The sequence below is a fragment of the Balaenoptera acutorostrata genome, chromosome 5, assembly GCF_949987535.1.
Source record: "Balaenoptera acutorostrata chromosome 5, mBalAcu1.1, whole genome shotgun sequence".
In the NCBI taxonomy this organism is placed as follows: domain Eukaryota; kingdom Metazoa; phylum Chordata; class Mammalia; order Artiodactyla; family Balaenopteridae; genus Balaenoptera; species Balaenoptera acutorostrata.
In genome coordinates this window covers 114,455,906-114,600,084 of record NC_080068.1, presented here as the reverse complement: position 1 = coordinate 114,600,084, position 144,179 = coordinate 114,455,906, and the positions used below count along the sequence as shown (strand labels likewise).

The 144,179-nt window shown below is 37.0% G+C and overlaps 1 protein-coding gene across 1 annotated transcript; it reads right to left on the bottom strand.

The window, feature by feature from the left end:
- Positions 1-27,979: 27,979 nt before the first annotated feature.
- Positions 27,980-134,223, bottom strand: ENPEP (glutamyl aminopeptidase). Its single transcript, XM_007191041.2, has 20 exons — positions 133,334-134,223; positions 119,191-119,332; positions 117,019-117,150; positions 91,141-91,261; positions 88,636-88,790; positions 88,088-88,201; positions 76,009-76,143; positions 74,095-74,160; positions 68,921-68,986; positions 68,633-68,784; positions 58,260-58,339; positions 48,424-48,560; positions 48,241-48,296; positions 41,268-41,418; positions 40,171-40,244; positions 39,955-40,059; positions 39,696-39,866; positions 37,665-37,805; positions 29,786-29,864; positions 27,980-28,757 (listed from the first exon to the last, which is right to left on the bottom strand). Exons 1-20 carry the CDS (start codon positions 133,957-133,959, stop codon positions 28,611-28,613), a joined length of 2,850 nt encoding a protein of 949 aa, XP_007191103.1. The 5' UTR covers positions 133,960-134,223; the 3' UTR covers positions 27,980-28,610.
- Positions 134,224-144,179: the final 9,956 nt, after the last annotated feature.

The following is a 144,179-nucleotide window of genomic DNA, read 5'->3' as shown; positions in this document are numbered from 1 at the left end:
CTTTATGAAATGGGAAAGTTATGAGCAAAGACTCATTCTGTGCACCTTTCTATACCTTCTCCAGGTTTAATCACCATTTGGGTGTCTCTTTTGCTTTCATAATAAAAGGTTATCCCAAGAAACTTGAAAGAAGATTTCAAATGCAAATGCTATTTCAGTATTACTATTTTAATGGCTTGTTTCTAAAGACATCTTGAAAAAGACTATAAAAAATGAACAAAAAATCCAAATTAAACTATAACTAAATAGCGTGACTTGCCTTGAAATTCTAGCTTTATTCATGTAAGTTTGTGTCCTCCAAAGAAGCGGACTGAAACAAGTCATCCCAAATCTATATAAACAGACTTAAGTTTGGGAGAGCTGCAGTGTTAAAGGCATTAATTCCAACTTCGATTATACTTAGAAACATGGACAAGTAGTGTTTGTCCAGTAATTTCTCATGTGTTTTTCCCCCCTCAGTCCTCCTGGGGGAAAATGGTTATGACAGCTTAGAGCTTTCTTCTGAAGAAATTTCCACACTAGCAAAGGTACCAACTTTTCACTTTCACAGTGGGTGGTCCAGCACAGAAATTCCCCAGTGGCTGAGATTCCGGAGGCTGACTGGGCCTCCCATAAGCTAAAGTGTTTAAACATTTTTATATGTAATTTAAGATGTGAACTGTTATAATTAAAAATGGGTAATTAGATTTTTCCCATTGGAAAAGTGTAAGGAATTCCCAGCATATTCCGTAGAGTTAAGACTATAAGTCTGTGTCAAAAATTAAACTCCTTCTTGCTCACTTTTTAAAACAATGTAATTTCTTTTTTTTTTTTTTTATTTATTTATTTATTTATTTATTTATTTATTTATTTTTGGCTGTGTTGGGTCTTCGGTTCGTGCGAGGGCTTTCTCCAGTTGCGGCAAGCGGGGGCCACTCCTCATCGCGGTGCGGGGACCGCTCTTCATCGCGGTGCGCGGGCCTTTCTCTATCGCGGCCCCTCCCGTCGCGGGGCACAGGCTCCAGACGCGCAGGCTCAGCAATTGTGGCTCACGGGCCCAGCTGCTCCGTGGCATGTGGGATCTTCCCAGACCAGGGCTCGAACCCGTGTCCCCTGCATTAGCAGGCAGATTCTCAACCACTGCGCCACCAGGGAAGCCCAACAATGTAATTTCTTGATTCCTTATTTTGGTTTTCCATTTTTTACCCTGTATTCTATACCTTTCTAATGTTTTTCTTAATTGTTAAACATACACATATATATTTAACATAAAATTCATAATATGTTTTGTTTTCTAAATTTTTTAATAAAAAGTTATTGAACACTGTTGTAAGACTGTTCTAGAAACAATAGAGGATAGGAAGCTAATAATCATTTATTAAGATAAGTGTTCTATACCCAACCCCTCATTTAATTATGATAACAAATCTATGAAATAGGCACTGCTATTCCCATTTTACAGATGAGGAAACTGAGGTGCCAAGAGATTAATTTGCCTAAAATCACCTAACTAGAAACTAGTAAAACTGAATTTAAACCTGGGATTGTTTGACCTCCAAAGGTTTTTCTCTTAACCACACTATACTGTTGTTTCTACTCATTGACCCAAACCATTTTATAATACTTACTCAACTCATTCCATGATGGTTCCAACTCAGAAACAACCACCTCTAAGTAATGCAGATGTGTTAACTACTACACATAGAATGATACAACCTATGTAGGTAGAAAGTTTAAGATAAACAAGAAGAGATAAATCATGTAAGCATATAACTGAAACCTAAGTTAGAATTCAGTAAGTACCTTAGGGGTGGTACAAAGTATCTTGGACTTTCAGAAAGAGTGAGCATACTTCTGGTTGGGAAGATTAAGACATCATGTTTGAGATTCCTTTTGATTTTGACTTTGAAGATGAGCAGGGTTTTAATAGAAGTGGAGGGAGAGCATTTCAGGCAGAGGAAAAAGCATGATAAAGACTTAATAGTAGCTGTGGGATGAGTTTGGTGAACCAAGAATAATGCAACCTGGGGAAGTAGTGGAAGATAAAGCTGGGAAACTAAACTGTGGCTAGAATGTGGCAATCATTGAAAGCTAGACTAAGAAGTGTGGAGTTCACTGTGCAGGCACTGAGCAGACGGGAGCGAGGTTTCTGTGCAGTATAATGAATGGAGAGATGCTGTACTTTAGTAAGTTGATGTGGCAAGGAAGTGTAACCAGACTGCAACAAGAAGTAAACTAGATGGTTTAAACTGGGGTATGATAGAGAGAAAAGAGGAGATAGAGCTGACAAAGGCAGCCAAAAACTACATTGAATGAGAGGGTTTAGAGAAAGGACAAATTCAGAAAAACTTCAAGTGTCTGAGTTATAAACTTCAGTTATTCTGACTGAATGATGATGCCATTAGCAGAAATATGGAAATGATATTCATTTGAAGAATAATTTTTTTTAATAAATTTATTTATTTATTTTATTTTTGGCTGTGTTGGGTCTTCGTTTATGTGCGAGGGCTTTCTTTAGTTGCGGCGAGCGGGGGCCACTCTTCATCCCCGTGCGCGGGCCTCTCACTATCGCGGCCTCTCTTGTTGCGGAGCACAGGCTCCAGACGCGCAGGCTCAGTAGTTGTGGCTCACAGGCCTAGTTGCTCCACGGCATGTGGGATCTTCCCAGACCAGGGCTCGAACCCGTGTCCCCTGCATTGGCAGGCAGATTCTCAACCACTGCGCCACCAGGGAAGCCCTGAAGAATAATTTCTTAAGTTGGGTGAACAAGAAAAGGAATCATGGCAAGGCAGATAGGGAGAAATTCAGTTTTGGAATCCCACCAGCAGGAAGTCCAGATTTTCCTGGTACAAAATTCCCCAACTGACACATTCAACCAAGACTGATTTTACTGAGAGTTCAGGTTGCTGGCAACCTATTGTGATTTATAAGGCAGCCAAAAGCTTGCCAAAAACTTTTCATTTATTCATCAACTGTTTCAAAAAATCCACACCATTAGATAGTCTGATATGGATTTAGGCTTCGACAGCAAAAGGTCCCTAAATGTCATTAGATTGTCCACCTTTTTTCAAAAAGATCTGAATAGGTTGAAAAACAGAATTGAAACTACAATTGGAATTCAATGATAGATATGGGTAATTTTTACATTTAAAAATATCAATAAGTAACCAAAGTGATGAAGTTGGCTTATAGAAACTCCTTAAAACTAAGTTATCAGGGATTTTAGTGGATACAGTAGCCAGCCTTCATGATGACCCCAATTATTCCAGGCTCCTATAATTCACATCTTGCAATCCCCTTTCACAACGAATAAGGTTAACCTATGTAGCTAATAGGATTTGTGGAAATGATGATGTGTGGCTTCCAAGGCTGTGCTTTCATTTGGATCACTTTCTCTGGGGGAGAAGTAGCTGCCATGTCATGAGGACACTCAGGCAGCCTTACGAAGAAATCCATGTGGTGAGGAACTGAGGCTGTCTGCCAACACCCGGTATGAACTTCCAGCCACGTGAGGGAGCATGTCTGAAGCAGAACCTACAGCGCCAGTCAAACTTTCAGATGGCTACAACCTCAGCCACTCTCTTGAATCCAACCTCATGATAGACCTTGAACTAGGACCACTTAGCTAAGCTGCTCCCAAATTCCTGATGCACGGAAATTGAGATATTAAACTGAGATACTGCTGCTTTCAGCCACTAACTTTTGCAGTAATTTGCTACACATTAATAGATAATATATTTGGAAGTGGGTTGCTGCATAACAAATCCTAAAAATGAGGGAGAGGCACTGGAATTAGGCAGTAGCAGAAACTAAGAGAATGGTGAAGAAAGTATTAGTGGAAGTTGAAAATATCTTGAACAGACTGTTATTATAAACCTGACAGCCTTTGAGGAGGCTGCTGGTGAGGAAAATATTATAGGAAACTGGACGAAAGAGGATATTTTAAATTCAGTGGCAAAAGGTTGAGCAACAATATCACCTGCAGTGATGTGGGAACTGGAAAATGAATCTAATAAAATAGATGATCTAGTTAAGGGATTTTCAGTCAGAGTGTTAAAGGTGCCGTTTGATTTCTTCTTGCTGTTTATGGTCAAAGGAGAGAGGGGGAAGATAAGCTAAAGGACGGATTGTTTAACTAAAAAAAAAGCCAAGACTTAGTCTTGAAAATTTCCAGCCTCTCAAGATGGGAAACAATGCAAAAACAAAGAAATGGCTTCTGAGCAAAGATCAAATCCAGGCACTGTCAGGCAATCATAGCATAAAAATGAAGCCGAGGATATGATTGTAAAATCCTTTGCTAAGATCTTAGAAAGATCTAAGATTATGACTCACAAGAGCTAGTACGTCAGGCATTAGGGCTTCTAGGAAGCTTTAGGGTACTGTCCATCAGTAATCTCAGCAGAAACCCTGAGTAGATAAGGGATTATCTCAAACAGATTTGTAGGTGTGGCTTTTGTATGATGGAGTAAACCCCAGTAAGATTCACAGGAGACCCGCAAATTTTTAAAAAATACTTAATTGTTAGAAACATCAGCAGCTTGGACTGAAAGGAACAGAGATAGAACAAAAGGAAAAGAGCCTTTGGACGTATAGGCAGGAACCAGACTGAGAAAATTACACAGCTTCAAACGTAGGCTACCTTTCATGGAAAAATAAGTTAACTCAGAAGGCAGAAACCAAGAGCTTAAAGGTCAGAGCCAAGATTCATGGAAAATCATTCCCAAGAGGCAGTAGGAATAAGTTCTAATGAAAGAACCTCCAATATTTGTCTAGCTGGACTACAGAATCACTATGGACCAGTTGACTCCTATATTCCTCTTGCTTTTTGCCCTTTGAACAGGCACATGTATAATGGTTACCCTATTCCTCCTCCATCATTGTATGTCAGGTGTCGGGGGACGTTGGCAGTGGGTGGACAGATATCTTACCTCTTTAATCACAGGTCTTCAGATCAAAGAGCTGTTCTCAAGGAGCTATGCTCAAGGAACCGTACCCAGAAAGCTTCATCCACATCTGGGCCTGGTTGAGATGACAAGATTCTAGACTTTGAGATGATGCTGTAACAGGATGAAACTTTTGGTGGCCTTGAGAAGGTGTGAGTACAATTTACCTGTGGGATGAGGGACAGAGGATGGACTCCAGGGTCAGCCTCCAACATGGCCCCCAAATAATTCTTGCTTCCTGATATTCATGCCCCTGTGTAGTCCCTCCCTTCCCACACTGGATAGGGCTGACTTGTGCAACCAATAGTATATTATGGAAATGACAGTATGTGGCTGCCAAGACTAGGACATAAAGGTGATTGTGGCTTCTGCCTTGCTCTCTCTTGGATCACTCACTCTGGGGGAAGTCAGAAATCGTGTCATTTCATAAGGCCACTCAAGCAGCCCTAAGGACAGACCCATGTGGTAAGGAACTGAGCCAACATGAACCTGGCTGCCGTATAAGTGGGCCATCTTAGAAGCAGATCCTCCAGCCCCAGTCAAACTTTCAGAGGATTGTAGATCTAGCTGAGATTTTAACTGCAACCTCACGAGAGACACTAAACCAGGATTACCCAGCTAAGTTGCTCTCAAATTCCTGTGCCACAGAAATTGTGAAAGATAATGACCGTTCATTGTTGTTTTCAGCCAGTAAATTTTGGGGTAATCTTTATGAAACAACAGATAACTAAAACAATGAACTACAATCTTATGAGGTAATAGTTGAAATGACTGCTTAAAAATATTTTGTGTTTTTCAACTGCATCAATTGAACAAAGGTTCCATATCAGCTATGGTAATAGTTCACTTCTAGACTTATATCAATTTAAGATATCGTATATAGTTTGAGTCATATACTTTGAAAGACATTGGCAAACACATTGAGAGCACTAAAGGACTATCAGGATAGTGAAGAGAACAAAATAGAACATGAAGAGTACGTGAAAACAACTAGTGATTTGTGCTTAAGAACAGCTGGTGACCCTTTGAGTAAACTTAGAGGTGACATGGCACCTGTACATGTGTTTAAAGCATGAGCACAAGAAACATGTAATAGATATATCTTGCATATCCTATGTTAAAAGGGGAGAAAGAGAACAAAAGGCTAAAAGTTATAGAACAGATTTTATCTAACACAGAGAAGCATTTTTTGATGCTTCCAATTCTCTAACAAAAGAATAATTTCTTCATAGGAAGAGTTGAAACACAGGCTAGATTATCACCTATAAAAAATGTAGTACAGAAAAATACTGGATTAGGATGTTGGATGAACTTTGCAAAATGTCTTTAAGGCTGCTTTCCGAGCTGATCTAAGATACATTTATTCAGTTGCCTGCAATAAATAGCAGATTTATAGGAACTCCCTTCCACAAACTTCCAAAGTCTTGTAGAAGTTTCATCACAGGTGACACAGTGGACATTTTGCAGATCCATGGAATGTAATTAGTGTTTTCCCAATTACATGAGCATCTAGAAACAAAGCAGAGAGACAACTACAGAAGGAAGATACCTCCATCATCCTAATTTGTTCTGAAGATTAAAAAAAAAATGTTCTCTGGGATAGATGTATTTTCTGAAGCTAAGATTCAGATTCAGTTTTGGCCTCATTTTAAAGCAGAACATTGTGGATTAGACTGATTTATAAGATTTCAGGTCAACTTGCATATCACAAAGTACAAAGAAGGTAAGCATAAATCATTTTCCCCACTGGGAGTCATTTCATTATCTACTGTTTGAGGAACATCTAGAGGATCCATTATGTGCCATATTTGTAAGTGTTAAGCTTTCAATCAACTAAGCAAAGTCATATAATTGTTGATGACAGAGTTCGGAAAAGATCTGAGGATTCTAAATTCTTAATGTAATCCTCACAATTTGGGGGTTTCTTAAGAGCTATATTATTTTTTCTGGAGTGATAAAAATAAAAACTACACAGGAGGCACAAACTACTATGTAAAAAGTAAATAAGCTACAAGCATATATTGTACAGCACAGGGAATATATCCAATATTTTATAATAACTTTAAATGGAGTATAATCTGTAAAAATATTGAATTGCTATGTTGTACACCTGAAACTAATATAATGTTGTAAGTCAACTAAAACAAAACAAAAAAATACACGGAAGATGAGTTGATGTCTTCATCCTTAAAAAATATCTTAGGAATTACTGCTGGGAAAATATTTACAATTATAAAAACAACAATATGCCTGCAACACTTTATTTATTAGATAATTTTGTCTAATGTAATAATAGTTCTTTAAACAGAAATGTGGTAAACAAAACTATACTCATTTCCAATTGTCTCTGAAGTTATTAAGGAATCTTTTCTCAGTTTTACCATCCATAAATTGTGATTAATATTTATGTAGAACATATATGAATGTTATGCAAACACTGATTTGTTATCTACTGTGCTTTGAAGAGGAAGATTCTGATAATTGTGAAACACTTTTTTAAAAAAGTTTCATTTCTCAAATTTATTAAGACAGTGATCGTATGTTCACTGAATAATGCATATTAAAATGCCAACCTTAAGCCTAAAGTAAACATTTTTTTTTGATGTTACACAGGCTCAGTGTCCTGAGCTCATCCCAGGGAATGTAAAAGCCCATTCTTAGGTTGCTGTCTTAGAAAAAGCTCATGTTCAACATCTTTTCTTATCATTGATCCTCGAGGCTAAGCCTCCCAAGCTATTTTTCCATCATCATTATTTTTATTTTATATTACCAGTATAGATTAAGTAGAAAAATATATAAGGCAAAGTATTCATAAATATATCAACATTTGAACATGGATACTTGCCTTTCAAACTCTTAGTTAATATGCCAAGATTTTTAGATTGTAGTTCAAAGTTCTTAAGTTCTTTGCTTTATAACTGAGGGGGAATGTCTGCTTTTTTCACTTCTTACAAAATGTTTCTAGCCTATGAGCCTTCACCAGTCCCTGAGATCCACTGGGATTAACATTTATAAACTGCAAATACACAAAAAGCAAAGGGCCAAGGCTTTCCAAATAGGTATAAATTTGTTTTTGTGGTGGTACATGAGGTAATCTTAATTATTAAGAAGAATGGAGAACACTCATTCTCAACGTATATTGCAATTAAATGCAGTTTCTTTAAAAACTGAATTGGTCTGGGTTTAGAATCTAGAAAATGTATAAGAAAGTATATTTCTGATGTAGGAGTACCCACTTTTCATATTGGATGGCTACTTATATGTGACAATGTTAAATATTTAAAATACTGAAAAATTAATGTATTTATTTCCCTTCTTAGAAAGGCTGCTGCGGGCTTTTTAATTCAAAAGGCATTGTTAACCTATTAAGGTTTAGTGTTAAGGACATTATAATATAAACTAACTAAAACGTTGAATGTCTTTGAACATGGAGTATAATTTTTTATAGCTATGTATTTATTTCCTATAATGGAAGCTAACCTCATATAATTTTTATTTTATTTTTTTTACTCCTTTGTTTTTTTTTTTTTTTGGCCGTGCCGCGCGTCATGCGGTATCTTAGTTCCCTGACCAGGGATCGAACCTGTGCCCCCTGCAGTGGAAGCGCGGAATCCTAACCCCTGGACTGCCAGGGAATTCCCTATAATTTTGAAAAGAAAATAAATTTTAAAATGTAGAATGAATGGATTTCTATTTTCTCAACCATCTTTATAAATCATATGCCAATATCAAAATATCTCGTTATTGGCATACAGAATATTTATGAAAGTTCAATATCCCTTTTCTTTAAGTCACAGCTTAAAGTAAGTTTTCAGTGTTTGACTTAAAATTAATTCATTCTCAACTTGTATAATCCTTAGCCCTAATATATTAATTACAGTTCTTCCTTTGTGGCTCTGATATTTACAGTTTAATTCATAGTAAGATAATATTTGAAATAACACTATCAGTGCAACAAAGAACATGCATCTTCATATTTTAGAATATAATTTCCTAGAGACTTTAATACATTATTATAGCTCATAAAAGCCTATGGTTAACTCCGTGCATTAAAAAAACACTGAAGAAATAAATACATACTATTTCAGATGGTATAATGGAAAAGAAGAGAGATTCAGTGTGCAATACACTGACCAGTACCAGGGATTCATGGGTCACCTATCCTCTTTATTCATTTTTAAGTAAAAGCAAGATCAAAACCATCAATTCAATAGCACAAGTATTCAGATTGCATTTCTTTAAAAAGTGTTTTGGGGAATGCAGTTTGGGGAACATCTGGCCCATCGACATGCAAATAAATCTTAGTAAATACTTGACTTGGAGCTGCTAACATTGACCACTTATAGTCTAAACATGTCACATAAGACTCTAAAACTTTTCTTTAGCTCTGAGCTCTTATGATAGTTTCCCACTGATTAAAAAAAAAAAAGGCAGAAATGTCATTCCTTTCAGTAAAGGATTTGAGGGAACTTTTTAAGGACATAGGGTTTCTTTTAAATTTAACATAAATGTAATTAAATTATTGGGGAATTTTTTTCTTAAAAACAAACACTAAATTATGAGCTAAACTGGATCTTATATATCTTTGTATCCTCAGATCCCAACAGTATCCAGCACCAGGTAGAAATTCACTAAATAGGAATTGAACTAATTATTTTACAAATGAAATAAAACAAATATTAAAAAAATTTAGCATCATTAGTATTATTAAGTTTGGCATTAGTTCAATGATAACTCAGTTTATTTTGTTTTCAAGGGTCAAATCTGTATCATTAAACATTAACATTTTATAGGTAAGTCAAAACTTTATACAGTTAGGCACAGTTGTATAAATACTATTTATTAACTCATATTAATTTTAAATTAATTTTTAAATTAATATGGAAGTAATAAATGTTTTTCTGGTTAAAATCCCAAGCATGAAATATATTAAATAGGATGCAAGTGTAAATGAACTGTTGATGTCAAGTCACAAAGAGTTAAAAAATAGAAATGTATAATAGAAGTGTGAATAGGTCTGAACATCTGTCACATATTGCTAACTAGAATAAGTGTCTTTGTTTAATTGAATCTGGAGTTTATTTGCATTTATTCCAGACACTTGGAAACTAGCTATTGTTACTGTGATTGTTGTTGAACTTTTAATGGATCAGATGCCATGCCAATTTTAATAGGCAGTAATTTTTGGTCTAAAAGTATGAATGTGTGAAAATTAAAACAAAATGGAAATGCTGACAGATGTTCAGCTTGAAGATCGCTACCTTGGACTTTATCTTGTGTTTTCAAGTTCTCTTTTCTCATCAGATGCTTTAAGAAAACCTCTAAACAGCTCTTGAAATGACAGTACATCTTCACTGAGATCTCCTTCTTGAATCTGCATATTTTTATTCTCAAACTATGTTAAATGTCCAGATCTTCTCTAGGACTACTAAATATATAGTAAGTAATACTAATTTACTAAAAAGAATTGCTCCCTCTAGTGAATTCACAGCATTACTTCAATCTCTGGCACGGTTGCACTGAGTAATTTAATAAATGATAAAAATGATAATGACTATTAGGTTGATGATAGTGGTCTGGTCTGCTTTTGTGGTATTAACTTTTAATGTTTTCTGTGCTTGAACATAGGGAAGTTTCATAATGATCAACTGGAGCTGCTTTGTGGATACTTCAGAACACTACATTAAAAAAACCTGCATTGAAAAGATAATTTATTTGTAAAACTCTTCGGATTACTTTTGAAACACATTTGGTGCCAAGTTATTAGCAGGGCTATGACCATGTTAACTTCAGCAAAGTAAAGAGGGTGATTTAAAGCAATTGTCCTAATAGTTAAATTATGGTAGAATAAGTTTAACTGGAAATCTAATTCTAGACATACTGCCTGTCTTTGCTCTGGTTGCCATATACCTTAGAAAAATTAGACATTTTTAACCTTTTTCCTCTCTGCTAGTCAGAAATGCTGTGCAACTAATGATACAGATATAAAAATATTTGACATTCTTTGGAGTTTCATTTAAATTTCTATTACAATACCTTAAAATAAAGTAAAATAGTGGGGCTGCTGTGAAAGGAAGAGCACCATTTAATTCTCAGTTTGTTAATGCAAGACCTGGCCTTCAAATAATTCATTTTAAATCACAGGAAGGAGAAATTAAAATTGTGAAGTCATGCAGGTGATTACATTTATACAACTAATTAATTTAAATGTGACAATAATAATAGAGCAAAACAAAACGAAATCAGTCAGGAAACTCACTTTTCTTTCAAAGCAGGATTCCATTTTCTGGGGAATTTGAAATATCTGGATAATTATTTCTGTACTTGGCCACTTTGCCTGAACAGGCAAAACCTTTTTACAGTGTAATTTCACTTAATAAAGCAGATGGTATGGGTTACCAATCCCATCAAGTTCGTTTTACTGTATCAATAATAACAGAGTAACTCCATCAAGTTTTATGTAGTTTTCACCTTCCAAGTGCTTAGCAAACATTAATTTATCATCGCAGCACTCCCATGAGGAGGTAGGAATTTTTAATAAATAAAATATAATAAAATATATTCTAGATTGATTTATTTGAAAGCACCTGTGAACGACAAACAGAGAAACTCTAAAAATTAAATGATTATATTAATTATATGAAAGAAGGTAATATTGTTTTATGCCTAACTCTCCTTGGAAGTCATTTCAGGAGGAACTCATGGGCGTAAGGGGCCTATCCAGGTTTTACAAATTTCTCTCATTTCTCAAGTGAAGGAACCATTAGCAACTTTTCCTTGGAGACACGACTGAGCCCAGGCGAGGTGCAACCCGGGTCTCGCGAACCCATGCGGCTGGCTTTTCCCGGTGTTCCCCGGACCCCCCGGAGCAGAAGCCCCGCCCCGAACGCCGCCGCCGCCCGCGCCCGCGACCCCCTCGGCCGCTCGCCCGCTGGGTGAGGCGGGGATTCCGGTGCCAGAAGCCCAGTTAGGTAGGTAGTGCTCGGGGTTTCAGTCACCTCTGCCTTTCTCGAGCCTTCCTCCCTCCCCTCCAAGGCCAAGCGCGTCACTAATTCTGAAAAGCCTGCAGCTTCGTCCTCGCCCCCGGCCTCTCTGCGCGCACCTCTTACTCCTTGCTCCGAGGTGGAGCGGCGCTCTGAACTGGGGGAGGCCTGGGCCGGAGCGGGAGGCCCGCGGTCCTGCGCGCGAGGCCGGCCCGGGGCTGGTGGGCGGTGGAGGGCGAGGCGGGCCCCGGGCCGGGTGTGCGGGCGCCGGGCGCGGCTCGGGCCTCGCCAGCCTGCGCTCCTGGCGCGTCGCGACCCCGGCGCGGCCGGGCCAGGAAGGAGCGGAGCAGGCGGTGCTCTAGGCTCCAGAGAATGGGAAGGGTATCCATACACAAGGAAGGCGGGCGACGTTTGCGGCCTTCGCCGTCCCACACGTTCCCAAACGGTGGGGCCTGATTACAAGTCGAGGGAGGCGACCTACGTCCAACTGGGCGAAGAGTGACTTCCGTCTTACTCGGAGTGCGCATTTCGTGTCACAGCTCTCAGCGACTTTCCCAATTCCCGGGCTCTGTCCTTTGTGGAAACTTAAAGAATGGCTGCCCCTGAACGTTCTTAAAGCTTTCTGGTTGTCCCTGTGTGGAGTGTTGAACGTTGGTTTGCACCAAAGCGGTTGAGCTAGCACTATGGGCAAACCTCACATCCCAGCACCGCTCGTTGAGTGACGATGAGTGTCCAAAGGTGACATCGGTGCCTTTGTAGTAGTAACTGATGAGGAAGAACATTTTATTTACTTATTTATTTTAATTTCATAAGTAGTGAGAAATCAAGGGTTTGGATGAGTGTATAAGAGTTCAGAGGAAGGAGAAAGGCAGGGGTATAAAACCAGAAGACATTTATTTGGTATATTCCCGGCCTTTCTCTTGCACTGTCTGAGAAAAGGGCCCCCTTTGAAAAGATGAAATGAGATTCAGGAAAGTTCATTGTTTCTCAGATGGGGAAGATATTTCCGTTTTCCTCAGAATATTTCTGCTTTTGATCACCCTTGATTTAGGGAGATAGAAAGGCTAAGTACGAATTGGACTTCATTTCATCAAATCTATCTGTCTTCACTGAGGTTTTGTTAGCCCTTTCGTTCCTTACAGTTAAATATGGCACCCCTCCCCCCCCCCCGCCAATGGTTCAGATACAGCCCATTCAGTTTAATAGCCTATCTCTGTCTACAAAGAATTTGATTTGGTTTTTCAAACTACACACACGGGAAAGAATACAAATAAAATGTAACTATTAACACTCAAAGTGGGAGTGAAATTATTATTTGCTAAAGTTGATTAGCATATTTGGCTCTGAGCTTCCCCATGTTCCTTGGATGAAATGTATTGATACTTTCTGCTCAGAGTGAATGAATAGTAAAAGAACTAGAAGGCATTTTGGTTTCTGCGAGGGCTTTCTGTAAAATCCTTAACCTGCCACTAGAGGCTGCTCTTAATTCTTAACATGAGAGGACTAATCTCCACAGTCAATAAGGAACAGGAAGTTACTACTTTGGAAATTGCATTGCTTTGCTATTCACATGTTGATGTCTTTTTCCCACTAACAGTTCTTTCTTTTAAAAAATATTGTTATTATTATCATATATTTTGGGGCTTATATCAATTCTGTTTGGTTGTTGTTATCCAAATAGAAGATGAAGACACTCTTATTTTGGCTTGTACTCTCGTATTTCAACATGGTATGTAGGTAGACCTGGGATGCTTTTGGTTGCTATTACTGAATTTCCTTTTATGAGATTAGAAAGAAAACTCACTTTAAAAAAAAATTATTTATTTATTTATTTATTTTTGGCTGTGTTGGGTCTTCATTTCTGTGCGAGGGCTTTCTCTAGTTGCGGCAAGCGGGGGCCACTCTTCATTGCGGTGCGCGGGCCTCTCACTATCGTGGCTTCTCTTGCTGCAGAGCACAGGCTCCAGACGCGCAGGCTCATTAGTTGTGGCTCACGGGCCCAGGTGCTCCGCGGCATGTGGGATCTTCCCAGACCAGGGCTCGAACCCACATCCCCTGCATTAGCAGGCAGATTCTCAACCACTGCGCCACCAGGGAAGCCCCCGAAAACTCACTTTTTATTAGGGCACAATTCATGACCAAAATGCATTGTGTCTATCACTTTTCTTATTAACCATTATGGTGAATTAAATGGCTATTCTCTTTTACCCGCTGTCTTTTTTAATAAAATAAGGGATATTCAGAAAGGACTTTTCAAATAGGCAAGATATAATTAGGTCTCAAATAAGCAAAGAACGAATGAGTACAAGGTGAAGATTTATGAAGAGTTCTGACAGCTGAGAGAGGCTTTATTTCTCATCAGAGGCATATTGCATTCAAAATATTTTAATTTCTGACAAGTGCGATCCATCACTTAAGTGTCATATGGCAAAGTATTAAGCTGCAACATGAGTCTTAAAGTAAACATTCAGCTTTCTACATGATATACAAGACCTGCCCTTTTTGACTTCCAGGTCTCATTGCAACTTGCAAAGGGGATGGATTTTAGCATTTATTGAGCTCCTGCTCTGTGCCAATTACTGTGCTAGGTGTTTTATGAACAGTTATTTCATTTTATCCTAACAAGTCTTATGGAGCAGATATTAGCACCTTTTTAAAATGAGGAGATAGGCTTAGTGAAGTTAAAAGTAACTTGTTCAGGATCCAACGGCTATCGAGGGGCGAAGCTGAGATCAGATCTGGTCTGGTTGATGACAAAGCCATCTTTCTAATTCATCATGCTCGAAGAAGTTTAGCAAGAACAAGGGTACTATTAAGGAATCTTTCATGTATTTGATAAATAGTTCTTGAATTTTATTTTCACCAGTTAAGTTCCATACTTATTCAGATTTCCTTCATTTTTATCTATTGCTCCTTTTCTGTGTCAGGATACCATATTGCATTTAATTGTTATATGTCCTTGAGGCTTCTCTTGGTTGCAACAGTTTCTCAGACTTTTATTGTTTTTGATGCCTTTGACAGTTTTGAGTACCATTCAGGTATCAATATTTTGTAGTCCGTCCCTCAGTTGCAATTTGCCCCATGGTTTTCTCATGATTAGATTAGGGTTATGGATTTGGGGAGAATGACCAGAGAGGTGAAGTGCCACCTCATCACATCATATCAAAGGTACATACTAACAGTGTGATTTATCAGTGATGTTGACGTGGAACACCTGGCTGAGGTAGTGTTTGTCAGGGTCTCCACCTTAAAGTTGCCTTTTTTCTTCCTTTTCATGCTGTACTCTTTAGAAGGAAGTTACTATGCATAGCCTGCACTTAAGGAGAGGGAAGCTCTGCTCCACCTCCTTGAGGGCGGAGTATCTACATCAATTATGTGGACTTCTGTACAGGATATTTGTGTGCTCTTCCCCATTTATTAATTTATTTAATCACTTATTGATGTCAGTGTGGACTCATGGATATTTATTTTATACTTTGGGTTATAATTCAGTACTACTTCATCTATCAGTTAGTCCAGCTTTGGCCATTGGGAGCTCTTTCAGTTGGTTTCTGTGTCTCTCTCTTTTACATACCCCCATGATGGTGAGCTGTCTTGTTTTGTTTTTGAGCACTTCCTTACTTTCTGGCATTATAAGATGCTCCAGACTCATCTTGTATACTTCCTGCCCTAGTCCTAAGATCAGCCATTTTTCCAAGGAGTCCTGGTTTCTTTTCTTGGAGAACAGTATTAGAAATCAAGATATGGGTGCTAAATGTGCTCAGTACTACTGGGGTGTTGTTGCTTCTAGTCTGTCAGCTGACAGAACAAGGAAAGATATGTGTGTATACTGACCTCTCTATATACACATATCTATAAATATCTCTATATGCAACCATCTGTCTCTGCATGAAGCTAAACATGAGTTCATACTGATGCGTCAAACTCTAATCCATTATCACATGGATCATTCTAGCCCCCTTCCCTTGCTTATTTGTAACCTCTCATTCCCATAGTGCAAAACCTGGCTCCCACCATCTGCCCTCCATTTGCTTAATTGTTCAATTCCACCAGATATGTATAGCAGAGTCAGAATTGTTAACCAGAACTTCTATGGGAAACAACTTTATCAACTAAAATACAGTGCTTATATATAGTTTCTTCTGCCCTTAGTCTTATAGACTCCACTAATTTTCACAGTTACAGAGGTCAGCACTTGTCCCTCCACCCCATTCATTGAGGTTGTAAATAAGTTTGTAATAAGTTAGATTTTTTTGGTCACATTCTGTATTCAATCTGGGATCCTCTGACCTCCTAAATGATTTTTTTTTTCTAATTTGCACACGTTAATGTTTATTCTTTGTACTGTAAAGTTCTGTGGGATTTGACAAACGTAAGAGATATAGATTTTTCAGGTGTAGATTTTGGAGGCATCTCTGTATATACGACAGTTAAAGTCATGCAGGCATGGCACCCCAAAGGGTAACATGTGGAATAAAAAATAGGAAGGGGGCTTCCCTGGTGGTGCAGTGGTTGAGAATCTGCCTGCTAATGCAGGGGACACGGGTTCGAGCCCTGGTCTGGGAAGATCCCACATGCCGCGGAGCAGCTGGGCCCGTGAGCCACAACTACTGAGCCTGCGCGTCTGGAGCCTGTGCTCCGCAACAAGAGAGGCCGCGATAGTGAGAGGCCCGCGCACCGCGATGAAGAGTGGCCCCCGCTTGCCACAACTAGAGAAAGCCCTCGCACAGAAACGAAGACCCAACACAGCCAAAAATAAATAAATAAATTAAAAAAAAAATAGGAAGGAGTACAGAACCTGGGAAACATCAACACTTAAGGGGCAGGTGGAGGAAGAGAAACCAGAAAAAGAGAACGAGAAAGAGTGGTCAGAGATGTATGAGACAGAGAGAGAGCTCTAAGGAAGCCCAGGGAGGAGAATGTCAAGAAGGAGGATGTTAGGGGTTGAATTGTGTCACCTCAAAAATTCATATGTTGAAATTCTAACCCCCAGTACCTCAGAATGTGACCTTATTTGGAGATAGGGTCTTTACAGAGGTAATCAAGTTAAAGTGAGATCTTTAGGGTGGGCCTAATCCAATATGACTGGTGTCCTTTTAAAAAGGGGAAATTTGGACACAGGGAGAGTGCCATGTAAACATAAAGATAGCTATCTAAGCCATCAAGAGAGGCTTGGGACAGATCATTCCTCCACAGCCCGCAGAAGTAAACAACCCTGCAGACACCTTGATTTCAGACTTTAGCCTTCAAAACTATGAGACAAATTTCTGTTGTTTAAGCCACCCAGTTTGTAGTACTTTGTTATGACAGCTTTAGCAAACTAATATAGAAGGACTGGTCAGTTATTTTGGTTGTTAATGATTGTTCACGTAAGATAAGAAATGAAAACATGCCCATTGACTTAGCAAGAACCATTTCAGATGCAAAAATTATAATGTGGTGGATTGAGGAGTGAATAGTAGGTGACCAAGTGGAGACTAGTCGTAGGCTTTTGCTTTAAATAAAATTGGTGATGCAGGAAATGAAGGCAGTTTGTTGAGGCTCTCACCACTTCAAACTTCCCACTTAGTTGTACTTGATTCTCTTTCTACTTCTAAACACCTTACAGTAGAAAAATCAAATTAGTATTTCTAATTCTTTATTTTCAGTATTTTATTTCTCTATTAAAAACAATTTAGTGGTTCTGTCATGACTTTGTTAAAGTAACATTTGTTAAGTAGAGCACAGGGTGCTGGATGGTGAATCATGGTACAACAGACCAGTAGAGAAACTGGAAGAGAGGAGTATATTACTCACAGGTCCTGGAGGAAATACAAGGCATGTCTTGAGGGGCCACATGGGAAGGTCAAGACAGAGTGCAGACAAACAGAACAATAGGAACTGGGGAACATGCTTTCATAAGGGTTCATGGGAGGAGTGCTTTGGGGTTCCCTGGGCTAAGGCAGAATTGGTCAATTCAGACCAAAAAGAGCAGGGTTTTGGTAAGTTCCATGGGGGTTTTATCTAAGAAACACACAAGGTCCTGGGAGGAGGGTAGACTGTTGGTTACAAGGGCTATTGAGGGAGTCATATCAGGAACTTAATTTGTTTGTGACTTTTGGGTTGTTATCTAGGGTGTGTGCTTGCATGAGGGGCTTGTATCAATTTAAGGTCCGTCTAGGCCACTTGGTCAAACAAAATGATGCCAAGGCAGCAGTACCATGAAGTAGTTTACCTGAACTCTTGACAGTTTCCTTAGTTGCCTATGGGATAAAGGCCTCAGGTTAGCTTTCAGGACTTCACATATTCTGGACCCTACCACATCAATTCAGGTTTGTGATCCTGCATTGTGATCCTCGTCCCTTCCTCTCTTCTACATTATATCAAGTTTATTAAAAACTCTGGCCTTTTCCCCCCAACTTTGTTGTGTCCCTCTAGCTGTATCTTACTCATCCTTCAAGATAAAGTTTAAGGCCTAATTCAGTTAAGACTTGGCCAACTCTTTTTTTTTAGTTTAATTTAATTTAATTTTTTTTTTTTGGCTGCGTTGGGTCTTCGTTGCTGCACGCGGGATTTCTCTAGTTGCAGCGAGCAGGGGCTACTCTTTGTTGCAGGGTGTGGGCTTCTCATTGCGGTGGCTTCTCTTTTTGTGGACTATGGGCTCCTAGGCGCCCGGGCTTCAGTAGTTGTGGCACTCAGGCTCAGTAGTGGTGGCTCGTGGGCTCTAGAGCGCAGGCTCAGTAATTGCGGTGCACAGGCTTAGTTGCTCCATGGCATGTGGGATCTTCCCGGACCAGGGCTCGAGCCTGCGTCCCCTGCATTGGCAGGTGGATTCTTAACCACTGCACCACCAGGGGAGTCTGGCCAACTCTTTAAATTACTGTTTAAGGCCAACTTTTGTTATTAAAATATCAGTTGAAAGCTAACAATTTCTATTTACTAATATACATTTAAAGATGTATCTTCAGAGGCAAATAGAAAATCGGGAATATTTCTGAAAAATGCTAGTCAAACAGCCCTACTTTTATCTAAAAACCTCACATAGTACATCGGTTAGCTGATGTGGTTGAGCAGATATAGTTTCGTGCAACCCTGGGAGGGACTCCATGTTGGTGTCGAGTTTCAATCCGTCAACAATTTGTATGCCTCCTTCCTCCTCGCTGAATTCTCAGCCAACTGAGAGACAAATAAGGAGTTATTACAGATAAAGACTAGGTTGGAGGACATAGCTTCGTGAGCAGTAAAAATAACAAACCCAGAGAATTAGGTAGACCCACCACCCTGCCACAACTCCCTGGGCAACTTCATGTCCACTTCCCCTACCCCACAGGGAGCCTTTATTGCTAAGTTTGTTTTATTTCTGAAAACATATCAGAACATACACTCTCTGGACAGGTAGACTCCTAGAAGAGAAAAGAAGTATGAATTGACCCAAGTATGCCCAAAATATGAGGGGAGAAGTGAGTAAAGAGACAGAGAAGGGTCCTACTCCTAAATATGAGGGGAGGAGTAAAGGGGCAGAGAAGGGTCAGTACTTTTGCTCCGTTAGAAGGTACCTCTGCATTGAAGGACACATTAGGTGTTGGAAATACATTCATTTCTAACATCTGGGGAGAAAGAAAAGGGATTCTTGCCAGAGAAATTTCCTAGGGACTTATAGCACTTGCATCAATAGTCTAGAAAACTTCGAGAAAGAATCTTTCTCTTCTACCATCTCTGAAATAATCCAAAAATCACCCTAATTCTTTTTTTTTTTTTTTTTGGCTGCATTGGGTCTTCGTTGTTGTGCACGCACTTTCTCTAGTGGCGGTGAGCGGGGGCTACTCTTTGTTGTGCTGCACAGGCTTCTCAATGCAGTGGTTTCTCTTATTGCAGGGCACAGGCTCCAGGCGCACGGGCTTCAGTAGTTGCAGTATGCGGGCTCAGTAGTTGCGGCACGCGGGCCCCTAGAGCACGTGGGCTTCAGTAGTTGTGGCTCGCGGGCTCTAGAGCTTAATGTCCTCTGCATTGGCAGGCGGATTCTTAACCACTGCACCACCAGGGAAGTCCTTATCACCTGAATTCTTGAGTTTGCTTTGTGGATAGCTGCACCCTTGACTTAATATTTATAATTTCCTATTATCTATCGACAGTGTCTGGTTTGAAAAAGATTGGCAGTTAACAAAACAAGGCACAACTAAAACTATGGCCATATCTGTAAGGTGTATATGAAATCGAAGTGCCCACGTTGGATCTTGTATACTTAAATCTTATTCTTTATTGCTTCAAATTAAAGACCCTCTTTCCCCAATACCAACATGAAATATGAAAATAAAAACATCCACATGAGAAAATCTAAGCATGGCAGTCAGAACCAGAATTTAGGGTAGATTCTGGGGCAGTGTTACATGCAGCATGAATTTGGTGAATGAGGTTAGAAGATCAGATCCCAGTTGACCACAAGGACTCTTCTCAGCTAACTGCTGAAAATGTTGTAGAACCCATGTTGCTCTGTTCTATTCTCAAGTTATGACTGCACATTTGATTTAAAAGTTTAACCTAAACTTTGATAATTTATGTACAGTCATTGACTAATCTTAGCTGGATCCAGAGTGTAGCCTATCACTCTATATTTGAAAGAAAAAAAAAAGCACAGCCCTTTACTTACCCCAACTTATGCATGTGTTAGTTTACCAGGAATTTTGTCTAAATTTTTTATAGCTTCCTTCTTGATAAAATTCAAGTTTAGACTTTTCTGCAAAATCAGAGCATTGAATCTGCTTATTATCATCTTGTGGGTAAATCTTTCAGGAACAGCATACATTTATTTGAGCTTTTATTGATTCTTATACCTAGACCTTTAATTCCTTGGATAGGAATCATTTACACCACTCAGGGATAATCATTGTCATAATGTTGACATAGATCCTTCCAATTATAATACATCTTTAATTTATCTTGAAGTATTGATTGCAAAGGTATATTAATTATAGTTATAGATTTTATGATACTGTATCAAGAGTTGTTTTATTTTTTCCCCTAAGAGAAGATAGCTGAGGAGGAAGCTTAGCAATATTTTCTCTAAATCTTTTACAGGCTAAAACAACTGGAGCCATGCTCTACATCCTGTAATTTTGGACCTTAATAATTAGCCTATGTGTTAGATGCAAAATTATTTATCTGGGAAAACCTTACCTTTGTACAGTGGTTCTACTTTTGGAATGGAAGTCTATTCAGACAGCTGCTTCTCAACTTTCATAAGAATATGTCAACATTTCCCTCAGTTTGTCTGTCTATTAAAGTAGCAAGAGAGAAAATCTGTATTCAGACTCACTACTATTTTGATAACACATCAAAACTCAGTTGAAAATAGTATTTTTGAGAGGTTATCTGAAGAATATATAGTCCATTTCATTTGTCTAGAAGTCTTAAAATTTAACTTTGGATTAAGTCAGATATCAGTTAGCTGAGAATTGACTTTTGAATTTAGCAAGTCCTGACCTCAACAAGCGCACTTTAAGTGGAATGGTGGGGATTAAAGCCCGATTAGGATGGGCTCAAGGGAGAAATTTTAGATGAACCTAGACAACTCTGTTTTGTTTCGTTTTTGTCTTTTATTTGCTGATAAAATCTTGGACATAACAAATGCTGTATAATGTCGGTTGAATGAATAAATGAATATCTCTAAGTATTTATCTAAAAGGGATCCCTGATAGTGGAATTGCTAGGTCTGATGGCATACCCATTTAAAATCTGATAGTTTCTGCTAAATTCTCCTCTAAAAAAGCGTGGACAACTCTTTAGAGAAAATTTGCATTAAGTAAGAGAGATCTGGAAAGAGAAATAGGGTTAAGAGATTTTGGGGGGAAATAATACCATGGTTCTCTGCTGTTGCAAAGAATCCAGTAGATAAGGAAACACTGATGGTACGAGAGAGGACGTAGATTTATTAGTGCAGTGCTTTGGGAAGTTGAACAAAGATGGGACCTAGTGCATTGGCCTTAGCTAGGAGCTCAGCCATAATGGAAGAGAAGGTAGAGCATATGGGAATGTGAACGCTGGTGTCTTATTCTGGTGTACGGGAACATCATAATTTATTTAACAAGTTTAGTAACTGCCATAGGTTTTTCACTTTCAGGAGCTCTGAGGTGAAAATCCTTTCATCCTTATATACCTTGTGAATGTCTTTATATAGCATCTAAAGGATAAATCTCTAGAAGCTGTATTGCTGGGTCAAAGGAAAAGCATATTTAAAATTGTAAAATATGTTGCCAAGTTCCCATTTAAAACACTGTTCCAATCCACACTGCTACCAGCTGTGGTGAGAGGGCCACTTCCCCATCCCTGCATCAACAGTGAATTTTACCAATCTCTTTAGTTTTGGTTGATCTGGTAGGTGAAAAATGGTATCTCTGTTTTGATTTTGTGTATTTGGGGATATTCTTTCTCTTTTTTCAATTTCTGGGTGGCTTTTAAAAATATCTTATTGAGACATGATATACATACCATAAAATTCACCCATTTAAAGTGTACAATTAAATGATTTTCAAGGTTCATATATGTTATATCATGTATCAGAATTTCATTCCTTTTCTATAATATTGCATTACAGGTATATACCATCTTTTTAAAAATCCATTCATAATTTGATTTGTTTCATTTTTGACTATTACGAATAATGTTGCTATAAACATTTGCATACAACTTTTTGTGTGGGCATATGTTTTCATTTTTCTTGGATTTATACCTTGGAGTTAAATTGCTGGGTCCTATACTCACTCTATGTCTACTATTTTGAAGAACTGCCAAACTGTTTTCCAAAGCAGCTGCAGCATTTTAAATTCCTACAAGCAATGTATGAAGGTTCCAATTTCTCCATATCCTTGCCAACAGTTGTTATTGTCTGTCTTTTTTATTATTGCCATCCTAGTGAGTGTGAAGTGGTATCTCATTGTGGTTTTAATTTGCATTTCACTATTGGTTTGTAATGTTGAGCCTCTTTTCATATGCTTACTGGATATTTGTTTATCTTTAGAGAAATATTTGTTCAAATCTTTTGCTCATTTTTTAATTGGGTCGTTTGTCTTTTTATTATTGAGTGTAAGAGTTCTTTATATATTCTGCATACCAGTCCCTAATCAGATATTTGATTTACAAATAGGGTTGTCATCACTTTCCTGATCGATTTACTTGCATTTTTAATTTTTTTTTTTTTTAGCAGTTTTGTAGTTTTAGCTTTTAGGTCTATGATGCATTTTGTTAATTTTTGTGTATGGTGTAAGAAAGTGGTCCAACCTTATTTTTTTGCATGTGGATATCCAGTTATCCCAGCACCATTTATTGAAAAGACTGTTTTTCCCCAGTGTATTGTTTTGTCAAAAATCAAATGACCATATACATAAGTATTTATTTCTGGACTCTCAGTTATATTCCATTGACCTACATATCTATCCTTATGGCAGTATCACCTTGTATTGGTTATTGTAGCTGTGTACTAAGTTTTAAATTTGAGAAACGTGAGTTCTACAACTTTGTTCTTACTTTGAAGATTCTTTTATTTATTCTGTGTTCATTTCAATATGAATTTTATGATCAGGTTTTCAGTTTCTGCAAAAAAGCAAGCTGAGATTTTTTAGGGATCATGTTGAATCTGTAGGTCAATTTGGGGAGTATTGCGGTTTTCACAGTATTAAGTCTTCCAATCTATGAACCTGAGATGTCTTTCAGTCTGTTTAGATCTTTACTTTTTTTTAACGATGTTTCCTAGTGTTAGGTCTATGAGTCTTGGACTTCTTTTGTTAAATTTATTCCTAAGTATTTTATCCTTTTAGATGGTCTTGGAATGTAATTAATTTTAATTTCATTTTCTTATTTTTCATTGCTAGTGTATAAAAATACAATTACTTTTTATATATTGACCTTGTATCCTGCAACTTTGCTGAACACATTTAGTGGTAATCATGTGTATGTTTGTGTGTGTGTGTTTGTGTGTGTATTCCTTAGGATTTTCTATGTGCAAGATCATGTCATCTGATAATAAAGATCCTTTTCCTTTTTCCAATTTGTATGTCTTTTATTTCTGTTTCTTACATAATTTCCCTTGCAAGAACTTCCACTACAGTGTTAAGTAAAGTTGCAAGCGAGAACATCCTTGTCCTATTACTGATCTTAGGGGCAAAGCATTCAGTCTTTTACCTGTATGTGTGATGTTAGCTGTTGGTGTTTCTTTCTTTCTTTTTTTTTTTAAATTTAATTAATTAATTTATTTTTGTCTGTGTTGGGTCTTTGTTGCTGCTTGCGGGCTTTCTCTAGTTGCGGTGAGCGGGGACTACTCTTCGTTGCGGTATGCAGGCTTCTCATTGTGGTGTCTTCTCTTGTTGTGCAGCACGGGCTCTAGGCACACAGGCTTCAGTAGTTGCGGTACGTGGACTCAGTAGTTGTGGCTCGCAGGCTCTAAAGCGCAGCCTCAGTAGTTGTGGCACATGGGCTTAGTTGCTCCACGGCATGTGGGATCTTCCCCGGGCAGGGCTCGAACCCATGTCCCCTGCATTGGCAGGCGGATTCTCAACCACTGCGCCACCAGGGAAGCCCCCTGTTGGTGTTTCATAGGTGCCTTTTATCAGGTTGAGGAAGTTCCCTTATATTCCTAGCTTGTCGACTGTTTTATCATGAAAGGGTGCTGGATTTTGTCAAATGCTTCTTTTGCACCATGGGTATGATTATGTGGTTTTTTGTCCTTATTCCATCAACATAGTATATCATGTTGATTGATTTTCATATGTCAAAACAATCTTGCGTTCTTGGGTAAATTCCAGTTGGCACTTGGTCATGGTCTTTCATCATTTTTCTTTGTTGCTAGATTTAGTTTGCTAATATTTTGTGGAGGATCTTTGTGTATACATTTGAAAGGGATGTTGACCTGTAGTTTGGGGGTGTTTTTCCTTATGATGTCATTGCCTAGTTTTGGTATCAGAGTTTTGGTATCTGTGATCTCATAGAATGAATTGAGAAGTTCCCTCCTCTCCTATTTTTTGCAAGTTTGTGAAGGATTGGTGCTAATTTTTCTTTAAATGTTTGGTAGAATTCATTAAGGAAGTCATCTGGTCCTGGGCTTTTCTTTGTGGGAAGTTTTTTTTTTTTTTTTTAATTACTAAATCTCTTCAGTTGTTATAGGTCTGTTCAGATTTTCTATTTCTTCTTGAGTCAGTTTGATAGTTTGTTTTTCTAGGAATTTGTTCATTTTGTCTAAGTTGTTGACAACACTAATTTTGTTGGGGTATGGTTATGCATAGAGTTCTCTTTCTTTTTATCTCTGTAAGTTTAGTGGTGATGCCTCCTCTTTCATTCCTGATTTCAGTAATTTAAGTCCTCTCACTTTTTTCTTGGTCAGCCTAGCTAAAGGTTTGTCAATTTTGTCGTTCTTTTCAAAGAACCAATTTTCGGTTTCATTGTTTTCATTCTGAAATTCAGGCTAACAGAGCATCCTCTATATGAAACATTGCTGGGTGTAGGGTGGCAGAAGAAAAATGGCAAAACATGTGCTGACTCCATATATTTCTGCCTGAAATCGACATAGATCACTTTCATTCATATTTCACCAGGCAAAAGCAGCATACCCATGTTAGACTTCAGTGGGGTAAGATAATGGAATTCTCTCCAGGGAGGGCCAGTGACTATTAATGAACAATAACATAATCTGACACACTGCCTTTCTTTAGTGCCTTTAGTTGCTTAGGTTTGGTTATTCCTGCACCCAACTTTATTCTCCAAACTGGTGTCTTAAATGGGGACTAGGAGATATCATAATAGTAACAATAATAGCATCTAATGTTGAGTGATTATCATTTCCCATACATATGTCCTTTACATGTATTTTAGCATTTAATCCTCACAACAACTCAGTGAGGTAGTGATTATTTTTATCCCCACTTTATAGATGAGGAAACTGAACAATAGAGAGATTAAAGGCAAGTAGTTGAGATTCAAACTCAGGTCACTTTAATTTTAAAACACATGTTTCTACTTTAATATGTGGTTAAGTACATAGATTCTGGTGGTAAACTGACTAGGTTCAAATCCTGGCTTATGCCAGATACTATTTTTTGGCCTTGGGCAAGTTTTGTGACTTCTCTTTCTGTTTCTCCATCTGTAAAATGGGGATATTAACAGTACCTACCTCATGGGGTTTTTGTAAAGTTTAAATATAGAAATTGATGTATGTGGAGTGCTTGTGTTTAGAACAGGGCTTGGTATAAAAAGGAGTTTGCTATTATTAGTAGTATTAGTATTATTACTACTATCACTATTATCATTATTTAGCAAAGCTTTGGAAAGCTCCACTGGTTATCCTACTTTCTTCCTTCTGTTCCCTGCTTCTTAATCCCCTTTGAGAATTACCATTCTAGATTTTTGTTCCCACCTTATATTTATCTATTTTTGGACTAACATTTCACCAACATGGAGGGTAACTGTAGGAGTACCATTGTCTTCAACCCAGCTGTATATCTCTGCTTCCCAGAACTTCCCTGCTGGTCACTTTTATATTCATAGTTTATTATTTAAACTCCTACTTTATATTTATGTGGGTGCACAGCAATGATCTGCAATATAGGAATAAACTGCCTAGGGGGAGGCAATCATTACTGGCACTGCTTCTTGCTACATGACTTTGCTGATCATTTCTTCCAGTTAATTCTTTAAAGTTGATGGTTTACTGTGGTTTAATTTTGGATGCAACATGCTAAATTTTTTCCCTGCAAAAATCATGACACAACCAAGAAAGCACAGTAGCAAACTGTTCTTAGCATAGATCTGTCTATTGGTCATCAGCCTTTTTAAAACCAGATATACTGTTTGAGAAGGGCCTGATTGGCTAGTGGAGTCATAGCAAAGTGTGCACAGTTCTTTTTCATGTGGGCTAAAGAGAACTAAGCAATTCATTCTCAGTTTTAGTGCTTAAAGTGGAATGGAACAGAATGACTTGTAGGCAAGTTGGAATCTGTTTCATTTACCATCCCCCTCAAATTTATATTTTTCTTTTAAGAATTTATTACATAAAGCAGAAGGATAAATGATCCCACTTCCTTATTTGTCCATTTGATACAATACATAGACTTCAAGTGCTGGTTTTGATTGAGGTCAATTTGAAATTAGGGTGTTAATCCCCATGAGGATAGTGGGATTTTTTTTTTTTTCCTAATGATTTATGATGTTAATGTGTTTTTTTCTTCTGAAGTAATTTAAAATAATACTTTAAAAGTTTTAGTCTGAAAATTTCTTCTTTTTTTGTCTTTTTTTCCCCCCAGTCTACATTTGAATTTGCCAGTTTAGCCATGTAGATTGAAAAGTGATAATTAAGGGACAACGATAGGAAAGGTTACAAAATTTGAGAGTCCTTGATTAGGGCACATTTTTATGTAAAGTCAAAGCTAAGATTTTGATTGTTCCCATGTGCTTCAATTATCATCAAACCAATCTTAAATTATCTTATACTTCTGAAGGTTCCAAATAAATTTAGATTTCCAGATATAGCAGATTGGAACATAGTAATGTACCATCTTTTCTGCCTATTGGACTTGTATTGTGGATCTGCTAGGCATCAAGTGCCATATTAAACATGTTCTTGCCACCAGCTTCTACAAAATTGATGTCTTTAATCAAGTCATGAATATAAATTTGATCAATGCTATTCTGTATGGATTAGGATCTAAGGATTTATGCATAAAAGTTATATATAAGAAGATATATCCTCACATATGCAGAGTCATGTTGGAGACATCCATGGGTTTCCTCATTTTCACACTTAGATTGCTAGGTTAGGTCAAAGCTAAATTCTAATTCCATATAGTTTTATGGAATAATCAGCCTTCTCTCTTTCCTAATCAGTTTCCAATTATTTAGCCCTTTTCCCCTAAAATCCACGGAGTAGAGTTAAGCACTATCTTCCCTCTAATTTCATAGCTTATTTGAAGGAGCTTTGTAGGGAATGGAGCAAGATGACAGAGTACCAAGCATGAAAAAGACTGGGTTCTTGAATCTTATTTGCCTCCTGCTAAATTATTTGGGGGATGCTGCAGTCACTATTATTCAAGAGTAAAGTGACACTGGAAAACAATGTATTTTTTCAAGGTAATCATTCAGATTTATTTTAAAAAGGAGAGGAGAGTTCTTCTTTGATTTTATAAGAACAAAGGCAACAGTCAGGCATGTCTTTGGCTAATTCATGCAATCCTAGAGTAAAATATAAGCCCAGGTTACTTTGATAGGATTTAAAGGAGTAAAACATACGTGAATACAATGATATTAGATCTGTGTAATTCTGAATAATAAAATAAAGATTAAGATGGTAATATTGGTCCCTCAAGTACTGGTATTTAAACTTTAAAAATCAATCAAGAGAGAAGATTAAGTGGTTTTTCTTTGGTACTAAAAATGTAAAGTTAAGACCAAATTGTTCTATTTTCACAGATTTAAGATACAAAGAATGATATTTAAAGACATTAAAATGGCTATTAAATTCTTTTCAGTTTGTAAAGAATTTCCTATGAAGTACACTTAGAAGAAATCCCTGAGTACATTAACTACTCTATTAGTATCTTCCTTCATAAACAAAAAGGAACAATTTAAAGTACTTAGCAAAAGCAGTATCTATGTATGACTCCCTCCAGAGTGCTTGTAAATTAGGCCACCAAATATTTAACAGGAGAAACAATACAGTCACAAAATTAAAATATGATATTTGAACACATTAACCATTCAAATCAAAAAACCAATTTCTTATGGTGTCTCTGTTTTGTTTTAGCCACTCGATATTGTTTTTCACTGTTTCCAGCACTTGCTGCCTCGGTTTTTCTCCTGCTCCAGCTTCTGGATATCTTTTGAAAAAGCTCTCCATCTATAAAAGAGAAGGAAATAATTAAGAAAGTAATTTTAAGCCCAATTATTCTTCAAGGATTTTCTTTACACTCTGGATTTATTTTCTTCTTCCCTGGACATTCAGTATCACTGAATAACATTGAGATACATTTTCTGGTGCATGATTTAGATTGAGCCCATCTCTCAGATTAGCAATCATTACCCATGGCTTTTGGACACCTGGCAGCATGTCACACAAAAAGGCCCTGATGTATTGGGGAAGGAGAGCAGCACACTGGTGGCTGGCATGCTCTTTCTGCTTCCTCAGGTTTCTCAATTTTCTGCACATTCCCCAAGGTGTTCCCTGGAAAATCTGGTCTGTGGAATGATGGCTTTGCTTAGCCTTTCATTCCAGGAGTCTGGAGTATTTTAATACGCGTTCAGTTCATTTATTGAGGGCTCATCAAAAAATCTCTGTTAAACTTGGTTCATTTTCCCTCTTCCCTCCAAAACCCTCCCCCAAACTCCACCATAGTAGTATTTGCTATTTATAAAAATAAGAATTATTTTGTTTCTTAATACAGAGGAATGTAACATTTCAGTATCTAATACAGGTACTGAAAATTCATACAATCTCTATTTGTGCAACATTAATGAACATTCCCTATCCCCCTGGGAATTGAGATGTTTGAAATCTGAAAGATTTGGGCTTAGTTTTGAAATTCCAAAACTATGAATTCAGAAAGGAATCAAATCTTGACCAGCTTATCCCAGGATTACATTTACCTGGAAAGGGGAGACATATTGTCCATGCTTTGGTAAACCAAATGGTCTCATGGAGCCTTCTAATCCTCCCAAGGCCTCACGTTTCTCAACTTTTAAACTTTATTTCTTGGTTGTTTGAATTTTTTTCAGTTTAGAAAAAACTAGGTGTACATTTAATTATATGTAAGAATTATTTCTTTTTTCTTGTCTTCTGGGATCTGAATAGAGAAAATATCACTTCTCCTTGAAAAAAAATTAATTCTGTTCCTTCCTTGACAAGTATAGAGGAATTTATCTTCATACCTGCCAGAGTTGTAGTTCAGTGTTGAATGGCTCTGCTATAGTGACAATCCGGCCAAGGTTTCTGTTGTTGAGTGTATATCTGAAGAGAAATTTAGGGGAGGAAAAGGGTATATAAGCGCCCAGAACTTTAAATATTTTCTCTAAATGCAGACATATCCTTTTTATTTTGGGAGTTTTTTAAAAAGTAATTTTCAAAGTACAGAAAGTACAAAACACAGTAAGTAAACATTTAATTTAAAATCCATTCAGGAGAAATTCTCAGCAAATTCTACACTTCTTTTTGTAGACATATCCACACCACTTACTCAGAGATGGTAGACTGCTTGTTACATTCCCCAAATCTGTTCTCCTTTTTTCCTGCACACATGAGAACCGCAGTCAAATGATATTTCTCAGCCTTCCTCATAGCTAGGTGCAGACAGGTGACCCAGTTCTCATCAGTGGAATATGAACAAAAGTGATATGTTCGGGGCTTCCCTGGTGGCGCAGTAGTTAAGAATCCGCCTGCCAATGCAGGGGACACGGGTTCGAGCCCTGGTCTGGGAAGATCCCACATGCTGCAGAGCAACTAAGCCCGTGCGCCACAACTACTGAGCCTGTGTGCCTAGAACCCGTGCTCCGCAACAAGAGAAGCCACCTCAATGAGAAGCCTGCACACCACAACAAAGAGTAGCCCCGCTCGCCACAACGAGAGAAAGCCCACGCACAGCAACGAAGACCCAATGCAGCCAAAAATAATAAATAAATTAATTAATTAAAAAAAAAGTGATATGTTCAACTTCCACCTCCTTGCTTAAGTAAAGGGAAATTGCTTGCCTTGGACTTTTTTTTTTTTCCCTCCCCTTTTTCCAGACTTCAACCACACAGATAGAATAAGGTCAGACTACCCTAACAACTTGGAATGCTCACTTCAGGAGACCAACCTGAGTGAGAAATAATTATTTATGTCCTTTAAGCTGCTGCATTTCTGTGTTTCTGTTACAGCAGAATAGCTCTATCACCTTTGTCCTAACTAATACTCTATGTGTCTTCCTGCAGGTACAGGAATTTGAATATAGGCTATTTATTCTGCTTTCAAGAAGCTTCATTAGCTGCTTGCATATTTGGGGTTATGATCTATATCAGCCTGCTAAGCAAAGACACTTGAAGCTGAGTGCAAAGATAGCACTTTAGAGATAATATTCTATTCCTATCTCTTTTGCATTTTCTCTCTTAAAGAGCAAGAATCAGAAATTTCCTTATAGACCAAAATACAAATCATTGTAATACAGGTAAAAATTTCATCCCAGTTAATCACAGTATAAGAAAAATAATCACAAGAATTATGTATAAACCTTGAACTGTTGGAATGTTGGGGAAAGATAAAGGAAAATATATCAATATATAAAGAGGTAAACAAATATTAGGAGAAATTTTACATTTAAAATTTATCACATAAGAGAAACAGAAATCGTGAAATAAAACGTAATAAAGTTTGTCACATACACATTACAAAATTTTATACTAAAGAAAAACTGCCATAAAATTAAAAGTAAAAATTTATTATTTTGTTTTAAAAAGGGCAAATATTTTCACTATAAAAAGAACCCTTACAGAGTGGTAATAGGGAGAAATATGCCAACATGAAATTAGCGAAGGAATGAATCAGCAGTTTTCAAAAGAAACGTAAAGAGAAAATGTACTAATGGAGACAGATGAAATGTTCTAATAATTATCCAGTTTCAGTATACTAGGTCCAGTGTTCACTCTTACCACAGACACCATTGAATTTAAATCCATTATGTCTTTCATCTTTCTTCCCTTAGAAATCTAAGGCAAGCAGTTTCCCTTTACTTAATGTCATCAGCCATTATCCAAAATGTAAGAATCTCAGTCATCTATGATCAACACTGTCCTTATAATGTGTGTAACTCCTTACCTCTGACTTAGCTGTCTAGAGCTGCCCAACCTCTCAAACCCGCCACCTGGCCCTCTGGAACTGCCCCTTTACAGGGAATACTACTTATTTGGAGATTGTTTATTTTCCCACATCCTCCATAGCACCAGGTCAGAAAGGGAATTGGTGTGGTCATGCTCCCCATTGTGGATTCCAAACCATTATTCCTCCACTCTCTCTTTTAGAACATCTGTTCCTTCAGGTTATTCCCCTTCATCTCATTTATGATACACTTTGGCACCTGACTCCTATCATCCTTTCTACTTCAGGCCATGATTTCAAGGTCCACATGGATGAAGATATAACAGCTTAGCGTCTTAGTTTCTTGACCTCCTCATTTCCAATGGTATTTTCTCCACTCTACTCCAGCCAATTCCCATCATCATACCTTGTGATTATCCATAGGTACTCTGACTCTAAAATTATTAATTTATGCATGCTCCATGACATAATTTACCATTCACTTTCCACTATGACCATTCTTTGACTTTATCTGGATTTCTGACCCATTGACCATCCCTACCCCTACTTTCTTCTGGATCATCAGCTCTTCCTTTGCTTTCACTTGTTTCCTTATATAGTTTAGATTCCATGGTCTACCATTTTCAGTAACATTTTTGCTTAAGCCCTAAGCTCCCTTATATTTCAATAATTTGAGTCTGGCAAAACTCCAGCTTTGGGTGAAATTAACTGCTCATTTCCTTTGTTTGTACCACGTGGACACATTCTGTCAAGGCAGGTCACCCAACTTTCCCCATATTGTTTCACTGTAAATTCATGGCTGTCAATCTTAAATGGGCCCTTCACATTGACAATCCTGCATTATCCTGGTCAACTCATTCTCTTCCTCTTTGAATTGCCTTTTGCAAATGTTTTCACTCTCTTAAAACCTCCAAACACTCTCCCTCTTCCCTTCCTCCTCAGATGATCTTGTCATCTAATTCACAGAGAAAATACATAGTAACCTCTACATCTTTTAGCTTACAAACATATAAATATACCTGTTTTCCTTCTATCATCTGTGCTTTGGTTCCTATTTCTCCCTCACTTTCTCAAAAACATTAATTTTTAAAAAATCTTTTTCCTGTCTTACATATTAAATCTCTCACTCTTCCCTGGATCTGTCTCATCAGCTTTTAAGTATATTAAACATATTAAAATATCTTCCATATAAAAAAAGGGAAAATCCTCTCCCTTGATCTAGCATCGCTCTCTTAATATCTTCTCTCACCTCCCCATTCATAGACAAACTTTTCAAGAGGCTTCTCTACATTTCTTGCTTCCATTGTCTTACTACTGACTGATATATTGATTTGCTTCCATTTGAGTTTTGCCCCCACCACTCCAGTGAGAAACTCTTTCTGAGTTACCAATAAGTTTAATGAGCATTTTTATTCTTTGATTTATTCAAACCTTAAGCAGCATTTCGCAAGGGACTCTTAACTTCCTTGAAACAATCTCCGCTTTAACATCTCAAAGGAGACTCAAAAGGCAGATAGATATATATAGATAAATAAAGATATAGATATAGATAGATAGATATATCTGAGCTCATGGTTCTTCTGCAAACCTTATCTTTTCTGCAAATCTAGACCTTTTATTCTTGTCACCTCACTTGCCTCCCATTTCTAATCTGCCAAATTCTAAATGTTGTTCTTATCTTTTCATCTTCACCATTACATCCATAGTACAGTCTCTCACTATCTTTTCCTGCGACTACTCCAATAGCTCTATAATTGCTTTCCCCAAATTTGCTCTGGCCTGTGCTTTACTTTACCACCAGAGCTAGCTTTTCAAAGTAAAATTGATCATTTTACTTTCTTACTTAAAACCCTGTAGTGACCTTATCATTGCTCTTAGAACAAAAGCCCAAATCTTAATGTGACCCTGAAAAACTTAGCCCTTATCTTTCCTCTTTTCTGATAGTAGGCATTCAGCCAGGAAAGCTTTGCCTCCTGTTCATATAATTCACTCCTGTCCTTCCTTCAGAATTCAGCTCAATCATCACTCCCTTAGGAAAGCCCTTAACCTGCAACTTCTCTTGACTTGGTCAGTTTCCCCATTACACTCTTTCAGTGTGCCCTGAACCTCTTCTATTTGTAGTTATTACAGTTTTAACTGTACTACATGTATTTGTGTGATTCTTTACTTAATATTGATCTTCATTATTAGACTCTAAGCTCCATGAGAACAGAGAACCAGATCTGTTTCTCCTTGTATACTGTTGTACCTTGAGTACCAAGCACTGTGCCTAGCACATAGTAGATGCTCCACAATATTTACAGGATGAAAGAATTATAATTTAAAATGAGATATCAGTTTTCATGTACTCAGTTAGCAAGAATATTTTTAAATGACAGCACTGAGTATTGGCAAGGGTTGGAAAAATAGGCAAAGTTAATAGTAAATTTTGTTGTGGATGACAGTTTTGCAGCATTCATCAGAAACTCTAAAAATGAACACATCCTTTTACACAGATATATTACTTCTACTGTTATTTTTATCCCAAGGAAATTCTCAAGGATGTTCAAAGAGAACAGAGGTTCAGTTTCAAAGATGTTCATCAATACATCATTTATACAGTGGAAAGTTTGGAACAATTTTATTATCCAACAGATGGAGATTGGCTAAGTAAACTAAGATGTATCTACACATTGAAATATGACTGAGAATTTAAAATAACATCGAAGAAGCATACTTAAAGACATGAAAAGATATCCACAATATAGGATAATGTAAGAAAAAGCAGGTTATAAAACAATGTCTAATATAATTCCATTTCTGTAAATAAATAAACAGCCATAGAAAAATGACTAAAGGAAAAACAGCAGTGTGACAACAGAGGTTATTTTTAGGTGGTGGGATTATGGGTGATTTTTGTATCCTTATTTTTGCTTATCTGCATTTTGTGCAAAACAATACACACCTATTTTATAATAAGAAAATTGAGATTTTAAAAAAGGAAATCACACTAAGTTCCTGTAATGATATTTTACAGATTCAAAGAAAGTCTGTTATTACAGGTAAGAAAACAGTTTTTCCAGTGACTTTTTATAATTTCTATAATATTCCTCTTCTGTTTTGTTCTTTGTGACTAAAAATTGAAGAATATATTTAGAAACTAGCAATGAATAGATTGAATAAAAACTGCAACTACCTGTGTAAGTATCAGAAATATAAAAACAAAATATGCTCATTCCAAGAAACCATCATATGAAGTGTACCATTTAAGGGGAAATATGCTGTATATTAATCATATTGATTACTTTTAAAACTAAAATAAGGATTTAATTATATCTTAAATATTTTGAAAAATAATTATGTAAAAATAATCTTCTTGGATTTAATATTTACGTAAGTACTATTATGTTATCCAGAAGAAATTGTTTTGATGCACTTAAAACTTTTAGTTAAGTGCTTATTAAATTATTTTGTTTATGAGGTACTGTTTAAATGACTTCAGTCATGTCCCATTGACTTAATTTTTCATTCATAGTCATAAATTAAAATCAAACTTCATCACACCACACTATATTGGCATATTGAGTTCATTCAACTTCATAGTTTCATGTAAGAGTTTAGTAGAATAAACAAAAGCAAATAATAATTTCTGAAGTATCTTTGGAACTTTGTGGTTAAGTCTCAAACTGGAAAGCACATTAGTGGTGGGGCCATCAGCTGTCATAAAAATCACATAACAAGCTTTATAAAAAAGCAGCTTATTTATTTTAAGATGACAATAAATTGTTCAGAAAGGCAATAAAACCACACATTCTGAAGTCTGGAAAACATTTAAGAGTTTGAAAATATTTGGCTAACGCTTGGCTCATTTCTGTTTAATTTGTCTTATCCAATTTTAATGGAGAAATTATATTTTTTTCAAACTAACCATAATTAATATTGGGCTTTTTCGTATCTGACATGTGGATATTATATAATTTTATGTTTTAGGCTATTTGAAATGATATGTCATGAGAATTAGATCATTAGACTATGAAGAAATATTAAAAGCCTTGGGAGAGGGTTTTGGAACTAGCACTGCAAATAGTTCATCAATTTGTTCTTCCTGAAAATTTCAACATTAGGTCTAATAGATTTATTTTAAGGCCAACTGTTTATGACTTTATGGCAATGTAACACCTGTTCTTTTTCCTATTTCTTAATTCTTAAGAGGTATAACAGTGAACTAATTTTTAAAAATGAAATATGCATTATTTGAAATAACTCACATGACAGCAATTCAAATAAGCCTTGAGAAATATTCTGTTTAATAAACAATAAGGAACTGCCCACTTTATTATGCAAAATAGAATATTATTTACTTATATTTTCACAATAATTTAATAGTAAGCATTGTTCTTCATCTACATAGGTTTCTTACAGCATGTACCAGAAAAAAAAGTTGCGTAGTCTTTTTGATTAAAACAAAATACACAGTACATGTCATTAGGCATATATCTTTCAAAATGGAAAGTACTGCCTTGCATAATATGAACTATTACCTCCAGATAACATGTTCTCAATAGGTAGATTTATTAATTCTGAAACAAATAGTTTATTGAAACAATTATAAACAGATGAACAGAGCATCATATATACACCACACACACACATACACAAGCATGCCAATCAATCTTCATAGAAATGGATGAGCAGTTACATTCAATCGTTGCAAGAACACAAAAGGCAAAAATTTATCACAAGTAAGCAAAAGCAATGTAGGGTATCTTTGTTGAGAGCTAGAGATATAATTTGGATCTCAGAAGGATAAGAAATGTGAATGAACATAATGGCACACTGGTTAATTGTAGGGTAGAAGAGTATAGAAATAAAAGTTATCTTTGCAGTTAGTATTTCTGATAAGGTGGTCATTATGCACTAGGCAGTGCTGAAGGGAAGACAGGAGAGATTAGGAGGAGATGACAGAGGCCATTTCTTGGTATGGGGATTACAGATGGTATAGTTCTTTGGTCAGTGTTTACATATTTGTTTGGGACATATAATCTATATTTTATACTCTGTCAAGGAAGTATCTTTTTAATGGAAATAAGCATTAAATTTAGAGGATCAAGACCAAGAGTGGCAACATTTCTTCCATATGAGGCTGAAGAAATAAGAAATTTAGGAAAGCATCTCTTTAGCTCATTTGCTTATCTCTTGTCCTTGCTACTTATTTTAAAACTGCTATTGCCCGGGAAATATAGTTTGCTTTTAAGAAGGGAGGAATTGGGAGATTGAGATTGACATATATACACTATTGATGCTATGTATAAAATAGACAACTAATGAGAACATACTGTATAGCACAGGGAACTCTACTTAATGCACTGTGGTGACCTAAATGGAAAGGAAATCCAAAAAAAAAGGGGATATATGTATATGTATAGCTGATTCACTTTGCTGTACAGTAGAAACTAATACAACATTGTAAAACAACTATACTCCAATAAAAATTAATTAAAAAAAAAAAAAGAAATTTTCGAAATCCCTAAAGTTTAATTATGTGGTTAAGGGTGGCAGAAGTTATCCATATGAACTCAGTAAGATGTAGGGCTCTAATGGGAACCCAGGTCCAGGAATTATCATTTCGTTTTCATTAAAAATTAATTGAGAACTAAATATGTGCCTGGCGTTATGCTAGGTGCTAGCACAATAGGCAGAATTAACTTGTTTTAACCAAACTAAAAATAATGCTTAGTCATCTTTGCAGATTTCAAAATTCTATTGATCAGTTGGAAACACTACTTTCCAGAAAAGGAATTATGCTTAAAATTAACTAGTATATTGCTTCCCTGGAAGGAAAATACCATGATCCTTACCTCTGATAATATGCCATTTCAGATATTGTATAGATGTCAGAGAAAGCACAGAAAAGAGAAAAAAAAAGAACTTGTAGATGGTATCAGACAAAGAGAACAGTAAACCATTATCTGATCATCCCACCTGTTGACTAGATATTCCCAGTTGAGCTGTATCCAATTCCAGGCCATAGTCTTCCCATAGCTATTATATGAGATGTATCGAATGACTGTAAACACATCCTGAGTTTTAATAAGATTTGAGTCCTTGAGCAAATCCAGATATCTAAGAGAAGCCAAACAGAAACACAATTCAAAATGAACTTTTGGTGTTCACCCTTAGCTAAATTCCAATAGAACATTGCTTTCATTACAGTAATTCAATTCTTGAGTCACCAATTGGCAAAGTCAATTAAGTAAGACAAATGATAAAACACAATTTAATATTTTCTAAAATATTTAACTGTTTTTAAAGAACAACCTATAGTTTTGAGGACTAGTGAAATGTAAACTTTAGGAACATTTAAATTATTTTGGAGGTACTAAAAACAACCACAATTTCAACTATTAATTAAAAAAGTAATTGTATTTATTTAATAGAAGCACTTCATCCACTTTACCTGGTTATTCCATTATACTAAAAAAAAAAAAAACCAGTAAATTAAAGGAAAGTACTTATATTATTATCTTATACGGGATTACAGTTAAGTCTTATTTGCTCTTCCCTAGATTGTAAAAAACAACTTTCTAATGTAACCTGTATGGTTGGATTAGTTGGCTATAATTATGGTATAATGCAAATAAGTGCAAGATAAATTAAGTGACCAAATGAATAGATTTTTATTAAATTTATGCCTTGGCTGTACCCAGAGGGAATATCTGAACATGCTCTGGTAAACTTCCAGAAACTGCACTGGTGTGGTGGGCTCCTGAATTTTGTACAATTTATCTCTTATCCTCTAGTTCACAAGAGTCTTAGTGAGACATCTAAGTACTTGCTAATTTTCTCATCATATACAATTAGCACAATGCCATCAAAGTAATGAATCAATATAATGTTTTGTGGAATGTCAAGATGATCAAGTTCTTGATAGACTATCTTAGGGCAGAGAGAAGGAGAATTCACATATAGCCCTAAGGTGAGATGGTGAAAGTGTATTGTTAGCCCTGCTAAGTAAAAGCAAACTGCTTCTGGTAGTCCTTACAGATTGGTTATTGCATTGTGATTTACTATTTATATTCTGCCTCTCCCAGGAACCTATAAGTTTCTCAAGGATAGATTTCATTCTTGTTCATTTTTATTCCCACAATCTATATACCTGTACATATAAAGGACATCTTAAGTATTGTTTAAATGAATGAAGTAAATAACTCAGAAACCATAACTAAGCAAAAAATAAAAAAGGCAGAAGCTAGTTGATTTGGGACATAGATGTGGAGTGGGAGAACATTCATAGATGGGCTTCAAGCAGTCTTTGTACCTTCTGAGTGGAATGCAAATACCTTTTGGGTGTGTGTCTATGCATGTTGTGGCAGACACTCCTCTGCTGACAGAGATCAGTTTTGTTCTGGGCTTGGGTCAAAGTATCCTTGATCCTAGGGAAGGTAAACTACTACCCCATCCTCAGAGTATCATGATTGGCCCAAATCAGTCAAAGGAATTCAAGTTCATCCTAGTCAGCAAATGATCAAATAGTAGATCCAGAGTATAACCCAGAATGATCAAGGGTACCTAGTTCTGGATTATGAGGGGAAGTGGAGATAACTGACCTCTTATCATAAAAGACAGAGCCTTGTGAGGAGGAGCTCTTTTGCTCCTGTCCTTCTTCCATTGAACGTATTTGTGTGAAGGCAAAATGCTTGGAGCTCTGGAAGTCATAAGACAGCCAACATGTAGAGGATGGCAGAAAAGAAAGGGAAAGAGCCTAGGTCTTGGATAAAAATGTGGAACCACTGTACACAACTGGAAACTACCTACCTCCAGAATTTTTTTATATGAGATTACGTCTTTATTTTTTAAGCAACTCTTACAGGGATATTTGGCTTCTTGCCAGGAAAATAATTATTTAATAGATTTTCTTGGAAACATATCATCCATAATTAGCATCTTAAAGAGACTGTGACATATAAATTATCAAGTACCATTCACGTAATTTTTTCAAAAGTCCCAGCTTACCTTGACAAAACAGTAACATTCTTCACTGATGCTAATCCATACAATAGCTTTTCTTTTTCTTGAGCTAATGGAGTTTTCTGGTACCGCTGAAGAGTGTGGTTCCATGAGGTCTCATTGCCAGAGTTCTGCATTCCATACCGGTATACCAGAAGCCTGAGATTTACAGGAAGACTAGAAGAAGACACAGCGTTTCAGAGATTTTAATTCCTCATTTCTCAGTTTAAAGTCTTCCGGGAATGAAAACACGGTGAACAGTCACCTTACAGTCCCAGTTAGCCACTCCTGAAATAGCTGGGAAGCGTTGTTCAAGGCATCGCTGTCTCCCGTCTTGCATGCGAGCCCTAATACAGAGGCACGGAGTAATCTAAGAAAAGAAACACACACAGAGCTGGGGCCTGGACCACTTTTCAGCATGTCTTAACATACACAAATGAATATTAAACGAACATTAATTTTTAAAAAGGTAAAAAATAACTTTGTGAGGTGGTCTCCGGTATCTTTCCATCCCAGAGAATCTGCAATGGGCTTCACTTGATCTCGGAAGTATTTCTGAAATAAAAGCACCATGCACAGTGAGTAATAATTTACTATTTAGCAACAGTCTCCCGTTTATTATAATCTGCAGTTCCCTGTGGTAATCTTTTCCCCTACTAGCTCAGAGAACTTTGGGCCTGTCCTAGGAAAGGGATGTATTAAAGTTTTTATAACATTGCAATTTTACTTCAGTCCCGATCATAAGAACATCCTGGATCACTCTCTAATGTTTTATAGAACTTTGGGTAAGCCCCTTTTAACCTCCACTTCTTAGTTAACATTTGTAATAAATAGAATAACACCTGACATACTTACCGCCCTAAGGAAGATTGCTCAAGTATCGATGAAATGATAACTAATATTTGTATATTGGCTTAGGATTTAAAAATGATATTTATATTATGTGATTCTCACTATTCCATTACCATAGGCAGCCAATTGCTGACATTCCTATTGTACAAAGGAAACAAAGACTCACAAATATGAAAACATTTGTCCAAGTTCTTTCATAAAGAAAGTGGAAGAGCTAGAGATTGGAATCCAGAATTTGTTTAAAATTACAAGTGTCCTGTGAAAGTGTTGCAGAAATCACAAAGCCAAGAAAAGCATTTAGAATGACTATCTTATAATAAAATCTCAATGTGTAAATAATAGCAGTAAGAATAAGGAAAAATGATGTCATATTTTGATGAGAATAGATTCATTTTAACATAGATAAATCCATTAAAAATAGGATCTAGTTTGTATCTATGGTTTAAAATGTTGTTTATTTTAAATAAAATATTAACTATTGTATTCCTTCTAACACTAAAATACACCTTTAAGTGGTGTACTGAACCAGAAATACTGATACATTTCAAGTTGAAAAAACAAATAGCATCTCTTTGATTTGATTAGTCAAGTCATTATAATTTCCTTTGATTTCACTTGGCAGGCAAGATATGCTTTTGTGTTTCCCAGGAGCTCCTTCTCTCAGAAATCTTCCTATTCTGCTAATGGCTAAACATCTCCTTTCATAAGATATAGCATTAATATTACCTCAATCATAGGGTATAGCTCTTTATCATCTTCAAACATGCTAATAATATAGGTTACAGCTGAAATGACTCTCTGCCATGGTAAATATTCCTCTTCCATTTTGAGATACTTGGTCAAGTTCAGAGCCTCCTTATAATTTAGAAGTTGAGCTCTAAGAAAGAAAAAAAAAGCCCACAGTAAATTAAAAACCATAGACTAGTTTCCTTCGACTGAAAGTACTAATATGGGGATCATAGACTTCAATGTTAATGAGAACCCTTCCATTAAACAATTAAGAAAATGCATTACTGTTAAGGCCCAATCAAAGAGGTTTGTTCACAATGATGTATTACTGCTTTCATATGTTCAGTAATAAAGCGGAAGACAGAACATTAAGGTGTGCATTTGAAAAATTGCTATGGCAGAATTTTAGATAAAACAAAAGCCATTTAGCTATACAGTTAATATTGACAAATAGAAACTTTTAAATTTTAGGTTCACGAGCTCATTGTAGTATACAAATGCACCTTTATAAGTGTATTGTATTGAACTTTTTTACATTTGATATGAATAGGAAATATCACAGTACTCAAGAATCATGAATGTTTAAAACATTCCAATTGAACTTATATTTCCCATAAAAACATCTCCCTTTTTATACATTTCCCAATAATATTGATAAATAAAAATAGATTTTGTTTCTCAAATAAATGTGAAGTTACCATCGACATTTCAAAGTTTAAAGAGTTCAGTTTCTTCCTCCTTAGAAAAGATTTTAGAACCTTTTGAAATAATGTTCTCAGAAATCTGTTATGCCTCAAATTTCAGCCTAGGTTTTAGAAAGAATCTTAGATGGGAATTCTGTCTTTCCAAATTACATTTTGAAAGTTAAAATTAAAGAATAAACTTTAAATTATTGAGAAAGTAATACTGATGCATTGAGTGCTAGTGTATTTGAGGTCATTTTTTGTGACTGGCAAATAATATAAACATATCTTGATTTCTCCCCTGAGAGTTGATAAAAAGATAAACTGGTATTGGAGAGCTAGATAAGAATAAACACCTTTGGTATCATATGATTTGTACTAATGTGATATGATACAGAGTTTGTTTTCAGTTCAGAGAGCTGATTTCTCCTATTTTCTCAGTTCCTGATCTTATTTAGAAGAATTTATATTTTGGAGCATTCAGCCTGCCTTAATAAAAGTATAAATAATATTGAGAAATGGAGTGTTTTATTGAGAATGTTTGTTGAGTAAAAAAAAATTGTAGAATTTTATGTTGACGTTTGAAACTTGAGAATTTTCTAATTTTAATGATTCTCTATTTTCCTGGGTGGATAGCGCAACAGTCAGTTGTGCAACAGTCCAGTCAGTATTTTCTTAGACTACTTAGGAAGAATAATTGTTGCTCTGAGGATCAAATTGACGAAAAGGCTAATGAAAGTTCAGGGAGAATGACAGGTAATTTGGTTAGAAACCTAGTGGGCTGCACATTTATAGTAGGTGAAAAGATTAGAAGGAATGGGTCTTGGTTACAAAGGCCAAAAGAATTGGCTAAATTAGCATAAGTAGAAGTAAGGAAGTAATCCAATGATCCAAAGGTTAGAGGCCCTGATGAAATACTATATATTTAACTGCTGAAGAAATCAATATCCTATCCTAGTGCCTTGTTTTTTCAGCATACTTGATAGCTATGCAGTTGTTCCACTTTGGTATCACTTGTTTAAGTTTGAGTCACATGGTCAGAACACTGGACTGAGAGTGAATTTTTTGCTGGTTATTATAGAGATAATATTTCGAGAATTAAGTTGATGCACTTTTCATTTCCCACAAATCATGTTACTCTGTGGTATTTGATACTTCCGAGGAAGAGCAGTATCATTTAGAATCATGATTCTCAAGTTTGCGCATGTATCAGTAACACCTGGAAGGTTTGTTAATCACATACCCTTGGGCCCTATCCCTAGAATTTCTGAGTCAGCAGGTCTGGAGTAGGGCCTAAGAAATTGCATTTCTCACAAGTTCCTAGGCAATGCTGATACTACTGGGACGACGAGTGAAGAATCTGTTTTTAGAACAAAGACATGTATAGTGCCCTTCCCTCCCAGACCCCCTTACAGTGCTGTGTTGGCTCATAGCTGCACCTTCCTCAGAGAATAGCCCTTGACCAAATACATCCATCTCGCTTAAAAGGTTATGCTACCCCCACCCCTGGCCATTAATTGTCTCTGATTCAGGAATGCAACAGGCCAGCCTGCTTCCTTCAAGTTGGATCCACTCTGTAGTACAATTCATGGATACAGCTTCCTACTGGAATCTGGCAAAGCTAGACTCCAGCTGAGACCATATTGTTGCTCAGCCTTTTTCCCTGCCCCATCCTGCTTCTCGCACTCCCTATCTCACGAGAGTACTCTCTCAATAAACCACCTATTCCTATTCAGGAACCTCCATTTCAGACTCTGCTTTGAGGGAACTCAACCTAAGACAGCATTTTTACTCAGCTTTGAGTCTCAAACTCTGTTAAATCTGTAGACCAGCAGCAGCTCTGAAAGCCAGACTTGGTTGAGAATTTTCCTTGTTCAAAAATCTTCCATTTATAGTAAGAGTCCAACCTGAGGAACTTAAATCCTAGAATTGTCCTATAATCTATAGTGTGGAGAGGATGGAGGCTGTAACTTAAAGTTCTCACAAAATGCTGTAAAGAAGAAGAAGAAAACAAAGAGGTCTTTTGAGGGAATTCTTGCTCTCCTGTCTTGGACTGAGGTACCCAGAAGATTGGGGAATCTGGAACAAAAGGTTTGTTTTTGCTTCCTCCGGTGTGACCTGGAAAGACTGCACAGTCCTTCTCCAAGAAGCTCAAATTAAACATAGTGTCTTATCAAACATGGCTTTTGAATGGGACATTAGACATGGTTGAGAGAGGTGGTTAGGTGGATAGAACTGACCCCATGGTCTCTCGTTCTTCAGCAGAGCCTTCAGATGGTGTGGAGACTTTTGAAAACTTCCCATGTGTCTGGTCTCTCGCTGTTAACTTACTAATTAAATTCAGATTTCTGGCTTAAAACAGTCTCTTTGCAATCAGCTGGACCCTTTTGGAGTCTTTCCGCATTCCCCTACTTCTCCCTTCTTTAAAAGGCAGTCCTCGATAGGGTGGGAAAAGTTGCTTATCTAGTTGTGTGTTGTGGTCTGGTCAGCTCTGTTAGCACCTGTAAAATGGTAAATCTGGTGTACCTAGAGGTCTGTAATCTCGGCGTGGCTGATGTTCACCTCGTGGTCTTTATTTGCTAACCTGGCCCTCACCTTGGATATCATTGGAGCCACTACACCTTGAAGCCTGACTGAAAGTCTGTTTGGATCATTAGCTTAGGGGGCCTTTGAAGCCATCCTTTTTGCCATTCTTCCCTTGCCTGGGAACTCCTGCTCCCTCCCATGTGCCTGCTAGCCAGCACTCTCTGCTTTCCCCTGTGCTGTTCCTCGCCCACTCTCTTTGGCACACGGTGGGCTGCAGAGTGCCATATAAGCTACTGAAAAGGTAAAAAATCTGTAACAGGTAGACAAAAAAAGGATTTTTTCTGTCTCAGTTTTGGCAAGGCCTCCAAACCAAGCCCCTTAACTTACACTCCAAAGTAAGACGCAGACCCATCAAATCAGGACCGACATGGTTAGGAACAGGTTTTTGTGACCCTTAGCTGATAGCCCACAACCAGCCTGCGAAAGAAATTGGAGCGGCCAAGGGGGAGAGGGAGACATTTTAGAAGAGGGCTTTTGGAGGATTCTGTCAGTGTACTGTGAAGGCTGTCCTCCCACAGGAGACAGGAGGGTGTAGGATGCTTTTCCCCTCACATGAAGCCTAGAAAAGGGGCTTTAGTGGAACCACTTGAAGAGTTTTATCTGTGTGCCCTGGAGCTTGGGGGCACAGTGGTCTGGTGTCTGATACCCCAAGAAATCTAAAGGATGAGAGACTGTGTTTGCTACTGCTCTGACATCAGAGTGAAGAGATAGGACTGCATGAGGTTGCCCATCCTTCCAGACTTTGTCAGGGGAAAGGGTATAGGAATACGTCCTATAGACCGGATGTGGTTCAGAGGTTTTCACTTCCTCACCTCAAGGCACTGCAGGAGGAAGACCCTTGGCCATGGAATGTGTGTGGATGGTGCATATTCCACGAAAGCACCACACAAGGAAAAGGATCAGTGTTAAACATCTACAAAGTTCAGAGAGGACCAAAAGCAGACAGCATGTCGGGATCTTTCTTCCCTTCATCTGCCCTCCTTCTGCTCTCCTTGCCTTAACACTCTGGAGGAATCAGAGGCAGCATGGTGAGAAGTAGAAGTCCCATGCAGCAAAACGGAGAGGAAATCAAGCGCTTTGTTCCCATTGCAGGGGGCTGGCCTGAAACTAGCCTGAGCTGGGGGCTGGGAGGAACTTTAAATGAAGTTGAACTTTTGAGGGTTTTACTGGGCAGGGCATATAGTTGGAGTCTGTTGTGGGGACTCAGAAGTGACTGGGTGAATTTTTACTCCTTATCTTCAACAAATGTGCCCAGCTGGATATTCCATCCAGGGCAGTAAGAGTACTAGCTCCTCAAATCTGGGGGCAGGGGTATCAAGAATATTTTTGTTTTTAGATCCGCCCTTTTAGTCTTGCTGATGAAACAATAGTTCCATTTCTTTTTGAATACCAGAGTAGAACTGTGTAAATTCTGATCCAGCCACATGCACTTACCTATCTAACTACACATTTCTGCTTTTCTCCAAATTTTCAGAGTGATCTGGACCTGACTAACCAACACAGGTGGGGTCTGTTTCTCTTTGAGTCCCTTTTACCTCATGCATTACAGAAGGAAATTGGGTGATAACTCAATAGCTCAGGCAATATTTCAGGTGATGGCTAAGGTATTTTCTGCATTGGTTGCTGTGTGATTCTACACGTTTCTTGGCTTTCAAATTTGTTTCACTTTCTACCTTTCTGAAGCTCTTCAAAATTTTATGGGCTATGGCCAAGGAGCTGAGCAAATGCGAGAAAGTCGTCCAATTGTGTGAGTTATCTGCTTTGTACACAGTTCCTCAGAGAAAGCTCTTCAAGAGGCTTTCACTTCTTAAAGCAAAAGAACTGTCTGCATTGTGTTGGGATGGAAATTAAACTATAAGGTTATTACAGCTCTGTGTAATTTCTAACAGCCAAGATTCTAAGCTTTGGAAAAGATCACAATGTATTCACAGGAGAGTTTTCCTGAAAAAAAAAAGCCTAAATGGTCCTATTATGTTTTAAAATGTTTATTTTTTTAATTTTTTGGCCGCACCACATAGCTTTCGGGCTCTTAGTTCCTCGGCCAGGGATTGAACCCGTGCCCTCCACAGTGAAAGCGCAGAGTCCTAATTACTGGACCTCCAGGGAATTCCCTAAAATGTTGATCATTTTCTTTCACCACTTAATTTCCCCAGTCTACACATACCAGGTACAGAGTAGGTGCTCAATAAATATTTATTAAATGAGTGATTGACATACCATAGCGTAATGAAAATAATTAATCTGTTACATATCCAGGAGATTAAACTTGGAGAATCACCAAAGAGAATCAAGTTGTCTATTACCTACAAAGGGAATCTAGATTGCAAATTCATAAGAGCTTTTCTAAATGCTTCTTTGCTGCTACTAAACAATGGTGGATGCTTTTTCATCAAGTAATACAATCTATTGAGCACTTCCTAAAGACCAGACAATGTTTCGTGTCCTTTATGTGCATTATTTCATTTGTTCCTCACGAGAGTCTTATAACGTCATCTCCATTTTACTAACAATGAAATTGAAGCAGAGACAGGTTAAGAAACTTTCTCGAGGTTATTCAGAACCAGGATTTTAACCTGGTTTGAGAGCTTGTTTTTTAACCCTATAAATTCCCTCCTTAAAAATGTCACAAATGTTTTCTGACTTCCAGTATACTATCTAGGGAGTCCATGTAAAATAGTTCTCCCATGCCTTTAGTGATGCTATACTATCTTTCCAGCCGTGTATTCAGCTCATATTTAATGAACATCTACTAGGGGCCGGGCACAGTTAGGAGCTGGGGATAAAATGAATAGGAACATGATCTAGGTGCCTACCTTTGTGAAACTTGCAGTTTGGTGGGTGAGATGGATAATTAATAAGCAATGACAATATAATATTATCGGAAATGCAGGACCCCATAAAAGGGACACTTAACCCAGACAAAGGGGCCATGAGGCTTCCTGAGGAACTAGCATCTCATTCTCAGTACCTTGCTTGTGTCTAAAATGAGGCCACTACAAAGCCAGCAAAGCTTTGCTAGCTTTGTTAGCTTTGCTAGCTCCTATAAAAGTGCCAGAAATTCAAAAAATATTTGTTGAATTACTAGTGTTAGACTGCCTGAGAAAAATATCTCAAAGGTACTGTGGTTACTACTCTTACATTACCCCAATCTATGTTGATTATTTTTTTCAAAGTGTAGGTTGTTTTTTTTCTAAGTGTAAGTTACCTTCAGGCCATGAGAAAAAAATTCAAATTTCCTAAACAGTACCTTGATTCAATCCTAAGGCACCATGTCTCATACTTCTTACCCCAGTGACCTGAATAAGATTTGACAACTCTAACCATAAAATCTTACAATGGGCTTGGGCTCACAGAGATGAGTTAGTGACACACTGTTTGTCTTTTTAATAAATCAAATTATGACAGTACACTTTTGCGCATTTGCAAGTGTCACTGCTAATTAGCTCAAGGACTCTGATTAGACAAACCCTACCTAAAGTCAATAGGGTAGGTGAGTTTTTGTGTATGTTAAAAGTTGATATCAATATTTTAGCTATAAGGCTCAGATTAGTTTAAAAAAAAGTTATGAAAAAATAATGTCGTAAATAGTGGCTTCGGATATTTTAAACTATAAATTAGTACTTTGTGGTAATTCATTTTAAAAAAGATTTATGACAAGATCCACAGTATTTTAAACGATTGAATCTCATTCCAAAACCCACCTTGCCAAGGCAAAAGCGTCATCAATAAGACTTGCACGATCAGCAGAAGAAAAGTACTGGGAAGAGAAAGAAAAAAAGGTAAGAAACATGAATCTTAAAACAAAACGTGTTGAAAAATTAATGTCATTATGATGCTGTTCTTAGAACAAAAAGAAAACAATTCACAACCATTGCTATTCTTACCTTGTGGTTGAGGGAAAGATTGGTAGCTATCCATTCCCAAGTTGATACTTCATAATTCACACGATAAAACCCAATATGGTCTGGGTTTATTTTGAGAAAAGTGTTTCCACTAGGATTAGGAGAGTTCAAAGTGATTCCTGTGGTAGTAAATAAACACTAATGAGAAACATGTTTGCACGTACTGTAAACACAGAGAAATTAGACCCAGAGGGTAAAAAGAAAAGAAATATTAGCTCAAGGAGTCAAGTTTGATTTGGATCCAAAGCCCCAAAGCCTAATTCTTATTTAGTTGCCTAACTTTAACATGTCATTGTAGTGCGTGAGCTGAAAAAGAAATAAGTAATGTAAATAAGTGTCCTGTAATTTGTGACTTATTATTATTTCTTACTGGCAGAAGCTTGTCATATGGGTGAAATAATTCTGTGCTTGTCAATCCTTCAATAAGTAAAACAATGCTTAAAGACAGAGAAGTCCATGCCCTTTGGGGGTAATCCATATATTCTTATTAATCATGATAGATTAACTACACAAAGAATATTCACTGGGGCAGCCTGGGGAGGGGATAAAAATGTAAACATTTAAAAGAATACTTTGTTTATTAAAATCAACATTCAAATTGATGGAAATGGTGATTGCTAAGCAGAGCAATGATTTGAGGGTCAGTAATGCTCTTAAAATGTCAAGAAGGCTTGCAATAGGACTAAAATCCAAATACAACATTCTTGATTTTGTAGTCCATTTCATGCTCGTTCTCCCAATTTTATTTATCTTTGTAAAGTCTTCTGCTTCCTTATTTCAGTTGATTACATCAATGTTTTTTCATCAGTGGATTTACCAAATTAACTTTCTGAAGTAGCATTCAGAATTTACATAGGGATCTAGGATATAGATTTTGGAAGTTCAACATTGAGGAACAAAGACTTATGTTTTAAGTAAAAACTATTCACTTAAAATAATAGTTATGCTCTGACATGACCAGTGTTTGTTAGCATCCTGTACTTTTATACTTATATACTCTTTTGTTTGTGTGGACAATATGCAATTTAAATAATGATGTGGGAATACTTAGTATATTTAAATAATTTCAAATGGTTTAACGTAGTGATAATGTGGGATGTGATATTGGAAAATAGAAGATGAGGTTGGAAGTAAAAGTGAGGCCTCAGTGTGAAGAGCCACGAGCTGTGTTAAGAAGTCCATCTTCTTTTTTTTTTCTTCTTTTTTAAAAAAATTATTTATTTATATTTATTTTGGCTGCGTTGGGTCTTTTGTTGCTGCATACGGGCTTTCTCTAGGTCTTTTGTTGCTGCGTACGGGCTTTCTCTAGTTGTGGTGAGCGGGGGCCACTCTTCTTTGCGGTGCGCGGGCTTCTCATTGCGATGGCTTCTCTTGTTGCAGAGCATGGGCTCTAGGCACATGGGCTTCAGTAGTTGTGGCACGTGGGCTCAGTAGTTGTGGCTCACGGGCTTAGTTGCTCCGCGGCATGTGGGATCTTCCTGGAGCAGGGCTCGAACCTGTGTCCCCTGAATTGGCAGGCAGATTCTTAACCACTGCACCACCAGGGAAACCCAAAAAGTCCATCTTCTGAGAGATGGTAAGAATAGAGGAGATTTTTAAGCAGGGAAATAATATGCTCCAGCCTGTTTATAGAAAGATAATTTTGGTGGTGGTATGGGAAGGAGATATTGGAAGGAGATTCTAGAGTCTACTGTAATAATCTAGGGCAAGAGAGAATGAGGGCTTACACTAATGTGGAGATGATGAAAATAGGTGATGTGTTCAAGAGACACATCACTGGTAAAATGAACACCGTCCTTTTTCTGAGTTGATGAGGACAGTTAGAGGAGGGAAAAATAGCTTGCATGATTGGATGAATAATGGTGTTGCCCTTACAGAATAGGGGACGATGAGTCAGTTTGGGAGGAAAGATGATTTAAATTTTGGAAGCATTCACAAGGTTTGGAAGATATCCAGGACACAGTAGTTTTCTGTAATATATAAGTAAACTCTTCAACAAGACAATAAGTTTCTTTAGGAACGTTCAGAGTAGGTTCTTGACAAATTGTAAACCTTTACCTCACTCATGTAGTATTTATCTTCTTTGTCATTCTCCCATGGACAGGTTGTTGAAAGGAAGCTAATCTTTTGGCAGCCATACACTTTGAATGTTTGTATCAGGAGGAGAGCCTCTTGCTTAAGCACAGAGCCATATGTTATAGGAGAAAGAGCATGAACTTTCCAGTCTGAGAGACTGAGGATAAAATCATTGCTCTATGACTTACTAGCTGTGTGATCTTGGCCAAATCCCTTGACCTCTCTGTGTCTCAGTTCATCATGAGGGAAGTAGGGATAAAACTCCCTCACAGGGCTGTTGTGAAGATTAAATAAAATAACATAGGTAGAGTGTTGGTCACATAGTTATGTGTCCAACAGATGGTAGCTATCCCCATTATTATGAAAGGGGATATGCCGCCAGTTGTATAAATAGCAAAGCAAATATAAATAACATTGAGAAGCTCCTGGCAATCCATCCAAATACTGCAGTATTTTAGTGTGCTTTATGTACACCTAGTTAAGCCTGTCTAGAGTTACAGTGATTTTTCTCACTTTATAGATGAGGAAGCTGAGATCCAGGAAGTCAGTAGTTACCAGACTTTCCAAGTTCATGCTACTCTTGGAACAGTTGTCAACAACAAAATACTGTTGGGTTGTTCAGTTACATAATGAAGTAAATAGGACTAAAATATTGATGCCTATTCCAGGTGGTGCATAGAAGTAAGGGTGTATGTTTCATTCTGTTTCTCCAATTACTATTAAGAATTTTCTGATTATAACAGTAGTATGTGTTCTTTAGGCTCCAAATATGTATTTGGAAAATACAAAAAGAGTATAATGAAGAATACAGAAATTACCCACCACCAGTTGACATGTTTTTATCTTGTGTGCGTGTATGTATCTTCCATATATATGTACATACGAACACACAATACACATAATGGAACCTTAATGTGTTTATTATTATTAATCCTTTTCATTTGAAATTATATTGTAAGCACTTTGCAATTTCATTTTCTATATATGAAGATTTAAATTTAATGGCCACATAGTACTCTATCATTCAGTTTATAAATTGTTTTGTGCTATTTCTTGCTAGTTTTACACATAAAAGTAGTGAACGAATTCTTTCTGGGTAGGGGCTCTTTCTAGAAAAATTTTTTCCTTCTATTATTTGTCTGATAATTATCTTTTCAAAATTTCATCCAGAGGCTAGTTTCAACTCAGATTTCAATAACATAGCATGCATAATAGTTCTCTAATAGACTATGTTATATAAATAATTATAACAAGCTTCAGTCAACTAGACAGCTTGTGACAGCCTGAAATTTCTAGAGAAGGAAACATTTTTCTTTGGTGACATAAATACTGTGTTGCATCGATCCTTTAGGCAAGTTATTTTTCTGTGTAAAATGACAGTTTATCTTATTAAATTTGTGTATCAGTTAGTAGTAAAACAGCTGAAATACACAAGAGTAGTATTTTTTGAATAATTACAAATTATATTTGGGGACCTAAAAATTTCAAGTAGGACGCACTATCAGAATTTGGGGGGGACTTCCCTGGCAGTCCAGTGGTTAAGACTTCACCTTCCAATGCAGGGGGTGCGGGTTCGATCCCTGGTCAGGGAGCTAAGATCCCACATGCCTTGTGGCCAAAAAACCAACACATAAAACAGAAATAATAACAATAACAAATTCAATAAAGACTTTAAAAATGTCCCACATCAAAAATATCTTTAAAAACTTCCACTAGTATTCTGACTAGTTACAGTTAAAAAAAAAAGAATTTGGGGTCAAGGAAGAAAAGTTCAATCTCTGAAACGAAGACTAACGTGATCCATTGTAAAAATGGATTGTTTATCCATTTGTGACAATGTTTTCAACAAATTACTTATTCAAGGAGATATTAATGATTGTGTTAGTAATAATTATGGAGTCCCATCTAAATCTCAGCAAGTAGCCTAGAAAATCTCCCTGAAAAGAAAGATGTAGGATTAATATGTAATGTATAATAAGTAGGAATCGGGAAAAAATGCAGTCTGACTATCGTGATGAAGGATTATCATAGGCAATGGTTTTGGTGATTGCGAAGAAATAATTGCAAAGGAGAGTTGGATAGTTAAGATCTGTTGATATGTCCCTAGTCTGCCTAGGAAAGCAGGTGCCCAACTTAGCTGGTACATGTGTTCCAGATCGTTTGACAGATCTGCTCTTATAGAGAACAGTGTATATGGAGAAACCTGTTGGTTGTTTACCATACTGTTCCCTTTTCCTCCTGGGTACACAGCTAGACTATATTTATTAGCCTCCCTTGCAGTTAGGTGGCAACATATGATTGACACCGAGACATAAAGTGTGGGGAGAAATAATAGATGCATTTCTAGGTCTGGTCCCTCCATTATCTTCCTCTGAATTCTGATCAGATGCAAAAGATTCAGCAGAGAATTATTTAAAAAGGATAACCAACAAGGACCTACTATAAAGCACAGGGAACTCTGCTCAATGTTATGTGGCAGCCTGGATGGGAGGGGAGTCTGGGGGAGAATGGATACATGTATATGTATGGCTGAATTACTTTGCTGTGCACCTGAAACTATTGCAACATTGTTAATCGGCTATAATCCAATATAAAATAAAAAGTTAAAAAAAAAAAAAAAAGAAAAAAAGATCCAGCAGAGAAGTCCAAGATTGGGTCGAGGGGAGGGAGGAGGTGGAGCCATGAGAAAGAAAAAGCCAGGAATTCTAAGTCATTATCTGAGAGTGAGCTACCTAGGAGAGATGGTAGGTCAGGAACACCTGCATTGGAGTGTTGCATGAATAAGAAGTTTTTATTGCATGAAGCCACTCCTGATAGCCTCTCAATGCAATAATTAGACTCCCCTAGTTAATGCAGTATATATACAAAACAATCACATCTTATGACATCTTTAAAATAATTAATATACCCCAACTCTCTATTTACCCTTATTAAGTAAATTTTCTTCCTGGAAGAGATATCTAATTAGCTGAAGTGAATATTCTGTTTCACCTTGGCCAGTATGTTTTTATTTGTGTAAATTAACAAATTAGCATTCTTATGTGTATGGTTCACATGAATAAGATTTCTGAGACTTGGTTGACCAGGGCTGGATTAAACAAACTGAGCTTCTGAATCTGCAAAATGGAATCCATAATGATTCAATCAAAATTCAAACATTCCATGAGGCTCAGTTTGGAGGAATGAAGAAAGTTTCTCTCTCTCTCTCCCCCGCCCTATTTGCCATTAAATTAAAAAATATATGCCTATCATTATTTTGATATGAAATATTTAAATATAACTACCATCAAATTTTAGTAATATCTTATTTATATGATAGTCAGAATTTGGTTATCTAAACCATCCAGAATGCATCCTCAATCTGAAAGAGTTATGAAAACAGTCATCACAAAATCTATTCCACCTCCTATGCCCTAAACTATCTTTTAGACCCTATGTGCTTATGAATCCCTATTTTAATTTTATTTTTATTTATTTATTTTTTTATAAATATTTTTTAAAGCAATTAAAAATTTTTTTATCTTTTTAATTAATGAATTTATTTTTTGGCTGTGTTGGGTCTTCGTTGCAGCGCATGGGCTTTCTCTATTTGCGGCGACTGGGGGCTACTACTCTTCATTGCAGTGCACAGCCTTCTCATTGCGGTGGCTTCTCTTTGTTGCGGATCACAGGCTCTAGGCGTGCCAGCTCCAGTAGTTGTGGCTTGCGGGCTCTAGAGCGCAGGCTCAGTAGTTGTGGCGCACGGGCTTAGTTGCTCTGCAGCATGTGGGATCTTCCCGGAGCAGGAATTGAACCCATGTCCCCTGCATTGGCAGGCAGATTCTTAACCACTGTGCCACCGGCGAAGTCCCAAATCCCTATTTTTAAATACTATGTTTTAGCAAGATTGGTTGCCTGATATCATGTGATAATCTACAAGTCTTCTAAATGTTAGAAAGCAGCAGATTAAAAACAAAAAGGTGGTATACTACTAAATGTAGATGCACTGACAATAGCCAAAATAGTAGCTGATGCTAAAGATAGAGGCATTACTATACACAGTCAGCCTCTAGAAGCACAGCAGTCTGCAGGCAAACAAACCTTCATTAAGCAAGGACTTCCTGAACTCTTAGTAACTCTTAGGATACACACAGAACCTTGTTGGGAATAGGGGAGCAGGAGACAAGGAGTATGATGTGTAACTCGTATCTTCAAAGAGCTTATAATTCACTTTAAAAAGAAAAGACAAAGCATATGAATCTTAAATAACCATGCTGCTGCTTAAAATCTAAGGAATAATACTAAGAATAAGGATTGATGAAACTAATAGCATAAAATATACTCTCAACAATGAGAGGAGAGATTATTCAGGGTAGGTTAGAATAGCCAGAGAAGCATCTGAGGTGGAGATCCTCTTCTTTTGTTATAAAGTACCTGTTTAATTGTTTTCATGTTTAAAATATCGTGTGTGACACAACTGTAAATAAACGACCTTAGGGGAAGTCCCACTCTTGCCTGGGAAATTTCTAACTGATGAATCACCAAAGAAACCGAGAAGAGGGAGGTGGGGCTGGTAACCTGAGCTGATTGCCCATTCAGTACACTCAGGACATGTTGTCATCTGTGCTCTGAGCTGAGAGCTGAAGATGTCCCCAAACAGGAAACAGGAACTTATTGCATAGCCTAAAAATGGAGCAGACACTTTGAAGTAGGAAGAGATGTCTAGTTTGCTTCTGGCTAAGTGACCAGTCATGATTCTGAAGTTGCAGATAAAGATAGGTTTGTCATCAGAGCTCTGTGAACATTAGAGCCACTTCATTCATTCATTCATTCAATAAACAGTTACTAGGTACCTGCTGGAGATATAGAACAACCCCACAACAACAAAAAATAAGCTCCATTTCTCAAGGAATATTCTACAGAGAGGGGAGAGACAGATAAAGTCAATAGTTACAGCAAAAAATGTCTTAAATGTAATGACAGAGGGATAGAGGTTGCCCTAAGAGCCCTTTGCTTTCTCACTTTCATACTAGCATTTTCTGTCTGTAGCATTATTTCAGTCTACACTCAGTCAATCCTGTCATCCACTTAAACTCTACCTTTAGCCCCCGCCGCTAACTCTCAGACTAGACGTCCCTTTCTTTAGTAACTTTCCTCAACCCCTAAATCTCCGCTGGTGCTTCTCCTGCGAGTGCCTTTGGCTGTTACCACACCAGGCCCTTACGACATGGTATTATGTTTGCCTGACTTGTCCACACCCTCCCTAGACAGTAAGTACCACAAGGTAAGGATTGTGGGTTTTTTCCCCCCCCAGCATTATCTCCATACCTATCCCTGTGTTTGGCCCCTAAGTTAGTTCTCAGTAAATACTTGTTTGAAAGAATTAATTAATGAAATTAATTATTTAATTCATTATTCAAATAGTCTGTCTAATAAGTACATAATACATACAAGAAGAATGTTTACTGTTAACTCCTGAAATCTATTTTACCAAGCACTTGAATAAGCTTTAGTTATCTGGAAAATTTACTTTTGTGGAAACCTCATTTCATGAAAATGCTAGGTACATTGTGTTAGTGTATATAAATTACTCATGCTTTTAAATTTGTAAACAGCAAATCAAGCAGCTTCCCAGACATTCCCCCAACCCTCAGTTAACCAATGGTGACCAATGGGGAAAATATGTAGTAATATTTAAACCAGATCCACTGAAAACCTCCCAAGGGAATCCTAGCCTCATTATGCCTTTTATCGGTGCTATTGCACATTTTTTAAACTTTTTTTCTGTCTTCTCCATTTTCCTTTGGCTTGAGTAATGTACTTGAGTAAGAAAATGGTCAGAAGACGGCTCACAAAAGATAGAGCTTGGTACTCAAACACAAAATTATCCTATATAAAATGCTAAGACAAAATGGCATTGATCTGGGTATTCTAGAAGAATTCAAGAGAAATTGCTGACTACATCAGTTAAGGTTAGCCTAATGACCAAAAGAAAGTTTTGTTGTAAAGGCAACAGAAAGGGGTCTTACCTCGACTATAGCAAAGCTGGTAGAGTTTATAGTAAAAATTAACACTCACAAAATAATTTATAGTAAAAGTAAAAACCCAAAGCTGAAAAAACTATATCGGAGCCACATAAAACCTTGTACACAAATGTTTATAGCAATATTATTCATAACAGCCAAAAGGCAGAAACAATTCATATGCCCATCAACTGATGAACAGATAAACAAAAGGTAGTATCAATATGATACTACCTTTGTAATATCAATATGGTATTACAAAAGGTAATATCAGTATGATGTGAATATAATTTGGCAATAAAAAAGAATGAAGTACTGATACATGCTATGACATGGATGAACTTGAAAACATTATGTTAGGTGAAAGAAGCTATCACAAAATGCTGCATGTATCGTTCCATTTATATGAAATGTCCAAAATAGCCAAATCTATGCAGACAGAAAGTAGATTAGTGGTTGCTTAGGGCTGGGGTTATAGGAGAATAGAGGAGTTGATAGCTAAAGGGTATGGAGTTTCTTTTTGAGGTGACTGAAATGCTCTAAAATTTACTGTGATGATGGTTACAAGTGTTTGTGAATGTAATAAAAACCATTGGATTGCACACTTTAAATGGGGGAATTTCCTAGTATGTGAATTATATCTCAATAAAGTTGTTTTTAAAAAAAATCTACTGGAAATAGTGTAAAAACTTACTTGCCAGAGGAAATTAATTGCTATTTTAGAATATCTTGCAGGAGCAAATAGGCATATGTAAATAGAGGGTAGGTGATCTACTTTTATCCCTGAGAAGTCATGGGGGAAGGTCCATGCCAAATGCTATTCTGAAACCAAGTCCTCATGGGAAGGGATGAAGAAGAGTCTCATTTGTCTTAGATAAGAAGTGATTTTGAAACACAAAACAAGCACAATAGCAAAAGTATAAAAGGCAAGATTCTTCTGGGATGGTTGCTAAAACCTGTCTTATTATTTTTTCAGCGATCTGTAGTAGAGAACATGTGATAAGGTCTCCCATGTTTTTATGTAACTCTAAAATTTTTCAAGAAAGGAAAAGTCAAATCAATGGAGACAGAATACAGAAATATATTTCTAGTTGATTTAAGTGAGCAGAACAGTCACAGCTGAATTTGACACAGGCAAGTGCCAAGTCATTCGCTTAGGGAGATGGTTAGATGGATGGATATAGATATAGGTAGTGCCTTGAGCTACTGGTGACAACTTGACAGCTTAGAAAAAATGATTTGGAGTCATTGAAGATTCTAATGTCATGCTAGTTGAAAAAATGATAGGTCTAATTTAATGGCAGCATTTTAAAAATCAGGCTTGTTACATAACATTCTAAGAAATTCGGTGGCTTATCTGATATTTAAAAAGAAGAAAGGAAAAGAGAAGGAACAAAGTAGGAAGGAAAAAAAGAAGCGAGGAAAGAAGGAAGAGAGCAAAGAAAGGATGAAAATTGATACATTGATCTTCCAGTGGTTGGGTATCTGACCCTTCTCCTTTGGATATGGGTATTTATTATTGTACCAGTCATGGTAAATCATTACAAAGAATTTCTTAAGGTAAAAAAGTTCTCATTATTATAGATAAGGATTTTGGCTCACCAGTTAATTATTTAAGAGGTTTCTTTTCGCTGAAGTTTACATCATAAGTTCCATCTGTATTGTTGTTTCTTTACACTTATATTCATTTAATGTAGTACATTAATTCAAAGAAGAAATAAATCAATTGATGATATTTACCTCTTGTTTCTGACCTATTGTAGAATGTAATCCTTGATTCATTATTTTCAGTCCATTTAACTGGAATATTCCATGTGTAACTAAATTTTTTTAAAAAGAAAAATTTTAACTTTTATCACTAATAAATAAAAACATTTCCGAAGTAAAAACAGACAAGCATAAAAAGCAATAGACAAGCATATTTTCCTCATAAGCAATTGTCCAGTGTATAGTATACAATTAATACAGTTAATACAGTACTCTTTTGTGGTAAAGATAGGCTGTGTAATTGCTTTCAATTTTTATAAATCTCTAAAATTTGGAACTTTGTACCAAAAAATTAGCTAAGGATGAAGAAGATTATTTCAGTAAAAATGCCTTGAGGCTTTGGAATAAAGATATTGCATAAATATAACACATATAAAATTGAGCATTCACATACATACTTGCACAGACTTTAATATGCTCTAGTTTCTGTCAAGGAACACAATACACGTTTAGAATTCAGAAGACAATATTAAAATGCTGTGAAGGAAATAACGCCTTTTAGAAATTATGTTGAAATGACCACCACCACCATCATCCCTTAAAGCTTCTCATGCTCTTTAAATATCTCCTGTTTACAATCATGTGAACCAGTGTGTTGCAAAGAAAAATCACCAGGCAAGCATGTTTCAGGGGGTTTTCGTGTTCTTTTTAGCTTCTTAGTATTTTCTCATGGAGCAGGGGGAGGAGGTTAGCTTTGTACTTTGACACAATATATACTTAACATTTTAGTCTTGAAATCTCATAAAAGAGGTCTTAAATGTCTTTTAGATTGTTCTCATGTCATATCTTACCAGTCAGAAAACACAGGAGATCTAGAGAAAGGATGAATCTGTGCTTGGGTTTAGGTTTCAACTCAAAGTTGGCCTTGTTTTTCTTCATCTGTGATCGTTCAAGTCCCTAACAGAGAATGGGGGAATGATATTTCTCCCTTTCAAGTTATAATAAAATTTATGTAATTCAGGGAGAATATATATTTGCCATCTACATGAAAGAAGTAATCCTTTGTTGTCTAACTAGTGAAATGTTTTATAGATTGAACTTTTACTAGCTCTCTTGAAGGAGTTTATTGCAGTGGAATGTTTTTGGCTGTAAGTTTCATAGAACCAACACATAAATTGTTTCTTGGATCCTATAGGAGACATTGTCAGTGCTCCACCCTGATCCCCTTGAATTTCTTTGTCATTTTTGTACACCCTGGATTCCATTGTGCTTTCCCTGCCAACAGCCAGCACCTGGGTCTCTCTGTTAGAGGACTGCCCTCTGGCTGCCTGAGCAAGGAAAGCTAGAAGATCCTGGAAGTTTACATCCTTGGATGCAGCCCTTAGCCAATGATGGATGGGCATGAAAATGTTCTTTGCCCCATTTGCAGGACCACACTGAAGCACTGTCTCTAGAACTTCCCTGCAGGGTAGTCACCCTGGACAGAACCTGTTAGTTGTTGCACCTTTGCTGCTTGATATCCCTCTTCCCAATCCCCCTACCAGCCTTTCCTAGGCTTCCTAATGAGTCACTTTCACTTGAATGATCACTTCAGGGTCTGATTTTAGCGAAGCCAACCTAAGAACGATCCCTTTACTAGACTAGTACTTGTAGTCTAGTAAAGTCTGTCTGTAGTATAGATAGACTAGTAATATTGCCAGAGCTTCTCGACAGATAGACAAAGAAGCATTTTTTTAAAGTCACATTCTACCTAGAGATTGCACTCTTTCACTGCTCTGCTGATGTGGTGTTGCCATGTAGACTAACATTTCATTCCTCCTCACCTTTCCCCAATGCCAACCCTACTGAAACAACAGAGTACGGAGTGTCTCAATACACTATATGAGCAGTTAGGATTTCACATTTCCACTATCCCCTCTAGGACACGGTCTCTGGGACTAGGCTGTGCCTAAGAGTAGGCATAAGATATACTGCTAAGGTCATGTAAAAAATATTACTCTGAGGTCTGTAAGAGCATCATAAGACAAAAAAGGATGGAGGGTTGAGGCTATCTAATTTTGTAGTTTTGGAACCACTTACAGGATCTAATCTGAGTAAAATTATAGATTGGAGAGTACAAAATGTCAAGAAATAGAAATTACATAAATGAAATGATAGAGTTTCCTATATGTTTTCTAAAATTCAAGAGTATCAGATTTCATTTTTTAAAGGTATAATTCACTTTTAAAATATCTAACAATATAACAGTTTCTGGCAGTATAAAAATGGCCAATCTAATTTTCACTAAGGAAACTGACTTTGCCCCAACATGACATACCTACTACCATTCTTCCACCGGTTTACATTCACTGGACTGCCAAAGACACGTAAACTTGTCCCATAGAGAACTCTCCCTGATGGAGATGTGAAACTGGCCCATTTCTAAGAGATGGTTGAGGCCATAGTGTAAAACAGTAACTTACAAATGTGTGGGCCATTTAGATTATAAAAAGTTTCTTGTCAATAAGAATTCCCTAATATTGGAATATTTAAGCAGTGAGAAAAGGGAAGAGGCCATTAATTTATAATACAACTTAACATTGTGTACCAGATAGGAATATACCTGAACAGAGAGCAGGTGAACACTAGGGTTGGAGAAAAAACTAATTCCTTTCTGGGGGCGTTAGGTCCCATATAATCTAATCTATAATTAGATTATATTATGATCTAACTTTTTAATAAAATGGAAAAATAAAGAATGATAATTTTCTATATAATATCTTTCTGTCTCTTATTTGTTCAAGAGCCACTACAAATTTTTAAATGTTCTCAAGAGGATAGCCCGTCTTTTCTAGGTTTATTTTCCTATGCATATATAATTTGTAACTTTTTTTAAAAAAAGGGAACAAGTAGATTGACTTTATGATAAATGATCACTAAAAATCATGCATCTATGAATCTAAAAATTTTTTAAAGTCTCTGAAGGTTAAAACTAAAAAAAAATTAGAGAAAAGTGTAAATGTTAGTATGGTTCCATGTTCTAAATCTTGATGAATACAATTTAAAGATTTATTATAACTTTAAAAGTGATTTTAGACCTGTTGATATGTTTAGTTCCCTTGGTAATAAATTTTTTTGTTTGTGTGGAGAGGAATCTATAACCCAGGAGTAGTCTTTAAAAATGTAACCCCACAGGTTTAAAGCAGTGTTGGCTGTGTCTCTGGCTTGGATATGAATGAGAGAAGGGAACAACTACTGTGAAGCTTTCCCAATGGAAGTTTGTTTCTCAAGAAAGAAACATATTTTTTAAATTTTATATGTGCAAACACTATTAAATAGCAGTGTTAAATATGGCCAATCTGATTTGCTAGAACATAAAACAGTAACTGTAAAAAACAGTTTATGGTTAACAGAATGATCACAGAAATTATGTTGATTCATGTAATTGAATTATCACCTGATAACAAGTCAGATCTAAGTTTCAAATCATTCATATATTATGAAGAGGAAAGAGTGAAAAACAAAGAAGTTTTCTCCATCATAATCTTTCCTCTCCAAAATAAAGATAAAGAAGGAAATACAGACACTCCCTGACTGATTTCATTGGGTCTAAGACCTCAAATTTTCCTTTGTTTTGGCGTGAACTATTAATTTTCAGAACCTGCATTCCAGCAAGATATCCAGTTTCTCTGAATTTCATTTGCTGTGGGAGAGCTGAGTGTCTGAGGTTTCCAGGAGGAGAGGCTGGTAACAGGTTTCAACAAGGTGAGCACCACTGGCTTCTCCAGTTCAGGTGCCAACCAGTTTCTTGAAGTAGCTAATTTAATAATTCTGAGTGTTCTTCATTCTCAATGCCTGGGACAGAAAGTTTTTGGCAATTTGAATTTTTGGAAACACCTGAGTGTGCTGTTTGTGTAACAGTTCCCAAAGCCCTGAATTGGAAATCAGGAAACAGGTTCTGTTACCTGCTGCATGTAGTACGTATCATAAAGTGGGTCTATAAAGATTTTTCAGTTCTCTAGAAATACGGGTATGACCCATATAGAGCAAGATGAGAACAATATTCTAAAAGGAGATTGTTCTCTGCAAATTCATCCGATTCAATTCCCTGCACAGTGTTTATTCTTTAACTGGAAGTTTTAGCTCAACTCAATCTTTGGAACATATGCCACACAGCCCCAGCCTGGCCATTCTCCTAGGGCAGGCCCCATCAACTCCACCACTTCTCACATGGGTCACTAGCTACAATGTCATCCTAACTGGTCTCCCTGCATCCACTCTTGTCCCACCTGATCTGTTCTCCATAGTGCAGCCAGAGGGGAACTTTGAAAAATGTAAACATGATCCTGCCAGTTCTCTCCTTAACATCCTTGAATTTGCACACTCTTTTGTTCAAAATCTTTAACATGGTCTGCATGCCTGTCCCCTGCCTTCCCCTCCAACTTTATCTCCCACCAGTCTTCCCAGTGCCTCTCTGTTGTCCAGTTCTTGGAGCCAGACTGCCTGCATTCAAACCGAGGATCCATCACTTACACTCTGTGCAACCTTGAATAAGTTATTTAAAATTTTTCTGCCTAAAGTTCTCTATCTGTTATAATAAAATACACTAAAGTACTTAGAATAGTGCCAGCTACTTCGTAAATGCTCAGTAAGCATTGCATATTATAGGTATAATGCTCCTTTTAAACTTTAGAGCCTTCATATATGTTGCATTTTCTGTTTTGAAAACCCCGACAGTCATCCCCCAACACCAATTTACTCAGTTTAAATATCACTTCCTCAAGAAACAAAGTCTTCTGTAGTCCTTTCTACTGCACCACATCTCCTGTCCCACAATTAATTCAGGCTCAGCATATCAGTGGACACATGGCAGGAGAGAATAATTACTGTGAAACTTCCAAATGGAAGCTTGTTTCGCAAGAGAGAAATATTAAAAAAATTTTAATATCCAAAGGCTCTAGCAGTATTAAAATGGGCCAATTTAATTTGCTAGAACATAAAACAATAACTGTAAAAGAACCAGTTTATAGTTATTAAACGCTTCCTGAGACACCTTCTACACTATATTTCTCCTTCCTCATGTTATATTAATTGCTACTGAATAATTGATCTTGTGATGATTTATATATGTGACTGTAAAATGAGGTCAGTGAGACTATTAAAAAAGGAAGAGGGTGAAGAGTCTTTTCAGTGGAAATCGGGTAGTGGAGATTAGAGGCCACCTGGAGTGTGGTGAGTGCAAAATTCTCTCCACCCAAAGCACGTATTAAGAAGTTAAAAGACAATTAAAATCGGCATGGGTGAAATTGGAATGTTGTCCAGGGGACCAAGGTGTTGCTCTCATTTAGCCAGGATCCTGTCTAGGAGGGGGCTCAGCTGGGTGATGAAGGTCAGAGATGACATCCCCAAAGTGGTACACCCAGTTTCCTGTGGCCAGCTCCAGTGGTTAGGGGGGGCGTCCTGAGATTGTGATTTTGTTCTCTTCATTTGGGAGCGGTTGGCACCCCAGAAATGTATACAGAAATAACTAGTTAGTTATACAGAAACGGCTATATTATTAATACTTTTGTAAAAGTTGTATTCATACAAGTGTAATAAGTTTTGAAATCACTGGCTGTGTGGCACGTGTTTTGTCAGCTTTTACAATATTTGGTATGTTTTAAAAATCTGGCAAATTAGAGGAAATGGCATATTGGATTTGTAATTTTATCTGACATTCTTAGAATACCTTAACTCAGTAGTCATGTTTAAATGCCTATAAAAGTCTGATTTGGGTGAGGTTTTTTTGTTGTTGTTAATTTTATTGGAGTAGAGTTGATTTACAATGTTGTGTTAGTTTCAGGTGTACAGCAAAGTGATTCAGTTATACATATACATATATTCATTCTTTTTTCAGATTCTTTTCCCATATAGGTTATTACAGAATATTGAATAGAGTTCCCTGTGCTATATAGTAGGCCCTTGTTGGTTTTCTATTTTATATATGGTAGTGTGTGTATGTTAATCCCAAACTCCTAATTTATCCCTCCCCTGCATGTTTCGCCTTTGGTAACCATAAGTTTGTTTTCGAAATCTGTGAGTTTGTTTCTGTTTTGTAAACAAGTTTATTTATATCATTTTTTAAATTAGATTCCACATGAGTGATATCATGTGGTATTTGTCTTTCTCTGACTTACTTCACTTAGTGTGATAATCTCTAGGTCCATCCATGTTGCTGCAAATGGCATTATTTCGTTCTTTTTTATGGCTGAGTAATATTCCATTGTATACATGTACCACATCTTCTTTATCCATTCCTCTGTTGATGGACATTTAGATTGCTTCCATGTCTTGGCTATTGTAAATACTGCTGCAATGAACATTGGGGTGTGTGCATCTTTTTGAATTATGGTTTTCTCTGGAATATGCCCAGGAGTGGGATTGCTGGATCATATGGTAGTACTATTTTTTGTTTTTTAAGGAACCTCCATACTGTTCTCCATAGTGGTTGTACCAATTTATATTCCCACCAACAGTGTAGGAAGTTTCCCTTTTCTCCACACCCTCTCCGGCCTTTATTGTTTGTAGACTTTTTGATGCTGGTCATTCTGACTGGTGTGAGGTGATACCTCATTGGAGTTTTGATTTGCATTTCTTTGATATTTAGTTATGTTGAGCATCTTTTCATGTACTAGGAAAGTCTGATTTTGTAAAGTTAAAGGTTTGATTCTTTTTTTTCTTTTTTGGTTGTTAAGGTTTAATGTGTTTGAGAATGCCCAAGAAATTTGATATACTATATCTATGAATTTTAATTTGTTAGATTCATAAAAATGTATAGAAAAGTCTGTTTAGAAATTAGATTCATAAAACTGTGTCTTTCGGTGTTTATATTTGAAATTATAAATGGAATTTAATACAATTTTAAGTGGTGATGTTTAGAAGTTTCTTATAAATGATATATGCAAAATAATTTGATTGATTGAGTTTGTAATTGCTGTTAAAATGTTTGGAGAATTTCATTTATGCATTGTAAATAAAAATATCCTTAATCAAAAACTGGGAAAACCACTATTGAAAAGCCACTGTCTCCTACACCCTTTCCACAGACCAGCATCTCTCTCAGAAGCAGCCCCTTTTAAATGCTTCTGGTTTTAGTTCTTCTGATGTCTAATACTGTAACTCTAAATACCTCTATATTTTTTTAGATAGTATTTATTAACCCACCCATGAGAGAGGGTGATTTAGTTCACTTATACTACTTTCTTTTTCGTTCCCCCTTTAACAGTCAAATTATAATAAAGCAAAATTATTATTATTAGACTTTCTATAGGTTACAATTGTTCCTTTAAATAATATACCCATACTGCCTTTTCTTGTTTTATAAATTTTAGTATTGTTACTCTCTCCTAACTGTAGAATAAGGTTATCTTGTGCAGTGCTGATAAATGCTTAACAACCAGCTCTCAGGGCAGGGGTGGGAAGTGGAATGTAGTATTTGCTGATTTCCATTAACTCACATCATGACCAATTTCAGGCTACTGGAATGATGTCACTGAGTTGGGATTAAAGCCAGCTTTGGTCCACCACTGAATCAGTATCCAGTATCCTTTTTTTCCACCCTTTCTTCCTCTTCCACCTCCTTTCTTCTGTCAGCTGTTTTTTCTTGTTACAATGTTAAGACTGTTTATATTTACAATCTAACCTGTCACTATAACAAATATTAACATGTTATCCATTGGTTGATTATAAAAGCTAAAAGATAATAAATAACACATACGAAATTATGCTCTACACATATTGCTGGCCGAGAAGTGTGTTGGAGTCATATTTCCTTCTCAATGGTCTGATTTCATGGCCCTTGAGTCACTTAAATGAAAATTTCCCCTAACACGCTAACATAAGGGTAAAATAGACTCCTCTTCTTTATACTTTATCAATGGCATAAAATCATTCTACCTGCTTCATATTTTTGGATCACAATTTTTACATACAGCCTTGATTTTGTTTTTTTCTAATTTTCTTCGTTATAGTTGGCCAGACTGATGGGCCTTCACCAATTCCCCAGTTCTGCCATCCTCCCAATTATACTGTCTTTTTCCTGGGGATCACCTAACTCAGCCCGAGTCATCCTGCTCTTATGGCACTGTGAGCCCACTGGATCGCTATTGGTCTGCATTTCCTTTCATGGCTCTCCTAGGTTGGATGAACTGTTTCCTGGATCCTATGTCTTCCTCTTTTTTTGATTTATTCATATTTTTTTTCTCTCCAGGCTCCAATCCCCCTGGACTGCAGCCTTAGTAACTTTCTAAGAAGTGCTGTGTGGAAAACATTTTCTGGGGCTGCATGTCAGAAAATGTCTTCACTGTGCTTATACGTTTGGTTTAGGGAACTGCCTAGAGAATTAGAGGTTGAAAATATTTTTTGCATCCACGTTTTAAATGACTGCTTCATTTTCTTCTTGAGTTCAGAGTTGTTGTAAAGAAGTCTAATGCCACACTAACTCATGTACCCTTGTTTTCTGAAATTTCATGAGGCTATAGCTAGGTATGTTTTTGTTGTTTTTTCCTTTTTGTACTGTGTAGTCAATGGGGCCTTTTAATCAGAATCCTTGTGCACTTTATTATTTCTTTGGTACAATTTGCCCCTTAAGTTTCTCTATTTTCTTTTTTTTGAGAGACTTCTATTAGTTGGGTGCTAGATTTTCCATATTTGTCTTCTGTTTCATATTTGCCAGTTCTATGTGTGTTTGTCCTGTACTTTTAGGGAATTCCCCAAATTTATTTCTAGTTGGTCTATTAATTTTTTTGACAACCAAAATTTAATCTTTCATAGCTCTTTTATATTCTCAGTTTGTCTTTTCGAAAACATTCTGCTCTTAGTTAATGGATATAATAGCTTCTTTGATCTCTTAATATATTTCATAAATTTATTTTTTATTTCAATTAATGTCTCTTACAGAGATAGGTTTCTTGTTTCTTCATATGAGATTTTACCTTTTATGCTTTTAGATTTTTTTCATGTGTCTTGAGATCCTTGATTGTTCATTCATATTTTAGAAAGAAGGACTAAATTGGTTATTCTTGGTGTCTTGTATGTAACCCTTCTACTGTTGAGAAGGGAGGTATATATATATATTTTTTTAACATCTTTATTGGAGTATAATTGCTTTACAATGGTGTGTTAGTTTCTGCTTTATAACAAAGTGAATCAGTTATACACATACATATGTTCCCATATCTCTTCCATCTTGCGTCTCCCTCCCTCCCACCCTCCCTATCCCACCCCTCTAGGTGGTCACAAAGCACCGAGCTGATCTCCCTGTGCTATGCGGCTGCTTCCCACTAGCTATCTATTTTACATTTGGTAGTGTATATATGTCCATGCCACTCTCTCACTTTGTCACAGCTTACCCTTCCCCCTCCCCATATCCTCAAGTCCATTCTCTAGTAGGTCTGTGTCTTTATTCCCATCTTACCCCTAGGTTCTTCATGACTTTTTTTTTTTTTCTTAGATTCCATATATATGTGTTAGCATACTGTATTTGTTTTTCTCTTTCTGACTTACTTCACTCTGTATGACAGACTCTAGGTCCATCCACCTCACCACAAATAACTCAATTTCGTTTCTTTTTATGGCTGAGTAGAGAAGGGAGGTATATTTTTTGAAACTGACTTCTCCGCTGAACAGGAAGTCTGACTAGAGGCTCTGTGTATGTATGAGGGGAGCTGGCAGCTCCAGCCCATCCATCCTACAAATGCCACAAGGAGGAAAGCTTTACTTTGGGTGTCCCAACCAAATGGAAATCCTTAGCTCTCCTCTACGTCTTGGTCAATTTCTTTAGGAAAAAAAGCCCTCTGGATTTTTGCCTTGGGTCATTGCCAGACTTTTGAGAGCTCTGTGCAGAGGAAAGAATGGCAGTCAATGAAGGGAAAGTGGAGGGGGCGGGGTCTGGCTGGCACAACTGTCCTGAATCCAGACTTCAAATTAATTGCCCTGTTTTCAGCCTCACTCCTGCCTTCCACTCTGAGTGCTGACACTGAGCCCAGAGCCTGTCTAGGGATAGGGGAAATCAGCTTCCGCCTCTGCTGAAAGTCTCTTTTTATCTGGCTGCATCTTCCTCTGTTTTTTGTCTATATTTCTCCCTCTGCTTTTCTTCATCTAGAATTTTATGATGCATTTAGCCCTTCCTATTTTCTTTGCTTCTCTGAGTTTATTTCTTTTAGTACTTCTGTTTCTTTATTCATTGATTTCTGGGAAGAATAGTACTTGCATGCATGTGCTCAGTCCATCATTTGGAACCTGAAGACAACTGAGCTATTTCTGAATGCCTTTGTTTCCCTAAATACACTGTGCTTAAGCATCAGGTACTGAAGAGCAAGGTCTAAGCAAATGGCCAGTATTTCCATCAAATTTCTGCTTTTCTCTTGAAATGCGTTATAGATTCTTACCCAAAAACTGAATGTGGCTCAGAAGAATTAACTCTCGAGTCCAACAGAAAGCGTCTCTGTGTGATGTTCCTCATATCTTTCACATTAAGTACAGGATAACCCATCTGATTGGTCCAGGTGTCCATTACTTCTTTCACTGGTAGCTTACTTGCCTAAGATTTTTTTAAAAAATAGAGAATAATCAATCGACAAATAAGGGGAAATAAAAGGATAGAATAATCAGATAAAGAAATGATTGATAAATCATTTGTTAATCAAAGAAATATTTGAGGATATACTCCTCCTTACCTGTTCAAGTGCTGCCCAAAAATCTGAAGTTTTGGCATTCTTAAATTTGTATTTTTCCAAGTAACTCTGCATGTGAAAGATAACAAGTATTTCAAAAGTCAATGTTTGCTTTTTCCATACTTCCACAACATGAGCTGAACCCTTCAACATGCCTCGCTCTAATGAATAATATAGCAAATGTACCTAGAATGAAAATCAAATGATACGCCGTATGCAAAACATTTTGTAACCTATAAAAACACTGTACAAATAACGATTTATTTGTAAAGCATAAGGAATATTTTTTCTTATTAATGAGATAATTCTCTTTTTTGTTGTTGTTTTTTTGTTTTAGTCTAATGGAATTGTGAACAGGTGAGGGAAAGAGTTTAATTTTTTCAATATAAGATGCTTAAGGACCGTCAACTGTTTAGCAAGCAGTCAACAGTCCATAACATTTTTGATCCACTAGGAAAAAAGATCCATAATTCTATGATGTTCACTTATTGGTGTTAACCTGTCCACTGCTGGCTGCATCCCCTACCTTTATTTACACCAGTAGGGTTTTCTCATCTCAGACACTAGATGACCCCATCACACATGAGTGATTGAAGTGATATGCAAAGATAAAACTGGTGAGCTCGGCTCTAAGCCAAGGCTCAGCAAACTTTTTCTGTAAAAAGCTGTATAGTAAAGATTTTAAGTGTTGTGAGACATATAGTCTCTGTCACAACTACTCAACTCTGCCCAAATAGCACAAAAGCAGTCATAGATAATATGTAAATGAATGAGAATGGCTGTTTTCCAATAAAATGTTATTTATACACACTGATATTTGAATTCCATACAACTTTCACATGTCATGAAATATTCTTTTGATTTTTTCCAGCCATTTAAAATTTTAGAAGTGATTTTCATTTGCAGACCTTACAAAAATGGGTGGTGGGCTGGATTTGGCCTGCAAGCTGTAATAATAGTTTTCAGACTCCTGCTCTAAATAAATGAATATGCAGTCTTCTGAATAATAATACTCATGATGATGATGGCTAAATTGGGAAAATTATTCACTCTAAAGAGTAAGATTTCATTTTTCAAATATTTTAAAAATACAAATCTTTTAACTACAAGGCTCCCTTTTTGTCAGTTCTAGTCACAAAACCTCTCTATATATGAGTTTTCAGGCATAATATGATATCCCTAGAGAAAATTCCTTGTCTTCTTCTAATCTCATAATTGAGCACTACTTATAGTTCTCCAGGAAACCTTCCAGAATTCCTGCTGTATCACTCCTCTGTTATGCTCTAGAATTGTCCTGTTTAAAATGTGGAAGTCTTTGATAGAAATAGAACCTTCTTAAGTGGTCTTTGAACCTTCAAAGAAAATAACCAGTGGTTGACTTTGCTCATATCATTTTCACTCTAAGTTGCTCTGATTTTCAGGAGGTGCTATACCTTAGCCCTGTTATCTTCTAAATTCCTCTTTTTAGGCATAGAGAGATAAAACAATATTATCTGGACTGCTCCAAGATGCCTGGGAGAGGGTTGAGGCCAGTTTGGAATGCTGCCTTCATATTTGTTCTTTTGATTGGTTCACTGCTCAGCACTGCCACTGGAGGGCAGGCGAAGGAAGGGAGAAGAAATGAAAGGCACATATTCTGTATCAAATTTAGGTGTTCGTTCCAGAGTTTTGCATAGATCATTCATTCCTTCTTAGTAAAATAATTGGATGCTGGGAATAGTAATAATTATAATCATAGCTACCTGTTAATGATGATTTCCAGTGAATAGTATCTTCTTAAAATTAATTTAGAGGAGTTTCTTTGTATATTCACGGTGCCTTGTACTTAGAAACATGAAATCTTGGAACTGAAAGGAACCTTAAGTACTATTTTATACAACTCTCACATTTGGGGCATGAAGGAAACTGGTGTCTAGAGAGGTGAAGAGATTTGCCTGAGATTACAGTGAAGAGACTTCTGAATCCTGGATCAGTTTGTGTGGTTTTCGTCACTGTTGTTATTGTTACTGTTTTTTTTTTTTGGTTTTTTTAAAATAAATTTATTTATTTATTTATTTATTTATTTATTTATGGCTGTGTTGGGTCTTTCGTTTCTGTGCGAGGGCTTTCTCTAGTTGCGGCGAGCGGGGGCCCCTCTTCATCGCGGTGCGCGGGCCTCTCACTGTCGTGGCCTCTCTCGTTGCGGAGCACAGGCTCCAGACGCGTAGGCTCAGTAGCTGTGGCTCACGGGCCCAGTTGCTCCGCGGCATGTGGGATCTTCCCAGACCAGGGCTTGAACCCGTGTTCCCTGCATTAGCAGGCGGATTCTCAACCACTGCGCCACCAGGGAAGCCCATTGTTACTGTTTTTTAAATTGCAGTTTCTTGCTTCACCTTAGCTAGAGGCTTATATAAGCAGTATATTAAAAGGAACTAATTTTATTTTGTCTAGATTAGTGCTTTTGAATATTCTATATTAAGAAATTTCCTTCTTCACCTTGCATAATCACGATGCAGTCATTCCAGTCAAAAGTTCACGATGACCTAGGTTCCCCAATAATAGTCCCTCAGTTAGTATCAGTGTGCACAAAGGAAAGGAACAGTGTTTCTATGACTAGTATCTCAGGAAGGGACAGGACATTTTCCAGTTGAACCATTCCTGTCTTTTCAGCGATACTACTGATACTAGGAGAAAAAGAAAGGATGGATATATTTCTCAGCTTCTATTTCATGACCATACATTGTTATCAATGCCCCATAATTTAATACACTTTTTTACATAAAAGCACAGCCTGAAAGATTTTCCAGTTGATGGTTTTACTCTTAATTCCCCTCACTCAGTACCTACTTTGCTGTCTGAGATTGGATTTGGGGTTAAGGTGATAAGCATGAAAGAGAACAGAGAGCTGGCCATCCCCAGAGTTAGCGCCACACCAGGTTAGCTAATGAAGAGTCACTTTTGGTAGAAAGTTAGGATTTGCAAGGGAAAAGTCTTGGACAGTGTCACATATTGTGGGGTTTAGGAGCAGCAGTCATAGCATGATGATAAGTCAAGGAGAGATACATTTGGATACTAGAATTATGTGAAGGGATGTTCCAATTGGTTTGAGAGCTTATTGAGTGTGGCCTATATTGGTCATATACTATTTTCAGATATTAGCTAGTGTTTGAAGATTGAAGGCAAAAAATGAGTGTTTCAGTGTCTTTTTGTAAATTAATTCCATAGCACTATAGTGATATGAAAATTAGTATCTATTCATTCTAGCGCCATCTGTAGTCACAGTTAGGGTGGAGGAAGATGGTTTTAACGTGAGAAATACTAGTTTTAGACTGGACTGGGTTTTTAATTAATTATATCACAGATATGAGCTAAATAAAATGCAAGAGTATTATTAAATTATTAGAACAGGTATTCTCTTTTAAAGACTCTTTTGGTACTTCTCAAAAAAAGTTAATATGAAAAATTATTTAATTTGAAGTCCACTTTGAAGATTCCAAGAACGTGTTATTCATCAGCTTAATTTAGAATGAAAACTATGCAAATGAAATTTTAATTTACTTTTAAAAATGAATTGTCTTTGTTTATTTTTATATTCTATATTATTTATTATAGACCATTCATTCATTCAAGAAGCGTTTTTTGGATCTTCTAACATCTATAATGCACTCTCCTAGGCATGGGAGTATATGCAAAGATATAGAAGACACAGTTCCTCACAAAAGGTGCTTACAGTTAAAGAAGTATGAAATTTGAGTCTGAAGCTGATGAAAAGTTTACAAGATGTTCTAATGTACACTTAAGAACAAACACATAGCTTCTCTCTTTCCACCTAATGTCCACACAGAATATTTTATTCATGGACAAAAGTAGTAAAATGTACTGATGTGCTCCCTGAATATTTCCTAAATCCTGGTCTTATTTTTTACTTTAATAGTCACCTAGGAATTTAAGTATTGAGTAGAAGGGGACCATTTCCTTTTATGGTATTATGGAGAATGCTGATTGCCACATAAGAAGACTTGGCAGTAGTGAGAGCTGTAGGAATGGTGGGCAAGCACTGTCCTGGGGAATCATATCCAAAGGAAGTACTGGTACCCTTTGGGGAAGCTAACAGGGCACTGCTCTCACCCATTTTCTGTTTTATGGGTTGGATACTATCGGCGCTGCTCTGCCTAGTACCTGGGATGTCACAGCAGGGGGGATGGAGATGGAAGAGAAAGAGTCGGAAGACAGTTCCATCCCTAGGCTGCAACAGAGCCAACCTGCAGACAGGACAGTTACAGGGGCACAAGGTAGCAATGGTGGTAATATAGATAATATAAAACCCTGAGAGAATTGGCTTATGGTCTAGAAGAACAGCAATGGAACTGAAACAGCCACTGGAGGAATAAGCTTAAGTGGGATGTGTGAAATGCTTTAAGAAATTGATTTGTTATTTCTCTTTCCAAACAGAAGCAGGCCCTCTTTATTCACTGACTTTATCATAATAGGAATATGTGTGTTAACCATTTTATAATCCAATAATAAGGGAAAAGTCCTTTTAAAAACTATAATGGAAGAGCTTTACAGATAGATTTAAATTTTTGTATTATGTTGCTGTGGACTGAATTGTGTTCCCCCAAAATTCATGCTTTGAAGGCCTAATGCCCAATGTAATAGTATTTGGAGATGAGGCCTTTGGTAGGTTTAGGGTGAGGTTTAGATGAGACCATAAGGGTGGGAGCCTCATGATGGGATCAGTGTCCTTATAAGAAGAGGCACAAGAAGGTTCTCTCTCTCTCTGCTATGTGAGGACACAGCAAAAAGAAAACTCTCACCAAAAACAGAGTCTGCCAGCACCTTGGTCTTGGACTTCTTAGTCTACAGAACTGTGAGAAAATAAATTTCTGTTGTTATGCCACCCAATCTATGGTGTTTTGTTATGGCAGACTGAGCTAATACACATGTAAAGGGTGTAAAAAATAACTAAGTAATCTGTTTCACTTCTCTGTGAAACTTTTGTTAAATGACAATTACAGATACAACGTAGGTACTAACCTGGATGTGATCACCTTTTTGTGTTTTGCAATATTACCTATCCTTGAGCAAGGAAAGGAAAAAGTAAAAAGGGAATTGTCCTTAATTAATCACATATCTTAACATTCATCAGCCATATATCAGTGTAGTTTTTTAATAATATTAAAAGTAATAAATCATACCTGACATCCTTTTTGAAATTTCTCTGGTGTTATCCAGTCTTCAAGCATTCTCAGAATGGAAGCTCCCTATGATGGAAAAGAATGGGAAGTTAAATTAATAAAGGATATGTAAGAAACAAATATCAGTGATCACTATTGTGACTAGTATTTCATGATCATATTTGTGAGATAATGTCTTTAAGATGATTCTGCTAAATTATATGGCTATCAATCTGTGATTTTAGGATGAAAATACCACTTGGCATACCCCCTGTATCTATGCTTCTAAAATAACTAAAAGGCAAGGAGAAATTGATAAAATGACCATCGTTTCAGTAACTTAAGGTTCAAATAATTATTGCACTTTACCACATGAACCAGTAGATGGGGCTTTCCTAATGAAAGAGAAACTGGAAAAAGTTTTAGAAAAGTCATGTTCTTTGATGAACAAGGAAAGCAACTTAAGGATAAAATTCTGGCTACTTCTTAAGTATATTGGAATATTTGGGAAAAATAATTATATTTTAACAGAGGAGAGTAGACAGTTGAGGAATTAATCTGGTCAGATAGTTTAATATAAATTATGTATATAATTTAGGCATAAAATGCTACTCTTCCAAAGTGGTTTATCTCATTTGATTTTATTTAGTCTGAAGAGTCTGATGAATACTTCTGCTGTCTACTTGCTTTTCATATGTTATAAGATTAATTTTAAATGCATTATTCATAGATTTAAAAATCAATTTTCAAGTAACTGACCAGAAAAACATTGCTTCCCCATTTGTTAGCAATTTCTACTGTAATTTATTAAAATATAAGTTATTTTTGTACCTAGTATAAAGCTAAAGGCTTAGAAACATGTATTTATTTCTGACCTAATACCTTATACCCATGGAATATCTAGAACTTAGGAAGAAGCTGATTTAATAAATATAAATGTCTCTATGTGAATTATTAGAATATACTATAAGTGGATTAGAAATTTTCTTTTTAACAGAAAGATAAAAAGAATCATTGATAATATAAAAGAAAAATGAATAACGGAAGCCTGAAATAATGCCATGAGAACATATGAGAGGGAAAGCCAAAAAATATAATGCTATAAACTTCAAATACTAATATATAGAAGGCTTTTTCACTAAAGCCAATTTTATCTAATATTCATTTTAATAATTATAATATTTTGTCTTAAATAAAACTTTGGGTATCACCCAGAACAGTAAAATGTATTAGTTTGCCGTGGCTTTTGAACAACTTAACCTAGTGCGTAAACCACAAGCGGCTGAGGTGGAAAATTGACTAAAATATGTTGCATACAGGTGTGGAATATGTTTAGAGGAGAAGCTACAGGAGAAGTTGTGGGAGAAAAATGGGTAGCATAAAGCTTCAGGTCACTGTGGGTTTTTAGCAACTTTTCATAAAATTTTACTGGATAAAAATGCCCCATCTATGACATGCTAACAAATTCATGTTTAAATCGTATATAAAAATGGATGAAAGTAATGCCTTCAAACGGAATTGGATTTAAGTGCTTACTGGAAGCATTCTACTAGAAAAGGCGTCCACATATATGACACTTCTCATTGACCACATGGCAGAAAAAGAAGATTTACTGTCTTTTAAAAAATCAAGTCAAATAACTCTAAATTGGATGCTTAAAGGGTAAATGTTCAGTTGTCAGAATGATAGCCGTAATAAACAGAAGTGAGAAGAGAAACTTTTAAAAATCTGATTCAGAATCCTGTGACAATGACCAGCATTGATCATTTCTGCTGAAAATTATAAGCTATTGAATATCCAGCACTTGGAATAAGTTCTACACTGTTTCCCAAAGCCCATTAACATAGTATAACCATTCTTACCATTTTTAGGCATTTACTAAGAGAAAAACCACTAAACAGGAAGACATTCAAAACAGTGTCATATTTTCCGCACCTTGCTATAGGAAATCCCATCAAAAACAGATGTTATTTCATCAGGAGTTGTCACAGTGACTATAATTGGGTGTGAAGATATCAAAGAATCATCCTCTTGTACAGGTAATACATCTTCAAGTAGCATCTGATTACGCTGAAATGACAGGATGAACCAAAGAAATCTAGCACTTCCTTTATGGTGGTTTATATGTCAAAATATCGTTTATATAATACAAATTGGGGGGAAATAAATATAAATGACTCATATTATTTAAAACAAATATTAGATATTCAAATTAATCATATTTTGCACTGATTTTTCTACACTGATTCCATTCCCTTCTACTTATAATTCCCTTGACTTCACCCCTATATGGCAGGCCAAGAAGACAGAAGCATTTATAAATTCTGTTTCTGCTACTTCTGTGTGACTTTCAGACATGAGCCAAACTTTCAAAGCTCTGTTTCATATCTGTGCAATAAGAATGATGATATCACCCCACAGATTTGCCTGAGACTTAAGGAAACGTGTTGATTTGCCAAAAATTGTTTTAGGGGTCTTTTTCCATTAATCATTGGAATTTGGATGATTCGTAATTAATTGAAGAAAACATTAACTTTTGCTTTAGTTCTAATAATTACCTTCTCATTCCTGTCCTAGGTTTTCTCAGCAAAATAGAGTGTTTGAGAGGTCTAGCACTATAGTCAAAATTCCTAGGTTCAAAGCTCAGTTTCTCCACTTTCTAGACATGGGAGTTTAATTTCCCTCACCCATGATGGCAGCTACTTTTTTAGAAATGTGCAGAGGATTTAATGAGATAATGCATGGCAGGCATTTGACATAGTACCTGGCACAAAGTGAAAACCTAACACACTAGCTGCTGTTATTATTTTGATTCTTAATCAATTAGATTCTGAAATCTAGTTCTATTAAATAACTAATAATAAAAATCAAAAGCTTTATTGATCTTACTTAATCAAAAATATTTCCCAAAAGGAGCATGCTATATTAGTTTACATTTTCCAATTTTGTGAATTCCACTTATAATAGGCAAGGTACTATTGTCAAGTGATGACTGTCAATCAAGGTAATTTTGTCTTGGATTTTAATTTTTGTTCCCCTAAAATGTTTAGGTAAGAAGAAAGAATCTTAATCTCAATGTCAGGAAATTTGACTCTCGTCTTGGTTGTGCTACCAATTGTCTATGTGACATTTGGAAGTTACATTACCTTCCTGGGCATCAGATTTTTTCACCTGTAAAATGAGGCTCCACTACTGTGGTACTTATCAAGCTCTCTTACAATGTATCTTAGTTTATCTATTCCCTCCACCATCAGACCCTAAATTAGGAACTTCTATAAGGGCAGGAAGTGTGTTTTATTCAGTTTTGGGTCCTCTGTAGTGTTCACGGAATGAAGAATGAATGAATAGGTGAAGAATGAATGAGTTGGATCATATGATTAAATTTCATTTAAGAACTGCATACTAAATTTTTCCAATATTTAATTGTTTTTGAAACACTGAAAGTGGAATGTTAAAATATTACATATACAATACATTACATAAATAATACATCTTGGTATAAGAAGGGTTACTTTATAGAAAATACAGGACAAAATAATTTTTCATTTATATAGTTTAATTTCAATAAATTATGAAATCAGCAATTTTCAACATAGATGAATGGTCCTCAACTAGGGGACATCTGGCAATATGTGGAGACATTTTTCTTTTGTTTTCTCTCTCTCTTTTTTAAATTGAGGTATTGTTGATTTATAATGTCATGCTAATTTCTGCCGTACAGCAAAGTGACTCAGTTATACACATACATACATTATTTTTTATATTCTTTTCCATTATGGTTTATCCCAGGAGACTGGATATAGTTCCCTGTGCTATACAGTAGGACCTTGTTGTTTATCCATTCTAAATGTAATAGTTTGCATCTACTAACCCCAAACTCTCAGTCCATCCCTCTCCCTCTCCCACCCCTTGGCAACCACAAGTCTGTTCTCTATGTCTGTGAGTCCATTTCTGTTTTGTAGATAAGTTCATTGTGCCGTATTTTAGATTCCACATATAAGTGATATCATATGGTATCTGTCTTTGTCTTTTTGACTTACTTAGTGTGATCATCTCTAGTTGCATCCGTGTTGCTGCAAATGGCATTATTTCACTCTTTTTTATGGCTGAGTAGTATTCCATTGTATATATGTACAACATTGTCTTTATCCATTCATCTTTTTTTTTTAACATCTTTATTGGAGTATAATTGCTTTACAATGGTGTGTGTTTCTGCTTTATAACAAAGTGAATCAGTTATACATATACATATGTTCCCATATCTCTTCCCTCTTGCCTCTCCCTCCCTCCCACCCTCCCTATCCCACCCCTCTAGGTGGTCACAAAGCACCGAGCTGATCTCCCTGTGCTATGTGGTTGCTTCCCACTAGCTATCTATTTTACGTTTGGTAGTGTATATATGTCCATGCCACTCTCTCACTTTGTCATAGCTTACCCTTCCCCCTCCCCATATCCTCAAGTCCATTCTCTAGTAGGTCCTTGTCTTTATTCCCGTCTTGCCACTAGGTTCTTCATGACTTTTTTTCCCCGTTAGATTCCATATATATGTGTTAGCATACGGTATTTGTTTTTCTCTTTTTCACTTAATTCACTCTGTATGACAGACTCTAGGTCCATCCACCTCACTACAAATAACTCCATTTCGTTTCTTTTTATGGCTGAGTAATATTCCATTGTATATATGTGCCACATCTTCTTTATCCATTCATCTGATGATGGACACTTAGGTTGCTTCCATGTCCTGGCTATTGTAAATAGAGCTGCAATGAACATTTTGGTACATGACTCTTTTTTTTTTTTAAAGTCGCTGCTTTGTTTTTTTTTTTTTTTTTAAGGATTTTCTTTTTAATTAATTAATTAATTTATTTTTGTCTGTATTGGGTCTTCGGTTCGTGCGAGGGCTTTCTCCAGTTGCGGCAAGCGGGGGCCACTCTTCATCGCGGTGCGGGGACCGCTCTTCATCGCGGTGCGCGGGCCTTTCTCCATCGCGGCCCCTCCCGTTGCGGGGCACAGGCTCCAGACGCGCAGGCTCAGCAATTGTGGCTCACGGGCCCAGCTGCTCCGTGGCATGTGGGATCTTCCCAGACCAGGGCTCGAACCCGTGTCCCCTGCATTAGCAGGCAGATTCTCAACCACTGCGCCACCAGGGAAGCCCCCATGACTCTTTTTGAATTATGGTTTTCTCAGGGTATATGCCCAGTAGTGGGATTGCTGGGTCATATGGTAGCTCTATATTTAGTTTTCTAAGGAACCTCCATACTGTTCTCCATAGTGGCTGTATCAATTTACATTCCCACCAACAGTGCAAGAGGGTTCCCTTTTCTCCACACCCTCTCCAGCATTTATTGTTTCTAGATTTTTTGATGATGGCCATTCTGACCAATGTGAGATGATATCTCATTGTAGTTTTGATTTGCATTTCTCTAATGATTAATGATGTTGAGCATTCTTGCATGTGTTTGTTGGCAATCTGTATATCTTCTTTGGAGAAATGTCTCTTTAGCTCTTCTGCCCATTTTTGGATTGGGTTGTTTGTTTTTTTGTTATTGAGTTGCATGAGCTGCTTGTAAATTTTGGAGATTAATCCTTTCTCAGTTACTTCATTTGCAAATATTTTCTCCCATTCTGAGGGTTGTCTTTTGGTCTTGTTTATGGATTCCTTTGCTGTGCAAAAGCTTTTCAGTTTCATTAGGTCCCATTTGTTTATTTTTGTTTTTATTTCCATTTCTCTAGGAGGTGAGTCAAAAAGGATCTTGCTGTGATTTATGTCATAGAGTGTTCTGCCTAGATTTTCCTCTAAGAGTTTGATAGTGTCTGGCCTTACATTTAGGTCTTTAATCCATTTTGAGTTTATTTTTGTGCATGGTGTTAGGGAGTGTTCTAATTTCATACTTTTACATGCACATGTCCAGTTTTCCCAGCACCACTTATTGAAGAGGCTGTCTTTTCTCCACTGTATATGCTTGCCTCCTTTATAAAAGATAAGGTGACCATATGTGCATGGGTTTATCTCTGGCCTTTCTATCCTGTTCCATTGATCTGTATTTCAGTTTTTGTGCCAGTACCATACTGTCTTGATTACTGTAGCTTTGTAGTATAGTCTGAAGTCAGGGAGCCTGAGTCCTCCAGCTCCATTTTTCGTTCTCAAGATTGCTTTGGCTATTCGGGGTCTTTTGTGTTTCCATACAAATTGTCAGATTTTTTGTTCTAGTTCTGTGAAAAATGCCAGTGGTAGTTTGATGGGGATTGCATTGAATCTGTAGATTGCTTTGGGTAGTATAGTCATTTTCACAGTGTTGATTCTTCCAATCCAAGAACATGGTATATCTCTCCATCTCTTTGTATCATCTTTAATTTCTTTCATCAGTGTCTTATAATTTTCTGCATACAGGTCTTCTGTCTCCTTAGGTAGGTTTATTCCTAGATATTTTATTCTTTTTGTTGCAATGGTAAATGGGAGTGTTTTCTTAATTTCACTTTCAGATTTTTCATCATTACTTTATACAAATGCAAGAGATTTCTGTGTATTAATTTTGTATCCTGCTACTTTACCAGATTCATTGATTAGCTCTAGTAGTTTTCTGGTAGCATCTTTAGGATTCTCTATGTATAGTATCAAGTCATCTGCAGAGTGACAGCTTTACTTCTTCTTTTCCAATTTGTATTCCTTTTATTTCTTTTTCTTCTCTGATTGCTATGGCTAACACTTCCAAAACTATGTTGAATAATAGTGGTGAGAGTGGGCAACCTTGTCTTGTTCCTGATCTTAGTGGAAATGGTTTCAGTTTTTCACCATTGAGGACAATGTTGGCTGTGGGTTTGTCATATATGGCCTTTATTATGTTGAGGAAAGTTCCCTCTATGCCTACTTTCTGCAGGGCTTTTATCATAAATGGGTGTTGAATTTTGTCGAAAGCTTTCTCTGCATCTATTGAGATGATCATATGGTTTTTCTGCTTCAATTTGTTAATATGGTGTATCACATTGATTGATTTGCATATATTGAAGAATCCTTGCATTCCTGGAATGAACCCCACTTGATCATGGTGTATGATCCTTTTAATGTGCTGTTGGATGCTGTTTGCTAGTATTTTGTTGAGGATTTTTGCATCTATGTTCATCAGTGATATTGGCCTGTAGTTTTCTTTCTTTGTGACATCTTTGTCTGGTTTTGGTATCAGGGTGATCGTGGCCTCGTAGAATGAGTTGGGGAGTGTTCCTCCCTCTGCAATATTTTGGAAGAGTTTGAGAAGTATAGATGTTAGCTCTTCTCTAAATGTTTGATAGAATTCACCTGTGAAGCCATCTGGTCCTGGGCTTTTGTTTGTTGGAAGATTTTTAATCACAGTTTCAATTTCAGTGCTTGTGATTGGTCTGTTCATATTTTCTATTTCTTCCTGGTTCGGTTTCGGCAGGTTGTGCATTTCTAAGAATTTGTCCATTTCTTCCAGGTTGTCCATTTTATTGGCATAGAGTTGCTTGTAGTAATCGCTCATGATCGTTTGTATTTCTGCAGTGTCAGTTGTTACTTCTCCTTTTTCATTTCTAATTCTATTGATTTGAGTCTTCTCCTTTTTTTTCTTGATGATTCTGGCTAATGGTTTATCAATTTTGTTTATCTTCTCAAAGAACCATCTTTTAGATTTATTGATCTTTGCTATCATTTCCTTCATTTCTTTTTCATTTATTTCTGACCTGATCTTTATGATTTCTTTCCTTCTGCTAACTTTGGGGTTTTTTTGTTCTTCTTTCTCTAATTGCTTTAGGTGCAAGGTTAGGTTGTTTATTTGAGATGTTTCCTGTTTCTTAAGGTAGGATTGTATTGCTATAAACTTCCCTCTTAGAACTGCTTTTGCTGCATCCCATAGGTTTTGGGTCATTGTGTCTCCATTGTCATTTGTTTCTAGGTATTTTTTGATTTCCCCTTTGATTTCTTCAGTGATCACTTCGTTATTAAGTAGTGTATTGTGTAGCCTCCATGTGTTTGTATTTTTTACAGATCTTTTCCTGTAATTGATATCTAGTCTCATAGCGTTGTGGTCGGAAAAGATACTTGATACGATTTCAGTTTTCTTAAATTTACCAAGGCTTGATTTGTGACCCAAGATATGATCTATCCTGGAGAATATTCCATGAGCACTTGAGAAAAATGTGTATTCTGTTGTTTTTGGGTGGAATGTCCTATAAATATCAATTAAGTCCATCTTGTTTAGTGTATCATTTAAGGCTTGTGTTTCCTTATTTATTTTCATTTTGGATGATCTGTCCATTGGTGAAAGTGGGGTGTTAAAAATCCCCTACTATGATAGTGTTACTGTCGATTTCCCCTTTTATGGCTGTTAGTATTTGCGTTATGTATTGAGGTGCTCCTATGTTGGGTGCATAAATATTTACACTTGTTATATCTTCTTCTTGGATCGATCCCTTGATCATTATGTAGTGTCCTTCTTTGTCTCTTGTAATAGTCTTTATTTTAAAGTCTATTTTGTCTGATATGAGAATTGCTACTCCAGCTTTCTTTTGATTTCCATTTGCATGGAATATCTTTTTCCATCCCCTCACTTTCAGTTTGTATGTGTCCCTAGGTCTGAAGTGGGTCTCTTGTAGACAGCATATATACGGGTCTTGTTTTTGTATCCATTCAGCCAGTCTGTGTCTTTTGGTTGGAGCATTTAATCCATTCACGTTGAAGGTAATTATCGATATGTATGTTCCTATTCCCATTTTCTTAAATGTTTTGGGTTTGTTATTGTAGGTGTTTTCCTTCTCTTGTGTTTCTTGCCTAGAGAAGTTCCTTTAGCATTTGTTGTAAAGCTGGTTTGGTGATGCTGAACTCTCTCAGCTTTTGCTTGTCTGTAAAGGTTTTAATTTCTCCATCAAATCTGAATGAGATCCTTGCTGGGTAGAGTAATCTTGGTTGTAGGTTTTTCTCCTTCATCACTTTAAATATGTGCTGCCACTCCCTTCTGGCTTGCAGAGTTTCTGCTGAAAGATCAGCTGTTAACCTTATGGGGATTCCCTTGTGTGTTATTTGTTGTTTTTCCCTTGCTACTTTTAATATGTTTTCTTTATATTTAATTTTTGATAGTTTGATTAATATGTGTCTTGGCGTGTTTCTCCTTGGATTTATCCTGTATGGGACTCTCTGTGCTTCCAGGACTTGATTAACTATTTCCTTTCCCATATTAGGGAAGTTTTCAACTATAATCTCTTCAAATATTTTCTCAGTCCCTTTCTTTTTCTCTTCTTCTTCTGAGACCCCTATAATTCGAATGTTGGTGCGTTTAATATTGTCTCAGAGGTCTCTGAGACTGTCCTCAGTTCTTTTCATTCTTTTTTCTTTATTCTGCTCTGCAGTAGTTATTTCCACTATTTTATCTTCCAGGTCACTTATCCGTTTTTCTGCCTCAGTTATTCTGCTATTGATCCCTTGTAGAGTATTTTTAATTTCATTTATTGTGTTGTTCATCATTGCTTGGTTCCTCTTTAGTTCTTCTAGGTCTTTGTTAAATGTTTCTTGCATTTTGTCTATTCTATTTCCAAGATTATGGATCATCTTTACTATCATTATTCTGAATTCTTTTTCAGGTAGACTGCCTATTTCCTCTTCATTTGTTAGGTCTGGTGTGTTTTTACCTTGCTCCTTCATCTGCTGTGTGTTTTTCTGTCTTCTCATTTTGCTTATCTTACTGTGTTTGGGGTCTCCTTTTCACAGGCTGCAGGTTTGTAGTTCCCGTTTTTTTTGGGTGTCTGTCCCCAGTGGCTAAGGTTGGTTCAGTGGTTTGTGTAGGCTTCCTGGTGGAGGAAACTAGTGCCTGTGTTCTGGTGGATGAGGCTGGATCTTGTCTTTCTGGTGGGCAGGTCTACGCCCGGTGGTGTGTTTTGGGATGTCTGTGACCTTATTATGATTTTAGGCAGCCTGTCTGCTAATGGATGGGGCTGTGTTCCTGTCTTGCTAGTTGTTTGGCATAGGGTGTCCAGCACTGTAGCTTGCTGGTCGTTGAGTGAAGCTGGGTCTTGGTGTTGAGATGGAGATCTTTGGGAGATTTTCACCATTTGGTATTACATGGAGCTGGGAGGTCTCTTGTGGACCAGTGTCCTGAAGTTGGCTCTCCCACCTCAGAGGCACAGCCCTGATGCCTGGCTGGAGCACCAAGAGTCTTTCATCCACACGGCTCAGAATAAAAGGGAGAAAAAATAGAAAGAAAGAAAGAAAGAAAGAGGATAAAATAAAATAAAATAAAGTAAGATAGAATAAAATAAAGTTATTAAAATAAAAAAAAAATAATTATTAAGAAAAAAATTTTTTTAAAGTAAAAAAAAAGAAGCGGACGGACAGAACCCTGGGACAAATGGTGAAAGCAAAGCTATACAGACAAAATCTCACACAGAAGCATACACATACACACTCACAAAAAGAGAAAAAGAGGAAAAAATAATATATCTTGCTCCCAAAGTCCACCTCCTCAATTTGGGATGATTCGTTGTCTATTCAGGTATTCCACAGATGCAGGGTACATCAAGTTGATTGTGGAGCTTTAATCCACTGCTTCTGAGGCTGCTGGGAGAGATTTCCCTTTCTCTTCTTTGTTTGCACAGCTCCCGGGTTTCAGCTTTGGATTTGGACCCGCCTCTGCATATAGGTCGCTTGAGGGCGTCTGTTCTTCACTCACACAGGACGGGGTTAAAGGAGTAGCTGATTCGGGGGCTCTGGCTCACTCAGGCCAGGGAGAGGGAGGGGTCGGACACGGGGCCAGCCTGCGGCGGCAGAGGCCGGCGTGACGTTGCACCAGTCTGAGGCGCGCCGTGGGTTCTCCTGGGGAAGCTGTCCCTGGATCATGGGACCCTGGCAGTGGCGGGCTGCACAGGCTCCTGAGAGGGGTGGTGTGGATAGTGACCTGTGCTTGCACACAGGCTTCTTGATGCTGGCAGCAGCAGCCTTAGCGTCTCATGCCCGTCTCTGGGGTCCGTGCTGATAGCCGCGGCTCGCGCCCGTCTCTGGAGCTCCTTTAAGCAGCGCTCCTAATCCTGTCTCTTCGCGCACCAGGAAACAAAGAGGCAAGAAAGAGTCTCTTGCCTCTTCGGCAGCTCCAGACCTTTTCCCGGACTCCCTCCCGGCTAGCCGTGGTGCACTAGCCCCTTCAGGCTGTGTTCACGCAGCAAACCCCAGTCCTCTCCCTGCGATCCGACCGAAGCCCGAGCCTCAGCTCCCAGCCCCCGCCCGCCCCGGCGGGTGAGCAGACAAGCCTCTTGGGCTGGTGAGTGCTGGTTGGCACCGATACTCTTTGCGGGAATCTCTCCACTTTGCCCTCCACACGCCTGTTGCTGCGCTCTCCTCCGCGGCTCCAAAGCTTCCCCCCTCCGCCACCTGCAGTCTCCGCCTGCAAAGGAGCTTCTAGTGTGTGGAAACCTTTCCTCCTTCACAGCTCCCTCCCCCTGGTGCAGGTCCTGTCCCTATTATTTTGTCTCTGTTTTTTCTTTTTTCTTTTGCCCTACCCAGGTACGTGGGGAGTTTCTTGCCTTTTGGGAGGTCTGAGTTCTTCTGCCAGCGTCTAGTGGGTGTTCTATAGGAGCAGTTCCACGTGCAGATGTATTTCTGGTGTATCTGTGGGAGGAAGGTGATCTCCACGTCTTACTCTTCCACCATCTTCTCCTCTCTTCTTTATCCATTCATCTTTTGATGAACATTTAGGTTGTTTCCATGTCTTGGCTATTGTGAATAGTGCTGCTGTGAACATAGGGGTGCATGTATCTCTTTGATTTATAGTTTTTTCCAGGTATACGTCCAGGAGTGGGATTGCTGGAGCATGTGGTAGTTTTATTTTTAGCTTTCTGAGGAACTTCCATACTGTTTTCCATAGTGGCTGCACCAACTTTCATTCCCACCAACAGAGTAGGAGGGTTCCGTTTTCTCCACACCATCTTATGGAGACATTTTTGGTTTCACAGCTGGGGTGGAGGGTTACTGGCATCTAATAGGTACAGGCCAGGGATGCTGCTAAATACCCTACAATACACAGGACAGTCCCCACACCAAAGAATTATCTGGCCCAAATGTCAATAGTTCCATCCTTGAAAAACCACAATGTAGATTAAATTTTAAATAAGCAATTGTTGCAAATTAACTTTTTCACTTTTTTATCTTTCAGTTTTAATTTATAGACTAACTTGTTCTCAAAGTATACTTTTGTGATATGAGAAAATAATAAGGATGCAATACCAAATACTAATTGAACATTGTTTCAGTAATTTCAGTTTTCATAATCTGAAAACATTTATTAGAAGTTAATTTAATTAATTTTATAATTTAATTAATGCTTTTCTTGGTCCATTTTTTTAAAGTTAAGTTTTTTGGAATATATTTACATTATTAAAATTTTCCCTCTTAAAGTAGACAGTTTGATGAGTTTTGATAGATATAAACAATCTGTAACTACAATCATAGTCAAGATATGGAAATATTTCTTACCCCCAAAAGTTCCCTTGAATCCTTTTTCAGTCTGTCTCCTCCTCTCACCTCAGTCCCTGACAACCAGTGATATATATTTTATTCCTATAGTTTTGTCTTTTCTAGAATGTCAAATAAATGGACTCATTCAGTATGTAGTCATTCACAGATGCCTTTTTCCACATAGCAGATGCTTTAGAGATTCATCCACAGTATTGCTTTACCAGTAGTTTGCTCCTTCTACTGTTGAGTAGTATTCTATTGTATCAATACACTACAATTTATTTCTAAATTTGAGTTGTTTCCAGCAGTTGGCTATTATGAATATTCCCATTATGTGCATTTACATGCAGGTTTTATGTGGACAAGTGTTTTCATGTCTGTTGGAGTAGGATTGCTGGATTATATGATAAATGTATGTTTAACTTATAAGAAGTGGCCACACTATTTTCCAGGGTGACTGTGTCATGTCTACCAGCAATGTATGTGACTTGAAATTGTTCCACAAATTTACCTACATTTGGTATTATCAGTCTTTTAAATCTTAGATATTTGGGATGGTTAATTTTATGTTACATTGATTGATGGGACCATGGTGCTGAGGTATTTGCTCAAACATTATTGTGGGTGTTTCTGTGAGGGTGTTTTGAATGAGATTTACATTTAAATTGGTGGACTTTGAGTTCACCAGTTTAACTTTTTCACTTTTTAAAGCAGGTTGTGAAAACTGCAAGGGCTGTGAGCATCTAACAGTCTTCTTATTGTATCCAGTGGAGGGTAGTAGTCTATACAGTACACAACCTCCTGTAATGCTACTTTCACATAACCACACACTTATACTTTTATGTATACAAACTGATAAGAATACCCACACCATCTAAATACAGATGAAAACAGATGTAGCTTTTTGGGGAAAATATATGTAAGGTTCATAGAAGCCTCTGTTCCAGGCCCCTCAGAGACACAGAATAATAATAGTAATTACATGTACATTTTGGAAGCTTTTAAGCTTACAAGACAGAGAACAGTGTTCTTCTTTCATAGAGGAGAGAACTGACTCAGAGAGGATATGTAACTTGCTCAAGGTCACATTCCCTGTAATGCATCTAAGAAATGATGTGTGCAAGATTTGAACTTGAGTCTAACTACTAAGTTTATGCATTTATCTCTTTACCATGTCATTTCAGCAACCTGTGTAAGGGAAGTCATTTATAAAATTAGGCTTGGACATTTTTCAAAGGGTTAGCACTACAGATACTTTCTTGAACACAGAGTTGGCATTGTCTAAGCTAGATATTTTTTTCCTGCCTTGGCACGTGTTCTTGAATGACTCTACCAACCACATCCTTGGCTCGTGGTGGTCAATTGCCCTCTAGGGCCTGGGCATAGGCTCTGAGCATGGTGTAGTTCAGTGGAGGCAGCTGGTTCCACCCCAGCCTCCCAATGGAATTCCCAATTCGATACTGTACTTGGCCCCAAACTCAGGGCCACTGTCATAGTCCAAAGCCTTCAATCAGCTTGACATGAGGAAAACAGAGATTTGGAACTTATATGTTTAGGGCTCACCATTTGCCACTCTTTTTCTGCATGGTCTACTCCCAGGAACTCAAAGAAGGAAGCAAACCCTTCGTTTAACCACAAGTCTTCCCACCATTCCATGGTCACAGTATTTCCAAACCACTGAAATTATAAGCAAGAAAGAGGGTTAAATTCTCATGCCTTTGGTAGAAAGGCCTAGAAAATTTCAGTACATTCATTTGTTCATGCAAATTTTGTCACTTGACACAAAAGTGGCAGACGTCATACTTAGCATTTATTTCCTGCTTTATTTCTCCTGGTTTTTAAGTGATCTGAAATTCTCCTTAGTTTATTGTCTTTATTTTGGTAGTACTGGGAATATTTAAAGTTATAGGAAAACCTCGTGTATTTACTAAAGGCAAAACAATGTGTCTTAAAAGTTTCTTTATGGTAAAATGTTTATTAGCAGTAAGAAAGACTTTCAAGCAGGATTTTCTGGGTTGGCTATTTTTTATTTGCTAAGTTATAATTTCAATCATTCCTATGGTCTTAAGCCACTTTTTAAAATAAGCTAAGTTGGTGCTAAGATTCTATACCTGATGCACAAGTTCATGGGCAACCACAGTGGCCACCCTCTGTTGGTTTGATGAGGCTGATTCATTAGGGTCATAAAGCAGGTTTGTTTCTCTGTAAGTGATGAGTCCCCAGTTCTCCATAGCCCCAGTGCCAAAATCTGGAATAGCGATTTTATCTATGGAAAAAGAGTCCAGTGAGAAATACATTATTTCCATTTTGTTCATAGCACTTCTTACCAAATTAAGTTCTTCAGATGAATGTTTTTTAAAAGACTAAAAATAATTTCTCAGAGTGAAAAACAATCATCTATTTGTGTAAACTTTTCAGTCTTTAATGCACTCAAAATTTCCATGGAACTCTTCCTGTTGGCTCCAGATATCAATGTGTCTTTTATTTTTTAAGAATACTATTGGCAGTGCTCTTTTCAAGTCCTATATAATTTTATGTCTTTTGTTCCTTTCTGTATTTCATTTTTATTTTCTTTTTTTCCCATGACTTTCACTTAGATAATGCCAAGCTTCTGTTTGGGGGGATATTCTGTAAGGAATAAGAGAATGACGTTTTCAAATGAGGTCTTAGAAGTACAGAGCTTCCAAGTATGTAGAAATATATTTCTGTCCAAGGAAACAGATTATTAGAAAATACAAAATTCCACTTTTTCCCTAATTCTGTACAATTTGTGGTCAACTAGATTCCCTACTAATTGAATAGCTTACCATCCACTTGTATGTATGTATTAAATTAGTTGGATCAACATGGAATTGACTATAATTCTCTGTAAATTCCCTTCCAGGTCTAAAATGTTGAATTCAATCTAGACTTTCTAGTCCTTATTTTTGCTGGGACCTATAATCATAGACATGCTATCTGACAGAAAGAGGCAGTGTTAATCAGTTCTATGTTAAATCCCAAAACAGAAAAGGTTCAGTTGGATTAGTGGACAGAACACAGCTTCTCCAGTTAATGAACTATAATAAGAATGGGATTTATTTATTATTACATATAATTTAAATTAGGCACATAAATGAAAATAAATTAAATTTTCATCTAACATAAAGAAAAGGTCCTTTCTTTATGGTCAAAATAAAGATTCTTAAAGCTTTTTATAAAAAGAATGAAAATGGATACATCTTAAATGGAGGTCAGAATTACAGCAGTAGTTTACTTTTAGTGTTATTTTCATTCTTAGGTTTGGTTATTTTGTCACAAGAGTACCTCTTAAAGTTTGGAGAAATATTCCCCCCAAGGGCCAGTATTTTCCATAATGTTACAAAGTGTAATTTGTACCTAACCCATGAACAAAAGGAATTTTTTTAAACCTCATTTCTTTGTTGAGTATTGACATTATAATTAATTCACTCCAGTGCCTTTAATTTTGGGGGTGGATAAATGCAGTAATCAATTGTAAGGAAAGTCTAAGAGTCAATTCTGAAAGAGGTGAAAATGCATATAAAAGTATGAAGAAGAAGGAATACGGGAGAGAGGGAGGAAGAAAAGAGAAGAGAGAAATAAATTTGTGAGATTTCCACTTCCCAGGTTATCATGGGTGGTACAAGAGAGATAAAGAGAAAAAGACTTTTAAATTAATGTGATTAACATTTTATTAGATATTATTCTGATTTTGATGGAAAGTTGTTTCTCTTCCTGTCTCCTTCTCTAATAGCTGTTAAGCCATAAAAAAAAAAAAAAAAAAAAAAAAATGGAGCATCCACAAAGTTGCTCAGAGCCACAGCCATTCCCATGTAGAGAATTTGGCATTCCAGTTGCTTTGCATTGGTAATTTATTAAAGTAAGGGCAGAAACAGAAATAGAGAAGTCGATTGTTGGTTTGTTGATTTTCTTGTTGCCTTCATTTCATCCCTACAGACATCTATATGGGTGTTACATTTAAAGTCTTTGCTAATACCACTCAAGCTTACAATTAAAGCATTTCTGCTGTTGATAGAAGTGTCATATCCATACCATTTTGATTATAGCACTATTTTTATTTTAAAAAGAAAACATGTTCCCCCCATCCTCCATATTAGAAAAAATACTTATGGAAGGAGCACCAGTTCATTTTAACTGTTGAAGAATCTAGAATTAGTCTTGTACAACAATGGAAAGGCTGGAAGTACATGGGACTCTGACAGCATCATTTATCCCTATTATTTATTAACTCACTGATGGTAGGGAGGCAATGTAAGCTATTGGGATGGGTACTAATTTTTAAATCAGCTGATCTAGGTTGCTCTTTCTGGTTCCATCATTATCAGTGTCTGCAGTTTTATGTATATACTTCAATCTTTATTTGGAAATAAAATACTATACATTTATCAAGTAAGAACAGAGTATAAACATTATTCTTAGAGGAATCCAGAATGAATCTTTCAGCATCTAGTAAGTATTACATACATAGTATAGGCATATGATGAAAAGACTAAGGGATGACCATTAACTAAGGATGCTAAAGCTGGAGTAAGTGAGTTAACTTAGGTGAAAACAAAAGCAATATTAAAAATAAGAAAATAAAAAATGGTTCTCACCTAATTTAGGAAGAGAATAATCCATAGCGAAGTAGTCTTCAAAATAATCAAACACACTTTTAGTTATATTTGCAGCATATTCAGCTGTGTGCTTTTGCTCTGGCTGGACATATATAGTGAGCTATTAAAAAAAAATTCAGTGAAAATTCTTCATTTGAAAAAACACAAAAACTGTGATACATGACATAGTAGAAAGAAGGTGGGCTTTGGAGCCAGGAAAGTCTAATTGGAATCCCAGTTCTGCATGGTCTTGGACAAATCACTTCACGTCTCTGAGACTCATATGTAAAGGAAAAGAATACTGCATAACTCACTAAGTAATTTCAGTGACTAGAAAGACACAATGGTTGGCATAATGTACAGTATACTTTTTAAATGTTATTACTTTTTTCTACTTAGAACATATATTGTCTTCTTAATATTTGTGTATCTATGTATTTATCTCTCTTTGTGTAATTTGTCTTTGAAGAAATAAGGCATGTGATTTTTTTCTCATCTAAAGAGCCCTTAGATACATGTTTTCCATTTGTGCTTTTCTATCCATTGCTACCCAGACTACCATTTTAATATATTAACTATTCTACTTCCAGAGTCTAAAATACAATGACTCAAAATTTTCCTGAGAGGGAGGCATCTTGATAAGCGAAATCTTGATAAGCTACATCTCTAAGTATCTAGGATATTATTTTTATGCCATGACATAATTTATAAATCAAACCAAGTATAGACTTTTTACTCCCCAATTCTAAGCATGTATAACCCCAAGTAGCCAACACAATATTGAAGGAGAAAAACAATATTGGAAGATTGATAATATCTGACTTCAAGACTTACTGTAAAGCTACAGTAATCAAGACAATGTGGTATTAACAAAACAATAGAAAAATAAATCAGTACAAGACAATAGATAGCCCAGAAATAGACCCACATAAATATAGTCAACTGATCTTTGACAAAGGAGTAAAGGCAATACAATGGAACAAAGACAGTATCTTCAACAAATGATGCTGGAATAACTGAATATCCATCTGCTTAAAAATGAATCTAGACACAGACCTTACACCCTTCACAAATATAAACTCAAAATTGATCACATACCTAAATGTAAAATGCAAAACTATAAAACTCCTGGAAGATAACATAGGGGAAAATCTATATGACTTTGGATATGAAGATGACTTCTTAGCTTTACCACCAAAGGCATAATCTATGAAAGAAATAACTGATAAGCTGGGCTTCATTAAAACTTTTGCTCTGTGAAAGACAATGTCAAGAGAATGAGAAGGTAAGCCACAGACTGGGAGGAAATATTTGTAGAAGATCCATCTCATAAACAACTGTTATACAAAATATGCAAAGAACTCTTAAAATTCAACAAGAAGAAAGCAAACAACCTGATTAAAAAATGGGCCAAAGACCTTAACAAGACACCTCACCAAAGAAGATATACAGATGGCAAGTATGTATATGAAAAGATGCTTCACATCATATGTCATCAAGGAGATGCAAATTAAAATAACAATGAGGTACCACAGCACACCTACTACAATGCCAAAATCCAAAACACTGACAACACCAAATGCTGGTGAGGATGTGGAGCAATAGGAATTCCCATACATTGCTGGTGGGAATGCAAGATGGTACAGCCATTTTGGAAGACAGTTTGGCAGTTTCTTACAAAACTAAACATACTCTTAACATATGGCCCAACAATTGTGCTCCTTTGTGTTTACCCAAAGGAGTTTAAAACATGTCCTGAGATTGGTTCAAGATGGCGGAGAAGAAGGACATGCTCTACTCCCTCTTTCGAGAACACCAGAATCACAACTAACTGCAGGACAATCATCAACAGGAAGACACTGGAACTCACCAAAAAAGATACCCCACATGCAAAGACAAAGGAGAAGCCACAATGAGATGGTAAGAGGGGTGCTATCACAATAAAATCAAATCCCATAACTGCTGGGTGGGTGGCTCACAAACTGGAGAACACTTACACCACAGAAGTCACCGACTGGAGTGAAGGTTCTGAGCCCCACATCAGGCTTCCCAACCTGGGGGTCTGACAACAGGAGGAGGAATTCCTAGAGAATCAGACTTTGAAGGCAGAGGGATTTGATTGCAGGAGTTCGGCAGGACAGGGGAAACAGAGACTCCACTCTTGGAGGACACACACAAAGTAGTGTGCACATCTAAACCAGACCTACCTGCTAGTGTTGGAGGGTCTCCTGCAGAGGCAGGGGGCAGCTGTGGCTCACCAAGGGACAAGGACACTGGCAGCAGAAGTTCTGGGAAGTACTGCTTGGCATGAGCCCTCCCAGAGTCTGCCATTAGCTCCACCAAAGAGCCTGGGTAGGCTCCAGTGTTGGGTCACCTCAGGCCAAACAACCAACAGGGAGGGAACCCAGCCCCACCCATCAGCAAACAAGCGGATTAAAGTTTTACTGAGCTCTGCCCACCAGAGCAACAGCCAGCTCTATCCAGCACCAGTCCCTCCCATCAGGAAACTTCCACAAGCCTCTTAGATAGCCTCATCCAGCAGAGAGCAGAAGCAAGAAGAACTACAATCCTGAAGCCTATGGAACAAAAACCACATTCACAGAAAGATAGACAAGATGAAAAGGCAGAGGGCTATGTAACAGATGAAGGAACAAGATAAAACCCCAGAAAAACAACTAAATGAAATGGAGATAGGCAACCTTCCAGAAAAAGAATTCAGAATAATGATAGTGAAGATGATCAAGGACCTCAGAAAAAGAATGGAGGCAAAGATTGAGAAGATGCAAGAAATGTTTAACAAAGATCTAGAAGAAATAAAGAACAAACAAACAGATGAACAATACAATAACTGAAATGAAAACTACACTAGAAGGAATCAACAGCAGAATAACTGAGGCAAAAGAACGGATAAGTGACCTGGAAGACAAAATAGTGGAATTCACTGCTGTGGAACAGAATAAAGAAAAAAGAATGAAAAGAAATGAAGACAGCCTAAGAGACCTCTGGCACAACATTAAACACAACAACATTCACATTATAGGAGTCCCAGAAGGAGAAGGGAGAGAGAAAGGACCTGAGAAAATATTTGAAGAGATTATAGTCGAAAACTTCCCTAACATGGGAAAGGAAATAGCCACCCAAGTCCAGGAAGTACAGAGAGTCCCATACAGGATAAACCCAAGGAGAAACATGCCGAGACACATAGTAATCAAATTGGCAAAAATTAAAGACAAAGAAAAATTATTGAAAGCAGCAAGGGAAAAATGACAAATAACATACAAGGGAACTCCCATAAGGTTAAATAAGGTTAACAGAGGATTTCTCAGCAGAAACTCTACAAGCTAGAAGGGAGTGGCATGATATACTTAGAGTGATGAAAGGGAAGAACCTACAACCAAGATTACTCTACCCAGCAAGGATCTCATTCAGATTCGATGGAGAAATCAAAAGCTTTACAGACAAGCAAAAGCTAAGAGAATTCAGCACCACCAAACCAGCTCTACAGCAAATGCTAAAGGAACTTCTCTAAGTGGGAAACACAAGAGAAGAAAAGGACCTACAATAACAAACCCAGAACAATTAAGAAAATGGTCATAGGAACATACATATCGATAATTACTTTAAACAGGAATGGATTAAATGCTCCAACCAAAAGACACAGGCTTGCTGAATGGATACAAAAACAAGACCCATATATATGCTGTCTACAAGAGACCCACTTCAGACCTAGGGACACATACAGACTGAAAGTGAGGGAATGGAAAAAGATATTCCATGCAAATGGAAATCAAAAGAAAGCTAGAGTAGCAGTACTCGTATCAGATAAAATAGACTTTAAAATAAAGAATGTTACAAGAGACAAGGAAGGACACTATGTAATGATCAAGGGATCAATCCAAGAAGAAGATATAACAATTATAAATATATATGCACCCAACATAGGAGCACCTCAATACATAAGGCAACTGCTAACAGCTCTAAAAGAGGAAATCAACAGTAACAGAGTAATAGTGGGGGACTTTAACACCTCATTTACACCAATAGACAGATCATCCAAACAGAAAATTAATAAGGAAACAAAAGCTTTAAATGATACAATAGACCAGATAGATTTAATTGATATTTATAGGACATTCCATCTCAAAACAGAAGATTACACTTTCTTCTCAAGTGTGCACGGAACATTCTCCAGGATAGATCACATCTTGGGGCACAAGTCAAACCTCAGTAAATTTAACAAAATTGAAATCATATCAAGCATCTTTTCTGACCACAATGCTATGAGATTAGAAATCAAATACAGGGAAAAAAACATAAAAACCACAAACACATGGAGGCTAAATAATACGTTATTAAATAACCAAGAGATCACTGGAGAAATCAAAGAGGAAATCAAAAAATACCTAGAGACAAATGACAATGAAAACATGACGATCCAAAACCTATGGGATGCAGCAAAAGCAGTTCTAAGAGGGAAGTTTATAGCTATACAAGCCTACCTCAAGAAACAAGAAAAATCTCAAATAAACAATCTAATGTTACACCTAAAGGAACTAGAGAAAGAAGAACAAACAAAACCCAAAGTTAGCAGAAGGAAAGAAATCATAAAGATCAGAGCAGAAATGAATGAAATAGAAACAAAGAAAACAGTAGCAAAGATCAATAAAACTAAAAACTGGTTCTTTGAGAAGGTAAACAAAATTGATAAACTATTAGCCATACTCATCAAGAAAAAGAGGGAGAGGATTCAAATCAATAAAATTAGAAATGAAAAAGGAGAAGTTACAACAGACACCGCAGAAATACAAAGCATCCTAAGAGGCTACTACAAGCAATTCTATGCCAATAAAATGGACAAATTCTTAGAAAGGTATAACCTTCCAAGACTGAAACAGGAAGAAACAGAAAATAGGAAAAGACTAATCACAAGTAATGAAATTGAAATTGTGAGTAAAAGTCTTCCAAAAAACAAAAGTCCAGGACCAGATGGCTTCATAGGTGAATTCCATCAAACATTTAGAGAAGAGCTAACACGCATCCTTCTCCAACTCTTCTAAAAGGTTGAAGAGGAAGGATAACATCCAAACTCATTCTATGAGGCCACCATCACCCTGATACCAAAACCAGACAAAGATGTCACAAAGAAAGAAAACTACAGGCCAATATCACTGATGAACATAGATGCAAAAATCCTCAACAAAATACTAGCAAACAGAATCCAACAGCACATTAAAAGGATCATACACCATGATCAAGTGGGGTTTATCCCAGGAATGCAAGGATTATTCAATATATGCAAATCAATCAATGTGATACACCATATTAACAAATTGAAGGAGAAAAACCATATGATCATCTCAATAGATGCAGAGAAAGCTGACAAAATTCAACACCCATTTATGATAAAAGCCCTGCAGAAAGTAGGCATAGAGGGAACTTTCCTCAACATAATAAAGGCCATATATGACAACAAACAAAAGTCCAGGACCAGATGGCTTCACAGGTGAATTCCATCAAACATTTAGAGAAGAGCTAACATGCATCCTTCTCAAACTCTTCTAAAAGGTTGAAGAGGAAGGATAACATCCAAACTCATTCTATGGGGCCACCATCACCCTGATACCAAAACCAGACAAAGGTACTACAAAAAAAGAAAATTACAGACCAATATCACTGATGAATACAGATGCGAAAATCCTCAAGAAAATACTAACAAACAGAATCCAACAGCACATTAAAAGGCTCATACACCATGATCAAGTGGAATTTATCCCAGAGATGTAAGGATTGTTCAATATACGCAAATCAATCCATGTGATACACCATATTAACAGATTGAAGAGTAAAAACCATATGATCATCTCAATAGATGCAGAAAAAGCTTTCGACAAAATTCAACACCCATTTATTATAAAACCCTCCAGAAAGTGAGCATAGAGGGAGCCTACTTCAACATAATAAAGGCCATATATGATAAACCCACAGCAAACATCATTCTCAATGGTGAAAAACTGAAAGCATTTCCTCTAAGATCAGGAACAAGACAAGGATGTCTACTCTCACCACTATTATTCAACATAGTTTTGGAAGTCCAAGCCACAGCAATCAGAGAAGAAAAAGAAATAAAAGGAATACAAATTGGAAAAGAAGAAGTAAAAATGTCACTTTTTGCAGATGACATGATGCTATACATAGAGAATCCTAAAGATGCCACCAGAAAACTACTAGAGCTAATCAATGAATTTGATAAAGTTGCAGGATACAAAATTAATGCACAGAAATCTCTTGCATTCCTGTACACTAATGATGAAAGATCTGAAAGAGAAATTAAGGAAACACTCCCATTTACCATTGCAACAAAAAGAATAAAATACCTAGGAATAAACCTACCTAGGGAGACAAAAGACCTGTATGCAGAAAACTATAAGATACTGATGAAAGAAATTAAAGATGATACAAACAGATGGAGAGATATACCATGTTTTTGGATTGGAAGAATCAATATTGTGAAAATGACTGTACTACCCATAGCAATCTACAGATTCCATGCAATTCCTATCAAATTACCAATGGCATTTTCTACAGAACTAGAGCAAAAAATCTTAAAAGTTGTATGGAGACACAAAAGACCCCGAATAGCCAAAGCTGTCTTGAGGGAAAAAAACGGAGCTGGAAGAATCAGACTCCCTGACTTCAGACTATACTACAAAGCTACAGTAATCAAGACAATATGGTACTGGCACAAAAACAGAAATATAGATCAATGGAACAGGATAGAAAGCCCAGAGAGAAACCCACGCACCTATGGTCAACTAATCTATGACAAAGGAGGCAAGGATATACAATGGAGAAAAGACAACCTCTTCAATAAGTGGTGCTGGGAAAACTGGAGAGCTACATGTAAAAGAATGAAATTAGAACACTGCCTAACACCATACACAAAAATAAACTCAAAATGGATTAGAGACCTAAATGTAAGACCGGGCACTATAAAACTCAGAGAAAAACATAGGAAGAACACTCTTTGACATAAATCACAGCAAGATCTTTTTTGATACACCTCCTAGAGTAATGGAAATAAAAATAAAAATAAATAAATGGGACCTAATGAAACTTAAAAACTTTTTGCACAGCGAAGGAAACCATAAATAAGACTAAAAGACAATCTTCACAATGGGAGAAAATATTTGCAAAGGAATCAATGGAAAAAGGATTAATCTCCAAAATATATAAACAGTTCATGCAGCTCAATATTAAAAAAAACAACCAAATCCAAATATGGGCAGAAGACCTAAATAGATATTTCTCCAAAGAAGACATACAGATGGCCAAGAAGCACATGAAAAGCTGCTCAACATCACTAATTATTAGAGAAATGCAAATCAAAACTACAATGAGGTATCACCTCACACCAGTTAGAATGGCACCATCAGAAAATCTATAAACAACAAATGCTGGAGAGGGTGTGGAGAAAAGGTAACCCTCTTGCACTGTTGGTGGGAATGTAAATTGATACAGCCTCTATGAACAGTATGGAGGTTCCTTAAATAACTAAAAATAGAATTACCATATGACCCAGCAATCCCACTACTGGGCATATACCCTGAGAAAACCATAATTTAAAAAGACACATGCAACCCAGTGTTCATTGCAACAGTATTTACAATAGCCAGGTCATGGAAGCAACCTAAATGCCCATCGACAGATGAATGGATAAAGAAGATGTGGTACGTATATACAATGGAATATTACTCAGCCATAAAAAGCAACGAAATTGGGTCATTTTTAGAGACGTGGATGCATCTAGACTGTCATACAGAGTGAAGTAAGTCAGAAAGAGAAAAACAAATATCTTGTATTAACGCATATATGTGGAACAGAGAGAATGGTACAGATGAACTGGTTTGCAGAGCAGAAATTGAGACACAGAAATAGAGAAAAAACGTATGGACACCAAGTGGAGCAAGCGGCAAGGTGTGGGGGTTGTGGTGTGATGAATTGGGAGATTGGGATTGACATGTATACACTGATGTTCATAGAATGGATGACTAATAAAAAATTAATTAATTATTTAAAATGTCCTGCACGAGGATGTTTAGAGTAGCTTTATTCGTAATTGCCAAAACTTGGAAGCACCAAGATGTCTTTCATGTACCAGATAAACTGTGGGGAATGGAATATTACACAGTGCTAAAAAGAAAGAAACTATGAAACCATGAAAAAACAGGGAGGAACCTTAAATGCATATTATCAATATTAAGTGAAAGAAACGAATCTGAAAGGGCTACACACTGTATGATTCCAACTATTTGACATTTTGGAAGAGTCAAAAAGATGGAGACAATAAAGCGATCAGTGGATGACAGGCTCGGGTGTGAAAGGTGGAGAGATGAATAGGTAGAGCATAGAGGATTTTTAGGGCAGTAAAAATACTCTGTATGATATAGTAATGATGGATATATGTATACACCTTTAGCCATATTTTCTCAGAAGTGAAGAATAGCAGAAAGATCCAATAATTTAAAGGATGAGTTTCTAAAAAGCATCCCTTGGAAGACGTTCAAGACGGCAGAGGAGTAAGACGTGGAGATCACCTTTCTCCCCACAGATACATCAAAAATACATCTACATGTGGAACAACTCCTACAGAACACCTACTGAACGCTGGCAGAAGACCTCAGACTTCCCAAAAGGCAAGAAACTCCCTACATACCTGGGTAGGGCAAAAGGAAAAACAGAGACAAAAGAATAGGGATGGGACCTGCACCTCAGCGAGGGAGCTGTGAAGGAGGAAAAGTTGCACACACTAGGAAGCCCCTTCACTGGTGGAGATGGGGGGTGGGCGGGGGGACGCTTTGGAGCCACGGAGGAGAGTGCAGCAACAGGGGTGCAGAGGGCAAAGTGGAGAGATTCGCACACAGAGGATCGGTGCCAACCAGCACTCACCAGCCTGAGAGGCTTGTCTGCTCACCCGCCGGGTCGGGTGGGAGCTGGGAGCCGAGGCTCGGGCCTCGGAGGTCAGATCCCAGGGAGAGGACTGGGGTTGGCTGCATGAACACAGCCTGAAGGTGGCTAGTGCACCACAGCCAGCGGGGAGAGAGTCTGGGAAAAAGTCTGGAACTGCCTAAGAGGCAAGAGACCATTGTTTCGGGGTGCATGAGGAGAGGGGATTCAGAGCACCGCCTAAACGAGCTCCAGAGACGGGTGTGAACTGTGGCTATCAACGCAGACACAAGAGATGGGCATGAGATGTTAAGGCTGATGCTGCAGCCACCAAGAATCCTGTGTGCAAGCACAGGTAACTATCCACACCTCCCCTCCCAGGAGCCTGTGCAGCCTGCCACTGCCAGGGTCCTGTCATCCAGGGACAGCTTTCCCAGGAGAACATATGGCATGCCTCAGGCTGGTGCAATGTCACACCGACCTCTGTCGCCACAGGCTCACCCCGCATTCTGTACCCTTCCTTCCCCCCAGCCTGAGTGAGCCAGAGCCCCCTAATCAGCTGCTATTTTAACCCTGTCCTGTCTGGGCAAAGAACAGATGCCCTCAGGCAACCTACATGCAGAGGCGGGTCCAAATCCAAAGCTGAACCCCAGGAGCTGTGCAAACAAAGAAGAGAAAGGGAAATTTCTCCCAGCAGCCTCAGGAGCAGTGGATGAAATCTCCACAATCAACTTGACGTACCCTGCATCTGTGGAATACCTGAATAGACAATGAATCATCCGAAAATTGAGGTGGTGGACTTTGGGAGCAACTGCAGACTTGGGGTTTGCTTTCTGCATCTAATTTGTTTCTGGTTTTATGTTTATCTCAATTTAGTATTTAGAGCTTATTATCACTGGTAGATTTGTTTGTTGATTTGGTTGCACTCTTCCTTTTTTCTTTATATGTATATATATATTTTCTCCTTTTTCTCTTTTTGTGAGTGTGTATGTGTATGCTTCTTTGTGTGATTTTGTCTATATAGCTTTTCTTTGATGGTTTTTCCTAGGGTTCTGTCTGTCCGTTTTTTCTTTTTTTTTTCATATAGTTTTTAGCACTTGTTATCATTGGTGGATTTGTTTTTTGGTTTGATTACTCTTCTTTCTTTTTTTATTACATTTTTATTTTTAATAAGATTTTTTATTTTAGTAACTTTATTTTTTTTTATTTTTTCCTTTCTTTCTTTCCTTTTTTTTCCTCCCTTTTCTTCTGAGCTGAGTAGCTGACAGGGTCTTGGTGCTCCAGCCGGGTGTCAGGCCTGAGCCTCTGAGGTGGGAGAGGAGACTTCAGGACATTGGTCCACCAGAGACTGCACGGCCCACGTAATATCAAAGGGCAAAAGCTCTCCCAGAGATCCCCATCTCAACGCTAAGACCTAGCTCCACTCAGCAACCAGCAAATGACAGTGCTGGAGACCCTATGCCAAACAACTAGCAGGACAGGAACACAACCCCACCCATTAGCAGAGAGGCTGCCTAAAATCATAATAAGTTCACAGACACACCAAAACATACCACCGGACGTGGTCCTGCCCACCAGAAAGACAAGATCCAGCCTCATCCACCAGAACAGAGGCACCAATCCCCTCCACCAGGAAGCTTACACAAACCACTGAACCAACCTTACCCACAGGGGACAGACACCAAAAACAATGTGAACTACGAACCTGCAGCTTGCGAAAATGAGACCCCAAACACAGTAAGTTAAGCAACATGAGAAGACAGAAATATGCAGCAAATTAAGGAGCAAGGTAAAAACCCACTAGACCAAACGAAGAGGAAATAGGCAGCCTACCTGAAAAATAATTCAGGGTAATGATAGTAAAGATGATCCAAAATCTTGGAAATAGAATGGAGAAAATACAAGAAACGTTTAACAAGGACCTACAAGAAACGTTTAACAAGGACCTACAAGAACTAAAGAGCAAACAAATGATGAACAACACAATAAATGAAATTTAAAATTCTCTAGAAGGGATCAATAGCAGAATAACTGAGGCAGAAAAACGGATAAGTGTCCTGGAAGATAAAATAGTAGAAATAACTACCACAGGGCAGAATAAAGAAAAAAGAATGAAAAGAATTGAGGACAGTCTCAGAGACCTCTGGGACAACATTAAACGCACCACCATTCGAATTATAGGGGTCCCAGAAGAAGAAGAGGAAAAGAAAGGACTGAGAAAATATTTGAAGAGATTATAGTTGAAGACTTCCCTAATATGGGAAAGGAAATAGTCAATCAAGTCCAGGAAGCACAGAGAGTCCCATACAGGATAAATCCAAGGAGAAACACACCAAGACACATATTAATCAAACTATCAAAAATTAAATACAAAGAAAAACATATTAAAAGCAGCAAGGGAAAAGGAACAAATAACATACAAGGGGATCCACATAAGGTTAACAGCTGATCTTTCAGCAGAAACTTGCAAGCCAGAAGGGAGTGGCAGGACATATTTAAAGTGATGAAAGGGAAGAACCTACAACGAAGATTACTCTATCTGGCAAGGATCTCATTCAGATTCAATGGAGAAATCAAAAGCTTTACAGAGAAGCAAAGGCTAAGGGAATTCAGCACCACCAAACCAGCTCTACAACAAATGCTAAAGGAATTTCTCTAAGTGGGAAACACAAGAGAAGAAAAAGACCTACAAAAACAAACCCCAAACAATTATGAAAATGGTAATATGAACATACATATCGATAATTACTTTAAACGGGAATGGATTAAATGCTCCTACCAAAAGACACAGGCTTGCTGAATGGATACAAAAACAAGACCAGTATGTATGCTGTCTATAAGAGACCCACTTCAGACCTGGGACACATACAAACTGAAAGTGAGGGGATGGAAAAGGATATTCCATGCAAATGAAAATAAAAAAGCTGGAGTAACAATTCTCATATCAGACAAAATAGACTTTAAAATAAAGACTATTACAAGAGACAAAGAAGGACACTACATAATGATCAAGGGATCAGTCCAAGAAGATATAACAATTGTAAATATTTATGCACCCAACATAGGAGCACCTCAATACATAAGGCATTGCTAACAGCCATAAAAGAGGAAATCGACAGTAACACAATAGTAGGGGACTTTAACACCCCACTTTCACCAATGGACAGATCATCCAAAATGAAAATAAATAAGGAAACACAAGCTTTAAATGATACATTAAACAAGATGGACTTAATTGATATTTATTGGGCATTCCATCCAAAAACAACAAAATACACTTTCTTAAATGCTCATGGAACATTCTCCAGGATATATCATATCTTGGGTCACAAATCAAGCCTCGGTAAATTTAAGAAAATTGAAATCATATCAGGTTTCTTTTCCGACCACAATGCTGTGAGACTAGATATCAATTACAGGAAAATATCTGTAATATACAAACACATGGAAGCTAAACAATACACTACTTAATAACCAAGAGATCACTGAAGAAATCAATGAGGAAATCAAAAAATACCTAGAAAAAAATGACAATGAAAACACGGTGACCCAAAACCTATGGGATGCAGCAAAAGCAGTTCTAAGAGGGAAGTTTATAGCAATACAATCCTACCTCAAGAAACAAGAAACATCTTAAATAACCTAACCTTACACCTAAATCAATTAGAGAAAGAAGAACAAAAAACCCCCAAAATTACCAAAAGGAAAGAAATTATAAAGATCAGATCAGAAATAAATGAAAAAGAAATGAAGAAAACAATAGCAAAGATCAGTAAAATTAAACGCTGGTTCTTTGAGAAGATAAACAAAATTGATAAACCATTGGCCAGACTCATCAAGAAAAAGAGGGAGAAGACGCAAATCAATAGAATTATTAATGAAAAAGAAGTAATAACTGACACTGCAGAAATACAAAGGATCATGAGAGATTACTACAAGCAACTCTATGCCAATAAAATGGACAACCTGGAAGAAATGGACAAATTCTTAGAAAAGCACACCTTCCGAGACTGAACAAGGAAGAAATAGAAAATATAAACAGAACATTCACAAGCACTGAAATTGAGACTGTGATTAAAAATCTTCCAACAAACAAAAGTCCAGGACCAGATGGCTTCACAGGTGAATTCTATCAAACATTTAGAGAAGAGCTAACACCTATCCTTCTCAAACTCTTCCAAAATATAGCAGAGGGAGGAGCATTCCCAAACTTATTCTATGAGGCCACCATCACTCTGATACCAAAACGAGACAAGATGTCACAAAGAAAGAAAACTACAGGCCAATATCACTGATGAACATAGATGCAAAAATCCTCAACAAAATACTAGCAAAGAGAATCCAACAGCACATTAAAGGGATCATACACCATGATCAAGTGGTGTTTATCCCAGGAATTCAAGGATTCTTCAGTATATGCAAATCAATCAATGTGATACACCATATAACAAACTGAAGGATAAAAACCATATGATCATCTCAATAGATGCAGAAAAAGCTTTTGACAAAATTCAACACCCATTTTTGTTAAAAACCCTCCAGATAGTAGGCGTAGAGGGAACTTACCTCAACATAATAAAGGCCATATATGACAAACCCACAGCCAGCATTGTTCTCAGTGGTGAAAAACTGAAAACATTTTTACTAAGATGAGGAACAAGACAAGGTTGCCCACTCTCACCACTAGTATTTAAAATAGTTTTGGAAGTTTTAGCCACAGCAATCAGAGAAGAAAATGAAATGAAAGGAATCCAAATCAGAAAAGAAGAAGTAAAACTGTCACTGTTTGCTGATGACATGCTTCTATACATAGAGAATCCTAAAGATGCCACCAGAAAACTACTAGAGCTAATCAGTGAATTTGGTAAAGTAGCAGGATACAAAATTAATGCACAGAAATCTCTTGCATTCCTATACACTAGTGATGAAAAATCTGAAAGAAAAATTAAGGAAACACTCCCATTTACCATTGCAACAGAAAAGAATAAAATTCCTAGGAATAAACCTACCTAAGGAGACAAAAGACCTGTATGCAGAAAACTGTAAGACACTGATGAAAGAAATCAAAGATGATACAAACAGATGGAGAGACATACAATGTTCTTGGATTGGAGGAATCAACATTGTGAAAATGACTATAATACCCAAAGCAATCTACAGATTCAATGCAATCCCTATCAAACTACCAATGGCAATTTTCACAGAACTAGAACAAAAAATTTCACAATTTGTGTGTAAACAGAAAAGACGCCGAATAACCAAAGCAATCTTGAGAAAGAAAAACAGAGCTGGAGGATCAGGCTCCCTGACTTTACACTATATTACAAAGCTACAGTAATCAAGACAGTATGGTAGTGGCACAAAAACAGAAATATAGATTAATGGAACAGGATAGAAAGCCTAGACATAAACCTACGCACATATGGTCACCTTATCTTTGGTAAAGGAGGCAAGAATATACAATGGAGAAAAGACAGCCTCTTCAATAAGTGGTGCTGGGAAAATTGGACAGCTACATGTAAAAGAATGAAATTAAAACACTGCCTAACACCATACACAAAAATAAACTCAAAATGGATTAAAGACCTAAATATAAGGCCAGACACTATAAAACTCTTAGAGGAAAACATAGGCAGAATACTCTATGTCATAAATCACAGCAAGATCCTTTTTGACCCACCTCGTAGATAAATGGAAATAAAAACAAAAATAAACAAATGGGACCTAATGAAACTTAAAAGCTTTCTCACAGCAAAGGAAACCATAAGCAATATGAAAAGGCAACCTTCAGAATAGGAGAAGATATTTGCAAACGAAGCAACTGACAAAGGACTAATCTCCAAAATGTACAAGCAGCTCATGCAGCTCAATATCAAAAAAACAACCCAATCCAAAAATGGGCAGAAGACTTAAGTAGACATTTCTCCATAGAAGATATACAGATTGCCAACAAACACATGAAAGGATACTCCACATCACTAATCATTAGAGAAATGGAAATCAAAACTACAATGAGGTATCACCTCACACTGGTCAGAATGGCCATCATCAAAAAATCTACTAACAAATGCTGGAGAGCGTGGGGAGAAAGGGAACTCTGTTGCACTGTTGGTGGGAATGTAAACTGATACAGCTACTATGGAGAACAGTATGGAGGTTCCTTAAAAAACTAAAAATAGGGCTACCCTGGTGGTGCAGTGGTTGAGAGTCTGCCTGCTAATGCGGGGGACACGGGTTTGAGCCCTGGTCTGGGAGGATCCCGCATGCCGTGGAGCAACTGGGCCCTTGAGCCATAACTGCTGGGCCTGCGCGTCTGGAGCCTGTGCTCCGCAACGGGAGAGGCCGCGATGGTGAGAGGCCTGCGCACCGCAATGAAGAGTGGCCCCCGCTTGCCGCAGCTAGAGAAAGCCCTAGCACAGAAACGAAGACCCAACATAGCAATCAATCAATCAATCAATAAATCTTTAAAAAAAAAACAACTAAAAATAGAACCATACGACCCAGCAATCCCACTACTGGGCATATACCCTGAGAAAACCATAATTCAGAAAGGGTCATGTACTACAATGTTCATTGCAGCACTATTTAGGATAGTCAGGACATGGAAGCAATCTAAGTGTCCATTGAGAGATGAATGGATAAAGAAGATGTTGCACATATATACAATGGAATATTACTTAGCCATAAAAAGAAACGAAATTGAGTTATTTGCAGTGAGGTGGGTGGAGCTAGAGACTGTCATACAGAGTGAAGTAAGTCAGAAAGAGAAAAAGAAATATCATATGCTAACACATATATATGGAATCTAAGAAAAAAAAATGGTTTTGAAGAAAGTTGGGACAGGGCAGGAATAAAGATGCAGATGTAGAGAATGGACTTAAGGACATGGGGAGGGGGAAGGGTAAGCTGGGACGAAGTGAGAGAGTGGCATGGGCATGTGTACACTACCAAATGTAAAATAGATAGCTAGTGGGAAACAGCCGTATGGCACAGGGAGATCACCTTGGTGCTTTGTGTCCACCTAGAGGGGTGGGATAGGGAGGGTGGGAGGGAGATGCAAGAGTGAGGAATAATGGGGATATATGTGTATGTATAGCTGATTCACTTTGTTATACAGCAGAAACTAACACACCATTGTAAAGCAATTATACTCCAATAAAGATGTTAGAAAACAAAAACACTGTAGTGCTTCAATATGGCATAATGGTATGCTTTAACAAATAAAATGGTAGTTTTTGAATATATATATATATATATATATATATATAAAACCACATTAAATCGTGAATTTTAAAGCACATGCAAAGATGCTCAACATTACTAATCATGAGAGAAATGCAAATGAAAACCACAATGAGGAATCACATCACACCAGTCAGAATGGCCATTATCAAAAAAATCTACAAACGATAAATCCTGGAGAGGGTGTGGAGGAAAGGGAACCCTCCTATACTGTTGGTGGGAATGTAAATTGATACAGCCACTATGGAGAACAGTATGGAGATTCCTTAAAAAACTAGAAACAGAACTACCATATGACTGAGCAATCCCACTACTGGGCATATACCCTGAGAAAACCATAATTCAAAAAGATACACGTACCACAATGTTCATTGCAGCACTATTAACAATAACCAGGACATGGAAGCAACCTAAATGTCCTTCAACAGATGAATGGATAAAGAAGATGTGGCACATATATACAATGGAATATTACTCAGTCATAAAAAGACACCAAACTGAGTTATTTGTAATGAGGTGGATGGACCTAGAGGCTGTCATACAGAGTGAAGTTAAGTCAGAAAGAGAAATACAAATATCATATGCTAACGCACATATATGGAATCTAAAAAAAACGGTACTGATGAACCTAGTGTCAGGACAGGAATAAAGATGCAGACGTAGAGAACGGACTTGAAGGTACGGGGTTTGGGGGGGGAAGGGGAAGCTGGGATGAAATGAGAGAGCAACGCTGACATGTATACACTACCAAATGTGAAATGGATGGCTCGTGGGAAGCTGCAGCATAGCACAGGGAGATCAGGTTGATGCTTTGTGATGATCTAGAGGGGTGGGATAGAGAGGGTGGGAGGGAGGCTCAAGAGGGAGGGGATATGGGGATATATGCGGACGTATACCTGATTTACTTTGTTGTACAGCAGAAACTAACACAACGTTGTAAAGCAATTATACTCCAATAAAGATATTTAAAAAATAAAATAAATAAATAAAAATAAAAAGCATCCCTTAAATTAGTATCACTGACTCACTGTTCTCCCAAGCTACTGGGTGATTGACATTCTTGCTTTATTTGCCTAAGTAAAGATGTGTTCATCTTCATCTCCAAAGGCTACAAAATTCACTCATTTATCATCCCCTTTCTTTTAAAGTTTGTTTTGTTTTGTTTTATTTATTTATTTATTTTTGCTTTCTAGAAGAAGTGATACACTTCCTCACCGCCCTCCTGTTCTCTTTGTGAACAACATGCGTTTTCCAAGAAGTTAAGTGAAACTAAGGATCCAGTTCGTGGCCACTGAACAGAGCGAAGGTAATTGCCCCCTATGAAATCAAAACTATCATGTTCATATAGCATTGTCATGTTGTAAACCGAGATTCTCAGAATTTCCACCACATTTGTTCTCTTCTGTTAAAAACTTCAGAAAGGGTAGTTCCTCTTGCCTCACTCTGCTGTTGTGTACACACTCTGTACTTTTGTGTTGCACGTAATATTTGGAGAGTGAAAGAGCGTTGAAAAAGAGGAAGAAGAGAGAACAGTGAGGTCTCCCACCTTAGGTGAAGCAATGGGAAGGAGAAAGACTATGTGCTTTTTCTGTCAATATGTTCTCATTGCCCATGCTGGTAGATTGACTCCCTTCAATCAGAATGCTTCTGAGACAATATAATCAGGTTTTTCTTACTCTCCATATTTCTATTGTTGGCAGCAACAGGAATGCAGTGTCCTTAAATAGGATTGGTGTTAGTGTAAATTCAATCCAAATAAAAACAATGCCTGCCTTTCTTGTTTCTGAGAAACTCAACACCACAGAGAAGTATGTTCTGTCTTTACAGTCTGGCCAGTCTGCAGATCACATGTGATCGATGACCCTTATTTTGTTGTATAATCCATCATATTTTATGACCACTGCTTTGATCAACTGAGCTAAGCAATCACAGAATATATAGATACAGCCTGTTAACCTTGTAACATTATTAGCCAAAGCATATCTATGTGTCCTATCTGCCATATATCAGAAACATTTTTATTTTAAAGATTACTTTCTATGGGCTTTGCTAGAAGCTGCTAACTCCCCTCCATCATTTGCTGAGCCTCAGCACTTCTGTCCATGACAAAATTCAGTAAATTACTCCTGAATTGTCATTGCTTTGTAATAATTACTATTGTTCTAGTTTACATGCTTGCTTTACTGAGATGATTTTTTTAAAGCATGTGATAACCATATTGAAATAGCATGGGGTGAGGAAGGAGATATACATGCATACTGTTTCTTCTTCTTACTTTCTAAAAAGTCATATATGCCTTTATTATTCAAAGACTCTATTAAAGGTTAAATATAAAGGTTTTTATATAAGCTTTATATATATATATAAAGCTTATATATATATATATATATATATATATATATATATATATATATATATATATATAGGAAGTTTGTAAGGCTTCAAGAACCTAAATTGAATGCATATATTTCGTTTTTAAAGATACTAAGTCCCCTAAGTGAACTAAATTACCTAGATATACCACTGTTGGATACAGTTTTTTAAATTTATTTATTTTTGACCACACTGCACAGCTTCTGGGATCTTAGCTCCCCGACCAGGGATTGAACCCATGCCCCCTGCACTGGAAGCACGGAGTCTTAACCACTGGACTGCCAGGGAGGTCCCTGGGTACTATTAGTCATAACTCAAAGCACTGAGTCTATTGAGCTAGTGTCAGGTGTAAAATCTGTGCTTTCTGAAGCTTATATGCAGCTGACTATTCTTTTGGGAGGTGTGATACATCTTACATCGGCTTTATCACTGTTGTTGTTGTTGCCTTTCTCTTATCATATGGCAACCTACTGTAAAGAACGCTTTTAGAGTTGTTAATATTGTCCTTTTAATTAAGGGTCTCCAGGAATTTGAGAGATAGAATTTAAGTCCATGAGAATTTATTCTAATTGGTTGCTGTCACTTCTTTTATGTGTAATCATTATGATTAACTATTAGTCTTACTGGATACTTAAAAATTCCCAGGTAATGTGATAAGCACTTACCATGCAATGTCTCACTCTACACACCAATTCTATGAATCTGGCACTATTAATAATAATAAAATATAATGTTTTGTATCACTGATGATATCTTTACCCCAATCCTTTCATTAGCCCAGTTTTCACAATTATAAAGTCCAAAGAGCTCTGAAAATCAAAAGTTTTTTTATATGTTCTAAGCAAACTAATTTGTCAGTAACATCTGACCCGAACTGATAGGAGTTTTTAAAAATAATTTTTATTTTTCTCACTAAAAAATATTGCTGCAGAAATATTACTGTTTGATTACAATGTGCTGCCCCAGAGCCCACTGTAGTTACTCAATAATACTCAATATTCGTACCATATTACCGTTCACAAATCTGAAAATTTCTGACTTCCAACATACAACTAGACACAAAGGTTTTAGGTAAGGATTGTAGACTTCTATTTCAAATTTTAGAGTTTGAAGAGTTTTAAAAATAAACTTCCTCATTGTGTACATTGTGTGCATGAGAAAAATGTGTACATAAGAAAAATGAAGTAAGACAAAACTGACACTAAACTTCAGTGCAAAGTTTGTTTTTTACTATATCATACTGCTTCTTTTCTCTACTCCTAAGAATGAAACCTGACTTTCCCTAGCTACAAAATAGAGATAACAACAGTACCTATCTGATAATGTGAGCAGTTCATAAGCTAATGCGTAAGCAATTCTTGACACATAATAGCTCTGTGTGTCCCATCAAGAACATTAGTATCATTAGAGATAATACATTGAATGATTAACCTCTGTAATTTTCTTTGTCTGCACTTCCTTATATGTGGGTGGTATCCACATTACCATTAGGAATACTAGGAGAATGAAGGGGGGAAAAATAGAAGTTAAGTTTTTGAAGTCCAGAATAGGCTTTTCATGCCTACACAATAAATTTGAAAGCCAAAATGTTTTGATTTGCAAGAGCCTGGTTGAAAAGGATTTTAGCAATAAAAACAGAAGGCAAGGAAAAAAGCAAACCACAACGTTTATGCTGTAACAATAGATTGGAAAGAGACTAGAGGGACGTCCAGAGGGCTCTGTCTCAATAAATTAGTACCCTAGGAGAGGAGTACTAAGATTGAAGGGGCAAGGCTCTGGAAGGGTGTCTTAAAGTCTGAGGTGAAGGCACTGAACTTGGGAAGACCATGTGAACAGAAAGGAATCAGATTGAACAGATGCTACCCACCACTACCACCATCACCCTAGTCAGAAGCCCAGCCAGTGCCTACAGGGTTCCCACCACCACCTGGCAGCCCTGCAGGTCTGCTGTGTCCTGCGTCCATGTTTTTGTTGTCCTTGTCTGCTGAGCATCTTCTATTGACAAAGGTGACCAAACATCCAGGTTTGCCCAGAATGTCCCAGGAATGTAAGTCTGTTGCTTATCTGCTTACACCTCTTATGCCAGCATAATTAATAACACCTTCTCTATTATTTATATTTTATAAGTGATAAAAATGTATGATCACTCTCCCCATTGATAACAGTCTGCCTTTCCACTGCCTATCATCCAGCAGAGTTAGCACCTGTTCATCTCTTGAGGTTTTTCTATCTTATCTCTACTGTTCCAAATAGACACACCCCTTTAAATGGCCCAGTACCCTTGCAGGGCCCCCTAAAACAGAAGATGAGATCTTTGGCACTCAAAAATGGCATAATCAGCAGAGACCTTAAAACACAGTTGGGTGACACTGGACAGTGGTGACCACTTCTGTTTCACATCTCAATTGAAGTACAGATACCTTAGCATATTTCACTCCCTTCAGGGCTTAGCATCCTCCTTGTGCACATAGTATGTGCTCAACAAAGACTGATGAAACATTCTGATTGGAGGAACCCTCAATTTTTTTTTTTTAATTTATTTATTTATTTTTGGCTGTGTTGGGTCTTCGTTTCTGTGTGAGGGCTTTCTCTAGTTGCAGTGAGCGGGGGCCACTCTTCATCGCGGTGCGCGGGCCTCTCACTATCACGGCCTCTCTTGTTGCGGAGCACAGGCTCCAGACGCGCAGGCTCAGTAGTTGTGGCTCACGGGCCTAGTTGCTCCACAGCATGTGGGATCTTCCCAGACCAGGGCTCGAACCCGTGTCCCCTGCATTGGCAGGCAGATTCTCAACCACTGCACCACCAGGGAAGCCCCAATTTTATTATCAGTGCTGATGTAGCCAGGATGAGAAAGAGAAGAGAACTTGATATTGTTTTTAATTCTATAAATGCGTGTTTAAGGTACATGGTTGATATTACAGGAGGTCATCAATGTGTTTAATTTTTTATAAGTTTATGTTCTTCTAAATATTCTTCCAGCAGTAGGCAGAAATTTCGGGAGGGGGAATACTTAGTAGAAAAGAATAGTGATACTTTGAGTGTTTTTTCAACTTTTCTTTGTGACTGCTTTATCACAGGAATGTGATATATTCTTCCTAAATTTTAGATTGTCCCTTATCCATAGATAAATTATTATAAATATGCAGAACCTTGGCTTGAAGTTTGGGTGACTAAGGACTGTAATTTTGCTGTGGCTTTGAAGTTTCACAATGTGTTCAGAACTTTGAGTTCCAGAGCTCAGCTGCCATGAGGTGTTGTTTGAGAAGAAACCCAGCATCGTCGCTTAGGTTACACAAAACATTTGTTGGCAGCTTACTTCTCATTTAACTCAAAATTTGAGTTGTTTGATGCTTGGTGATTATCATTCCTGCAGTAGAATTTTTCAAAACAAATAATAAACATTAAAAAAATCTAACTTAACCTCATAGAATTTTATATTCTTTTTTATTAATATTGTTTTTGTAAATTTAAATAAAGAATAAGGATCATTAGCAATCTTCTATGGCTTCCTGAATTAAATACATTCCTTCAGGGAAGATTAAGAGACCTTAATTTAGAATAGTCCTTCCAGTAAAGAAAGAAATTTTTAAAAAATTCATTAAAATGTTATAAAAATCAAACTCATTCTGAAAACTTGGCATAAAAAAGACCACAAATAACAAATGCTGGAGAGGGTGTGGAGAAAAGGGAACCCTTGTGCACTGTCAGTGGGAAAATAAATTGGTGCAGCCACCATGGAAAACAGTATGGAAGTTTCTCAAAAAACTAAAAATAGAACTACCATACGACCCAGCAATTCCACTGCTGGGTATACATCCAAAGAAAACAAAAACATTAATTCAAAAAGGTATATGGATTGGGTTGTTTGTTTTTTATGATATTGAGCTACATGAGCTGCTTGTATATTTTGGAGATTAATCCTCTGTCAGTTGCTTTGTTTGCAAATATCTTCTCCCATTTTGAGGGTTGTCTTTTTGTCTTGTTTATGGTTTCCTTTGCTGTGCAAAAGCTTTTAAGTTTCATTAGGTCCCATTTGTTTATTTTTGTTTTTATTTCCGTTTCTCTAGGAGGTGGGTCAAAAAGGATCTTGCTCTGATTTGGGATATGGGGATATATGTATACATATAGCTTATGCACTTTGTTATACAGCAGAAACTAACACAACACTGTGAAGCAATTATACTCCAATAAAGATGCTAAAAAAAAAAAAAAGGTATATGCACCGCAGTATTCATAGTAGCATATTTACAATAGCCAAGATATGGAAGCAAACTAAGTGTCCATCAACAAATGAATGGAGACGATGTGGTGTGTGTATATATATATCTATATATATATAGATATAGATATATATATACAATGAAATACTACTCAGCCAAAAAATAATGAAATTTTGACATTTGCAACAACATGGATGGACTTGGAGTGTATTATACTTAGTGAAATAAGTCAGACAGAGAGAGACAAATACTGTATGATATCACTTATATGTGGAATCTGAAAAATAAAACAAACTAATAAATATAACAAAAAAGAAACAGACTCACAGATATAGAGAACAAACTAGTGGTTACCAGTGGGGAGGGGGAGGGGAGGGGCAAAATACAGGTAAGGGATTAAGAGGTACAAACAGCTATGTGTAATATAAATAAGCTATAAGGACATATTGTACAGCCCAGGGAATATAGCCAATATTTTATAATAACTATGAATGGAGTATAACCTTTAAAAGTTGTGAATTACTATGTTGCACATCTGAAATTTATTGTTAACCAACTATACCTCAATAAAAAAATGTAATGCAACTAATATTCAAGAAAGGAAATAAGTAGAGTTAAGTCTTTTGAGCTACCTTCCAAACTTGGTTACCTTTTTTCCTAACAGGTTTTTAGGGTTGGGTCCTCTAATCTTCATGAGCAACAAGGACATTTTAAGCATAGTGAATGGTTCAAGTACTAATATCTGCTACTCCAGGTAAACAGTTAAGAAGAACATAAGCCTCGATTCAGTATTTACTGATATAAAGGATTCTTGCCAGAATGGTGAGTTCAGGCAGGGTATTATAGATTTTTGGACTGCCCAGTGTAATCCGACTATGAATAGCAGGTGATAAATATACCAGAATAATACTGTCAGAAACAGAGTGGATAAGAATGGTTTTTTGATTCATGAAATTTCTACTAAAAATGTTGTATTACACAAAAAGTAACTAGCTTAATCTTTTTTTTTTTAACTGAACAAGTAATACAGAGATTTTGGCTCTAGATCATGCAGTATATTGATGCTTTAATGTACCCCCACTGCAAACAAACAGAAATGATAGTTGCAGTGTAAAAGTGGAAAACCCACGAGATGTATCAGGGCTTCAGACAATATAAGCATCTCCGTGGAGTTGATAAAGACACAAAGTAGTTGGCAGCAACTAAAGCTATTTGCTTATTGGGCTCTGGTTTTTGAAGGAATTAGCAACAAGTTCCTGGAGGTTAGAGCAAGGTCATGCTTTGGAAATTATTTTTTTAAACTCTGACTACTATTTCTGATTGTTTTATTATAGTTTTCTGTTTTTATTTTATGGTGATCATATCTTCTTGAATCTCTGAGTGTAATAATTAAAGGTTGTGTTGTCAGAATGTTTAATTTTTTATGGCTTTTTTTTTTGTTTCCCTAACTATTCTTATTTACTCACACTGTGCTTTTCTGTTTGTCTTGGATTTTCTCTTTTATGTTGCTTGTTTTCCTCATATGCCTGTTTGTCTTAGGTTGTCTGTTTAGCTCTAAGAATGTAGTACTGTGAGACTGGTGTGGGTTCCCACCAATGTTACTTTCAAATAGATATAAGTAGTGTGGTTTTCCTGTAATTCTCTCTGGAGTGGGAAATTGTACTGGAGCATTTGTGCTTGGGTGTTAAGGGCTAGATTTCAATTTAGAGTGAATGAGTAGGGAGCCAGTCAAATGCCAAAGAGGTGGAATTTACCTTGAATTGACATTCACATTAGATGCCTTTAAGTTCTCCTGCAAGGTTCTGTTCAGTTTTGAAGAAAAGAAACCCACAGGTTTTTGCAGGAGGGAAACTCTGGTTGCCTGTCTTCTGTAAATGGGGTGGAGGGAGGAGCATCTCTCCCCTCCAGTGAGGTAAAGATATTTTTCAGAATATCACATTTCAGAACGTTTAGCAGGGTACATTGTTTGAAAAGAATCTGGAATTTGAGTCTCCACCACTTGCCAGTTGGGTGATCTTGAGCAAATTAATTAAACTCATTATTTCAGTTTTCTCATCTGTAAAGTGGGAGCGATGATTTCTTCCTTGTAAAATTATATTGCAAAGATTATAATGTTTTATATATATAATACGTATCACAGAGGCAGACTAACCATTAGCTTAGCAAGTGTTCAGGGCATGAGCAAAATGGGGGCCCCCAAAAAGAGAAAAATAATGAGGTCAAAGTATTTAGTTTTTCAAAAGAAAATTATTCAAAAAAAAAAAAAAAAAGAAAGAAAATTATTCAGTTCATCATTTTGATTTAAAAAAAGCTTATTTGTATTTTCTTACACTTTTAGAAAATGCTTTTTGATACCTTGCTGTTGTCCTGTGTTGAATTACCTATTGGAATGGCACCACAAACATCTCAGCGCTTAGTTACTTGAAGGATATTCATTTCCCTCTGGTTTCCTCCTCCCCCTCTGGTCTTCATCTGGGACCCCACCCAAATACATATACCCAATCATTTTACTAAATTAAGCATGCGCAATTTTTTTTAAAAATCAGTCATCAGTTTTATACACATCAGTGTATACATATCAATCCCAATCGCCCAATTCAGCACACCACCATCCCCACCCCACCGCGGTTTTCCCCCCTTGGTGTCCATACGTTTGTTCTCTACCTCTGTGTCTCAACTTCTGCCCTGCAAACAGGTTCATCTGTACCATTTTTCTAGGTTCCACATACATGCGTTAATATACGATATTTGTTTTTCTCTTTCTGACTTACTTCACTCTGTATGACAGTCTCTATATGTGCAAATATTTAATACCTTTGTGCTGATATACTTAGGAGCTAGCTTTGGACTTATAGTGAATTTTCACCTTAAAATAATTCAAGACTATCCATTCCTATGGCTGTTTTGTTTGTTTATTTTTCACCTGGGTCCTTTCAGCTTACATTTTTCTATATTATTCAGTGTATCATCAGGCTCACAGAGCCTGGTGACTAACGGGCTTTTCTCGTCTGTTGTGTGAAAAAAGAAAAAACTATTCAAAAAAATTGTAAAATCACAAATGCATAGGTGGTAAATTTTAAAAATATATAATGGTACTCACAGGTTTGCCGCTATTTGATATCCTCATTACGGAGTCAAATTGATGTACAGCAAAGCACACCAGGTAAGTGCTCATGGGAACAGACTTCTGGAAAGTTGTTCGATTCCATTTATCATCCACCGACTCTTCTTTCTATTGAAAGCAAAAGATAATCTTTTATTTATAAAAAGATCAATCATGGACAAGACAAACAAAAAATTACTCCAAACCTAGCTTTCCAGTCAGAAGTCCTTTGTCAAAGCTTAGGTGTAAAAAGAAATTTTACCCCTAACTGGTGATGTTGAAAAAAACTAGAGGAAAATTCATTTTATTTTTAGTACTGTGAAAGAGTGATTGAACTATATACCATATGAGGTTTCTCAGGGAGAAATACAACTTTGTGATATAAACTGGACAGGAGTTTATCTTTCTACATTAAACACACAATCCTGGCCATAATATTTGAGCAGGTACTATGGCCTCTTAATGAAGAAAAGGCTAGTGCTCAGTGCCTTGCACACAGGAAGAACTAAGCAGGTATTTGCTGATTTGACTATGTGCGAGAGGGCAATAGCTGTACCAGGCATAGCAGGATGTCATGTTGTCTTTTCCATCTCTGGTTGTCTCCATCTGAGACCCAGGGTATGGTCACTAAAGTCACTGCTTTGGTTACCATGGAGAGAGAGAAGGATTGCATTACTTCATGCAACTACTGACCCCATCTGTCTGGTTTTCTGTCCATGCCAGCTTTGCCTTCCTCTCTCAGCCAGTCATCAGTCCTAATACTTCATCCATGAATAGTTGCCTAACTCCTGCTACCCATTGTTTAAACATTTCCACATGCCCTGCAGCCACACAGTGAGTCACTCTACACTGGAAAGCTTTAAAAAAGGATTAAGAGAGGGAGGCTAGACTAGAACTTGATGCATCATTGACAAGGCAAGCATGTTATGTGCACATGCTTATAGAGAAGAGTTGGAGCCCCAGCAAAGTTACTCTATGATAAAAACCTAGTAGTAGTTTCGATCTCCTAAGGACCCAGATTATTCACCTTCTTCCAGGACTAGTTTCTGGAACTAGGTGAAAGTGAAGAAGTATATACTCTGCAAAACAAAAAGGTCATGTGAGGAAACCATAAACGGAGGTTAGTAAAGTTTGCATTCTTACTCCTCCCACCTTCATTTTCTCCGTTCCATGCCAAAAAATTCTGATGGCATTTTATTCTGATCCAGTCTTCTGGATTAGAGTGTCATAGTTTAGGTTTATCCTTTCCTCTTTCTTCTCCAATCAAAACCCAATTGCCCAGGTGTCTGACACCAGAAGAAAAGTTGATAAGCTTACACCAACAGTTTACTTTTTAACCTTCTTATAGCTTTGGTTTGCTTTTTCGAGGAATAGTTGTAATTAAAGAGGATGAATTTCAGTGATGATAGTTCACATAGTGGATCAGAAAGATGGGAGATGTAATGTAGGCACAGTGCTTTTCTGGTATTAGGTAGGTGACAATTATATCTAAGGATGAGCTTCACCCTTTTACATGTCAAAGGTATAAGGAATAATAAACCTCAACCTTGAGGTAATGATGCTTTAGTTAACTGAGTTACCCATTCTGGAGATGAGGAGCAGTAACAGAGGAAAGAGTCATGTTAATAATTATACAAACAGAACTTATTGTAGCCTTTTTTTTTTTTTTAACATTTAATGAGTACTTCTTGTTCACTAGAATACCTATGGGCATGGTGTTTCCTGGAGTTGTGGCTATATTCCAATATTTAAGTGATGATTTTTTGTAGTAGCCCTATATTAAAAACTGGGTTTATATTCAACTGAAAACCAATAATAGTAATTAGGCCCTTGAATATTTTAAAATCTGTAATTCCATTAGTTTGCCTTTAATTTGTCATGATTAGGGGCTTCTTTCATTTAAGCAGAACCCAGCTAATGTATGTCTACTGTATCCATTCTTGCTTAGAAAACCTAACATGGTGTTTTGACTGGAATGTGATATCTTGAATTAAAGATGTCTAGTACTCAAAGAAAAGAGATTGCCCAAATGTATTTTCAAGCCTCTAAATAAGCTATTAGAGCACATATATTTTAGAATTCAGTAGGTTCTTTCATAGCAAAGCAGGTAATTTACCTGATATTATAAACAGACTATCTGCATAAATGAAAAAAATTTAAAATACTCACCTCCACTGGCATATTTGAAAGTGCCTTATATTCTTTGGGGTGGACGATAGATATTGTATAAGTTGCCTTTTTGTTGGGCTCATCAAAACAAGGGAAGGATTTCCTGGCATCTGTTGGTTCATGATCAGTGGCTGCTATGCTCCTTAGAAATAAACACACAAACAAAATATATGTTGCCTCTGCTGATAGCCCCTATGTTTCTATTCCTATAGAAAAGAATCAGCTATGTAATTATAACTACTGCATTTCTTAAAATGAGTTTCCATCCAGAAAACTATCAAATAGTTGTCAAAGTCTTTCCTGGAATTGTTAGGTTAACAAATAAATGAAAATTCAGAAACTGCTTCAGATATTTTATATGAGTAGTTAGGTATTTTGTTGCCATAACTAAAAATCTGTGAACTCTAAATGAGCAAAAATCAATCCAATTCTGAGCTATCACTCTTTCCATCCTAAAGCCATCAAGCGACAAGTAGATAAACACGAAGCCAAACTCAAAGGCTTGCTTGTACCTGTCCTTGTGAGTGTGAACAGCTGTGTCCTGTCACGGAGTAGAGGAGTGTATTCCAGAGTCCACAGCTCCTGTCCCTAATAGTACATTCTTTCTTACTTATGTTACACCAGGGACAAATCCCTTAGTTTTCATTTTCATGCAAAGTCAGCCCCTGAGCAATCTCCCAGTGAAGCAACCTTTGGCCAGGTTTAAAGTCCACTTTTGGAAAGAGACAGTATTCCTTTATGGCTCTAACTTAATGCTTATTAAGCTAAAATGTTAATGTTTAATGTTTCCATCATTTCAAAGTGGAAATATTTTTTTCTGAGTAATTGCTCAAAAAAAATCAATGAATGTAAACTTTTTACATGTAGTTATATTACAGTAAGATATTGTACATTTGCTCATTAGAAGAGTAAGCGAGTAAAAAGTGTAAAAGGAAAGAAATATTGACATATTCATTAATAATTTGTGTAAGGAAAGTATTTCATCCTTCAGAATTCTCAGAGACTAAGGAAGGTATTTCACAAAGAATAACAAATTGTTACATTGTTCATTGATCCAATAAATATTAATTGAACCCCTTCCTACACACACACACATTTACCAGGCATTATTCTAGATTCTGAGGGAATAACAAAGAATAAACAAATAAATAAATAAATAAGGAGAGTGATAAGAGCTATATAGAAAATAAGACAGGGGAAGCGACAGAGAATGACTCAGGAAAAGTGGTGAGCAATATTAGGTAGAGTAGTCAGGGACAATCTCTTGGAGTAGGTGATGGTTTGCTGAGATCCGAATGATGAGAAAAACCCAGACAGGTGAAGATTAGGGAAAATGTGTTTCCTTAACAGAGGGAACAGCAAGTGCACAGTCTCTAAAGTGGAAGAGAATTTAATATGGTTGAGGACCTGAAAGATGTCCAGTGTAGCTGAAGTACAGTGAACTGGAGGGACTAAGGGGTCAGCAGAGGCCATGGTAACTGTCTTCATTTCATTTGGGTTCAAGGATGCATTATATACATTAACTTATCTAAAAAATAATATGTCATAGGTCAACATCCAACTACAAGAAATTAAAATATTTTTGAATTTCTTTTAAAAACCCTCTGGATACAAAAATTAGTTGTTAAAAACTCAGCCAAAAAAACTAATCTGTAAAAAATAAAACTGGAAAAGGGCTGTCTTTTAGGACACTGTTGACTGAGGGGGACAACTTTCTGGGATGACTGAAAAAATCTATACCTTATGTATAGCTGGTTCATTTTGTTATAAAGCAGAAACTAACACACCATTGTAAAGCAATTATACTCCAATAAAGATGTTAAAAAAAAACTATACCTTTTTATGGGTGTGGTTAACAAAGATGTGTGCATTTGTCAAAATTCATTGAATTGTTCCCATTAGTTGTGTGCATTTAATGTATATAAATTTTACCTAAAAATAACTGTAAATCAATATTGAGCTCCAGTAAGTAGGTTTAGATTTGGATTGTTGCAGTGGCATGAGTTAACAGTTCAGAAACAATCTTCTCTGTATCCCAAGCTTGAGCAAATGAAAAAAAAATGAGGAGAACAGAAGGCAGGTTTCTCACAGCTGGGGAAGAGAGTTATAAACTTGTAAAAAAGGAAGACTAGACCTTGGTATTGAACTGTAACTGCAGGTTCAGTGTATATTCAATGATTTTTCACATACACATGTATCTATATATGTAAATGGATATAAAAATACACAGAGACATGTATTTCCTAGTTTTGTCTGCTGAACAGGACTAGAAGAAATGACAAGCTTGTAGCAATGAGCACAACTAGTTCCCATTACCACACTCCAATAAAAGGAACCAGAACTCTTCATAAAAATGGCTGATTCCAGTGCTGGATCAGAAAGGTCCAAAATGATCCTGGAACATCTTGCTTTGCCAAAAAGTAAGGAAGTTTTCAAAGAATCATAAGAATAAGTTAAAAGGACACAAAAGCCAGCTTGAGGGGATTACCCCTGGCCAGATCTGGGGGGACATCAAAATAAGTAATGGAATTATAAACTACTGATTAAAATAAGAATCCATGATAAAACATATGAATAAATAAATAAGTGGGGCGAAGGAAAGCTCTTCTTTACAGTAGATTGCCTACTAATAATTTTAGGAGGAATGATGGCTTTAGAAAATCATCAGTGGGTGCCAAAACAAAGTGGATGGAAGTTTGTTGAGGAAAGGGGTATCTGAATAGTTTCAAACACTTTCTCTGAAAATTACTTACAAAGAACAAAATTATAACTTTACAATGAAGAAAACTGTTGGATACCTCCTTAAGCAAGTAATCAAAGATCACTAATAATTGTACAAATCAACATAATGTGTCTCCTGATGTGACTTCGTGAGAGGGACTAAGTATCACTTCTGTGAAATTCCTGACAAAAATGCTTAACTTGCATTTTTAAATCATGAGGAAAATCAGACAAACTAAAACTGAGGGATATTCTCAAAATAACTGGCCTGTGCTCTTCAAAAATATCAAGGTTGTGAAAGACAAGGAAAGGCAAGGGACTGTTCCAGTTTAAAGGAGTCTAAAAAGGCATGACATTAAATGCATTGCATGAATCCAAACTGGATACTGGACTGGGAAAAAAATACTGGGTTAATTGATGAAATTTGATTATGACTGTGGATTAGATTATTATCATATCAATGTTAAATGTTCTGATTCTGATAACTGTACTGTGGTTATGTTAGAAAATGTCCCTGTACTTAAGAAATATATACTGAATGTGAAGAGGTAAAGGGAGACAATGTTTCAATATACTCTAAAGGTCGAGAGAGAGACAGAGACATGGGGTTGCTGGGGAGAGAGGAAATAGGACAGAATGTAAACAATTGGTAGTGTTCCTAGGAGTTCCTTGTATTGTTCTTGTAACTGTTCTGTTAAGTTTGAAATTATTTCAAAATAAAGTTACCCAAAAAGTCCCAGCCAAGAATTTATTCTTCAGTATTACTGATTAGTTTTTGTGATAACAGTTTAATCAATTGAAGTTTCTAACACATGTAGACTGTAGTGAATTGCAAATGCATCAGAATATAAAGAAGCCTGTACACTTCCCCAGTGTACTAAGGATTTATAAGAAGATCCATGAGGCTCCAACCCCATGTTTAGTCAGCTGCTTTTTTCTTTTGAATTCCTCTTGATTCTGATTTCTTCCCCAGGCAAAGGAAGAGGAAAGGTCACTCTCTGCAAGAATGTTTCAGTTTAGTCACACCTCAGAAATAAGCCAGATAACTAATTTGGGAATATGAGTGTGATTAACAGACAAAAAGGGAGAAATTGACAATAATACAATAATAGTAGGGGACTTGATCACACCACTTACATCAATGGACAGTCATCCAGATAGAATCATCAGATAGAAAACCATTAAGAAATCAGTGGTCTTAAATGACACATTAGATCAGTTGGACTTAATATGTATCTACAGGACATTCCATCCAAAAACAGCAGAATACACATTCTTTTCAAGAGCCCATGCAACATTCTCCAGGATAGATTGTATGCTAGGCCACAAAACAAGTCTCAACAAATTTAAGAGGATAAGAATTATATCAAGCATTTTTTCTGACTACAGTGGTATGAAAGTAGAAATCATTTACAGGAAGAAAAACAGGAAAAACACAAACAGGTGGAGACTAAACAACATGCTACTAAAAAACCAATGGGTCAATCAAGAAATCAAAGAGGAAATCAGAAAATACCTTGAGACAAATGGAAATAAAAACATAACTATCCAAAATCTATGGGATGCCTCAAAAGCAGTTTTAAGAGAGAAATTTATAGCAACACAGGCTTACCTCAAGAAACAAGAAAAGTCTCACATAAATAACCTAATCTACCAACTAAAAGATTTAGAAAAAGAAGAACAAACAGAGCCCAAAGTCAGCAGAAAGAAGGAAATAATAAAGATCAGAAAGGAAATAAATAGACACTGAAAAAAAATAGAAAAGATCAATAAAACCAAGAGCTGTTTTTTTGGAAAGATAAACAAACTTTATAAGTGTTTAGCCAGGCTCACCAAGAAAAAAGAGAGAGGACCCAAATTAACAAAATAAGAAATGAAAGAGGAGAAATTACAACCAATATAGCAGAGATTTAAAAAAATAAGAGAATATTATGAACAGCAATAAAGCAATAACTTAGACAACCTAGAAGAAATGGATAAATTTCTAGAGACATAAAATCTTCCAAGACTGCATCAGGAAGAAATAGACAATCTGAACAGACCAATCTAAAAAAAATTCCTATCAAACAAAAGTCCAGGACCAGACAGCGTCACAGGGGAATTCTACCAAACATATAGAGAAGAGCTAATATCTATCCTTCTCAAACTATTCTAAAAAAATTGAAGAGGAGGGAACACTTCCAAATTCACTCCATGAGGCCACCATTACTCTGATACTGAAAGTAGGCAAAAATACTACAAAAAAAGAAAATTACAAACCAATATCTCTGATGAATATAGATATAAAAATCCTTAATGAAATATCAGCAAACTGAATTCAACAATATATAAAAAGGATCAGACACCATGATCAAGTAGGATTTATTCCAGGGCTGCAGTGATGGTTCAAGATCCACAAATCAATCAATGTGATACACCACATTAACAACAGGAAACATAAAAATCACATGATTATCTCAATAGCTGTAGGAAAAGCATTTAACAAAATTCAACATCCACTCATGATAAAAACTCTCACTGAAGTTGGTATAAAGGGAACATATCTCAACATAATAAAACCCATACATGACAAACCCACAGCTAACATCATACTCAGTGGTGGAAAGCTGAAAGCTTTTCCTCTAAAATCAGGAACAAGACAAGGATGCCCATTCTTGTCAATTATTTACATAGTATTGGAGATCCTAGCCACAGCAATCATACAAGAAGAGAAAACAAAAGGCATTCAAATAAGAAAGAAATAAGTAAAATTGTCATTATTTGCATGATACTATATATAGAAAACCCTAAAGTCTCCACTAAAAAACTGTTAGAACTAATAAATGAAGTCAGTAAACTTGCAAGATACAAGATTAGTATACAGAAATCTGTTGCTTTTCTATACACTAATAATGAACCAAAAGAAAGATAAAGCAAGAAAATAATCCTGTTTAAAATCACATCAAAAAGAATAAAATACCTAGGAATAAACTTAACCAAGGAGGTGAGAAACCTATACTCTGAAAAGTATAAGACATTGATGAAGGAAATTGAAGGTGATGCAAAGAAATGGAAAGATATCCTAGGTTCATGGATTAGAAGAATTGATACTGTTAAAATGTCCACACTACCCAAAGCAATCTACAGATTTAATGCAATCCCTATCAAAATACTCCTGATGTTTCTCACAGAACTGGAACAAATAATCCTGAAATTCATATGGAACCACAAAAGACCCCAATTTGCCAAAGCAATCTTGAGAAAAGAGAACAAAGCTGGAGATATCACTCTCTGGCTTCAGACTATACTACAAAGCTACAGTAACCAAAACAGTATGATACTGGCACAAAATCAGACACGTAGATCAATAGAACAGAATAGAGAGCCCAGAAATAAACACATGCACTTATAGTCAATTAATCTATGACAAAGGAGGCAAGACTATACAACGGGGAAAAGACAGTTTCTTTAATAAATGGTGCTCAGAAACCTGGACAGCTACATGTAAAAGAATGAAATTAGAACATTTTCTCATCCATATACAAAAATCAACTCAAAATAAATTAAAGACCTAAATGTAAGACCAGAAATCATAAAACCCCTAGAAGAAAACATAGGCAGAACACTCTTTCACATAAATTGTAGCAATGTTTTTTTAGATCTGTCTCCTAAGGCAAAGGAAACAAAATAAAAAATAAACAAATAGGATCTAATTAAACTTAAAAGCTTTTGCACAGCAAAGGGAATCATCAACAAAACAAAAAGACAGCCTATTAAATGGGAGAAAAGATTAGCAAATGATATGACCAGTAAGGGGTTAATATCCATAATATATAAACAGCTTATACAACTCAATACCCAAAAAATGAACAACCTGAATAAAAATGGCAGAAGACCTGAATAGACAATTTTCCAAAGAAGACATACAGATGGGGAACAGGCACACAAAAATATGCTCAACATCACTAATCATCAGAGAAATGTAAATCAAAACAGTGAGATATCGCCTCACACCTGTCAGAATGGCTATTATCAAAAAACACAAACAATAAATGTTGGTAAGGATGTGGAGAAAAGGGAACCCTGGTACACTGTTGGTGGGAATGCAAATTGGTACAGTCACTATGGAAAACAGTATGGAGGTTCCTCATAAAACTAAAAATTGGACTACCATATAACCCAGCAATTCCAGTCCTGGGTATCTATCTGAAAAAAAATGAAAACACTAATTTGAAAAGATACATGCACTCTTGGGCTTCCCTGGTGGCTCAGTGGTTGAGAATCTGCCTGCCAATGCAGGGGATACGGGTTCGAACCCTGGTCTGGGAAGATCCCACATGCCTTGGAGCAACTAGGCCCATGAGCCACAATTACTGAGCCTGCGCGTCTGGAGCCTGTGCTCCGCAACAAGAGAGGCCGCGATGGTGAGAGGCCCGCGCACCGCGATGAAAAGTGGCCCCCACTTGCCACAACTAGAGAAAGCCCTCGCACAGAAACGAAGACCCAACACAGCCACAAATAAATAAATAATAAAAATTTAAAAAAAAAAAAAAAAAGAAAAGATACATGCACTCTTATTCATAGACAAGATATGGAAGCAACCTAAGTGTCCATCAACAAATGAATGGATAAAGAGGATGTAGTATCTATGTATACAATGGATATTACTCAGCCATAAAAAAGAATGAAAGTCTGCCATTTGCAATAATATGCATAGACCTGAAGGGCATTATGCTTAATGAAATAAGTCAGACAGAGAAAGACAAATACTGTATGTTATCACTTATATGTGGAATCTAAAAAATAAACAAACAAATATAACAAAACAGAAATAGACTCACAGATATAGAGAACAAACTAGTGGTTACCAGTGGGGATAAGGAAGGGGGAGGGGCAAATGTGGTAGGGGATTAAGAGGTACAAACTACTATGTATAAAATAAATAAGCTACAAGGATATATTGTACAGCACAGGGAATATAGCCAATATTTTATAGTAACTTTAAATGGAGTATAATCTATAAAAATATTGAATCACTGTGTTGTATACCTGAAACTAATATCATAAATCAACTATACTTCAATTATTTAAAAAGGCCCTATTTGTATATGCTAAATTCCATCCAGAGTTACTGAAGTTTTCTAAATATATGCAGATTTGAAAACAACGTATATGAGATAGCAATACAAAACGATTTTAGATCACAACTTCTTTGGGGAGGTTTTATTCAGTGATTAAAACTTCTTTTTAAAATTAGATGAATTGATTTGCAAATTAATGGAAAAGACCCGGCTAATCTCACAGTATGTTCAGGAGTAACTCTTGGGTATGTCCTAAATAATTATAATGCCAGGCAAATGTGCTGAGGTAAACCATTTTTACATAGGGGCCTCTCTGTGTTGTAAGTCACTTACTAGACCCAGCACATTAAAAATATAATTCTGTGTAGCTTGTTAATTTACAAAAGGGAAGGCATTCCTCTGACTTCTCTGAGTGCATCAGATCAAGGTGACCTTAGAGAAAGCTGAAGAGAGAGGAAGTGATGATTGCAAGCACCAACCGTTCACTCTGAATCAACTTAAAACAAACCAACTACTTGATTACCTCATAAATCATCTGGCGTACTGTTTCCCATGAAGACCCTCAGGCTATGTTCAGCAGTTTAATATCTTGAGCCAGCAAAATAAACAACAAGGTATGGGTGAAAAACTTAAATGAAAGACTTCTGATGCAGGCAAGGCAGCCGTAATGAAGTATCTTTGCAGACTAGTAAAGGGTTCCAGAATTCAGTAGAGGAGCTGATCAGTGCAAGACAACCCATCTAGATTATTCAAACTCCAACCTATTTTTATGGTGGTTTGAACCAATTAATTATTTAAATTTATTTTCCAAATGCATTTTTTCTATGTAGAGGATACTCAAGGTCAAGTAAAATTTCTTATTGTTTCCTTGCTTCCAAAATAAAGGAAATTACTACGCATCCTGCAACAAGTAAACAAGACACCCCTGCTGAAGCTGTTCTTTATTGATAATGGGCATACTGATAGCTCGACCTATCAATATAATGAATAAACTGACATACAATGAAATTTCAAGATCAAAACTACAAATGAGGATACATATCTGTGCGTGAGGATATAATGCACGCACACGTGCACACAGATGCACACACACACGCACTTAATTATGACCATCTCAATGATTTCTTTTCTGCTCTGTTTCCACTTAACTCTTAAATCTTTATCACAAGCCCTAACCTTGTGCTTCAGATTTAATTATCCAAATGCCTACTAGACATCTCTTCCTAGATGTCTGACAGGCATTCAACACATCTGCCACAGAACTCATGACCTTCCCTTCTAAACCTGGTTTTTCTATTTTCAATATCAGTGAAAGGTGTGGGCTATCAGATCAGATATCTGGAGCATCCTAGATCTATAACTCATCTCTTCCCCATAGCCAGTCAGTCTGCAAATCCTGACTACATTACCTGCGAGCTATTTTCTCCATTATGTTCTCTTCTGTCTGTCCTGAAATCACTGTCCTACCTGATCCTCATCATCTTCTCTTTCCTGGATAACTGCAGTTTCTCTCATATACTCATGTATAGATTTAGTTCTTTCCTCCCCATGTAAATAGTCATTGGTTAACTTTTCCTGCATAATGCCTGTCATTAATTATCCTTACTTTTTTTTTCCTATGGGTTTTCCAGAGTTATCTCTATCTAGCCTCTTCATATAAACCTCTCCTACAAACTTATTTCTTCTCCCTACTATGCTTTTTTGACCTAGTGCCTTTCCTGTTTGCCTGCTTTTACCTTCTTGCTTGCCTCTGCCTATTGAAATCCCACCATTACATCAAAATTCAGCTTCAATCCCAGCAATGCTGTAAAAACCCAGAAAACCCAAACTGGAAACCATCTGTCCCTCTTTTAAATTCTTGTTGCAATTCCTGTCAATTCCAATGGTTCTCAGTCCTTAAAGTATGAAGACTGCATTCCTAAGTCAAAAAAAGATTCTACTGACTCCTGTTGCCTTTGACAAGATGGGGAGAAAAGGAACCAAGGGAAGTTTTCCATCCTGACTGAGTGGGAAGGTGGAGGTGTCATTGGTGGATATTGGATTCCTCTATGGAAAAGGGGCTGTGGTGATGCAGCATGTCCCAGCATGTTACAGAGGACACTAGTGTGAGAGCCTATATGAAAATTTCTATATATTCATTTAATAATCATTACGTTCTCTCCGTGTGCTAGGTAGTGAACAAGAGAGACACAGGGACCCTACTCTCAGGGACCCACAGAAGATTCCACAGTCTCATGCAGTTGGGAAACTGCATACTGTGGCAGCTTCTAGAGGTTCCTAATGAACATTATCATATAAAAGTCTCTGAAAAGTCCCACCATTTTAAAAAACTTTTAAGTTTAAAAAACTTTAACATAATTTTGTGTTTAGTATTATTTCCCAAAGAAATTTGGCCACAGAATTCCTCCCTTGCATTTTTCTGGCAATATCTATTAATATCCCATGCAACTAGAACTCTGTGGAACAGATAATTAGGAAATGCTGTGTAAGAGCAATCCAAATGCAGAGAAGGAAATGCTGAACCTTGGAGAGAGGAGAATATCGTTACATACTTTGGAGATGTGAGTGGAGGGGAACTCTGAGAAGAGAACAACTGGAAATCCTACATAACTATTGAGAAAGAGTGTTGAAGTGGTTTGGTGGTGTGGGCAGGAAAACATTCCAAAGGTTCCAATCCTTCGAAGTGGTTTTCCTCAGACCCGAAGGAACAGACCAGAGAGTAGGAAAAGTGGCTGTTAAGTTTCCCAAACTTTCTTCTCCTGAGCCTCACTATAGCTCTCTCCCCAGTGAGATGATACGGTGATTATGGCTAGGGAACTCTAAACTGGCTCTACCTTCTTCTCCAAGTCTCCATTTGCCTCTGAATTTTGAGAGAAAGAAGCTCAGATAGTTGTCTCTTCTCCGTGAAGTTCAAGTGTCGGTTGTATTTACAGAAATCAAGTAATTTTGGTTACTATTGAGTGCACTAATGTTTATTTGCATTGTGGTTGCGACAGTCATATCCCATACCGCATATACTCAATCCTGGAGTTAATTTTACAATAAGGCAGAAGGGTTGGAAAGTATAATCTTGATGGTATACATAAAATGCATTACTCTGATGGCATTTGAAATTGTGTGAGCATCAAATATTACAAAGTTCACTCTATAATATGAACGGATGGTGCTGTTCCCCCTGAACTCACTCTTGTGGCCCTCCTCTGCGCTCTGTAGATGAGACCCACTAGAGGCCTGCATTGTCAAAATGTTATTCACAGGCTTGAAAGAAAACAATGCAGTTTTCTCATATGCTTGAAATATTTCATAATAAGAAAAACAAAAAGTATTCCATTGAGCCTAAATGAGGTTATTGAGTATGTTCCAGAACCATTCCAAAACCATGTGTGCAGTGCAAAACTGGCTGCATCCTGTGTAATGTGAGAGCCTCAACTGCTACCAATGAAAACAGACAAACCTGGTGACACCAGTCCTCCATGGGAGCCTAACTGAGCAACAGCCTTCCTCCCCAACCTTGCATCATTTAGTATTTCTGAGTATTTTAACAACTAAGACAGTTAAGTTTCAGAATGTCCTCTCTCAAGTATATATCTTATCATAAAACTAACTCATACAGTAAAATAATCCAAAGAGTTAGAATGAATAATATATATTTTAGCATATAGTAATTTTTTGTACTTATAAAATACATAACAGAAACTTATTAATGGAACTGTGTTCCATATTTTTTGGCCTTCCTGTAGTGTATAGAATTTTATAAAGTATTTTGATGGCTTTACTCAGATGCAATTTCTGTTGTTTTCACAACCCAAAAAGCAGTTTTAAACTCTTAGCAATAATCATTTAAAAGTTTTGACTTGTTTTCACTTTACACTAACAGATTTTTAGAATCTCTTGAAGGTAGATATTCTTTAGAGTATTATTCCTTTACCAAATTGCAAACACTTAAAAAAATCATCTTATTGTTAGTAAGGCTCAGAGAAATACGTTCTTTCATTCATTGTTTGTGGAAATGTAATTTGGGACATATTTTTGAAAGTCAGTTTGGAGACACACGCATATACATATGTGCATGCACATGTGTTATATATGTGTAGATGTGTGTGTATATATACACACACATGCATGCACTTGTACATGTGTAGTTTGAGCCAATTTCCTAAGAAATTTCCTATAGGAATATTAGAAAATACTATTCATAGTTTTTTATAAGGCTGTTCATTACATTTTATAGGTGTTTGTAGGTAAAAAAGTAGAAGCAATTTAAGTGCCCAAATCTAATGGGAAAGTTGAATGAATTAACATTATATTGATACAATGGGCTATCATATATCCATTAAGTCATTTGTGGAAGAATACCAAATTACATGTTAAAGTGTTGACATATTTTAAAAACATGTTACACAATACTATATACAGCATAATAATGCCATGTTTATCTGTATCCAGAAAAAATAACTAGAAGAACGTCTGCCTAAATGCTAACAGTGACTATGCTTGAATGATGGACTTATAGATGGATTTTTTTTCTTATAATTTTCTGTTTCTCAAGTTTTCTGTAGTGAATGTGTCTTATTTATGAAATAATTAAACAAAATAAATGTTACATGTTTCTTGACATATTTGTACCCTTTGACCCAGCAATTCTATTTTTCGGACTATATCCTAACATGAGAAAATAAACAGATACACACTTACAGAGGTACTTACAACTATGTTCTTTCTGACTTGTTTTTAGTAATAAAATACTGGAAGCTACTTGAATGTCCAACATTAGGGAATTGGTTTTAAAAAAATAACTGCATTCATGCAGTAGAATATTACACAGTCTTTAAAATCAGATTCTTGAAAATATTTAACAAAGGGAAATGCTTACAATATATTCAGTTAAAAGGTATATGGGACAGAGAGATATGTAGACATAATATAATTACAATTTTGATTACCTAAAAACAATTAGAATATACATTAGCATTTTAACAGGGCTAACCATTGGGTGGTGAAATTATTTATAGGTTCTTTTTTTCCTTTTTATAATTTTCTATGCTTTCAACATTTGTAATTTTTATAAACAGAAAGAATATGTAAACAATAAAGAAGCTTGTTTTTTGCAAGTAATATTAAGATACAGTATCTATATGAACATGATCCCTCCAAATATTTTTTCAGACTATCATTTCTACTCAGTCTATTGCTGTACTGCACAGTGAGATAAGAATGTATAATATTTTATTTTAATCCCTGGGTCTCTCTGACAAACAATAGGAAGAATTTTGACCAAAAGATTTGCCTTGCTCTATAAAATGCTTAAAACAACATAGGAAAGGAATATTCAGAGGGCTGGCCTCAGTCTCACTCTGAACAGTGACATAAGGTTTCTTAATCATTTACTTGTTCAGAATCTAAGTAGGCAAAGGTCAAAGCAGTTTCAAGTTCAGTGGTACCTCAGGTGTAGCCTTCCTCTCTGATGCAAGGACCACACCCACAGAGTGAAGGTTTTTTGAGTTCATTGAGAGAGTTTATGCCTTTGACAAAGCTCTAGTAATAGCCTCTGATTGAGCGACAAGGCAAGACCATTTGGCTAGACTCAGGGAATGCAAGTATATATACATGTATACTAGGAGGGCTGTGTGGGGGGGATATATTTATGTTCTTAATTGCTTAATATATCTTTTATGTCACAAAAGGCTTAGCATAACCATTGCATACTGCATGATAGATAATAAGCCTGAAGATTTATCCATGTGCTACCACTAATGTATGGACTCAATGAGTATTGAAAGCTTATCTGTAAAACATGGTTCTGGCCATATGAGATTAAAAAGACATAGTCCTACCTTCCTTCCTAAATGAAAACACAAAGACAATTGCATGGATTTTACATACTCTTTCAATGTTTCTTCTCCAATAAAACAGACAAAATTATAATTGATATTTACTGATTTTCACTTAAATTTAGTGTGATATCATTTTAAAAGTTCACTTTAAAATCATTGCCATATAGCCCAAGAATATCACCAGTGAAATTTACCAGACACATGTATTTTTAAAGTTTGAGGTAGTTTATGTAAATATTAAGGATAGAATGCAGTATATTATGACTTTTCCTGATGAAATAAAGGACTTACACTGATTTTTTAGACTCTATGCAGCTCATTCAATACTTTCAAATTTTGTGATAGGCTTTGAAAATATAAAATGGCAAGAATTTTTGCTTCCCAGATGAACAGGCAGAAATGAAACCAAGTTTAGATAAAGATCAGACCATCAATATAATTAAAAGGTGGAAAGTGAAAAGGAAGGAGAAGAAATGGAAAGCAAATATATAGCTTTGGAGAAATAAAGCAAAAAAAAAAAATTTTTACTTGATTTGTCCTTTCTCCACGTATGTTGTTCTATAAAACCCCACAAGCGAGCCGTTCAGCTGGCCGGCGAACTCCATGGTCAAGTGGTAGAGACCCTTGCCACCATTGGGTGCAAGCTCTTCTTCTGTCTCCACCACCACATACTCCTGCTTTTTGTATTCGAAGCACCGCCTGACTTTCACCTGCTCCCCAGAAGGCTTCCTCAGCACCGGGAGCTGAGTGATCCTCGTCTCCCGGAGGTGCAGCCACAGGTTCCGGGTGGGTGAGCTCACGTTGATGGAGATGTTCACACTGCCCGTGTACGTGTCCTCCTCCAACAGGGGCTTCACCTCCAGGTCGTAGTGCACTGGGTTGATGAAGTCCGGCAGCCTGAAATTTTTCCAGCCTCCACTTTCATCTTCACTGGCAGGGCAGACCCCCTGGTCCTGTGGAGGGCTCAAAGTGGGAGGCCTGTGGGAAGGAGCCTGGGTTGTGCCCTGTCCTCCATCGGTAGAGTCACACGATCTGGTCAAGCCCACGGAAAGTCCTACTATTAATCCGACACCCACCACCACTGCACAGATAATGGCCACATGTTTCCTTTTAATGCAATATCTCTTAGAGCCTTCTCCCTCCTCCAAGATCATTTTTGTTTCCAAAGTCAAATGTTACACATAAAAGATTGTTAAATTTAACTGACTAACGTCAGCAGTCTTCCTTTTTCAATTGGAAGGAATTCCCTGGTTTGGCAGCCTGCTTTCGCCTTTCCCACACCTCTCTCTCTCTGGCTGCTTGAGTCTTTTCCTCTCCCTTCACGTTCCCACTAGACACTCAAGGATGAATGTGGAAACAAGGGGGTGGGGTAAGGACTCCAGAAGAGGAGCTGAGCTGGAGGAAGAGGACTGACGAGAATTTTGTCACGGCTCCTCTTACAAACAACGCATCCCCCACTCCACCCCTCCTACTGGAGTGAGTTAAATATAAAACAGGGCTTAGCTTATCAGCCAGCGGGAGGACGATCCTTTGCCAAAGCTCTGTCAGCAGCTTTCGAGGAGAGAGCGTTTGGGAAAGAGGTGTGCTTGTGATGGAAAAACTCACCCTTTGCCACTGAGTCTGTGGCTTCTTCCTGTTGTGTGCACAGTCTCTCTCTCCTAACCAAAGGGCTTCTTGCATCTCAGCTATTTTTTAGGTAGCTGTGTTTTCTTTTCATTCTTTTTCCTCATCTTATGTAAACATTCAGATTCTGCCTTTTGCCAAAGTCAGGTCCTGGAGTTCCATGCACAGAGTGATACATAAATTCAAGGACCACTTAGGTACTGAGTAAATATTTGTTGAATTGGTGGATTAGTAAAACATGGCCAGGTCACCCTAAATCAGTTCAGTTGATGCTGGATGAAAGAGAAAAGGAAATATAAATTAGTCAAACCAGTACTGGAGCTGAAAAGCATAAGAAGATAAGAGAGAAAAGTAATGGGTTGGAAGGACAGAAGGACAAGTAAGATAAACTTGGTTAACTTGTTAGGTTAAATAACTAAACTCTGTTAGATAATCTTGCCTAAGTGAGATTGAATTCTTTAGCCTAGAGTTGGGTAGATGATGTTTGGAGGAGATTCCAGGTGCAAAGTTGGCTGTTGAAAGATCTGTTATCTGCCCAAACCTACTGCCTCTGAATGAAAAGCTCAAGATGATAGAAATCACAATAATGACTTCCATGTTTATGAGTAGCTAAGATGTATACATCCAAGCCATCTCTAATAGTAGCAGTACAATCATAAATATAAAAAATTTGAGAGCTTTCTATATGCCAGGCACTATGCTAGGTACTTCATAGAAGTTATCATTTAAGACTTACCAGCAACTCTATAAGACTGATACTATTATGATGCCCATTTTAGAGGTGGAAGGACTGACATTCAAAGAGGTAAGTCATTTGCTCAAGGTCACAGAATTGGAGCTTGAACTCAGGTTATCTGAGTCCAAAATCCAAATATTTAACTATACTGCCTCTGTTCTCTGAAGAGGAAAAATGTTTAAGGGTTAAGTAACTATGAAAAACTTGGTCAATATTTCCCAAAGTGCAATCCATGGATAATATTAATAGATATAATTGCAAAGCAGGCAGTGCTGCGGTAGATAGAGTTAAGAATATTCTTTCACTACCTTCCATTCTTTCAGAGCTTCCAGATGGCACTACCATCACACTGTGAATCTCCCAGATAGGATATACTATTGCGTGATTTCTATATTTAGTTGATGAGAGAGTTTGTTTGGTGAGGTACCTTTTGAGGGTCTTGTGTTCCCACACTCTGAAAAATGCTACTTTAAACTGTTCCAAATTATAAATTAAACACATGGATAAAAAGAGAAGATTTTAAGAATGAGAGGGTCAACTTTGCTCTATGCAATTCTATTGTTTTCTCATAAAATAGTAGTAAGAGAAATAAAGTTAAAGGCAAGAGGGGTATATTTTTCTAAATCATAGGTTCATCTTATTATTTATTAATTTCACATTCTGAAGTAATTCTAAACTTTAATCATAGTATGTTTAATTTTGGTAAGTCAACTTTATAAATTTTAGCCTTGAAATCCCTTTTTTATCAGAAATACCATCTGATGTTTCACTAAATGTTTCACAGGTCAAACATTTTAATGTGTTCTCCATAAATTAAAAGGAAAGTGTGGATCAAATTTATCCCAGCATTATGACTGAAAAAAATGAAAAAGAAAAGGATTTTGAAGAATGTCCATAAAATTATGTCAAACTGGAAGCATTTTTTAAAAATCTCAGCTAAGGCAAACATATATAAAACTCTTAAACTCAATTTTGTCTAGAAAGACAGCAGTCTTATCACCAGGTCCCATGTTTACACTAAACTGAACAGAGAAGATAATAGACCCTTGGAATAAGGTGCACTTAAGGGGGTTTGAGAATGGCCACCTGTTATCAAATATCTCTCCTGTTTTGCCTGAAATTCCACCATAAGGGGTTCATTATTTATAGATAAATGCAATTTTTTGCTAGCAGAAATAAAATACCTTAAATCCATGTAATTTGTGTGTGTGTGTGTGTGTGTGTGTGTGTGTGTGTGTGTGAACACGTGCATGAATTTTTAGTCTAAGGCCCAACCACAACGTTTTATTAGTACCAACCTAAAAGAGCTGCCTATATCCAGTGAAGGGCATCACATCTTATCCATGTCAGCATATTAGGGTTGCCTGAGGTGATAGAGGTAAAACGTCCAGCCAGACAAGTGGGAGTAGCAGAGCCAGGCTGTGCACTAAACACATTTAGGGTCGCCATACTAGGATTTACTAAATATAAAGCCCCAGCTTTCATAGTTGGTAACGCTGCACTTCATTGCAGCAGTACTTGCTGTCCTTCTCCCTGACACTGGAACACTGAGTCTGTGGCAGGAGGCTCTTGATCTTGAAAGCCCTTGTTCCAGATCCAATCCACAGTGAAGGCCAAGGCAGCCACTGGCAGGACACACACACACACACACACACACACACCCACACACACACACACCCACACACACACACACACCACACAGAGAATCTACTCCTGTAATGAGACCAACGAACCATCATCGGCACTCACCTAGATTAAACAGTTTATATTGATTAATCTTATGTTGAAAAATCTACATTACATATAACTACTTTGAAAAGGCTACCTCTGGTCAGTTTCCATTTAGGTTCAAGCCAGAGGCGTGAATGCATGGCCATTCACTGTAGATCATAGACCACACTCCCCCATAGCTTTTGACAGTGTGTATTACCATCTTGTACCCCAAATACAAATCCAATATCTCTCCCATATGTGACAATAAATGTTCATTGATTGCTTTTTGAATAAACAAGTGAATGGATAAATAAAAAGGAGGAAAAAGAACACCAAGAATCCAGAATGGGAAGGGTTAGTAGGCATAATATGCCAGAAATGTTGAGATAAAATAAATTCAGTTCAAATTCCAATAATGACTAGAAAGAAGTTCCCTGGAGGTGAGGACTTGAAAATCATTCCTGATCTTGAGAAGATAAGGAACTTCCAGGCTAATTCCTTCCCACAGCAGGTAGATTTATGCAGGAGACCACCATAATACTGAATACACAGCATATACCTCCCTTTTTCACTTGGAGCTTCAGTTTAAAGCTCTTCTGTTAAGTCTCAGGAATTACACATACCCTTCTATGTACATGGGGTGCTATTGGCTCACCAAAGAACTAGGAGTATCTCCAGAAATGTTGTCAATAGTTAACACCACAATGTGATTATTTGACTGGCTCTTCACTCCTGTTAGTTGATCATAGCTGAATGGTTCAGGAAAAAAAACAAAAATGGCAAGCTAGAATCACAATGGAAGAAGCAGAATCTGCAAATTGGGCTATATTATATAAGGAACAGGGAGAATCAGAACCAGTTTCTTTCCATCTTGCCACAGGGTCTCAGTTAGCAACCATGTCAATTCTATAAACCCCATGGTCAATCCAAGTATTTCCAAACTTTAAAGGTTTAGTTGGAATTAGAAAAGGAGAGTGCCATTGCATTTGACTTGGCCGACCATGCATTCTAAATCCATATTGGCAATGTTCATTGTGATCCTGGTCAATTTTATTTTATTTTCTATTCGTTATCTTTTGTTTGGTCTCAGCAACTGTTTTAAAACGTTCAGTTGGTCTTAAGACTAAGTGATCTCTACTGACTTTTTCCAGGAGCTGAAAATAGCTGCAGATGTCAGGCAGAAAGTGTTCATCAGGCCACAATCTAACTTTTGTTGGTTGATAATAATGAATTTGTCCAATGATAGCACAATAAGAGGAACTACACAGTAGGGAAGACAAGGAAGAGAAGCGTGAGGAAGAGGGTCAAGAGGTACGGAAGAGGAGGGGAAGAAAAATTTTCAGAGAAACTGATGAGAATAAACTTCCAAAATACATTCAAACATAATTCAATAAAAAATAGAAATAAATGAAACAATATATTTATGCCTTCTCTATTTTTATTGTTTCCAGACTGATTTGAGAATCCTTCTGTAGGGTTTTCTGGACACACAGACTGTGCTCATGATATTCCCCACCTACATAGTCTGTGGGCACCAGGGTTTCATAAGTCACAAGCAAGAATCACATTCCTGTTTCTCATTTGGATCGCTCTAGGGAGAATTGGTGTACTCTACCTACCTCTGAAAAAGTGTCTGTGGGCCACTATTCATTCATTTGCCTTTCAGTCATTCAGCAAATATTCATTCTTTGAACCACTCAACAAATATATATTAACTCAATAAATATTTACTTTTCAACAAATATTTACTGGATAAGGAATTCTAGGATAAACTTTAAAATATGGACATTAAAAGAAATGTTAATAAATACTCTTAAAGACATGTGTGTAAACCCCTGCTTTGTTCTTAGAATGTATCAATAGAAGTTTTGAAAATATTCAGAAAAGCAAAGAAAATAAAATGAAAGATTTTTATTATTTCTATAATTTTAAACTGCTTTTATATTGGGTTCCCTAATGTGCAATAATACGTTGGGAGACAGTGGCAGGACATAGAAACAGCAGAAGAAAAATAATAGTGATAATATAGTCTAGATTTCTGTTCTAAGAATTTCAAAATTTATCAATTTTCTCAGTGCACTAAATAATAGCTCTATATTCTGAGTTTTAAAACTTCCTGAAATGCTTAATTCATTCAACATTTCCGTTCAGCCTTTTGTATTGTCAAAATTCTTGGCAATATTTTCTTCTCTCTCCTCTCCTACCTGCAGAAGTCTGCAAAAATAATGTTGGTGTAGAGAAAATATCTCAACCAATGTTCTTTTATCCCGTAAAGAATCCAAGTGAATTATACTAGTAATGGTGATTTTGGATCTCGTTCCCCACAAAAATTCTAATAGACCCATTCTTCATCTTAAGTAATATTATTTCTTTCAGAGGAAAGGCCTGTAATTTTCCAATTTTTATTTATTAACACTGTTTGGTTTGAAAATTTCTTTATTACCACATTAATTTTTCTAACATCTTTATTGGAGTATAATTGCTTTAAAATGTTGTGTTAGTTGCTGCTGTATAACAAAGTGAATCAGCTATAGGTATACATATATCCCCATATCCCCTCCCTCTTGCATCTCTCTCCCACCCTCCCTATCCCACCCCTCTAGGTACCCCATTAATTTTAATAAATAAAGTTGTCTTTAATTTTTGGTTTTTTGGAAGTAAAGATTTTAGCTGCATTAAGATGATCCAAGACATCCATATGAGCAACGGGAATGTTTCTCTGTTGGAGCTCTCTTTTCTTGGCATATATTCTGTTTTTTGTTTATTACTTTCCTTGTATGCTTGTGCCTTAAGCTGAGAAATTGTCCCCCTAAAACATACCCACATTCTAATCCCTGGAACCTGTGAATGTTACCGTACATGGTTTAAAAAAAAAAAAAGGTCTTTGTCGATGTGATTAAAGAATCTTGAGATGGGGGGATTATTTTGGGATTATCAGGTATCAGGGTGGGTTTTAAATGCAATCTCACATGTTCTTATAAAAGGGAGGCAGAGAGAGATTTTATGCACAGACACACAGGTGATGTGAAGATAGAGCAGAGAAAGATTTGAAGATGCTGGTCTTGAAGATTGTAGTGATGCAGCCCAAACTAAAGAATGCTGGCAGCTACTAGAAGCTTTTGTAAGAGACAAAGACCAGATTCTTCCCTATAGCTTCTGGAGGAAGAGTCGCCATGCTGACACCTTGATTTTGGCCCAGTGATGCAGATTTTGGATTTCTGGCTTTCAAAGATGTGAGAGAGTAAATTTCTGCTATTTTAAGCCACAAGCTTTTGGTAATTTGTTACAGAAGCCACAGGAAATTAATACAACTGTCTTTAGGTATTCATTCAACAAACATATATTGAGACCCACAATGTGCCATAGATTTCAACTGATGGAAAAGCACTAACTGAGAACACAAATGAAAACAGTCTCAGAGTAGAAGAGTTTTTCTCAAGTAGAAAGAGTGTTGGAATAAGATAGAATATTGGCTCTTGGGACAATGGCATACTCTCTTCCTTCATTCACTTCTGATTTTCTAGAGATACACTTCAGAACTCTGTTTTTGTTCTTCGGGGGCATATATAGCTCTTACTCAAGGTTTTAAAGGATTTTTACACATTTATTTTCCAGTTGCCTTCACCATGGAATATTTGTTAAGAGGGTCCATAAATTATTTCTTCAGTGAATAGGGTGTATGTGTTTCTATATAAACATTATGACTCCTGGTAATTCCCTGGCGGTCCAGTGGTTAGGACTCAGTGCTTTCACTGCTGTGGGTCCAGGTTGGATCCTGATCGGGGAACTAAGATCCTGCAAGCTGTGTGGCATGGCCAAAAAAAAAAAAAAAAAAAAATCATGACTCCCACTGAATTTATCTGAATCATTTATTAAGTTTATATCTGGGGGGAAGTTTATATTTACTTTTGATTTGGAAGCTTTAATTCTAGATGCTTTTTTTGGTCAGTGATGTTGCAAATCCAGGGCAAAATAATACTGGATAACTATAAATATAACTGGATAATTATAAATAACTATAATAATACTGTTTCTTGTGGATGTAGCAATTCCCTTCTATCTTCTGAATGCATTGCCTCATTTACTTCTGCTCTTGTCATTGATGGTAATCTGGTGAATTATTTAACTTCTACATTTAGACACTTTCCTTTGATGTCTTGATTCTCATTAGCTTTTAAAGGGTTTTCAGGTGACTTTTATTCTTGGTTTATCTGATATCTTTTGCATCTGTGGCTAAGATATTTATATGCATATATTGCAACGGTTAGCTTGATTGCTTAAAATCTCTACTCAGGATTCGGACATATCTCCAAGTGTGAAATCATCAGGTATAGCCTACCATGAGTTGGAGCATATGAAAATTTCAGATGTCTTTGGAGAAATAATTTATTTTGGAGTGTATAAGTCAGGGATGCTTTTAGTTCCAAGTAAAGAAAACTTAGCTAACTATGGCTTAATCTATAAAGACGTCTAATGACCTCCCATAACAAGAAGTCTGGAGGTAGGGAGTAGCATCATGGTTTGGCAGCTCTCTAATGTCATCAGGAAACTAATATGTGACTATCTATTCATTCCATCACCTTTATTATGGGATCCCAAGCTGGTTGTCACAGTTACAGCTATGACAATCACTTTCAAAAGCAAGATATGGAGGGTGGAAGGAAGAGTAAGTTTCTTTCCCTTAAGAGTTCCATCCTTTTATCAGTGAAGAAAATAATTTCCCAGCGGTCCTCAGCAGGCTTCCCCTGACATTTCATTCAGGAGTCCTGACTCACCTGGCCCTTCTGTAGCTTCACCTGGTGGAGAGGTATGTGATAGAAATGACAGACTTGAAACAACACCAATTTATCTCTAGAACAGCACACATTGCTGGCGCAAACTCAGGATATTTGTTGGCAAATAAGAACGGAAAAATGGCTGTTGGCTAGACAATAAAGACTGCCGCCACATAGCAAGGAGCACAAGCACGGCCTGAATAGATCTTATCTGTGGAGAGGGGAAGGACAAATCTGAGAAGAGCAGAGAGTTTGTGCTACCTACTATTTTCTACCTGCTGCCTCCATCCTCCCAGCATCTTAACTTAAGGTTTTTTGTTCTGTTTTTTTATTTTTGGTGGTGGTGGTGGGTTTTTTTTTTTTTTTTTTTTTTTGGCTCTCCTATTTCCTGTCTCCTCACACCTTCCTAAAATCATCTCCATAGCACTATGGTAAAATTTTCAATGAGTCCCCTTCACCGACAGGATCAAGTTCATGACATGGTATTCAAAGCCCCAATTCCCTTTACTCCAGAAAGTTCCTGACATCTCAGAATCCTTTTTCAAATTTACCCCAAGCCAAACTGGTCTATTGATTATCTTGCAGACATACGTTACCCATTGCTATCATGATGCATTTGCTTCTGCTGGTGCTTCTGCCTGGGTTTCCCTTTTTCCCTCCTCTCCTCTTTTTAATCATTCTCAGGACCCAGCTTACCTCTCTTCTCAAGTAAACAAACGTTCACTGATCCAGATGGACCAAAATGGTTAATCCTCTTTACTTCCTGTAAACACACTAGATGTCATTCGTCATTTATTTTTAGTCCAATCCTCAAATGGCCAATTATTCTGTGTATTAGTAAATGTAGTCTAACTGCCCAAACAAGCAGTACCAGTATGTTATTTATTTCTCACACAGACCATATCCAAAGTGGATATTTTTGTTAATGAGCTCTCCTAGATAGCACTCCTCCAAGTCAGGAATTCAGGCTCCTTCCATCTTGTGGTGTTGCCCTCTTCAATATATAGCTCCAAGGTTGCCACAGGAAGAGAAGAGAACAAGAGGATCTCATACTGGATTTTTAATCACCTCAGCCTGGAAGTTACTTTCACTCACAACCATTGGCCAGAACTAGTCACACAACTCTTCATAAAAGCAAAGGGGCTGGGACAGGCAGGCAGCAACAACAACTCTAGCCTTCAGGGGAGGAGCATGTGTCTTTGGTGGTCAGCTAGCCATGACTGCCCCATGCTGGCCTCCCCTCATCTTAGGATGCATTTGCTAGTACGCTGCAGTGACTCAGAAGGAGAAGAAGGTCACACGTAGAAGAAAAATGCTGTGCCATTTGCTGTTATTTTTATCGAGTCCTAAGGCCGTATCCAAGGCAAAGTGCCTTCTCTCTTCAATTCTTCCCTCTCAGTAATTGCATGTATAAAAATTATTCACCTACATGCTCATAGTTTATGCTTATTTCCATCACCACTGCTCTAAATATTTATTTTAACTTGATTTTTTCCTGAACAGACTTGTACTGTGAGGGGAATGCACATAAAGTGATTTACTCTTTATTTCACTTAGTTTTTCTTCTAGGTTCCACACTGCTTCTAGGGATGGCTTAGGTACGGCAACTCCCTATTTTGTTTTCCAAAGGTCAGTTTATTGGCACTTCAGAATACCATAGAAACAAATGTAAGTAAAGGTGATTGCATTCAGGTGGAAGGAAAGAAGAAGGAAATGGAATGAAAAAGAACCAACCTTCATGGTACATACTTGGTACCAGATGTTTTTTATTTGCTGTCTTTTTAATGCATCCAACAATGCTATGAGTTAGTTATTATGGGTCTCAGCTGCTACTAACCATACCATGCTATCTCCAAATCTAATAGGAGGAATTTAGTACTATTTATGGGCTAGTCCAGACTTCTCCATGAATAATTTTTTATTTTAGGTACATTATGGACTATCTAGGTCTTCGCAGCTAGCCTAAGCAACAAATCATATTTATAATATTGTTTTTAAGTAAAAATGTACTACAAGAGCCGACACATAAGACCTACTTATTTTTCTGGTCGTCAGGCCTGTCAGGACACTGGGAGAGTCCCCTTCCCAACATGCACACTGCATTGCATGGTGCCAAATTCATAGACGATATTATACAGGCAGAGTGAGTGGTTAAGTGATAATCAGATAAAATTTAAGTTGAAAGAGAAACTAATTTCCTGTTTTAATTATAAATTTAAAATTGAACTGTTTATATAACAGCATTTTCTCAGATTTTCTCTCTAAAATATTAACCAGTTTTGATTATGATACCACATATAACTGTTTTAATTGAACTCTAATACAGGTTTATGGTAGAAAAAAAGAAAATGCACAAAATGCAATATATGTGGCCTTACATTAAATGATAAAAGCAGACCACAAAGTGATATATACAATATGAAACTCCTGTTGTAAAATATATATACATAGAAAAAGACTGGAAAGCATAAATCAAAGTGTTAAAAGCAGTGATTTTTCTTTGGTGATATATAAAATTATGGGAAAT

Coding starts and splice junctions, on each gene's coding strand:
- ENPEP (XM_007191041.2), bottom strand. CDS start 133,959: ATGATCTTGGAGGAGGGAGAAGGCTCTAAGAGATATTGCATTAAAAGG. Junction 117,151..119,190: donor TTTCAAATATGCCAGTGGAG/GTGAGTATTTTA, acceptor TGCTTTCAATAG/AAAGAAGAGTCGGTGGATGA. Junction 40,060..40,170: donor ACCGGAGACCACCTCACAAA/GTTATTTTTTAC, acceptor TTCTTTTCTTAG/ATTACTCCGTGCCTCTGTAT.